General features: G+C 42.3%; 8 protein-coding genes across 30 annotated transcripts; 5 read left to right on the top strand and 3 right to left on the bottom strand.

Annotated features, from left to right (window-relative positions):
• Positions 1 to 347: 347 nt before the first annotated feature.
• On the bottom strand, positions 348 to 13,332 carry LOC110496243 (uncharacterized). Its single transcript, XM_021572027.3, has 5 exons — positions 12,993 to 13,332; positions 12,169 to 12,510; positions 4,872 to 4,985; positions 928 to 980; positions 348 to 790 (listed from the first exon to the last, which is right to left on the bottom strand). Exons 1-5 carry the CDS (start codon positions 13,066 to 13,068, stop codon positions 659 to 661), a joined length of 717 nt encoding a protein of 238 aa, XP_021427702.1. The 5' UTR covers positions 13,069 to 13,332; the 3' UTR covers positions 348 to 658.
• Positions 13,333 to 13,444: 112 nt separating this feature from the next.
• Positions 13,445 to 15,722, top strand: LOC100653472 (VIG-B319.A protein; the record flags this gene model as incomplete). The annotated part of the gene is given in 6 exon segments (NM_001246345.1): positions 13,445 to 13,473; positions 14,447 to 14,499; positions 14,640 to 14,990; positions 15,072 to 15,341; positions 15,452 to 15,499; positions 15,641 to 15,722. Coding segments are annotated over 6 exon segments (833 nt in total), but the record flags the coding sequence as incomplete, so codon positions are not given.
• A 1,017-nt stretch (positions 15,723 to 16,739) lies between these two features.
• On the bottom strand, positions 16,740 to 28,071 carry LOC110496238 (vacuolar protein sorting-associated protein 52 homolog). The gene is made up of 19 exons (XM_036952807.2): positions 27,708 to 28,071; positions 26,826 to 26,913; positions 26,601 to 26,653; positions 26,364 to 26,439; positions 26,181 to 26,248; positions 25,744 to 25,919; positions 25,399 to 25,549; positions 25,165 to 25,265; positions 24,907 to 25,039; positions 24,466 to 24,657; positions 23,895 to 24,050; positions 23,576 to 23,694; positions 22,118 to 22,241; positions 21,934 to 22,029; positions 21,701 to 21,808; positions 21,321 to 21,386; positions 21,084 to 21,195; positions 17,899 to 18,017; positions 16,740 to 17,624 (listed from the first exon to the last, which is right to left on the bottom strand). Exons 1-19 carry the CDS (start codon positions 27,795 to 27,797, stop codon positions 17,478 to 17,480), a joined length of 2,175 nt encoding a protein of 724 aa, XP_036808702.1. The 5' UTR covers positions 27,798 to 28,071; the 3' UTR covers positions 16,740 to 17,477.
• Positions 28,072 to 28,572: 501 nt separating this feature from the next.
• LOC110496245 (small ribosomal subunit protein uS13) lies at positions 28,573 to 30,947 on the top strand. 2 transcript variants are annotated; one of them, XM_021572029.2, is made up of 6 exons: positions 28,573 to 28,601; positions 29,215 to 29,313; positions 29,420 to 29,506; positions 29,773 to 29,874; positions 30,044 to 30,135; positions 30,825 to 30,947. In XM_021572029.2, the coding sequence occupies exons 1-6, from the start codon at positions 28,599 to 28,601 to the stop codon at positions 30,898 to 30,900; spliced, it is 459 nt and encodes a 152-aa protein (XP_021427704.1). In that variant the 5' UTR covers positions 28,573 to 28,598; the 3' UTR covers positions 30,901 to 30,947. The 2 variants fall into 2 exon arrangements, with proteins under 2 accessions (XP_021427704.1, XP_021427705.1); XM_021572030.3 differs by having other exon boundaries at positions 28,573 to 28,688.
• Positions 30,948 to 33,796: 2,849 nt separating this feature from the next.
• On the bottom strand, positions 33,797 to 39,624 carry LOC110496235 (E3 ubiquitin-protein ligase RING2-A). Of its 2 annotated transcripts, none has more exons than XM_036952805.2 (7): positions 39,316 to 39,624; positions 38,601 to 38,700; positions 38,201 to 38,361; positions 37,834 to 38,049; positions 37,303 to 37,626; positions 36,919 to 37,156; positions 33,797 to 36,700 (listed from the first exon to the last, which is right to left on the bottom strand). In XM_036952805.2, exons 2-7 carry the CDS (start codon positions 38,676 to 38,678, stop codon positions 36,548 to 36,550), a joined length of 1,170 nt encoding a protein of 389 aa, XP_036808700.2. In that variant the 5' UTR covers positions 38,679 to 38,700; positions 39,316 to 39,624; the 3' UTR covers positions 33,797 to 36,547. The 2 variants fall into 2 exon arrangements, with proteins under 2 accessions (XP_036808700.2, XP_021427692.3); XM_021572017.3 differs by having other exon boundaries at positions 39,161 to 39,332.
• Positions 39,625 to 45,297: 5,673 nt separating this feature from the next.
• Positions 45,298 to 54,655, top strand: LOC110496236 (uncharacterized). Its single transcript, XM_090208668.1, has 4 exons — positions 45,298 to 45,467; positions 50,992 to 53,714; positions 53,817 to 53,905; positions 54,048 to 54,655. Exon 2 carries the CDS (start codon positions 51,309 to 51,311, stop codon positions 52,311 to 52,313), a length of 1,005 nt encoding a protein of 334 aa, XP_090064794.1. The 5' UTR covers positions 45,298 to 45,467; positions 50,992 to 51,308; the 3' UTR covers positions 52,314 to 53,714; positions 53,817 to 53,905; positions 54,048 to 54,655.
• A 15,698-nt stretch (positions 54,656 to 70,353) lies between these two features.
• On the top strand, positions 70,354 to 82,247 carry LOC100136269 (zinc transporter Slc39a7). Its single transcript, XM_021572015.3, has 8 exons — positions 70,354 to 70,636; positions 71,291 to 71,757; positions 72,572 to 72,740; positions 74,017 to 74,094; positions 74,290 to 74,412; positions 76,435 to 76,551; positions 78,967 to 79,163; positions 79,407 to 82,247. Exons 2-8 carry the CDS (start codon positions 71,296 to 71,298, stop codon positions 79,659 to 79,661), a joined length of 1,401 nt encoding a protein of 466 aa, XP_021427690.3. The 5' UTR covers positions 70,354 to 70,636; positions 71,291 to 71,295; the 3' UTR covers positions 79,662 to 82,247.
• Positions 82,248 to 83,818: 1,571 nt separating this feature from the next.
• Positions 83,819 to 107,160, top strand: LOC101268904 (retinoic acid receptor RXR-beta-A). Of its 21 annotated transcripts, none has more exons than XM_090208647.1 (14): positions 83,951 to 84,221; positions 84,689 to 84,833; positions 91,871 to 92,132; positions 92,257 to 92,486; positions 94,724 to 94,871; positions 95,552 to 95,731; positions 96,335 to 96,358; positions 97,932 to 98,092; positions 98,361 to 98,490; positions 98,730 to 98,862; positions 100,996 to 101,037; positions 101,641 to 101,732; positions 101,876 to 101,981; positions 102,078 to 107,160. In XM_090208647.1, exons 3-14 carry the CDS (start codon positions 92,117 to 92,119, stop codon positions 102,223 to 102,225), a joined length of 1,410 nt encoding a protein of 469 aa, XP_090064773.1. In that variant the 5' UTR covers positions 83,951 to 84,221; positions 84,689 to 84,833; positions 91,871 to 92,116; the 3' UTR covers positions 102,226 to 107,160. The 21 variants fall into 21 exon arrangements, with proteins under 21 accessions (XP_090064787.1, XP_036808690.1, XP_036808694.1 ...); XM_090208654.1 differs by lacking the exon at positions 91,871 to 92,132 and adding an exon at positions 85,263 to 85,464 and having other exon boundaries at positions 84,064 to 84,221; XM_090208655.1 differs by lacking the exon at positions 91,871 to 92,132 and adding an exon at positions 85,337 to 85,464 and having other exon boundaries at positions 84,081 to 84,221.
• The last annotated feature ends 218 nt before the right edge of the window (positions 107,161 to 107,378 follow it).

Below are 107,378 nucleotides of genomic sequence, written 5' to 3'. Positions count from 1 at the left end.
ACCAGAAAAGTCTCAAAAGTAGGGTTTGTGTGAAAACAAGAGATTGTTTCATATTTTGTCTTATAGGGTCTGAGGTCACACAGGGTGATGGGGAAGAAGTGAGTGCAAATGAATACATCTCATTGTAAACTGAAAGTATTGCTGAAATGAATGTTTGTGTCTCAGGGCCCTTCTCATGTGGAAGACACTGAGGTTCAGTTTGCATCTCTGGGTCGGCAGAACTGGAGGGAAAGATCGAGGGTACAGGGAGACCTGCATCACGTCATCTATCCCGCTGTGGTCACTGCTAGACCAGCATTCCAGGGTTTGAAGAGAATAATACATAGATTTGACGGTTTGACTCCTTAACAGACAGTTCGTATTTTATTTAGTTTTATTACAGTACAACTACATTTTACAAAAGTTGCTCTTTAATAATATAGTACATTTATTTGCGCCTTTCAAGGTACCCAAGATATGATTATTTTATCCAACTAATTCTATATCCTGTTGCCTTAAAATGTTTTTATTGAGATTCTTTGGAGAACATTAACAATAATTATTACATTAGCCTTTTCAATATTTACAGAGACACACATACATGCATGAATCAAAATACAATCTTATTTCCATCAAGAATGGATATTCCAAGAACCATGTCAGAAGTACATGTGATGTATCATGTGCCTGTGTGAACACATTGGGCCACTGTTGCATAGGTGACATCCCCCTGGGCCAATCCTGGCACTCGCTGATCAGCGGGGCGGGCATTACCAGTGTGCTTCAGACTGGCATATTGCAGACCCACTTCCTGTGGAAAACATATCCATCATGATTAGAGATGAAATATTACCATCATGCCATCCAAACCTCTCGGGCGTACATTTACAGTTAGATAAGGTTTAGTCCTAACTGCTATGACTCAATCATTTACAGAAGTACTTTTACCTTGAGACTTGAATTCCTGTTCACACAGGTGTTGCACAAACATGTTGTTTTACCTGAAAGAGGGAACAATTTAGTTTTAAAGGGGCAATCTGCAGTCCAAACAATAAGAAAACTGTAACCCCACCACTGCTTTGGTAAATAGGTGAGCAATGGGTCTGGAGAGATGGAACCACTCTCAAATTCATAGGCAGAGCTACGGATGCAAGGACTGACCCTCCATGAGATCAAATTATAGTTTTAATCCTGTTTTGAGGATATACCGTGTTTGTTACAATTACAGTGTTTATAAGCATTGGAGTAAAACAATCTTATATTTGGGGTTTTGATGGGGTAGGACAGTTGAACTAAGCACATGAGGCATTTATAAGTGATATTCTTCAATAATCAATGGCGACATATTACTTTTAAAAGTAAAAAAATGCATGAATCAACTGCAGATTTGCAATAGACTAACTTTGGTTTTGGAGCATAATGTCTCTTTACGTAAACTTGTCAAACTTCAGATACGCTCAAAGTATTAACTGTTTGATTGTGTTTACATTTACCATTCAACCAAAGCAAGAATGGGGATTACCAAGATTTGTACATTATATTTCTATGTTTACAATACACTGTCTTACTTGCCTTTCTTGTCACTGCAGCAGGAAGTGAATGCAAAGTTAAAATTACACTCCACAGCACAGTCTATGTATAGAAAGTACAAGAGCAGACACCGTTGTGCTGATCACACACGGGAAGGATTTTTTCATTCAGATTTACGAGTTTTTCTGCCTTCTTGCTCTCACTATGCCAAACGTAAATCTCATCTTGGAGGCTCTGTCTACTGTCTTGGGTTGCAAGGTGGAATCAGCCACCATGGGAACACTTTCACTAACCCCACAGGACTTTGTCAATGTGGTCGCACAAAAGGAGCTCAACTCACAAGAGGGCCTTCTAGAGCTGGAATACCCAAGTTTGGGGACATTTTCTTTACCATGTGCCTTAGATTTACCAGATGCTTTTCCATTCCACAAACCACTGTTTCTGTGAACACGAATGAGTTCCTTGATTCTCGGTATGACTACGACTTTACAAATGTTAAGGATGGGGAAACAGTGTTTATTCGGGGGAAATTAGCTGTACATCAGACCCTGTGGCTGGAACCGCATTGCCCTGAAGGTTTTTAACAAATACAGGGATGGAGATGGATGGTTGGGGACCGGAGACGAGGTTTGGCCAGTGTCCTTCTACAGACCTGCTATGGACGGATCCCAGGGCATCATCAGGAATGATGGAGCTGGTGCTACTTTAGGAAGAGGAGTCTACTCAACACCGGACATTAACATAGCTGAGTAGTTCTCCAAGAGATTCACGTCCAAAGTAGATAACAAAACCTACAAGGTGGTGCTACAGAATAGGATCAACCCCCAGAAACGGAGAGAGAGTTACTGGCTGGTCTATGTGCCTGAGGAATCATCTCCGGTTCAAGAGAGCTATTGTGGAAAACTCCACCTGTCCTAATGGTCTGCTGCTTAAGGAAGTGTTGTAATCCATTAAGACAATGTTTGAAAGATAAGTAAATAGGTTGGGGCAGTGCACTATCATGCTGAAATATGAGGTGATGGTGGCGGATGAATGGCATGACTATGGGCCTCAGGATCTCATCACGGCATCCCTGTGGATTCAAATTGCCATTGATAAAATGCAATTGTGTTCATTGTCCGTAGCTTGTGCCTGATCAAACCGGGGTTCATCCTTGAAGATCACACTTCTCCAGCGTGCTAGTGGACATTGAAAGTGAGCATATGTACACTGACATTGGTTACCTGCAGTCAGGTCAAGACTCTGGTGAGGACGGAGATGAACTTCCCTGAGACGGTTTCTGACAGTTGTGCAGAAATTCTTCAGTTGTGCAAACCACAGTTTCATCAGTTGTCCGGTGGCTGGTCTCAGACGATCCCGCAGGTGAAGAAGCCGGATGTGGACACCCTGGTCTGGCGTAGTTACAAGTGATCTGCGGTTGTGAGGCCAGTTGGACATACTGCCACATTCTCTAAAACGTTGTTAGAGGCGGCTTATGGTAGAGAAATTAACATTCAATTATCTGGCAAGAGCTCTGGTGGACATTCCTTCAGTCAGCATGCCAATTGCACGCTTCTTCAAAACTTGAGACATCTCTGGCATTGTGTTGTGACAAAACTGAAAATATTACAGTGGCCTTTTATTGTCCCCAGCACAAGCTGCACCTGTGTAATGATCATGCTGTTTAATAAGCTCCTGGATATGCCACACCTGTCAGGGGGATGGACTATATTGGCGAAGGAGAAATGGTCACAAACAGGGATCTTAACAAATTTGTGCACAAAATTTGAGAGAAATAAGCTTTTTGTGCATTTGGAAAATTTCTGGGATCTTTTATTTATTTTAGTTGAGGATGTCCTTTGAGAGGTGTCCAATGCTTGATACACACGGCAAACTCTTGTATGTGGAACAACCCAGCAGCGTTGCAGTTCTTAACACAAACTGGTGTGCCTGGCACGTACTACCATACCACGTTCAAAGGCGCTTAAATCGTTTTGCCATGCCCATTCACTCTCTGAATGGTCACATATACACAATCCATGTCTCAAGGCTTAAAAATCTTTACTTAACCTGTCTCCTCCCCTTCATCAGCACTGATTGAAGTGTATTTAACAAGTGACATCAATAAGGGATAGTTTTCATCTGGATTCACCTGATCAGTATGTCATGGAAAGAACAGGTGTTCATAATGTTTTGTACACTTGTGTGTATACAGTCTGTAATAACCGGACAGTTTATTAGGTACACCACCCATTCACGAGAATGGATCGCTCCTACAGACAGTAGGTCATGTGGCCGTGGCTTGCTATATAAAGCAGGCATACAGGAATCGAGGCATTCAGTTACTGTTCATTTGAACATTAGAATGGGCAAAACAAGTGACCTAAGCGACTTTGAGCGTGGTATGATTGTTGGTGCCAGGCACGACAGATCCAGTATCTTAGAAACGGCCGCCCTCCTGGGCATTTCACGCATGACAGAGTCTAGGGTTAAATGAGAAGGGTGCAAGAAACAAAAACATCCAGTCAGCGGCAGTCCTGTGGGCGAAAACAGCTCTTTGATGAGAGAGGTCGAAGGAGAATGGCAGACCCTAGACCCACACTAGTTTGCATACCGCCCCATCAGATCCACAGAAAACTTGGTTGCCTCTGCCAGGAGGCTGACACTTGGCTGCAAGTGGAACTTCCAGCGGGACAATAACCCCAAGCACACATCAAAATCCTCAAAGAAGTGGTTAATTGACCACAAATCAACATTTTCGGACTTGAACCCCATTGAAAACCTGTGGTTTGAATTGAAGAGGGCCGTCCATAAGCGCAGACGAAGGATATCAAGGATCTGGAAAGATTCTGTATGGAGGAATGGTCTAAGATTCCTCCCGATGTGTTCTCCAATCGGATAAATATTTTAGAAAAAGGCTCTGTGTCGTTATGCTCGCAAGGGTAGGGTGATGGAGTGTTGTAAACAGGGGTGCCAATAATTTTGACTCCTATCTTTTTAAGAATTTTGGTATTACTTGCTAAAGAAAATCTCTTTCTCTAAAATAATATACAGTGGCAAGAAAAAGTATGTGAACCCTTTGGAAATACCTGGATTTCTGCATAAATTGGTCATAAAATTGAACCTGATCTTCATCTTCATATCAATAAACAAACACAGTCTGCTTAAACTAATAACAAACAATTATACATTTTCATGTCTTTATTGAACACACCGTGTAAACATTCACAGTGCAGGTTGGGAAAAGTATTTGAACCCTTGGATTTAATAACTGGTTGACCCTCCTTTGGCATATGCTTCTGTTTGATGCACTGATGAGAAATAAGTGCAAACTTTCCTCTATAAATATAGGGCGGCAAGCCAAGGAATTGCAGAAAGCTCACCTGACTGGAAACAGAGTCCAAAGAGACAGAGGGTGCCAAACAAGACTGAGACTGGGGCAACACAGGCCAGGAGAGTCCAACACGACACCAATTCCCTCTCTGCCACCTCTGCGTCTGGAACACAAACCACACAGCGGTTACCACACACCAGCCCAGGGATAGGGTTGCTGTGGGAGGAGAGCTGAGCAGAAACAGAAACCTCAAACAAATCAAATCAAAATCAAATCAAATTTTATTGGTCACATAAACATGGTTAGCAGATGTTATTGCGAGTGTAGCGAAATGCTTATGCTTCTATATCCGACAGTACAGCAGTAATATCAACAATTCCACAACAAAACCTAATACACACAATCTAGTAAAGGAATGGAATAAGAATATATAAATATACAAATATATGGATGAGCAGTGACAGAGCGGCTAAGATGCGATAGATAGAAGAGATAGTGTAGGATACAGTATACAGTCTATACATACAGTATGAGATGAGTAATGCCAGATATGTTAACATTCTTAAAGTGGCGTTATTAAAGTGACTAGTGTTCCATGTATTAAAGTGTCCAATGATATCAAGTCTGTAAGTAGGCATCCGCCTCTCTGTGCTAGTGGTGGCTGTTTAATAATCTGATGGCCTTGAGATAGAATCTGTTTTTCAATCTCTCGGTCCCAGCTTTGATGCACCTGTACTGACCTCACCTTCTGGATAGAAGCAGGGTGAACAGGCAGTGGCTCGGGTGGTTATTGTCCTTGATTATTTTTTTTGCCTTCCTGTGACATCGGGTGTTGTAGGTGTCCTGGAGGGCAGGTAGTTTGCCCCGGTGATATGTTGTGCAGACCGCACCACCCTCTGGAGAGCCCTGTGGTTGTGGGTGGTGCAGTTGCCGTACCAGGCGGTGATACAGCCCGACAAGATGCTCTCAATTGTGCACCTGTAAACGTTTGTGAAGGTTTTCAATGACAAGCCACATTTATTCAGCCTCCTGAGGTTGAGGCGGTGTTGCGCCTTCTTCACCACACTGTCTGTGTGGGTGGACCATTTCAGATTGTCGGTGATATGTACACCGAGGAACTTAAAACTTTTCACCTTCTCCACTGCTGTCCTGTCGATGTGGATAGTGGGGTGCTCCCTTTGCTGTTTCCTGAAGTCCATGAGCATCTCTTTTGTCTTGCTGACATTGAGTGAGAGGTTATTTTCCTGACACCACATTCCGAGAGCCTTCCCCTCCTCCCTGTAGGCTGTCTCGCCATTGTTGGTAATCAAGTTGTGTCATCTGCAAACTTGATGATTGAGTTGGAGGCGTGCATAGCCACGCAGTTTTGGGTGAACAGGGAGTACAGGAGGGGGCTGAGAACGCACCCTTGTGGGGCCCTAGTGTTGAGGATCAGCGGAGTGGAGATGTTGTTTCCTACCTTCATCACCTGGGGGTGGCCCGTCAGGAAGTCTAGAACCCAATTGCACAGGGTGGGGTCGAGACCCAGGGTCTCAAGCTTAATGATGAGTTTGGAGGTTACTATGGTGTTGAATGCTGAGCTGGAGTCAATGAACAGCATTCTTACATAGGTATTCCTCTTGTCCAGATGGGATAGGGCAGTGTGCAGTGTGATGGCGATTGCATTGTCTGTGGACCTATTGCGGCGGTAAGCAAATGGGAGTGGGTCTAGGGTGTCAGGTAGGGTGGAGGTGATATAGTCCTTGACTAGTTTCTCAAAGCACTTCATGATGACAAAAGTGAGTGCTATAGTCATTTAGTTCAGTTACCTTTGCTTTCTTGGGAACAGGAACAATGGTGGCTATCTTGAAGCATGTGGGGATTGCGAGGGTTAACACGTTTAAATGTTTTACTCACGTTGGCCACGGAGGAGAGCCCACAGTCTTTGGTAGTGGGCCGCGTCGGTGGCACTGTATTGTCCTCAAAGTGGGCAAAGAAGGTGTTTAGTTTGTCTGGAAGCAGGATGTCAATGTCTGCGACGGGGCTAGTGTTCTGTTTGTAATCCATGATTGTCTGTAGACCCTGCCACATATGTCTCATGTTTGAGCCGTTGAATTGCGACTCCACTTTGTCTCTATACTGACACTTTGCTTATTTGATTGCCTTATGGAGGGAATAACTACACTGTTTGTATTCAGCCATATTCCCAGTCGCCTTGCCATGATTAAATGCGGTGGAACCTGCTTTCAGTTTAGCGCGAATGCTGCCATTCATCCACGGTTTCTGGTTAGGGAAGGTCTTAATTGTCACAGTGGGTACAATATCTCCTACACACTTCCTAATAAACTCGCTCACCGAGTCAGCGTATACATCCATGTTATTCTCTGAAGCTACCCAGAACATATCCCAGTCCATATCCCAGTGATTGAAACAATCTCGAAGCGTGGAATCCGATTGGTCAGCCCAGCATTGGATAGACCTAAGTACGGGCGCTTCCTAATTTAGTTTCTGCCTATAGGAAGGGAGCAACAAGATGGAGTCATGGTCAGATTTGCCAAAAGGAGGGTGGGGGAGGACCTTGTATGCATCGCGGAAGTTAGAGTTGCAATGGTCGAGCATGTTACTTGCTCGTGAACTGCATTCGATATGCTGATAGAATTTAGGTAGCCTTGTTCTCAATTTAGCTTTGTTAAAACCCCCAGCTACAATAAATGCAGCCTCAGGATATATGGTTTCCAGTTTGCATAAAGTCCAGTGAAGTTCCTTGAGGGTTGTCTTTGTATCGGCTTGAGGGGGGATATACACGGCTGTGACAATAACCGAGGAGAGTTCTCTTGGGAGATAATAAGGTCTGCATTTGATTGTGAGGAATTCTAGGTCAGGTGAACAAAAGGACTTGAGTTCCTGTATGTTGTTTACGATTACACTACGAGTCGTTAATCATGAAACATACACCCCCGCCCTTCTTCTTACCGGAGAGATGTTTATTCCTGTCGGCGCGAAGCACTGAAAATCCTGTTGGCTGTACCGACTCCGACAGCATATCCCAAGCTAGCCATGTTTCTGTGAGTATGTTTACAATCCCAGAAATCTCTTCGGAAAGCAACTCTTGCCCTGATTTCGTCAACTTTGTTAACTAGGGACTGGACATTAGTGAGTAATATACTCGGAAGCGGTGGGTGGTGTGCGCGCCTCCAAAGGCTAACTAGAAGACCACTTCGGCACCCTCTTCTCCGGCGACGTTGTTTTGGGTCAGCCTCTGGAATCAGTTAAAATGCCCTGGGAGGTGCAGACAAAGGATCTGCTTTGGAAAAGTTGCATTCCTGGTAGTAGTGCTGGTTGTGCTGGTAAGTTGACGTCTCTCTGATATCCAATAGTTCTTCCAGGCTGTATGTAATAACACTTAAGGATTTCTGGGCTAACAATTTCTGGGGTAACGACCTCTTTAATTTTTCCACATTTTGTTACGTTACAGCCTTACTCTAAAATTGATTAAATTGTTTTTTTCCCCTGATCAATCTGACTTGCCTAGTTAAAAAAAGGCTACTTTTTTTGTTAATACATCTACACACAATACCCTATAATGACAAAGCAATTTACGTTTACAAATGTGTAAAGAATAAAAAACTGAAATATCACATTTACAGAAGTATTCAGACCCTTTACTCAGTACTTTGTTTGAAGCACCTTTGGCAGTGCTTACAGCCTTGAGTCATCTTTGATACAGTGCCTTGCGAAAGTATTCGGCCCCCTTGAACTTTGCGACCTTTTGCCACATTTCAGGCTTCAAACATAAAGATATAAAACTGTATTTTTTTGTGAAGAATCAACAACAAGTGGGACACAATCATGAAGTGGAATGACATTTATTGGATATTTCAAACTTTTTTAACAAATCAAAAACTGAAAAATTGGGCGTGCAAAATTATTCAGTAAGTCGCTTGGGGTATGTCTCTATCAGTTTTGCACATCGAGAGACTGACATTTTTTCCCATTCCTCCTTGCAAAACAGCTCGAGCTCAGTGAGGTTGGATGGAGAGCATTTGTGAACAGCAGTTTTCAGTTCTTTCCACAGATTCTCAATTGGATTCAGGTCTGGACTTTGACTTCGCCATTCTAACACCTGGATATGTTTATTTTTGAACCATTCCATTGTAGATTTTGCTTTATGTTTTGGATCATTGTCTTGTTGGAAGACAAATCTCCATCCCAGTCTCAGGTCTTTTGCAGATTCCATCAGGTTTTCTTCCAGAATGGTCCTGTATTTGGCGCCATCCATCTTCCCATCAATTTTAACCATCTTCCCTGTCCCTGCTGAAGAAAAGCAGGCCCAAACCATGATGCTGCCACCACCATGTTTGACAGTGGGGATGGGGTGTTCAGCTGTGTTGCTTTTACGCCAAACATAACGTTTTGCATTGTTGCCAAAAAGTTCAATTTTGGTTTCATCTGACCAGAGCACCTTCTTCCACATGTTTGGTGTGTCTCCCAGGTGGCTTGTGGCAAACTTTAAACAACACTTTTTATGGATATCTTTAAGAAATGGCTTTCTTCTTGCCACTCTTCCATAAAGGCCAGATTTGTGCAATATACGACTGATTGTTGTCCTATGGACAGAGTCTCCCACCTCAGCTGTAGATCTCTGCAGTTCATCCAGAGTGATCATGGGCCTCTTGGCTGCATCTCTGATCAGTCTTCTCCTTGTATGAGCTGAAAGTTTAGAGGGAAGGCCAGGTCTTGGTAGATTTGCAGTGGTCTGATACTCCTTCCATTTCAATAGTATCGCTTGCACAGTGCTCCTTGGGATGTTTAAAGCTTGAGAAATCTTTTTGTATCCAAATCCGGCTTTAAACTTCTTCACAACAGTATCTCGGACCTGCCTGGTGTGTTCCTTGTTCTTCATGATGCTCTCTGCGCTTTTAACGGACCTCTGAGACTATCACAGTGCAGGTGCATTTATACGGAGACTTGATTACACACAGGTGGATTGTATTTATCATCATTAGTCATTTAGGTCAACATTGGATCATTCAGATATCCTCACTGAACTTCTGGAGAGAGTTTGCTGCACTGAAAGTAAAGGGGCTGAATAATTTTGCACGCCCAATTTTTCAGTTTTTGATTTGTTAAAAAAGTTTGAAATATCCAATAAATGTCGTTCCACTTCATGATTGTGTCCCACTTGTTGTTGATTCTTCACAAAAAAATACAGTTTTATATCTTTATGTTTGAAGCCTGAAATGTGGCAAAAGGTCGCAAAGTTCAAGGGGGCCGAATACTTTCGCAAGGCACTGTATGACACTACAATCTTGGCACACCTGTATTTGAGGAGTTTCTCCCATTTTCAGGTCTCCCCAGTGTTCAGGTTCCAGTCCAGGCTCTGCCTGGCCACTCAAGGACATTCAGAGACTTGTCCCGAAGCCACTCCTGCATTGTCTTGGCTATGTGCTTCGGTTTGTTGTCCTGTTGGAAGGCGAGCCTTAGCCCCAGTCTGAGGTCCTGAGAGCTCTGGAGTAGGTTCTCATCAAGGATCTCTCTGTACTTTGCTCCGTTCATCTTTCCCTCGATCCTGATTAGTCTTCCAGTCCCTGCTGCTGAAAAACATACCAACAGCATGATGCTGCCACCACCATGCTTTACCGTAGGGATGGTGACAAGTTTCCTCCAGATGTGACGCTTGGCATTCAGGCCAAAGAGTTCAATCTTGGTTTCATCAGACCAGAGAATCGTGTTTCTCATGATCTGAGAGTCTTTAGGTGCCTTTTGGCAAACTCCAAGCGGGCTATCATGTGCCTTTTACTTAGGAGTGGCTTCCTTCTGGCCACTCTACCATAAAGGCCTGATTGGTGGAGTGCTGCAGAGATGGTTGTCCTTCTGGAAGGTTCTCCCATCTCCACATAGAAATTCTGGAGCTCTGTCAGAGTGACCATCGGGTTCTTGGTCACCTCCCTGACCAAGGCCTTTCTCACCAATTGCTTAGATTGGCTGGGCAGTCAGCTCTAGGAAGAGTCTTGGTGGTTCCAAACTTCTTCCCTTTAAGAATGATGGAGGCCACTGTGTTCTTGGGGACCTTCAATGCTGCAGAATTGTTTTGGTACCCTTCCCCAGATCTGTGCCTTGACAAAATCCTGTGGACAATTCCTTTGACCTCATGGCTTGGTTTTTGCTCTGACATGCACTGTAAACTGTGTGACCTTATATAGACAGGTGTGTGCCTTTACAAATAAATTCTATTCAATTGAATTTACCACAGGTGGTTTTCGACTTGTCATTATGGGGTATTGTATGTAGCTTGATGAGGGAAAATGTATTTAATCCACTTTAGAATAAGGCTGTAACGTAACAAAATGTGGAAAAAGTGAAGCGGTCTGAATACTTTCAGAATGCACCTTATGTTACCCACAAGGTCAACTGTCTTTTTTTGGCCATCCGTGTGGTCTCATGTTTAACCTCAAAGTATTTTTCTCTTGAAAAACTTACATGGAACACTGGACAGCGTCATCAGTCAATTAAAATAAATGTATTAGGCGCTAATCTATGGGAGGGCATAGGCCCAACCACTTTGGAGCCAGGCCTACCCACTGGGGAGCCAGGCCTAGTCAATCCGAATGTGTTTTTCACCACGAAAGGGCTTTATTACAGACAGAAATACTCCTCCGTTTCATCAGCTGTTCGGATGGCTGGTCTCAGACGATCCAGCAGGTAAAGAAGCCGGATGTGGAGGTCCTGGGCTGGCGTGGTTACACATGGTCTGAGGTTGTGAGGTGACGTTGGAGGCGGCTTATGATAGAGAAATGAATATTACATTCTCTGGCAACAGCTCTGGTGGACATTCCTTCAATCAGCATGCCAATTTCACGCTCCCTCAAAACTTGAGACATCCGTGGCGTTGTGTGGCAAAACTGCACATTTTAGAGTGGCCTTTTATTGTCCTCAGCACAAAGTGCACCTGTGTAATGATCATGCTCTTAATTCAGCTTATTGATATGCCACACCTGTCAGGTGGATGGATTGTCTTGGCAAAGGAGAAATGCTCACTAACAGGGATGTAAACAAATTTCTGCACAAAATGGGAGAGAAATAAGCTTTTTCTGCATATGGAAAATTTCTGGGATCTTTTATTTCAGCTCATGAAACACTTTACGTGTTGCACTTAGATTTTTGTTCAGTATACAGTACATACATACATTTTTTTGTATATATCTAAATACCCTGTGCACCTGGTTACATGACCTCTGTATAAGTAACGCAAGGTTTTGAGACTTCATTATAAAGGTATCTATTCAGTACACTAAAGACAAGCTAATGCATTTCTTAGACTCGGCAAAATACATATTTGACTAATATAATGATGACCAACAACATACCTGTAAAGGTCAGGCGGATGCCTTTTCCAAATCGCACTGTCCCATTGTAGCGACCAGCACAGTAGTACAATCCCAAATCTGCTTCTGTCACCACAATGATCTCCAAACTGTTGTTTTCCTTTGTGTCAAAGTGACCCGTGTCTTCCTCATTAATAACTGCTGCAGTATTTAGAAAACGTGATAGCCTGGTAACAGTTATAAGGGTGACAAGTTCCTCTGAGCGCATTTGGAACCAGATTATTTCTCTGCTGTTTGTGAGGTTGCACGACAGGGAAGTATTTTGTCCAGCCTGAACAAAATGGACCACAGCTGATGCAGACAGAAAGCGTAGTCCAGAAACATCTAGAAAAGAACAGGAAATAGCTTATTGAATCCATTTGCAAACTATCTATCAGTGCCGGCTGGTGGGAGACGTGCTCATTGTAATGGCTGGATTGGAGTAAATGAAATGGTATCAAACTTATCAGACATATGGAAACCTCATTGACACGTTCTGTCAATCCCATTCCAGCCATTACAATGAGCCCGTCCTCATGTAGCCCCGTCCACTAGCTTCCTCTGCTATCTATCTATCTATCTATCTATCTATCTATCTATCTATCTATCTATCTATCTATCTATCTATCTATCTATCTATCTATCTATCTATCTATCTATCTATCTATCTCTATCTATCTATCTATCTATCTATCTATCTATCTATCTATCTATCTATCTATTATCAGTACCTACATGTCTGTCTTTCTATCAATCAATCAGTCAGTCAGTCAGTCTCACCATCCATCCATCCATCCATCCATCCATCCATCCATCAATATACTTACAAAAGAAAGTGAGCAGGTAGACACATTTCCCCATAATCGCATGATATTTCACCTGTGAAGATGGCATTCTATTCATTACTAGACAACCCTAATGAATGTACTATAGAGAAAGCCTATGGTACAGTATATGGTAATGGATTGAATGGGGAAATGCTTATGTACCCGAGAAAGACCACCACATTTGACACATTTGACATTGTTTGCGTCTGAGGCTGAGCTGCGGTTTTGGACAATGTAGTTTGCTAAGGCTTAGGTTGTGTTTCCTGCGAAGTTCCCCATACTTAAAATGGAAATACTCTGTAATTAGTAATTCTATTTTTTTCCTCTTAGGTTTCGTTTCTGGTAGCTCAGATGACGCGGCTGGGGCTTGCACTGCCTTGCTTGCTGCCACTGCTCAGGCTCACAACTTGGAAGTTCAAGGAGTCAACCAACTAGCAAAGCAGCCTGTTGCAATGAAAATGCATGGCATAGACCGAGACCGGTAAGAGACACATATGTATTTAATTTTAATTGGCATATTATTTAGCAAATAATCTAAAGAATTCTTAGAGTGAAATAGAAAAAAATATGAATTTGTATCTGCAGTCTGATTGATACTGTTTAACTGCTTCTTGACTATTCTTATTCACTGTGCTGCGCTAGGCTATGTGCTCACATCGTGCAACTAATTTAAACGAGGAGATGTATGCATTTCTTGGTGGATGTCATCATGTGTGGACAAGTTTGTTTACTAGAGGAGATGCATGGTTCCTTTGAACCGCAATATTCATTTAGTTTCGTTTTCAGAGCAGGGCTCCCAGCCAGTCTCAATAGAGACTCAATTGAAACTCTATCGTTCTATTTTGGAAACGCCTGCAGGAGGCAAAACGAAACTGATTTCACATCAAGTGCCAAATATGCTACTGAGGTTTAAACTTTACAAATATTTGAGATCATTTTGCAGTATATGAAAGTAAAACATATTTAGTTTTTTTCTAATTGTGGCTTTTGTTGAACAGTTTTTGCATAATGATATAATATAATGATATGGCTGTGCATCAAGGGGTGAATTTCGACACGAGTTATGCACGCATAAACGGAACATAATTCCCCTTTTATGCACGTTTCTCTCTATGCTATTCTGACCTTGAATGTAAGCATGAGAATAGCATGTTTTTCACCCCCCATTTCATAAATGAAGGTGTGGCGGAGGTGTCTACAGATATGCTGCTGACAGTGTTGGTCCCATGTTTCATGAGCTGAAATAAAAGATCCCAGAAATATTTTTCTCTCTCAAATGTTGTGCACAAATGTGTTTACATCCCTGTTAGTGAGCGTTTCTCCTTTGCCATGATAATCTATCCACCTGACAGGTGTGGCACAATTGCATGGTACTGGTACTGTGTGTATATATATATATATATATATTATATTTCATGAAATCCTCTTATCAGTCTTCTTCCTTTTCTTTTTAGACATGTTATACATCTTCATTGTCTGTGGATTGTGGGCTTTGTGGGCTGTGTTGGTGAGTATAAATTAACTCTATCCACAATTAGAACTTGTGGATAGAGTACATAATAATAATAATAATAATAATAATAATAATAATAACATAACAAAAATGCATATGATTTTCAAGACATTTGTTCCAACTCTCTCCTACAGCCTCCTCCTCCCTGCCCTCTGGCCCTCTCTCCATCTCTTCCCCTGTTGGAAGCCAAGCCATCCTTCCTTGCAAATGGAAGTCCCAGCTAGACAACGTCCCAGTTTGCCACGTCCTATGGCAGACACCCGATGCGCCAGTGTTTGAGCAAAACGGGGAGCAACGGTGGCAGGCCAGCGAGTTTGAGGGGCGGCTGGAGGTACCTGGGGAAAAGCTTTGGGAGGGCGACTGCTCTCTGATCTTGCGCGACGTGCAGTTTGGGGATGTGGGGCTTTACGAGAGCTTCATGGTGGTCGACAGGACAAGGAGGAAAAGGCGGGTGTTCATCCAGAGTGTTCACCTCTCAGTCTATGGTAAGGGTAGATCTACAGGTCAGACCTCAGCTGAAATAGTTGTTTTATATCGCTAGCCTCATCTCTCCTTATTCTCTACAGACCATAAGTCCAAGCTGTCAATGGGCATGGGTGAAGACCTGGTCCTGACGCTCCACACTCCCCAGGCCATGAGAGTGGTCTTCCAAGGGAGGAACAGCACAGAGTGGAAGGTCCTGTGGATGAGGGGTGACGGGAAGGTCAACGGGGGTCGTCTTGAGGAGGCTGAAGGGGTGGTGGTCCTCCGAGGGTTAAGGATGGACAACTCTGGGACTTATAAAGTGTTGGATTCCCATGGGCTTTCCGTGAGCACTGTGAAACTCACAGTGGAAGGTAATAAAATGGCCTCAAATGCTAATGCGTAAACTTTGCTTATTTTTTTTTGTGATGTATCTGTAAACGCGTGCAACCGCTGCTAACATTTTACATTTTGTATCCCACAGAAGTTGCTAAAACTCAAAAGATTATCCACATCCAGGACAAACCTGTAGGTAAGAGACTGAAGTAAATCAAATAAATAATTGAGATGACTTATTCAAGGCAAGTATACCAAGTCCATGACACTGTAGAAGACTGATGGGCAATAATAGTACATGTTGAACAAGTTCTCTGCATCTTCTCCGTCTCTCTAGGTAAATCTACTGTTTACAGGTCCTCCTCTCTGCTCATCGTTTTTTTCCTGCTGATCAGTCCTCTGATTCAACATCTCCTCTAACAAGGTTTAAACCTTTTTGGGCTAGTTTCCCAGAACCAAATAAACAAACCCCTATACTAAATAGTACTTTCATCCATTGAAAGTGTTTTTTGGTCTATAGGCATAGACGGAAGACATACTGGGCCGGTGGTTGCCTGAAAGCAGCATGTGGCCATCTTGGTATGTTGTTAGGGACCACCTGCTGTGTGGTTGTGTGCGGTGGTCATCTTCCCCAATTCAACATGTACAGTCTGTGACACCCTTGGGCCATGTAAGCCAATCAGTGGCGTAGTGCCCACCCCTCGCCAAAGTGAAATATAACAAAGGCTAATAAAATGTTGGTTGTAGTCTGGGCAGTGGGTTCCAGTGCACCTTTTACCTCAAATCAAAGATGGTTGAGCCAGTTTCCAGTAACAAATAAAAGTTGCAATGAACTCATTCTCTTTAAATCCTCCTAAAACGTTGTTTCTTCACTCCACATCATTAAAGCTGGAATCCTTAGTTGCTGAATGAATGATACACCCATTCATTCTTGAAGAATATAACGCCTATGTATATATCAGAACCCCAACTGCATGCTTGTTTTACTCCAATGTTAGTAGTAAAGAATGCAAATGTTAAACCTGTAATTTTGATTTCATGGATGGTCAGTCCTTGGCTCCATAGCTGTCTATGGATTTGAGTGGTTACATTTCTCCAGGTTCATCCCTTATCTTTTTACCAAAACACAGGTGGGTGGCTGCTTTATTGTTTCATTTAAGGATTCTAGCTTGATTTGTACAAATAACCTGAGAGCATGATGTTCAGTGTTTGTAAATATTAAATTACTCCTATGATAGTAATATACACGGAACAAAAATATAAATGCAACAATTAACGATTTTACCGAGTTACAGTTCATATTAGGAAATCAATTCATTAGGCCCTAATCTAGGGATTTCACATGACTGGGCAAGGGCACAGCCATGAAACCAACATTTGTATGAGCATTATATACACAAAACAAAGTATATAATACAATCAAATGAAAGTGTGAGTTGTTTGTGTTCAATTTTATAACAGCAATGTAATGTTAAATAAAGCATTGAAAATGACAGCCATGTGATGGTCCTTTACAGCCTTGTGAGTATATTACACTTAAATGAATACATTCCAATATGTTATCATCTACAGTTACAGTATACACATCAGAACACAACAGGGGCCCAGGAGATGCCAATCCCTCCCCTTTCCTGCTCTTCCCTCTCAAACTCAGAATAAACTAGGGGTGCACAGCTCTGAGAGCCATAGGTTTTGGCCCTTGCCTTTTAACAAGCCTGGATTATACTTGGGGAAACCAGGTGAGTTCACGCATAAACCAGTAATTGTTCAATTATGTGATAAGACGAAAGCCAAAACAAGCACAACTCGAGTTGTGCACCCCTGAATGGAATAGACCATCTACCCCGTTTCTTCTGACAGCCTTCTCCTGTCAATCCCCATAACCACTGAACATTCCCTCATCCTATTTCTGTCTCTTTATCCCCTCCCGAAAAAAACAAAGAACCCAGCACCCATGAAAGAAAAGGTAGCACTTACACAACACCTTACCCATTGACATTGGTAAAATCATAAACGACAGGTTCCCACGCGCAATACAGTCTTTAAATCAGTGGAGTGATGTCACGAGCAAAGGGATATACTCTTTCACTTGTTTCCAATCAGGCCATGTCAGATTTTGAGCTCCTTCATTTAATCCATCACATCATTCCTAAGTCTAGTCTTGGAGTGTCCAGTTAGAAGTTGGGCTTGTGTTTCTTGACTTCGACCATGAGGTGGTGCAGGTTGATGAGCTCAGAGCGCACGGCCAGGCTGCGAAAGGTGGGCTGGGCCAGTACCTTGTGGAAGCCATGGTAGTACTGGATCAGCTGAGTGAGCGCTCCCTGGAGGATAGGAGGACAGCAGTCAAAAGTTGAATAATAAGCTTCAGAGAAAGAAAAAAAAACAATAACAGCCCGTGGCTCACAGTTGCCTAAATATAAAAATATATGTTTTTTTTAATTGTACATATGTCGATTTATGGGACCCCTTTTGGCTCAAGAGCACCCCTAGGGGCAAACGTTCTGTATAGCCTTTAATTACATACAATTATATTACTGGTTTTTAGAACGTGTTTTCGGTCAGTGCATCCGTTAGAGAAAGCACCGAGGGCAGTACCTGAATGATGCCAGTGCCGTTCTTGAAGTTGGTGAAGGACCTCATGACGTCCTGACTCAGAGCCTCCACAGACTGTTTCCATGTGCTGGAGAAACCCCTGACCAGCTGGGTGATCCGGGCTGAGAGAAAAAGAACGAAAGAAGGGGGGGGGGGTGAGAAAGGGTGGGAAGAAGAAAACAATATACATTTAGAGATGGGAGGCATGGGTGTGAAAAGGTGTGGGAGAAATGTCAGACAATTGTTATGGTGGAAAGTCAAACAACAAGCTGTGTCACAGGAGAGTAGAAACAAACAGTAGAGGTAAATAAACAATGAGTCAGGACAGGGGGGGGAAAGTAGAAGTAAAGAGAAGGTTACCGCGGAAACGGGCACAGTCTTAGGTTTCATTTATTTGCACCAAATAAAAGAAGTGAAAGACAAAAAAAAAACTGTGCAGATACAAACGGGTAAAAAGAGTGTGCCGGTGAGGTTGGAAGCCCAAAAGGGCTGATATGAAAACCACATCACAAATGTACGAAAAAAAAAAAAAGAAGTGCTCAATCACTTTAAACAAAGCATATTAATTATAATTGTACATGATATACTCAGTATACAAAAACAATGTGTGTGTGTGTGCGTGCGCATGTGAGAGTTAGGCTGCATAGAGGGGGTTATTGGGTAGTTTGGTTCATCAGGCGGACCCCCAGTTGTCACTTGGAAGTTATTGAGGGATGATGATATTTTGGCAATGTGACGATAAGAATTCCAGAGTACGGTACCTCTGTATCCGATAGAGAATTGACTCTGTGAGGTGCGGCAATGGGGAGGATGAAGGTTATCACAGTGTCTTGTGTTATATAGATGGATTTCAGAATTAACCAGGAAGAATCCATTGAAGGTTTTAGGTAAACTGTCTAGGAGGTATGAGTATTTGTAGACGAAAGTGCATAATTGGGTAAATTCATGCCGTAAAGCCAGGTAATTAAAGGAGGTGGCTAGTCTTGAAGATGTTATGAGTCATTTGTGTAGGTAGGAGGCATGTACTGGCCCAGACAATATTACAGTAAATGAGAAATTGGTACAGATTTCAGTACTTTGCTACAGACAAATTTGAATATGATCTTTCCAGGATAACTTTTCATCAATTATAAATCTGAGGAATCTAGTGGATGTGACTTGTTCAACTTCATTCCCACCAATTGAGATTCTGGCTCTTATTTTACAATATGTCTTATACTTACTAGTAAATACAATTAATTAGGATGTTGTTTTACATTGAAATATTATTTATTTATCTGGAACCATTCAGAAAATGTGGCCATAGCTGAGTTGGTCTCATTAATTAGTGAATCAAAATTCTTGTGTGATAAAATCAAATTGGTATGATCAGCAAAGAGAAGGGGAAGTACGGTAGAAGACCCAGCAGTAAAGTCATTGATATCGATTAGGAATAACAATTATTGAACCCTGTGTCACACCACAGGATACCTTGGCCCTGGTAAATGCACAGGCATTTGCATAAACACATGTATCTCTATCATAAACATAACCAATTATATGTACAGTTGAAGTCAGAAGTTTATACACCTTAGTCAAGTACATTTTAACTCAGTTTTTCACAACTCCTGACATTTAATCCTAGTGAAATTTCCCTGTCTTAGGTCAGTTAGGATCACCATTTTATTTTAAGAATGTGAAATGTCAGAATAATAGTGGAGAATTATTTCAGCTTTTATTTCTTTCATCACATTCCCAGTGGGTCATGCACTCAATTAGTATTTGGTAGCATTGCCTTTAAAATTGTTTAACTTGGGTCAAACATTTAAGGTAGCCTTCCACAAGCTTCCCACAATACGTTGGGTGAATTTTGGCCCATTCCTCCTGACAGAGCTGGTGCAACTAAGTCAGATTTGCAGGCCTCATTTCTCACACACGCTTTTTCAGTTCTGCCCACAAATTTTCTATAGGATTGAGGTCAGGGCTTTGTGATGGCCAAGCCAATACCGTGACTTTGTTGTCCTCAAGCCATTTTGCCACAACTTTGGAAGTATGCTTGGGGTCATTGTCCATTTGGAAGACTCATTTGCAACCAAGCTTTAACTTCCTGACTGATGTCTTGAGATGTTGCTTCAATATATCCACAGAATTGTCCTTTCTCGTGATGCCATATTTTGTGAAGTGCACCAGTCCCTCCTGTAGCAAAGTACCCCCACAACATGATGCTGATACCCCAGTGCTTCACTGTTGGGATGGTGTTCTTCGGCTTGCAAGCCTCCCCCTTTTTCCTCCAAACATAACGATGGTCATTATGACCAAACAGTTCTATTTTTGTTTCATCAGACCAGAGGACATTTCTCCAAAAAGTACAATATTTGTCCCCATGTGCAGTTGCAAACCGTAGTCTGGCTTTTTTTAATGGTGGTTTTGGTGCAGTGGCTTCTTCCTTGCGGCCTTTCAGGTTGTCGATATAGGACTCGTTTTACTGTGGATATAGATACTTTTGTACCGGTTTCCTCCAGCATCTTCACAAGATCCTTTGCTGTTGTTCTGGGATTGATTTGCACTTTTTGCACCAAAGTACGTTCATCTCTAGGCCTCTCCTTCCTGAGCGGTATGACAGCTGCGTGGTCCCATGGTGTTTGTACAGATGAACGTGGTACCATCAGGTGTTTGGAAATTGCTCCCAAGGATGAACCATACTTGTGGAGGTCTACCATTTTTTCCCTTAGGTCTTAGCTGATTTCTTTTGATTTCCCCATGATGTCAAGCAAAGAGGCACTGCGTTTGAAGGTAGGCCTTGAAATACATCCACAGGTACACCTCCAATTGACTCAAATGATGTCAATAAGCTTATCAGAAGCATGACATAATTTTCGGGAATTTTCTAAGCTGTTTAAAGGCACTTTAAACATAGTGTATGTAAACTTCTGACCCACAGGAATTGTGATACAGTGAATTATAAATTAAAGAATCTGTCTGTTAACAATTGTTGGGAAAATTACTTGTGTCATGCACAAAGTAGATGTCCTAACCGACTTGCCAAAACTATAGTTTGTTAACAAGAGATGTGTGGAGTGGTTGAAAAACTACTTTTAAGGACTCCAAACTAAGTGTATGTAAACTTCCGACTTGAACTGTATAATCATGAAAACATTCGGCAAACATTTCCATTATAAAAAGGGTCTGCATCCTTTCTCTATACTCACCTTCGTCATTCTTTAGTCTATCCAGCTGCCCTTTCTCCGTCAGCGCCTCGCTCTCCTTCACAAATGCTATCATGCCACCAAAGGGAGAGGACAGAATCTCCTCAATAAACTCCTGATGAAAGGAGAAAGAAAGAGGGGAACATTTCATTGGAGTAAATACTTTGAGTAAACTGACTATCTGTGAATCTGGCACACATGACAAAACTCAATTTCCCAGAATCCCTGTGTAGGTTTTACCTGGCTCCTGGCCTGGAGGAGCTGTTGGAAACCCTCAACCTCTTTACTGTCATCAGCTGCCCTCTCCTATGATATGGAGAAAAAGAGAGGAAAACAGCATGACATCTTTCAATTCTGTATATTCACAAGACACAGCCTAGCGGTTAAGAGCATTGACCCAGTAACCCAAAGGTCGCTGGTTCGAATCCCAGAGCCGACGAGGTGAAAAATCTGCTGTGCACTTGAGCAAGGCACCTAATTGCTCCTGTAAGTCACTCTGGATAAGAGAGTCTGCTAAATGGCTAATATTTTAATGTAAATAACTGAATGAAGGAGTCATTTCAGGTGGGTAAATAAGTGAATCGTTCATGTTTATGGTTTTAAACTTGTGTTATTCTCACCATGAGTACACTGAGCATCATGTCGTAGTTGTTGATGAGGAAGATGAGCTGGTCCCTGCGTGAAGGGAACTCTGCAGCCATCTTCAGGACAAAGTTCTCCACTTCAACCTGAAAATACCCGTGTTAGCTATATCAAATCACACAAAGCACTATATCAAATGTTTATGCTAATTGTAGGATCCCAACTATTTATACTGTCTTACTGTTTTTTAAATTATTGTTTAGTTGTGTACCTGAAGTTGGCCAAGGAGGGTGTGGGTTCGCTCGCTGGTGAATGTCTGGTTAATGCTAACTATGGCAGAAGAGAACTCTGCATATCTGCGTGTGATCTGAAACACAACTGGTGTCAACAACTGTCTGGTATTATTAGATATTGATACATAAAACACGTGTGTGTGTGTGTGTGTGTATTCATACATAATGTGGTCTGGTGTCCAGCACGCCCAGTTTTTGAGGATCCGTGTTGCGGATGCTCTGAATGTTCATCTCCAGGATAAGCTCAAACCTGGGCCACAGCAGTTCCAGCACCGCATCCCAGTACCTGGCAACCCATGGAGAAACAATTACATCAAGCATCAAGGGCGGATTTCTGAGTTAAGATGTGTGTTTTCATTGAACAAATCTGTATCAAATCCATTGAAGTCAATATGTGATTTTCATTTGACGTTTTAGTCGTTTAGCAGACGGCGTAAAGTAGTGAGTGCATTGTCATACTTTTTTGTACTGGTCCCGCAGTACAAAAAAAGTGGGAATTGAACCCACAACCCTGACATTGCAAGCGCCATGCTCTACCAACTGAGCCACTCAGGCCATCATCATGAAACAAATTACATTAACATGTCAGGCCCATTTGTATTACATTGTTACATTTTACAGTACATATAGTAAAAAGACTACTGTATCATAAGTTAACAATTCAGACTTTCCCCTTACTTATAGCATATACACTCACCGGACAGTTTATTAGGTAAACCGATCTAGTACGGGGTCGGACCCCCCTTTGCCTCCAGAACAGCTTGAATTATTTGGGGGGTGGATTCTACAAGGGACCTAACTCATGCCAGGGAAAAAATCCCTCACCAGTATACTACCGCCACCAGCCTATACCATGCAGGATGGTCCATGGACTCATGCTGCTTACGCCAAATCCTGACCCTGCCATCAGCATGACGCAAAACGAACCGGGATTCGTCGGACCAGGTGATGTTTTTCCACTCCTCGATTGTCCAGTGTTGGTGATGGTGTTGCCGACTGGAGCCGCTTCTTCTCGTTTTTAGCTGATGTGAGTGGAAACCAGTGTGGTCGTCTGCTGCAGTAGCCCATTTGTGACAAGGACCGAGTTGTGCGTTCTGGAATGCCGTTCTGCACACCACTGCTGTGCTGTGCCGTTATGTCTGTTTGTGGCCTGTTAGCTTGCACGATTCTTGCCATTCTCATTCGACCTCTCTCATCAACAAGCTGTTTTCGTCCACAGGACTGCCGCTGACTGGATGTTTTTTGTTTGTCGCACCATTCTCGGTAAACCCTAGACACTGTCGTGAGTGAAAAGCCTAGGAGGGCAGCCGTTTCTGAGATACTGGATCTGGCGCGCTTGCCACCGACGATCATACCACGCTCAAAGTCGCATAGGTCACTCGTTTTGCCCATTCTAACGTTCAACTGAACAGTAACTGGATGCCTGGATGCCTGTCTGCCTGCTTTATATAGCAAGCCACATGACCCACTGTCTGTAGGAGCGATCCATTTTCCTGAACGGGGTACCTAATAAACTGTAGGGCGAGTGTATAGCATACTGCAGGAAATAGGATAAGTCTACAGCATTATGCTCCAAGTTAAAAGTGTATGGAGTTTTTGTGCTGATTGAGTACTACTAACTTGTCCAGGGCTGGGATGGTCCTCTTGTTTGTGATGGCTCTGAAACGCAGGATGATGTGGATACACAGGAACACGGCGATGCTGTCGTAGCAGTCCGACACATAGGTGGACATGCTCTTCTGCAGGGGAAAGAAAAGAGGATGAGAGGGAAAGGTGGGTATAGGTACGTTAGAGAAGGAGTTAGTCATATCATAAGAGACCATCATCATGATCAGTTCACAAAAAAGAAGGTCCTCCACCGTTAAAAAGCTCTGTTATGCCTTTACCATTGTTTTTTTTTTTTTTACAGCAATGCTTTGGTGAAAAAGTATTCTCGTACCAGGAACAAGCTGAGCGTCTTTCCCATGACGCTGTTGAAGAGGTCCAGCGCAGAATTTCCAGCCACCATGAAGAAGTCAGACAGGAAGAGGAACTCTCGACAGCCGTTGTCCAAGAGGGCGTAGTGCTGACTGCGGAACAGCGTCTCATAGGGATACTGAGAGGGGACGAAGAAGGCTGGTTGGGTGACTTGATAATCTACATCAATGTTAATATTAGAACTGGAGTCCACATGCTTTTCTGCGAAGCATTGCGTTTAACTGTCAATCTGTGGTCCGAGTTCTGCCGTTGTGCATTCCTTTGAGATGTGTGTGTGTGTGGTGACAAGACGGTAGTGAGAGAAGCACAGGTGTGTTGGAGCAGTACAGCGTAACGATATCTAGACGTTTAGGGTTGGCTTTGTGTCTTCACCTCACAACCTTATACTCTATGCATGTTCAAATGATTTCAGAGTAGTGCTAAACATCTTATAATTAAAAGGTAGATTCATTTCATTCAAAATGTCTGTTACTCTCGAGCAGTAGTACGTGGCATAGTTTGGAGGGGTTGTACAGCGCTGCCAGTGGTCTCACCCTGCAGTCCCCTCTCTGGGCAGTGTGGGGGATGAGGATGGGCCCCTCCAGCTCGGCAGGGCTCAGCACGGCCCCCCGCTGGCCCAGGGTGAAGATGGTGTTCCTGCTCTTCAGGGAGGGCTTGGAGAAGAAACCTTTCTTGGCCGTGTCTTCCACTCCCATCAAGTCATCTTTGTCTGCCACCTCTTCATACTGTCAACAGAGAAAGAGGTTACGCGAACAGTATTAAATAGTATCAGCTAATTTGACTGATATGACACTCGACACGGTTGAAAATGTACCATCAAACACAACATAGCCCTTGCTGTACATTATAGCAGCAAGCTGTTTCAGAACAATTCACAGTGACAACCTAAATTAAGGTACTGTATATTGAGCATATAAACCAAGAGAAGGCATTTTAACTCCTTCACTCCCTTAGCACCTGTGCCATTCGCTCACCTGTACTTTGAGGAGCCTGCCGCTGTACGACTTGAAGTAACTGTAGTAGATCTTACTCATGGTGTCCACATATTCATCCCTGATCTCCTTGGCCACTGTCCTTTCGTTTGCCAAGAGGAACTGATAGAAAAACCTAAAGTACGAAGAAACACTTACGATTGTGGTAGATACATGACTGTGGCGGTGCTTTTTAGTCTGTTTGAAGGTATCCAAACATGTGGAAGGTTTTGAAGCCTGTTATAAGCCCTATATCCTTACCTGTACTTGAGGAGGGTGTTCTGGGGGATTTGATAGTTGGTCATGGGCTTTCTGAAGGAATAAATCTTCTGCAGGATAAATTCTCTGATCTTTGTGACAGCCTGTGGAACAAAATAAAAGGCAGTTTTATACACAATATCTTTGCTCCGTTACCATGCACACCGTTATTCCTCGCTTACATCTCCTTCTCCTCTTCCCATCCCATTCTATTTCTCTCCCTCCCTGTATCTTCACCTTGATTTTGAGGCGGTCCACAATGTCCTGGATGTCAGAGCAGGCCAAAGTCTCCCTGAAGCTGAGCTCTTTGGCAAAGTTGATCTTGTTGTTGAGCTCATGGAGCTGCTCAAGGAACTCCTGCTCTGTCACCGGGCTCTCCAAGATTACCCTGCAGACCGGACAACATGTGGGGGGGGGGGACAGTTCTTAGAACACATTACCCGTAGGAACACTTACAACATCGTAGAGACCGTCAAGTGCATTTCTCAGACATCAATATGACATATGGTCTCCCATTAAAACTATACAGGTACATGTATCGTTACAAATCTGTCTAAAACACTAAAACACACACTCCCTTACTGGATCATAGCTCCGGGCACCACCAGCTCATCCACCAGTTGGCTGAGGTGGCTGCGTACAGCCTGCCTGTTCTTCAGCCGCATGTTCATGCTGACCGACTGCTGCTGCAGAGTCTGGATCTCACTGCTGATGGACGAGAGGTCACTCTGGAAGCCGCTCAGCATGCCCTCCATTCGCTGGAGAGAGAGAGGGGAAAGGTGGGGATAGAGAGAGAGAGAGAGAGAGGAAGAGAGAGAGAGAGAGAGAGAGAGAGAGTGTAAGAAAGAGGGGGGAGAAAATAGATTTGTCAATGGCTTCGTTACATATTTTTGCCAGGAAATTGCAAAAGCATTCTTTCAAAACAACTGCACGTGCAAAAATGTTGACCCATTTGGAATGGACTTATGGACTTCTGAAGCCACTTGATACACTTTTGATTGAGGAAATCATCCACTCACCTCCAGTATGGAGTCACAGGCTGTGATCTGGTTGTGCAGAGAGGCAATATTCTGGCTCTCCTTGATATCTGACACAAGCTTGGTCAAAGATTACCTATCAGGGTGAACTACTGTACCTATCAGGAATTACCATAAATAAAGCACTAATTCTATCACACAATCATTCAAGACATTAATGGATACAGTCTTTGATGGAAGCTTGTTCAATCCGTTGGAGTTCATCCTCCACTTGTTTAGAGTATTGCCGGAGGTCAACTCCCTGAAAGAAACAGAGATTCAGATGAAAGGAAACCATCCATTGATGGAACGTAGCCTTATATACAATCTGTAAAATGAAAACTAACCCGAAAATACAATTGAAACTGAAATGTGTTGATGTTTAGGACCACGCGTGGTGCAGCCGTGGTACCACGATCTTACCGTTTTCAACGCCTCCTTCACCAAGTCATCTTCAAGATTAGCCTGTATGTGAACTGGTGGGTGAAGTAAAGGAAGGTAGCTAGTTTAATCTCCATAAAGGTACGTTCTTACATTCATCCAAGACACTGAACTAATTAGCTAAATTACTATTTGGCTATGAACACATTTTTTCCAGATGATATGACCATTACTTCATTGAAAAGACAATAACGCTGAAGGACTTACTGTCCACCTCATCCAAGATGAACTCATCTGTGGTCAAGTCCAAGTCACCCAGGTTGAGCGGGGCCATGGCATCTGTGTCAGGCTTCATCTGTTGAAGAAGTAAATTGACATGGCTTTGATGTACTTTGTAAAGGAAGACAGAACAATTCAATTAGCTAGCTAGCTACTCCATTCATACGAGTAAAGACTTCGCTAGCTACTTAAATAGGCCTTTTCAATTGCAGCTTTTAGACAGTTGCTTTCTATTTTTTCCACCTTTGAGGCCCAGCCCCTAAAAAGTCTAAGGCTCTACTCTGACTTGGGGCCAATGGGGACTTCCAGGAGCGGGATGAAATATCTGACCCTGTATCAGTGGATAAGGGAAACTTCTACCCATCTGTTTATTGGGTTGTTTTGGGGTACAGATAGTTCAGCCTGATTGTAGCGTTGGCCCCTTGATGCCCCTTAGTGTGTGTCAGACAGAGATATATGCAACATGGACAAGAAAGCAACACATGTCTGTAATCGTGTGTGTTAAAGAATGTTATTTTATTTATTTTGTTCTTAGCAGGGAACTTGCTAGCTCTGGTGCAGGAACGTCGCACTGGACCATAGCTTTAAACATAATAGCAATAAATCAGTGACTGGCTAGCTAGCCTTGCATCTCTGAATGATGCAGACGACGACGACGACAGCAAACACTACAGGTAATGTAAATCACCAGAAATGTAGCTGGTTAGAGATAGATAACAGTAGCTTGGCTAACGAGACAGATCAGACGATTATCTAGTTCGCTAGCTAGGTAAATTGGGCTGGTGTTGTCAATGTAATGAACACAGAGAGTAATAGAAGTCGAACAATCAGAAACATATATGGTATGCAAGAATCATTAGCTAACGTCACCTCATCTTGTAAATATGCCATGGAATTCGCCGTTGAGTGGACAGTTGTGTTTACATCGGACATAGCAGCAGTCACTGCTCTATCCGCCATAGCTTCCAAACCTAAAAAAAAACTACAAAGGTAGTGTGCTCTTCCCCAATGTCCCCGGGATACGTGAGGAAAAACAATAAGTAAAGATCATTTTGAAGTTAGTTGAAAATAAATGTATGTTGAATACAATTATTAGACAAATATACACAATCTTAAAGGTAATGTATATTTTATTTATTGGTATATTGTTTTAAAAGCTATCTTTTAAATATTGTATCTCTATCTTGCACTGACCCTACGCACACTCACTAGACCTCAAATACACACCATATACACACTCACTCACACACACTTCATTATTGTGTATTTTATTCCTATTGAGTTAGTTACTATATATATATATATATATATATATATATAAGAGGAATAAAATATATAGTAACTAACTCAAGAGGAATAAAATACACAATAATGGAGCTATATACAGGGAGTACCAGATCAATGCGCAGAGGTACGAGATACTTATGTACATGAAGGCAGGGTAAAGTGACTAGGCATCCAGATATATATATATATATATATATATATATATATATATATATATATATATATATATATATATCATTTTTATTTTATTTATTTTTTACTCTGCATCGTGGGAAAGGTTCGTAAGCAAGAATTTCACTGTAAAGTCTCCGCCAGTTGTATCCGGCGCATGTGATAAATACAATTTGATTTGATTTGTTCCCAGACGGACACGTTTTGCGAATGGAACCACTTCCTCTGTGAACTCTCGAAACGAACGCAAAAGCCCTCGCGAGAGCATTTGAACTTCCTCTTTGAACGGAACCTGCTTCCAAGATGGTGAGTGCTGAATTGGGCTACAAAATTATTCTAAATATCTGCGTTCATCGTCGCTTTTAGGGTCATTCTGTACACTGGACAACGATGGTGAGATTGTTAAGATTGTTTTTGAGAGCTTTTAGCATGTATTTATTATATTGAAGTTGCATATATTGATGCAAATGAACAGCTAACTGCCAATGCTAAATTGCCTATTCCGCGCTGACACTGCTGCATGGAAGTACAGCTTTTGTCAGTATAGGCTTTGGTTGTGGTCTTTTATTCTCAAAATATAGATTGTAGTAACCCTCACTTTTACACACTAGTTTGTTTGTGTGGTTGGTATTAGCCAATCAGTTTTCAGCCATCCTTGCCAACTAGTTTTGGTAATCTCATTGCTACTCAATGTTGGATGAATTGAAAGTTAGTAAGAACTTGTTCACGATTTACAGTATCTAAAGTCAGTCCATGTCACTACGGTAGCCATGTGAAGGCTGAGATTTGAACTCAACATTTTTACACTACACGTTTGCTAGTTTATTCCAGGCTTTGGAAGTACAAATTAACGAAGGACAATGTACCTAGCAAAGTAAAAATCTCTATTGACCGTGCTTGTTCTGTTATTTCTCTGCAGTCTCTGGTCATTCCTGAGAAGTTCCAGCACATTCTTCGTGTTCTCAACACGAACATTGATGGTAGGAGGAAGATTGCCTTCGCCATCACAGCAATCAAGGTAGACTTGTTCAGAATGTCTTTCTCAGAACCAGGTAGCGATGTCTGCACCGTTGGCAATTGTGGGAATGAACCTAAGTAATGTTTCATTTGTCTTTCCTACACAGGGTGTTGGCAGACGATATGCCCATGTTGTCCTGAGGAAGGCTGATATCGACCTCAGCAAGCGGGCTGGAGAACTGACCGATGATGAGGTGAGGAATACATGGGGCTGTTGTGTACATACTGTTTCTCTAAACATGACAGCTGTATGTATTGGAGCGGCTGAGGCTGGAATTCAAACAACACTGTGCTGGTTGATTGAATCCCAACCTTGCACTCCCTTCATGGATTATCATGCATCAATCACTGTGGGGTATTGTGATAGGCCCAGTCATCTGCAAACTCAGTCTGCATTGATTAGTTTATTTTTCTACCTAGCATCTCACTAATGTTGATGTATACATGCATTTGTCCCTAGGTCGAGAGGGTAGTGACAATTATGCAGAATCCTCGCCAGTACAAAATCCCTGACTGGTTCCTCAACAGACAGAAGGATGTAAAGGATGGCAAGTACAGTCAGGTATGTGACTGCAGCAGAGTTGCGATGTCTGGTGACTCATTTCTAAATTGGAACTAAACTATTTGAGTTAGTTGACATCCCGTCAATACAAATTGAGTCATTGCTGAAAGCTAAATGTACATTTGTCTTAGAGTCCAGTCTTACAATGGTCCTTGTTTGTGTGTTATAGGTCCTTGCTAACGGTCTGGATAACAAGCTGAGAGAGGATCTTGAAAGGCTGAAGAAGATCAGGGCTCACCGTGGTCTCAGGCATTTCTGGGGGTAAGCGTTATGTCCAGCTATATAGGTTTATTTTATGACTATGGCTGTGAACCCACTCAGAAGGATTTGGGATCTGCAAAAAATAGGACAAAAATAAGCACCCACTAAATTCTACATTTTTTTTTATATTGCTTTTGTGTGTTCTAGATTTAATGAAAAGGGGAAATCCCATTTTTCAGCTAAAGGGCTGGTTTCCCGGACAGACTTAGTTCCGGATTGTTTACTAGGGCACATAGAAAATGAAAACAAGTGTTTGTTGTTGGATGAGTCAACTCCCTATTTTTGGACAACTTCCTAACCTTTTTGTGTTTGGACTGAAAGGCACTTTCAAGACTCTTTCAATATGCTTGCAAGCCATGCCAGGAAGCTGGCCCTAAATGCTCTGTAAATTGTGTTTAGATTGATCTCTGTACTGCTGAGCTGTTATATCTAGAATGCATTATTAGCCAACTTATTTTGTAGTCAATTGTAGTCAAACTCAATGTGCACAGGTTCCTTGAGTAAGTGCTTATTATTGTAGGCATACCAATGTTATGGTATAATGGTACGCATATTCCACTTCTGCTGTCAATGTGTTCAGATCATTTTCTGTGTTCTACTAACCTACTACTAAATCTCATTAGTATGGGATTTCTCAAGTTGACTTCCTGGATACATTTGTACTGACTGACTGTCCCTCTCTCTTTCAGTCTGCGTGTGCGTGGCCAGCACACTAAGACCACCGGTCGTCGTGGTCGCACCGTTGGTGTGTCCAAGAAGAAGTAAACTGTCTCCCTGCTCCCCATGTTTCAATAAATGCCACAGTTCACACATTTGGCTGTTTGCTCATTTCTTCATTTTTTTGGTGCGGTTGTTGGAGTTATGTCATTGACTCAGAACAGAGCCTCGGTCAGTGGCAGTTTTGTCTTTCTTTGCTCCCATGTAGGTAGTTTGTCACTTGATGTCCAGAGACTACACTCACCTGGGCCACATTCTGTAAGCAAAGGTGGGAATGTCATGAATGGAACTCATGTAATTTCTTATTCTACAATGTCTGGTATGTCAATTTATCTGAATGTTACACACTGTTGTGCCCAAGTCTGAATCGATCCCCAATTAGATGGGACTGAACACAAGCACTGTAAACAGACCTCACGGCCAGGAATGGAAAAGGCAGTGTATAATTGATATGTGGTATACTTTTGAAAAGGTTGTAAAAGGGACTGGAGTGATGGTCAAAGTCCTAGGTTGTTGCAACCTAGTGCATGGTGTGCTGTACTCTCCACCTTGGTGTTATACATGGTCATATTCTCATAACCAACCAAGTTTCATTTTGATGAATTATGAGCTGATTTTTTTAATGCACATTGTATTTCTCTCATTTTTTGGGGGGGGGGGGGGGGGTGTATTTCTGTCTTATAAAACCCTTGTTTTAGAAAATTATACTGATTGGCCAGGTGGGCCTATGTCCACCCATGACTGCACCCCTGCCCAGTCATGTGAAATCCATAGATTAGGGCCTCTTATTTCAATTAACTTTTATATGAACTGTAACTCAAGTTTCATATTTTTGTTCAGTATGAATTCACCTACACTATTCTGAGAGTATAGAGACCCCTTGACTTAATCTGCATTTTGTTATGTGACAGCCTTATACTAAAATGGATTAAATAGTTTCCCCCCCCCCTCTACACCCCATAATGATGAAGCAAAAACAGGATTGAGAAAGCTAGTCATTGACTGCAGCTCAGCGTTCAACACCATAGTGCCCATAAAGATCATCACTAAGCTAAAGGACCCTGGGACTAAACACCCTCTGCAACTGGACTTCCGGACATGCTGCCCTCAGGTGGTAAGGGTAGGTAACAACACATCTGTCACGCTGATCCTCAACACGGGGGCCCCTCGGGTGTGTGCTCAGTCTCCTGTACACCCTGTTCACTCATGATTGCATGGCCAGGCACACCTCCAATGCCATTAACTTTGCTGATGACAACAGTGGTAGGCCTGATCACTGAACTATGAGACAGCCTATAGGGAGGTCAGAGACCTGGCTGAGTGGTGCCAGTACAACCTCTCCCTCCCTCTATGTGATCAAAACAAAGGAGATGATTGTGGACTCAGGAAAAGGAAGACCAAGCATGCCCCCATTCTCATCGACGGGGCTGTAGTGGAGCAGGTTGAGAGCTTCAAGTTTCTTGGTGTCCACATCACTAAGAAACTCATGGTCCAAACACACCAAGACAGTCTTGAAGAGGGCACGACAAAGCCTATTCCCCTCAGAAAAACGATTTGGCATGGATCCTTAAAATTATACAGCTGCACAATCGAGAGCTTCGTGACTGGTTGCATCACTGCCTGGTATGGCAACTGCTCGGCCTCCGACCGCAAGGCACTACAGAGGGTAGTGCGTATGGCCCAGTGCATAACTGGGGGTCAAGCTTGCCACCCAGGACCTCTATACCAGGCGGCGTCAGAGGAAGGCTCTAAAAATTGTCAGACTCCAGTCACCCTAGTCATACTGTTCTCTCTGCTACCGCACGGCAAGCGGTACCGGAGCGCCAAGTCTAGGTCCAAAAGACTTAACAGCTTTTACCCCCAAGCCATAAGACTCCTGAACAGCTCCTGAACAGCTTATTATTTTGTTGTAGGCGCATGTGACAAATACAATATGATTTGAAATATCACATTTAGATAATTCTTCAGACCCTTTACTCAGTACTTTGTTGAAGCACCTTTGGCAGCGATAATAGCCTCAAGTCTTCTTGGGTATGACGCTAAAAGCTTGGCACTTCTGTATTTGGGGAGTTTCTCCCATTCTTTTCTGCAGCTCCTCTCAAGCTCTGTCAGTTTGAATGGGGAGCGTCGCGCTTGGCATTCAGACCAGAGAATCTTGTTTCTCATGGTCGGAGTCCTTTAGGTGCATTTTGGCAAACTCCAAGCGGGCTGTCACGTGCCTTATACTGAGGAATTTCTTCCATCTGGCCACTTTACCATAAAGGCCTGATTGGTGGAGTGCTGCAGAGATGGTTGTCCTTCTGGAAGGTTCTCCCATTTCTACAGAAAATCTGTATATATGTCAGAGTGACCATGGGGTTCACCAAGGCCCTTCTCCCCCGATTACTCAGTTTAGCTGGGTGTCCAGCTCCAGGAAGAGTCTTGGTGGTTCCAAACTTCTTCAATTTAAGAATGATGGAGGCCACTGTGTTCTTGGGGAGCTTCCATGCTGCAGACATTTTTTGGTACCCGTACCCAGATCTGTGCCTTGACACAATCCTGTCTCAGAGCTCTACGGTCAATTCCTTTGACCTCATGGCTTGGTTTTTGCTGTCATGCACGGTCAACTGTAGGACCTTATATAGACAGGCGTGTGCCTTTCCAAATCATGTCCAATCAATTGAGTTTACCAAGGATCAATGGAAACAGGATGAACCTGAGCTCAATTGAGTTTCATAGCAAAGGGTCTGAATACTTTTGTAAATAAGGTATGTTTTATTTTGTATAAACGAGCAAAAAAACTTTTCACTTTGTCATTATGGGGTATTTTGTGTAAATTAATGAGTATAAGTTTCTCTCTATCCATTTTTGAATAAGGCTGTAACAACAAAAATGTTGGAAAAGTCGTGGTCTGAATACTTTCAAAATGAGCTGTATGTAAAATGTCATAACACCACAGCACCAGTTTCATACCAACGCAATCCTGGCCTTTTTTTATTGTGCTGAATGGATCAAGAGGAATTGCAATACAAACAAGCTGAGTAACAGTTCAAAGTGGGATATATTGCCTTAATTGTACAAAGATCATAGAAAAACTGAGGTAAGAAAACCCATTATATGCCAGCAGAACATACACTGAGTATACAAAACAATAACACCTCTTTCCATGAAACTATCTAGGTGAAAGTTATTATCCCTTATTGATGTTAAATCCACTTCAGTGTAGATGACAGGGAGGAGGTTAAAGAAGGATTTTTAAGCCTTGAGACATGGATTGTATGGGTAAGACAAAAGATTTAAGTACCTTAGAAAGGGGTATGGTAGTAGGTGCCAGGTGCATCGGTTTGGGTCAAGAACTAACGCTCAACAGTTTCCCTGTGTGTCTCAAGAATGGTCCTCCAGCCAACTGTCAGAAACATTGGGAGTCAACATGGGCCAGCATCCCTTTGGGGGGGGGGGTGTTCCTAATGTTTAGTATACTCGGTGTATAAAGTGCATCAGGTAAGACTTAAAGGAAGTGAAAGCTAGCATTAGGAAAAAGCCCTGTGGACCCTATGGGTCCAAGCTTAGGATAAATCACATTAACTAGCTCAATTCCACCAACCGTTGCTACTTGATATCCTCAATAAGCGGCATAGTGCATCAGTGATGTCTTAAAGAAATTAAATATGACATAAATAGTTACAATCATTAACTAATTTCAAAGCAAGCTGAATTCAGTATAGAAAAGTCCCAATCTACTGCTGTATAGCAGTATATTCTTGCATAATATTCAATTCAACCATCCTATATGACCTCTGGTCATCCCAAGTCTGTCTCAAAGGGAAAAGGGGGTTAATCTCTACAACATTTTCCAATGTACACCACCGGTCAAAAGTTTTAGAACACTTACTCATTCAAGGGTTTTTATTTATTTTCTACATTGTAGAATAATAGTGAAGACATCAAAACACAGATGGATCATGTAGGAAACAAAAAAGTGTTAAACAAATCAAAATATAATTTGTATTTGAGATTCTTCAAATAGCCACCGTTTGCATTGATGACAGCTTTGCACACTTGGCATTCTCTCAACCAGCTTCATGAGATAGTCACCTGGAATGCATTTCAATTAACAGGTGTACCTTCTTAAAAGTACATTTTCCTTCTTAATGTGTTTGACCCAATTAGGTATGTTGTGTCAAGGTAGGGGTGGTATACAGAAGATAGTACTTTACCAAATAGCCCTAAGTCCATTTTATGGCAAGAACAGCACAAATCAGCAAAGCGAAACGACAGTCCATCATTACTTTAAGACATAAAGGTTTGTCAATACGGAAAATTTCAAGAACTTTGAAAGTTTCTTCAAGTGCCGTCGCAACAACCATCAAGCGCTATGATGAATCTGGCTCTCATGACGACAGCCACAGGAAAGGAAGACCCAGAGTTACCTCTGCTGCAGAGGATACGTTCATTAGTTACCAGCCTCAGAAATTGCAGCACAAATAAATGCTTCACAGATTTCAAGTAACAGACCGATCTCAACATCAACTGTTCAGAGGAGACTGTGTGAATCAGGCCTTCATGGTCGATTTGCTGAAATAAACCACTATTAAAGGATACCAATAATAAGAGACTTGCTTGGGTCAAGAAACACGAGCAATGGACATTAGATCGTGGAATTTTGTCCTTTGGTCTGGAGTCCAAATTGGAGATTTTTGTTTCCAACTGCCGTGTCTTTGTGAGATGCAGAGTGGGTGAACATATGATCTCCACATGTGTGGTTCCCACCGTGAAGCATGGAGGAGGAGGTGTGATGTTGTGGGGGTGCTTTGCTGGTAACACTGTCAGTGATTTATTTAGAATTCAAGGCACACTTAACCAGCATGGCTACCACAGCATTCTGCAGTGATACGCCATCCCATCTGGTTTGCACTTAGTGGGACTTTCATTTGCTTTTCAACAGCACAATGACCCAACACACCTCCAGGCTATGTAAAGGCTATTTCACCAAGGAGAGTGATGGAGTGCTGCATCAGATGACCTGGCCTCCACAATCACCCGACCTCAACTAAATTGAGATGGTTTGGGATGAGTCGGACCGCAGAGTGAAGGAAAAGCAGCCAACAAGTGCTCAGCATATGTAGGAACTCCTTCAAGACTGTTTGAAAAAGGGGAGGAATCTCAACTATAAAATGTACTGTATTTTGATTTGTTTATCACTTTTGTGGTTACTACATGATTCCACGTGTCATTTCATAGTTTTGATCTCTTCACTATTATTCTACAATGTAGAAAAGAGTCAAAATAAATAAAAACCCTTGAATGAGTAGGTGTTTGAAAAACTTTTGACCGGTAGTGTATGAATTCTCACACTGATCTGAAATGATGTATCAACAAAATCTGGCAGTCCTGATGCAAGGTCAAGCAACACTTGGTGGTCTGAAGGAAGGCTGGACTACGTAGGTGTGCACACCGGTCCAGACAGCATTTTAAGTCAACCATTCGATTAAGGAAAAAAATGTGTAGGAATTGCAAAAACAACTTCATACTCAGGTTTGATTAGAAGCTACGGAGGATAAAAACATAAAACCTTCAGATTCTGAGGTCAAAGTTGAAGACCTTCAATCTATGGAATGTTCCAAATGACTACCTTAGAAGCAGCTACACGCCACACACAGAAATCTGTCAGAGACAGCGAGTGATAACAGCTGAAGAGGGAGGACTCCTGTCCTCCTCACCCCTCTTTGGGCTGTGGGGACTTCTGCTGCGGTGGCTGTGATGGTTGAAGAGGTTGGTCCTTGGTGGGGGCATAGTAAAGCTCCAGAGGCTTTCTGACCTTCCAGTACTTCTCATTCACCAGCTCTAAAGTCAGGGAGCCGTTCAGAGTCTGAGAAAGAGGTACAGAGAAACGTGAGGGAGAAGAACAAGTCAAAGGGAATGGTAGGAAGGAAAAAATAAAGCAATGGATGAGGATAAAAGTAGAGTTTAAAAGGAAGGAGATAGGAAAAAAATGAGACGTGTGTCAGAGGTATGAGAACGGATAATAGTCATTGATAATAGCTCCCACCCTGAAAAAAAAGAGAACGGATAAGCTTGTGTACTCACAGAGAACTGGCCCCCTGATGTGGTGATGTAGATGGTGTATTGCTTCTCACTGACGTTCTTCAGGCTGGCCCCTCCTCCTGCTGATTTCTCTCCTTTAGCCCCCGCCTCCACTCCCTCTTTCCCCTTCTCCATCGCTGCATCGGATTGGCTGTCTCTTTGCCTCTCCTCCAGAGCGATACGCAGAGCCAGGTACTTAGACAGATGGTCCACTGTGGCGTTGGCTGTGGTCTTCACATATCTGAGACAGGAATGAGGAGTGACAAAAACAAAACTATTAAAAAAGACCCTTCAGGAATATATTCCGAATTGAAATTACCATCATTTGAGAAGTCATAACAGAACACCTCACAGCTCCCCCCCCCCCCCTCCACACACAGCCCTCACCTGGTCTGGCTGTAGTCCTGTGTGTTGACCAGCAGGGGGTGCGGACGGAAAACCAGCTCTATCTCTGAGCCAGGGCCCTCTTTGTGGTGCCGGAGCGGGGCCGTGGGGCTGCCCCCATCCACCTCTGGGCCTGACTCATCTGACACCCTGGGCCGCTTAGGGTTCCGGCTGGGCCCGGCCTCAGAGGGTGTGTGGCTCGGGGGGAGGGGCGCGTGGGAGGGCGCAGAGTCGTGGGAGAGGTGTGACCGTGCATCCCCGTTGTCCTCGCCGCCGCTGAAGGTGGTGTTGTCGCTCTCCTGCGCCGGTTTGCGCACTCGCTGGGCTCTGGGGCGTCAAGGGTGAGCAGAGCGAGAGAGGTCATTTTAAACTTCGAATCCTCAATAAAGTAGGAACTTTCCCTGACTTGTGCAGTCAGTGTTGTTTGTTTGTCTACATACTAAGTCTGACAACTCTCTCCTAATTCCAAGAATCTTTCAACTGGGATTTCTGGGAAACCTATAAATCCTACCCCAATCCTCCCTCATCTCCTACCTGTGCAGAGCCTGCATGCGCAGCCCCTCCTCAATGCTGGAGCTGAGGGCCTGCTTGTTGTGCAGCCGGTTGAGTCTCTCCAGCACCCGGTCCTGGTGGGCCTCGTACTCGTCACGGCTGGGGTAGATCTTGGAGATGAGGGCGTCAAAGTTGGAGTCGCGGCGGAGCGAGCGTCTCGACACAAGCTTCTTTCGGCACGTGGGGCATTCCTTGTTCCTGAGGAGGAGAGGACAGAGAGCGAGTTAAAAATACGCTTTTATAAAGTATCTTTAGTATGGAGGTTCTCCTCAGATTTATACGCGCACAGTCCGGAGTAGCGAGAATATAGTCATCCTCAAATAGTCACACAGTTGTGCGTGTCCCTCACCCTGATCGGAGTGCAGTGACGATGCAGTCGGAGCAGAAGCGGTGCAGGCACTCCTTGGTGGTCATCGTGTTCTTCAACATGTCCAGACAGATGGGGCACATCAGCTCACTGTGGAGGCTCCGGGGGGACACAGCTATCTCTGTGCCGTCCATGATCGCCTCCTACAGGCAGGGAGGGGAATGTGTCAGACAATACAGGCACATATAAGTCTATGATGGCCCATCCATGTTCTTCATGGGTCAGCGTTAAACTGATTGACCATGGTCACAGTTCCTTACACAGATTTTTGTTATGAGAAACTATAAAAAGCACTTCTGTTTCTGGGAATGCAATACAATTAAATCACTTTTCACCGGGATGCATTTGTAATTATTCCTACGTGGAACGTGGCCGTCATTACCTGTGGGCTCCTGTGCAGTTCATACAAGCTCAGCTCCCACGTCTTACTGGGGTTTTGGATGTTGACTGGAGTCGCCATTTTGTGTTTTATAGACCCCTCCCTGGGGAAACATGTTTAAGATATATGTTACACACATTATATGTCGTTTTAGGTAATTAGGCCTACATAGTCTGATGAGAGATGAGCTGTGTAAAGGTTAGATTGCAGTTGATTGCGTTACATCACTTTGACAGTTTGTAACTGAGCAACCCAGTTTGACAGCTGTCAAGACAAGTGATGAATGAGACTGAAGTCAGCCTGTGTACCCAAATAATTATGCCGTAAAAAAAAAAAAAAGGGATTTTTTTGTTGTTGGTGGAATTGGGTTTCGCTAGCTAACGTTTGTTGTTCTAAAAACAGTAAAATGTCTAAGGCAATGCAGTTAGCGAGCCTAACTACATCTCATTACACCCTCCTCCTTTGACATTTCATGCACATTGAGCGAAGTGGCGTGCATTACGTCCTCCTTTGTTGTATCGTAGCTACTTTGGTAAATAACTTCTCTTGTCACAATTACTTACATCGAGCAAACTGTCAGACTTCGGTAGAATCGTAATGTCACACGATCATCATGCTATCTATCCATGTGTAGCTAGCTTGCTTCGGTAGAAACAAAAAAGTGACTTGCAGTCTAGCTAGTTATGGGGTCTAGCTAGCATAGCTAGTGGCTACTTACCAAGGAATTTGACGGACAGCTGCCCGGTGACGCAAGCCCACGCAGCACAACTAGCTAGCTTGCTACGAACACCGGATTGTAACGAAACAGTTTTAAGCTCGTGCCACTATGACCACCGTGTGACGGGATTCTTTTCCATCACGATGTATGTTGGGGGAGGGGGTGATACTATCGCTATTTTTCATCCAGAATGACAATAATTACTCAAAGACGACAGGTTTGGAAACCCTCTGTAGCCATCGTTCTCTTTTTTTTTCGCCGGATGTGTGGAAGCAACTTGATTTCCCATGCAAAATAGCTCCGTTTGTTAGCTACCCCTGGTGGCTATTTGGGGTATTGCACGCAACAACAAAAACTTTCCTAGGGAGTTCTCTTGTAATTGAGGTAAATTGCAAATACCGTATCAGCAGTATATTTTAAGAAACATTTATACACTTTTAAAGTGTGTCTGTCCAATGCCGATCAAGTGCACTTGGACATATTGAAACCCACAACGTTTGGGGGGAGAGAAAGAGAAATCATAGGGGGGAAAGAGGAGGAGAGAAAGGAAGGGGAGATTGGAAAGCTTAAAACCCTAGGCCTATATGTATTGTCTATTTGTAGTTGAACTCTGGGTTGAATTGAAACAATAGCTGCTGATGACTTTGCAAATGCTATATAGGCCTAAATAGTATAGATGCTATATGACTTCTAACGTATTGTTACATTTTAGTTGCTCTGTTAAACCTACCCTTTGGAATTATTTCCATAGAAACAGTGAATATATTTAGTTATTAAGAGATCTCTCAGTAATCATTCTTATGATAGCACATTGTTAGTCCGGTGACAAATATAACATCTCAGCAGGACTTGGTTAAAACCCAGGATGGGAGACCAAATTAATGGCTGTAGATACTGTCGATCAACTCTCCAGTAAGCCTGGTCTCATAGACTAGACGTAACATAGTAAATGTATATCCGAGACGCTCAAAATAGTATGATATGTTACATTTGGTATGGTTACATACAGTTAAAATCAGAAGTTTACATACACCTTAGCCAAATAGATTTAAACTCAATTTCTGACATTTAATCCTAGATCACCACTTTATTTTAAGTATGTGAAATGTCAGAATAATAGTAGAAATAATTATTTATTTCAGCTTTGATTTCTTTCATCACATTCCCAGTGGGTCAGAAGTTTACATGCACTCAATTAGTATTTGGTAGCATTGCCTTTAAATTGTTTAACTTGGGTCAGTCGTTTTGGGTAGCCTTCCACAAGCTTCCCACAATAAGTTGGGTGATTTTTGGGCCATTCCTCCTGACAGAGCTGGGTCAGGTTTGTAGGCCTCCTTGCTCGCACACTCTTTTTCAGTTCTGTCCACAAATGTTCTACAGGATTGATGTCAGGGCTTTGTGATGGCCACTCCAATACCTTGACTTTGTTGTCCTTAAGCCATTTTGCCACAACTTTGGAAGTACGCTTGGGGTCATTGTCCATTTGGAAGACCCATTTGCAACCGAGCTTTAACTTCCTGACTGATGTCTTGAGATGTTGCTTCAATATATCCACATACTTTTCCTCCCTCATGATGCCATCTATTTTGTGAAGTGCACCAGTTTTGTGAAGTGCACCAGTTCATCAGACCAGAGAACATTTCTCCAAAAAGTATGATCTTTGTCCCCATGTGCAGTTGCAAACCGTAGTCTGACTTTTGATGGTGGTTTTAGAGCAGTGGCTTCTTCCTTGCTGAGCGGCCTTTCAGGTTATGTCGATATAGGACTAGTTTTACTGTGGATATAGATACTTTTGTACCTGCTTCCTCCATCATCTTCACAAGGTCCTTTGCTGTTGTTCTGGGATTGATTTGCACTTTTCACACCAAAGTACGTTCATCTCTAGGAGACAGAACGCCTCTCCTTCCTGAGCGGTATGATGGCTGCGTGGTCCCATGTTGTTTATACTTGTGTACTATTGTTTGTACAGATGAACGTGGTACCTTCAGGCGTTTGGAAATTGCTCGCAAGGATGAACCAGAATTGTGGAGGTCTACAATTTTTTTTTTGATTTTCCCATGATGTCGAGCAAAGAGGCACTGAGTTTGAAGGTAGACCTTGAAATACATCCACAGGTACACCTCCAATTGACTCAAATTATGTAAATTAGTCTATCAATTAGTCTATTCTGGAATTTCCTAAGCTGATTATAGGCACAGTCAACTTAGTGTATGTAAACTTCTGACCCACTGGAATTGTGAAGTGAAATAATCTGTCTGTAAACAATTGTTGTCAAAATTACTTGTGTCATGCACAAAGTAGATGTCCTAACTACTTGCCAAAACTATAGTTTGTTATCAAGAAATTTGTGGAGTGGTTGGAAAACAAGTTTTAATGACTCCAGCCTAAGTGTCCGACTTCAACTGTAAGACAGATGGTTAATTAAGGCAAAAACGAAAGTAATGTGGTTGGTCAGGGTGGATGGGTGGACATATAATGCGAACGAATAACAACCTAAAGTTTTCTAGTTTGATTTCCGTCATGGACAACTTAATCATTTGAGCTAATTATAAACTTTTTAACTACTTACTTATTTTTCGATACTTTGCAACTATTCAGCATGTTGCTAACCCTAACCTTAACCCTTTACCTAACTTATAAACGTAACAACCTTAACCCTAACCTTAACCCTAACCTTAACCATTATACCTAACTCCTAAACGTAACAACCTTAACCTTAACCCAAGGGTGAAAGTAAGGCGGTATGGTCCGGTACAGCGTCCCGGCAAAATAAATAGTGTACCTATAAAACGTGAGCCTATCGCAATTAATACAACATGCCCAAAAAACTATAGGCTACTACACCATTATTTAACATTACTGCATGTCTGCCACATGAAACATCTTCAAATGAACAACTATGCTCCATATTGCATTGTGGTTTGAGGAGAACACTTACATTTTGTAAAGGCGGAGACGAGAGGCCGAGGCGCTGGAGGTCTATTCGGAGTCTGAGGCCTGTGTGGACAACAGTGGATGCATCAATTCAGGCTACAAGTGTAGGCCTAATGACAATTGCAGAATGTCATTACAATACATGTTGGTATTTGTAACCGGTGTCTCTTTCCATTCATCAAATTGCAGCTGCACAGTGCACTGTTGGGGTTTGGTTGCTGAAATTATTTGGACGAATGTGCACGGATAGCCTACATGAGAGCCTTTGTTTGGCAATCAGGTGAAAATATCATGACTTGTTTAGTTCATGCCAAAAGGCATAGGCAGCGTGTCCATACATCTAGGGGAAGCTACGCTTTCCCTAAAGTGAATTGAATTAAATTGCTAAAATTCTTTAGCTTAATTAGCTTACTCCTGTCTATACAGAAAGAAATACAATCACTCAAAATAGGCTACTATGCCAGAATGTATGATTTGTCCATAGAGGATCATTAGCTTCTTTAAAAAAAAAGCTGTGGAATGTTTTAATTCACATAGCCTACAGTCGGAAGGGACCACAATTTGGGCAGCGTGCACTGCAAATATCAAATAGATGATTGTTGAGTTGCGAATGTCAGTGAAAAGCAGAAAGACCCAGAAAGGCATATCGCAATATTTAAATATACAATCGCGGAAAAACTGTTTGGAAAGCAAATGGCTGTTTCTGTAAAGAGATGACAATGAAACGACTCCATTCTGTCTTTTAGTCAGGCTATCAATATTTTCTACTTAAATGAGCAAACAGTAGACCAACATATTGGCACTAGCAGAGAACCTGGGCCATATCCCCGGTGAGTGTGCACATTCACTGTCTTTGTCATTGGGTCAGTGTCACTTTGGTTTGTTTTTGAACATTCATTTCTTCCTCCAGGTTCGTTAGATGTCATATTGTATTTGTGTCTCCCCTTTTTGTAGGCCAATTAAATGGATCCGCCAACATTGTTTTTATTGACCTGTTTGCCAGTGTCAGCAGAGTAGGCTACCCTGTCATTTTTGTAGTATAAAAAAAATGTGTGTGCGCACTTGGGTGTCCTGTACCGGTAAGAAATGTAATCTACTTTCACCCCTAACCCTAACCCTTAGCCTAGCTAATGTTATCCATATCATCCCTTTTGTAAATTCGAAACATATAATACAAATTGTAATTCCTAACATATCATATGAAACGGGTGATGGACTTCCACAAATTAGTACATACCATAGGAAACGTAACATATCAAACTAAATGGAGTGTCATTTACAGTACATACAGAATAATACTAAATGCTCTGAGACCAGGTTGCAGGAGATGTAGCCCAGCCTATAGTTTTCTGATAGTGGATATGATTTTGTTTCAAAGGTAAAAATTCAACACATTTTATACAAGGTTTGTCTATGTTGAAAATTCATACAATGATGACATAATCCTGTTGTAGAATTTCCACAAGAATGTCACGTTACAATACGTTGACAAATTACATTGAAACAACGTTGATTCAACCAGTTTGTGCCCAGTGGGGAGACAGCCTCAGCAGAAGACACAGCGAACACACACATTGGGAAACTATAGGCTGAACCTGACTTACTTTGGCTGAGCTGTTTCCTGTGGTTTTCTTCAAACGGATCATAGATTAGCTGGAAGAGGTTTGACTAAGAAATAGATGCTAAAAGTCCTATAACAACATGTACCAGTTTTTTCCATTCTTCAGTCCACTCTTCACACAGCAGGCTTACAGATCAGTGGAGCCCCATGTGGAAACAGACATGATACCTGCATTTTTACTGATGATCATGTACTGGAGCACAGGTAGGATTGTATTAAACCTAAACCTGTGTTGACTGTGTTATCCTACCTCTGTAGTTCATGTATTTTCGTTATCTTGTTCATTGAATGCCAATACTATCAACGCACATAGCCAAAATGTACTCATGATTAGATGGTTTTAAGCATAACATTTTTTACAGGATATTGATTGTGGGAAATGTGTCTAGATTAGTGGCATTAAAAAGCATACACACACACACACACACACACACAATTACTGACACTACGCTCTTAGAAAAAAGGATCCAAAAGGGTTATTAAGCTGTCCCCATAGGATATCCCTTTTTTTGGCTCCAGGTAAAATCCTTTTGGGTTCCATGTAGAACCCTCTGTGGAAAGGGTTCTACATTGAACCCAAAAGGGTTCTACCCTGGAAGCAAAAGGGTTCTACCTGGGAACTAACTAACTAAAAGGGTTCTTCAAAGGGTTATCCTATGGGGACAGCAGAAGGACACTTTTAGGTTATAGGTAGCACCTTTCTTTCTAAGTGTGTACTGCTGATAAAATAACTCTGGCTCAAAATGTGTCCTCACCAAACATTGTATTTCCCTCCCTGGTGTTTACAGTTGAAGGTCAATTCAGAGTGGTGAATGGGACCAGCTCCTGTGCTGGAGGAGCACAGGGGTTTTTATTTGGACACTGGAGGTCTGTATGTGGCAATTATTGGGCCATGTAAGATGCTAACATTGTGTGTAGAAAGATGGGCTGTGGGAATGTTGTAGCTGCACTTGGCATACCTCATTTTGGAGAGGGAATGGAAGGATTACAAATAGGATTTATTGCTTGCTCACCACTGGATTCTACTCTTGAGAAGTGTGACTTCGCCTTTACTGCAGGCGATGGTTGTCGTAATTATGCTAATGTATCCGTTCAGGTAAGATTGATAGGGATTGTGTCGAACCATATTACAATCTTTTATCCAATACATAGCTGGTAGCATCAACAAAACTGATTGGATATTGAACCATCTTTTGTTCTGAGTCTGTGAGGTTTGTGGATGGAGCTGGTTTGTGCTCTGGGAGAGTGGAGGTGAAGTCCAATCAGTCCTGGGTCTCAGTGTGTGAAGCTGACTTTGACTGGCATAATGCAGAGGTAGTCTGTCGGGAGCTTGACTGTGGGGCTCCTTCAATTCTGCAGGGGGGGGCTCTATAGAGTTTACAATTGACTCATTCATCCCCCTCCTCTCCCCTGTAACTATTCCCCAGGTCGTTGCTGCAAATGAGAACGTGTTCTCAGTCAACTTACCTGGTAAAATAACGGATAAATAGAGAAGCTAAGGGTAAAGGCAATCAGTCTCTTCTTCTGGACTGTGACACCTCAGTGAGAAAAAGTCAAACCTGCTTACCTGGTAATGCTGTTGGACTCACCTGCTCAGGTAAGAACTTGTTTATCAGTCAGTCAGTCACTTTTTTTCTCTCACCTGGAGTGAATAAGAGAAGAGTTTATTTCTAAAACGCTATATTCACAACAACAAAATATATTAATAGATTTTAGGTCTGTATTAAAATGTTATTTTTTTTGCAAAATGTTATATATCCATTGTTTGGCTGGAATTTAATGTTTGTATACTGAATATTTGACTGTGATATGGGGTTGTCCCACCTAGCAATCTTAAGATAAATGCATTAACTGTAAGTCGCTCTGGATAAGAACATCGGCTAAATGACTAAACTGTTAAATTTAAATGTCTTACAAACAGATCTCATATTACTGAATGTAATACTTTTTTGAGCCTAACAGTACTACCTATTTCTCTGGGAGTGAGGCGGATATACTGTATAGCGTTTTGCAAAAAAAAAAATGATGATTTGTCTCTCTGAAATGAAACCATTAAGTGATAGATTTAAAACAAATACATCTCAATTAGCAGATTTGGTTCCTTTGAAGTTGTGGGAACGTACAGTTTTGGTTTCCCAACGAAACCATACGTTTACTGACTGGTAAAACTGAACGTTTTGGAAACGTTCTGACCACAGAGGTAAAGAAAATTGCCTGTCATGGGAAAATAAAGTACCAGGCAAAAGGTTGGACACACCTACTCATTCAAGTGTTTTTTTTATTAGATTTTTTTTTACAATTTTCTACATTGTAGAACGACTATTCCCAAACTGGGGTATGCGCAATGCCGCGGGGGGTATGCCATATAAAATTGTGATTCACATTTTCAAACAGTCCATTTAGATTTTCCAATGGGGCTATACATTTGGGTGATGCTTTTTTCTCGCCTGAGTAACCTCGTTTCACTGTCAAAAATACAATGAAACCATCTAGTGTTCAGCGAAATTAAATTTAATGTGGCACTGACTTAACAATGATAAAGAGTGAATATGCGCACTCGCCTAGAATATGGCTGATGCTGGTGCCAAAAAGGCTGTACTGTTCAATCAATTAAGTTGAGAATTTTGAAAACTATAAAAGACTGATTAGTCTTTTCATTGTCTTCACTTTATAGCAATAGCCCTTTGCTTTCCAAATTATGAATTGTCAACAATCATCTATGTGGCAATTTGTGCTGGCGCCGGCTGATGTTTTACGGGCTCCTAACCAATTGTGTTATTATGTGTGTTTTTTCATTTGTAACTTATTTTGTACATAATGTTTCTGCCACCGAAGCTTACGGACAATGTCAAATGTGATATAGCGAAGCACCTGAGTGAACTGGGTGCGCAATTGCGCAGGTAATTTAACGAAACGGACGACACAAGCAACTGGATTCGTTATCTCTTTCATGCCCTGCCTCCATTCCACTTACCAATATCTGAACAAGAGAGCCTCATCGAAATTGCAACAAGCGGTTCTGTGAAAATTGATTTAATCAGAAGCCACTGCCAGATTTCTGGATAGGGCTGCGCTCAGAATATCCTTGCAAATTGCGCTGTTAAGACACTGATGCTCTTTGCATCCACGTACCTATGTGAGAGTGGATTCTCGGCCCCCACTAGCATGACAACTAAATACAGGCAGAGACTTTGGTTGGACAATTATTTAAATGACTGAGACTCTCTCCAATACAACCCAACATTGCAGAGTTATGTGCATCATTTCAAGCACACCTTTCTCATTATCCTGTGGTGAGTTATTCACAATTTTTGATGAATAAATAAGGTTTTACATGTAAGATGGCTAAATAAAGAGCAAAATTATTGATTATTATTTGTGCCCTGGTCCTATAAGAGCTCTTTGTCACTTCCCACAAGCCGGGTTGTGACAAAAACTTACACTCATTCTTATGTTTAATAAATGTATCGTATAGTGTGTGTGTGTCAGGCTTACAATGATGGCAAAAAACAACATATGAGACTGTGCTGACCCTGGTACGCAGCTGGAGGTTGAATGTTTGAAGGGGTATGGGACTATAAAAAGTTTGGAAACCACTGTTGTAGAATAATAGTGAAGACTATATTTTAGATTTTAGATTCTTCAAAGTAGCCACCCTTTGCCTTGACACCTTTGGACACTTGGAATTCTCTCAAACAGCTTTGCCTGGAATGCTTTTCCAACAGTCTTGAAGGAGTTCCCACATATGCTGAGCACTTGTTGGCTGCTTTTCCTTCACTCTGCGGTCCAACTCATCCCAAACCATCTCAATTGGTTTGAGGTCGGTGATTGTGGAGGCCAGGTCATCTGATGCAGCACTCCATCACTCTCCTTCTTGGTAAAATATCCCTTACACAGCCAGGAGGTGTGTTGGGTCATTGTCATGTTGAAAAACGAATGATAGTCCCACTAAGCGCAAACCAGATGGGATGGCGTATCACTGCAGAATGCTGTGGTAGCCATGCTGGTTAAGTGTGCCTTGAATTCTAAGTAAATCACAAACAGTGTCACCAGCAAATCACCCCCACACCATCACACCTCCTCCATGCTTCACGGTGGGAACCACACATGCGGAGATCATCGGTTCACCTACTCTGCGTCTCACAAAGAAATGGAGGTTGGAACTAAAAATCTCAAATTTGGACATCAGACCAAAGGACAGATTTCCACTGGTCTAATGTCCATTGCTCGTGTTTCTTGACCCAAGCAAGTCTCTTTGTCTTAATGGTGTCCTTTAGTAGTGGTTTCTTTGCAGCAATTCAACCATGAAGGCCTGATTCACGTCGTCTCCTCTGAACAGTTGATGTTGAGATGTGTCTGTTACTTGAACTCTGTAAAGCATTTATTTGGGCTGCAATTTCTGAGGATGGTAACTCTAATGAACTTATCCTCTGCAGCAGAGGTAACTCTGGATCTTCCTTTCCTATGGCGGTCATAGCGCTTGAGGGTTTTTGCGACTGCACTTGAAGAAACTTTCAAAGTTCGTGACATTTTCCAGATTGACTGACCCTCATGTCTTAAAGTAATGATGGACTGTCGTTTCTCTTTGCTTATTTGAGCTGCTCTTGCTATAATATGGACTTGGTCTTTTACCAAATTATGCTATCTTCTGTATACCACCCCTATCTTGTCACAACACAACTGATTGGCTCAAACGCATCGAGAAGGAAAGAAATTCCACAAATGAACTTTTAACAAGTCACAGCTGTTAATTGAAATGCATTCCAGATGACTACCTCATGAAGCTGATTGTAACGTTCTGACCTTTATTTCCTTTGTTTTGTCATTATTTAGTATGGTCAGGGCGTGAGTTGGGGTGGGCAGTCTATGTTTGTTTTTCTATGATTTGGGGATTTCTATGTTTCGGCCTAGTATGGTTCTCAATCAGAGGCAGGTGTCATTAGTTGTCTCTGATTGAGAATCATACTTAGGTAGCCTGGGTTTCACTGTGTGTTTGTGGGTGTTTGTTTCCGTGTCTTTCACCACACGGTACTGTTTTGGGTTTCGTTCATTCCACATTTATTGTTTTTTTGTATTCAGTTGTTCATGTGTACTATTTCTTATTAAAAGAACCATGGACACTTACCACGCCGCATATTGGTCCTCCGATCCTTCTCGCCTCTCCTCTTCGGAAGAAGAGGAGGAAATCCCTTACACTGATTGAGAGAATGCCAAGAGTGTGCAAAGCTGTCATCAAGACAAAGGGTGGCTGCTTTGAAGAATATATTTTATATTAATATATATTTTGATTGTATAACACTTTTTTGATTACTACATGAATCCATATGTGTTATTTCATAGTTTTGATGTCTTCACCATTATTTTACAATGTAAAAATAGTAAAATTAAAGAAACTCTGGAATGAGTAGGTGTGTCCAAACTTTTGACTGGTACTATTCTACAATGTAAAAATAAAAAAACTTTCACTGGTACTGTACATTTTTAGGTTTCCGGGAGGTTCTGAGATCATTTTACTATGGTTTCCTGAAAGGTTTCATTAACATTCTGAGAACGGAAATTATAGGTTGTTTTGAGGTTTTTGAGTAACTTAAAACTTTCACTGAATGTTTAAACAAGACTTTTAATAACACTGCTAGCTCATTTTGGGTTTACTGTTTTGAACTCCAAGCATAGGTAGGACACATGGAAATTAATTTGCTTAGGCATTAATCATGCAAACACATGTATTGTTTTGTGTGGAATGGCGTTAGTGAGAAGCTGTTCATTTTATCCTATTGAAACTGACTCTATTTCAAGGAAACAAGCATTCATTAAGATCAGATGTGGCCAATTAATTGACAACACAGAGAACAGAATCTATATGTATTTAAATAACATTCTTACAATGTTCTTTGAACATTACTAATGTTTTCTTGTGGTTTTTATGAAACGTTTTTATTAATGATCTCAGAACATAACTTTAAATAGAATGAGGAAACCTGAAGAAAACATTGTCCTGAATTACTGACATTCCTACCGAAGAACATTGTTTCTTAACGTTCTCTAAACTGTTTGAGAACATTCCCAGTGTCAAACTAGTTGGAGAACGTTCCTAGAACATGACCAAAATTGGAACGAAGTGTAACCATGCTTTAACTTTTAGGAAACATTCTGTTAAAGTAATGAAATGAAATTAAACGTTCATTTTGTCAAGTTCCTTAAATGTGATGAGAATGTCCAAAAGGCAATCAACTATCCTGCACCATTCACAGAAAGTTGTGGGAAGGTCTAAGCATAGGACAACCACGCTCTCACCAAGCTCTAAGAAACCTATGGTTCTCAGAACGTTATGTGCTAGCTGGGATGACTGTCATTGAACATCCCCATATCATGATTAGATCATGAAAAACCCGCCAATCTATTTTCTAAGTTCTTTAAACAATAAAATCAAATTGACCAACATTCTGAAAATGTATATATATATATATAGCGCTTTTGGAAAGAAAATCTTAATTTGGACTGTGACACATTTTTGGGTGTTTTAACTCCGTACTCCAGTACTTTGGATTTTAAATGATACAATGACTATGAGGTGAAATTCTGAATGAATCGTGAATAATGATGAGTGAGAAAGTTACAGAGGCTCAAAGATCATACCCCCAAGATATGCTAACCTAACATGTACCTTTACAAATAACAGGGGAGGTTAGCGTTTATAACAGGGGGGGGGGGGGGGGGTATTTATGCCTCTCACTTTCTCACTCATCATTATTCACTCTGTCACGTCCTGACCTTAGTTCCTTTTTTATTTCTCTATTTTAGTTTGGTCAGGGCGTGAGTTGTGGTGGGCATTCTATGTTTTGTGTTCTACGTTTTCTATTTCTATGTGTTTGGCCTGGTATGTTTCCCAATCAGAGGCAACTGGCAATTGTTGTCTCTGATTGAGAACCATACTTAGGTAGCCTGTTCCCACCTGGTGTTTGTGGGTAGTTGTTTTCTGTTTTGTGTATTGCACCTTGCAGAACTGTTCGTTTGTCGTTTTGTTGTTTTTTGTTCAAGTATTCGTCTTGATTAAAAGGTATTATGAATACTTACCACGCTGAACCTTTGTCTTCTCCTTCTCCCGACGACATTCGATACAGAACTACCCACCAAAAAAGGACCAAGCAGCGTGGTAACAAGGAGCAGAGGGTTCTGGACTCCTGGACTTGGGAGGAGATACTAGACGGTAAGGGACCCTGGAGTCAGGCTGGGGAATATCGCCGCCCCAAAGAAGAACTGGAGGCAGCGAAAGCTGAGTGGCGGTGATATGAGGTAAGGTAGTTCAACAGGCACTAGAGGCAGCCCCAAAAAATATTTTTTGGGGAGGCACACAGGGAGATTGGTGGAGTCAGGCGATAGACCTGAGCCAACTCCCGTGCTTACCAGGAGAGGCGTAGTACTGGTCAGGTACCGTGTTATGCGGTCAAGCGCACGGTGTCGCCAGTACGCGCTCATAGCCCGGAGCGCTATAGGCCAGCCCCCGCAAGTGCCATGCGAGAGTGGGCATCCAGCCAGGGCGTGTTGTGCCAGCTCAGCATGTTTGGTCTCCGGTACTCCGTTTTGGCCCAGGGTATCCTGCGCCGGCGCTGCATGCTGTGTCTCCAGGGCGCTGGGAGGGTGCAGTTCACTTGCACTCTGGAGGGTCCGGGCTAAAGTGGTCATCCAGCCTGGAGGAGTGGTGCCAAGGCTGCGCACCAGAGCTCCAGTGCTCCCCCACAGCCCGGTCCATCCGGTGCCTCCTCCGCGCACCAGGCCTCCTTTAGGTCTCCCCAGCCTGGTGGGTCCTGTGGCAGCCACACGCACCAGGCTGTCTCTCCGTCTCCTCCCTCCAGGTTCTCCCTCCTGTCCGGAGCCGCCTGTCAGTCAGGAGCCGCCAGAGCCGCCCGTCAGTCAGGAGCCGCCAGAGCCGCCCGTCAGTCAGGAGCCGCCAGAGCCGCCCGTCAGTCAGGAGACGCCAGAGCCGCCCGTCAGTCAGGAGCCGCCCGTCAGTCAGGAGCCGCCCGTCAGTCAGGAGCCGCCCGTCAGTCAGGAGCCGCCCGTCAGTCAGGAGTCTCCCGCCTGTCCGGCGCTGCCAGAGTCTCCCGCCTGTCCGGCGCTGCCAGAGTCTCCCGCCTGTCCGGCGCTGCCAGAGTCTCCCGCCTGTCCGGCGCTGCCAGAGTCTCCCGCCTGTCCGGCGCTGCCAGAGTCTCCCGCCTGTCCGGCGCTGCCAGAGTCTCCCGCCTGTCCGGCGCTGCCAGAGTCTCCCGCCTGTCCGGCGCTGCCAGAGTCTCCCGCCTGTCCGGCGCTGCCAGAGTCTCCCGCCTGTCCGGCGCTGCCAGAGTCTCCCGCCTGTCCGGCGCTGCCAGAGTCTCCCGCCTGTCCGGCGCTGCCAGAGTCTCCCGCCTGTCCGGCGCTGCCAGAGTCTCCCGCCTGTCCGCTATAAGGGTCCCCAGTCCGGGGTCGGCAGCAAGGGTCGCCGCTCCAAAGGCGCCACCTAAGTGGGCCAAGACTAAGGTGGAGTGGGGTCCACGTCCCGCGCCAGAGCCGCCACCGCGGTAAGATGCCCACCCAGACCCTCCCATATGGGTTTAGGTTTTGCGGCTGGAGTCCGCACCTTTTGGGGGGGGGGGGTACTCTCACGTCCTGACCTTAGTTCCTTTTTTATGTCTCTATTTTATTTTGGTCAACGAGTGAGTTGGGGTGGGCATTCTATGTTTTGTGTTCCATGTTTTCTATGTGTTTGGCCTGGTTCCCAATCAGAGGCAGCTGGCAATCGTTGTCTCTGATTGAGAGCCATACTTAGGCAGCCTGTTCCCACCTGGTGTTTGTGGGTAGTTGTTTTGTGTATTGCACCTTGCAGATCTGTTCGTTTGTCGTTTTTTTGTTCAAGTATTCGTATTGATTAAAAGGTATTATGAATACTTTCCACGCTGCACCTTGGTCTTCTCCTTCTCCCGACGACATTCGTTACACACTCATCATTCATGATTATCTGTAATCATGGTAGCATCCATATTAATGTAGAAGTGTTTCGAATCATATTATATTCTTATTTACAATAAAAGTGGCTCCAAAATTACACAATACATTATTTACCATTAATTGCTATTGGGCACAATAATCTGAAACACAACCAAAACTAACTGCAAATGAATCGAATAAATTTGTAGAGTTACAAGCTTGATGTAGTCATTGCATGCTGGGAATATGGGACCAAATACTAAACTTTTGACAACATTAATACACAAGTGAATTTGACCAAATACTTTCGGTTCCCTAAAAGTGGACTATGTGCAAAAAGTGCTGTAATTTCTAAACGGTTCAACCGATATGGATGAAAATACCCTCAAATTAAAGCTCAGTGTGCACTTTAACCTCGTCGTCATTGTATTATTTCAGAAGTGCTGGAGCACACAGCCTAAACAACCAAAAATGTATCAATGTCCAAAAAACGTTTGGACTTCGCTGTAGGGGTGTTTTGTTGGTGAGAATACAGTGGGGCAAAAAAGTATTTAGTTGGCCACCAATTGTGCAAGTTCTCCCACTTAAAAAGATGAGAGAGGCCTGTAATTTTCATCATAGGTACACTTCAAATATGACAGACAAAATGAGAAAAAAAAATCCAGAAAATCACATTGTAGGATTTTTAATGAATTTATTAGCAAATGATCATACCCTGACTCCAACATAACCCAGACTCAGCCAGCTGTCAATCACTCTGCTGCCTTCCTCTTTCTCACTGCAGATGACTCCCACCAAGGGAACTACAGCTGTGTTTATGAGATTTATGTTTTTTCTCATAATTTCTCCTCCGAGAGTGATCTCATCTCCCTCACTGTCACAGGTAACTGAACATGAACCATACTTGGAACTTTGACATTAACAGATTTTCCACGAATGAATCTGATGCTTGGCAATCCACTAATTAAATGTGTTTCTGCTGCAGCCTCTCCTCTGACGGCTTTCATCATCAGACTGGTTGTAGTACTTCAGATGTCACTGACAGCCAACACTGCCATCTATCTGTACATCAAGGTAAAGACATTAAAAAGTGATAAGTCAGGTGAACAAAATTAATATTTTAGAAGTCTTGGTTTAGTCACTGAAAATATCAGTTGGATTGTATTTTACCTGGGATTTTTTTTATATTACTGACTCTTGGTGTGTGTTTTCTTAGACCACCAGGAGGCGAGGGGAAGGGGTGAATTTGGAGATGGTTTCTCTGAGGACCAGAGCTGAAGCCGGACCTGGAGAGAGCAGCCCAGGTGACAGACTAGGGTGAAGTTGACTGAAAAGTCTAAGTGTGGTCCATGGGACATCCAACTCTGACCTCACCCCATTGAAGTTGAAATGTAAAATGTTTGAAATGCAGTTGAAGTCATTTCAAATGTATAAAGGTTAGGGTTAAGGTTAGGATAATGGTTAGGGTAGGGTAAGCGTCCCAAGATTCCCCGATAGCACGAACTAAAGTTGACCGTAGAGACGCTGAACTTAGGTCCGTTTTTTGTTTTCCAGATACCATGGGACTGGTGTAGACCTGATGGGATTTTAATCCAAACCCAATTAAATGAAATGAGTGTTAAGTTTCTATTGGTTGTGCTATGGCTGCACTTCCTTGCTCTTTATTTTATTATTATCATCATGTTTTAACGGCGTTATGTGATTCTTCTCATGTTATTTCATAAACAAATGCTCACTACAGTACTATTATTGTTTGCCTAGAGAGTGCTATTGGTGCAATGTAGAATAACACATTTCATAAATAAAGGTTTTGTGTCACTCCAACTGCATTGTTGTCATAATTGGTGCCAGACGTACAAGTTGGCAAGAACACAGTTAGCATTAGCCTAGCTTAGCTGAGCCATGTGATCATTATGTCAGTGTCGGGCTAGGTTGCCCCGAGGTGCTGCTCTAATATCGGCCACCAGCTGTCTCCACTGCTCCCCTCTAAGCCCCACTCGACTTGAGTGGTCGCTTGTGCTTAACCCTGGGTAGCCAACTGACCCGCTCAAGATACAATACCTAAATCCGAATCTTAGTCAGGTTACATCTGTGTTACTGTAGATATCCGTCTCAGTGTGCCTGTTTTGAATTCAACTCTTCAGATGAATAACAAACACACTTAATTGTATTTGTGTAAATTTGTGTCATTTTGATTCCATTCATATATAGCTACTAATCAAAAAAACAGAAAAAGTCACCAACTAATTTGATAAGTGTTTATTTAAGTGAAAGACTTGATAATACATGTAACATGGAAGCTCATAGTTACGAACACAGCATTTATTACAGGACTTGTTTTGAATAACGGCATTACTTTCCTGTGCTCACTCAAAACTTCCACTCCTTCAGCCTGGGTTAGACCCACATATCGCAGCCAATCTCTCTTCAGGAAATATTAGTGGCTTCATTGACACCAGCTCAGAGCAGTGAAGAGTGAAGAGAAAACCCTCACAAAACGAGTGGTAGAAACCCCATCAGAGGACACATTCTGTCCACAGAATCCAATCATGGCTTCAGAGAGCTCAATAACCATGGTGATAGTGACTTAACAACTGTGTGTGTGAGTGAGCGAGTAAGTGAGAGAGAGAGAGAGAGCATTGTGCCCCCGTGTTCCTGTGATTTTTTGCTATTACAAGCAAAATGTGGTCAATAAGCATCTGCATTCAGAAATTGTGTTATTTGTGTGGGTCAGTGCAAATAGTAAATGTGTGGGTGGGTTTGAATTTGTGTGTGTGTGTGTGTGTGTGTGTGTGTGTTCTGTGTGTGTGTTCTGTAGTGTTTGTGCGTACATCTCTGTGTGTGTGCGCGGGGGTGTGTGTGAAAGCTCTGCGTTAAGGATTAGCCCCAGTGTGTGTCCACCCGTGATTAGCCTGGTCAGTGGGCCTGTTGTGCATTCACTCAGGCCATTAGCATATTAATGCTGCCTCCCTCTTGATCTCTCTCGCTCTCTGCCTCTCTCTTTCCCCCTCGCTCTTTCTCTTTTCTTTCTATACATATTGCCCCGAGTCTCACTCGAACTTCCTCCCTGACCATTTTTCTCTCAACTTCATTATTTTGCACTCTCCCTCTCTCTATGCACTCTTAGAAAAAAAAGGTGCTATCTAGAACCAAAAAGGATTCCTCGGCTGTCCCCATAGGATAATCCTTTGAAGATCCCCTGTTGGTTTCAGGTAGAACCCTTTTTGGTTCCATGTACAACCCTTTCCACAGAGGGTTCAACATGGAACCCAAAAGAGTTCTACCTGGAACTAAAAATAGTTATCGTTTGGGGACAGCTGTAGACCCGTTTTGAACCCTATTTTCTAAGAGTGTGCACTGGGTTTGGGCCTGTCGCGACTTTATAATTTTTTTTTCTCTTTCTCTAGTCTTTCCCTCCAAAATGTAATCTTGCCCTCTATTCCTCCTTCTTCTTTCTCTTCCGAAATCTCTCCCCCCCTGATAATCCCCCTCTCTCGCCCCAAGCCCCCTCTCTCCCCACCTTCTCCAAATCCTTTACTTTCGCTCTCGTTTTCCCTATTCTTCCGTAGCCTGACCCCTGAACTTTGTCAAACACAGGCAAATGCAAACACACACACACACACACACACACACACACACACACACACACACACACACACACTTCAATTCATTCAATCAAATTTCCTCTCACTCTCTCCCCGTTCCTGCTAGAAGTGTGTATCTTTTTAGGACCTTGTCTAAATAGCTGTGAAAGAAAAAGCAACCTAGAAAACAAGGACCGAAGTGCAAACCGGACACATTCAACTGTACTTAACATGATAAGTGCTATTCATCTCTCCATCTCATGACTTCAGCCTCCAAGTAGACTCAACCTCTTGTTCTGGCTCTTAGCCACCACCGTGAGCCACATTTAGAAGCTGGAGGATGGTAGAGGTGAAAATAAGTATGCAGAAAAAGCCCAGTGTGGTAAAAAAAATTAAATAACACATTGGCCATTTACACCAAAATGTTTCCTTCTGTCCCTTCCATGTCTGCATTACTGGAGATTTCCGGAGATCAGGGGCATGATGTCCATCCACAACTCCTGGTTTCATGGAGGCAGACACAAGAATTGCGTTTGGACAATCAGCTCCGGACCCCCTGGGTCAGCACATAGCAGGGATGGATGGGCGGACGTTTGGATAGACAGAGGACACAGAGAAACGTGTAGGGAAATGAAGGCCTCTGAACCCCTAACTCATCCACCCTTTCCGTGTGTACGTGACATAATGATGAACGCAGGGCGGCATCCCAAGGCAGCAGTAACGTGACCAATACAAAAGCAGTCCCCATTGTCGCACGGATCAAAGAGACAAAAGCTCCCTATGATAACTTAGTGCAGCCGAGTGTTAACACACGAGCAGCCAAGGTAAGAGCCGGAAACAAAAGTGAGAATTTGAAACAAAAGTAGCCCCCCAAACTGAATTACTCAATGCAACATTTGTCTCTCTATGTGAGCCGTCTCAAAACGAATAATATGGGCGGCTTTTGAAAGACCTCGGCCATTCATTGATGCTCCATGTGCTGCTCACAACTGAAGCATGTCCCACAAAGATAATTAAAGTATTTAATATACTTAAACGTTACATTTATTTGTTTGACTAGATACTATTGAACTAAAAAGTCATCTTTAAAAGTCTTGTAAAGACTTGTTTTTCTTTTGAATTGAGAAAAAGCCCTTTCATTTTGACATTTGATTCCGGAAAACGGTGGTTAGCCTCTTATCTTTAGACATATCAAAAAGGAAATCAGTACTTTTACAGTTACTTCGTCAACTTTTTCCCCCACAGAGGATGTTTGAAGGTTCAATAAAGTTTGTTTCCTTTCCTGAACATCAGCCACTATTGGAAAATATAAGCTAGTCACCCATTTTCACCCATTCATCTTGAGAGGTCTCTTCAAAGTGGTAGTTAGCTGTTGAGTAGCAGGTAGGTTGTTCCACTGTCCCGGCAAGGAATCCAATGAGTCCAACTGCTGCATCTGGTCTATGAAGTGGCTCCGTGCCACAGATACGACCTCTAGCCCTGAATTCAGCCTTAACTACTGCTCTTGTATCACAACAGGTCATAACAGGTCACTGTAGACCACCTCAAGCATGGTTGTGTTCACATTGGTACAACAATGAAAGTGTACCGATGTGTCCAAGCTATGTTGAGATACATGAATGTACCTTAAAGACAAAAAAAAGCAACAAGACCTAGTTGAGGCCGAAAAACCTTGATTTAAATAAAACCCTGTTGCTCAAAGGCGTGGAATTTTGTCCTGAAATATTTTTTTCTCTTGTCTCCCTCAGATGTGTTCTTGCTTTAGCTGTGTTGCCTTTGACGTCTGGCACACATGTCCTACTTTAGCATCTTAACTCTTGCCTTCTCTGCTCTTGCATCCTTCTCCCTCGCGTTCTCCAACCCTTTCTGCCGTTCCTCCTTCTGTCTGTCGATTTCCTTCACTCTCCCCCTCCTCCCTCTCCCTCTCCCTCCCCCCTCTCTTTCTCTCTGTTGCTCTCTCTCTCTCTCTCTCTGTCGCTCTCTCTTTCTCTCTCTCTCTCTCTCTCTCTCCTCATTTCATGCAGCACTGGGGTTACCTAAGAGACTGGGCCTCAATGAAGAAAATCTCTTTTGGTACAATGAACTGGGCGAGAGGCAGGGGGGGGGGGAAGGGGGGGCAGGGTGGAGGGAGGGGTGGAATGAGAGGGGAAGATAGTGATGCAGATGCGGGACAGAGGAATACAAAATCCAAAATGGAATAAGTGGCTGCGCTTGTGTGATTTCACCTCAATGGTCCATTTTTCGAGGGTCACCATTGGTGCCCCTTGGTCAGCCTGTTGGGCTGAGCTGTGCTGGAAACATCTCCCACTTTTGAATGTTATGCTGTATATTTAACTAACCTCTTCCTATATCAAAGTGTTTGAAAAATATACCTATATATAAAACGTATATAAATAATAAAGTAATATAAAACTGAGAGATAATTTCGTTTTTCATAGTGTTGTTTTTGTCTAGGTCTATATGGCGGCATTTATACAGGTGTCCCAAATCTGATCTTTTTTCATTAATTGGTCTTTTGACCAATCAGGTCAGCTCTGAAAAATATCTGACACACAAAGATCTGAGGTGATTGGTCAAAAGACCAATTAGTGGAAAGAATATCAGAATGTGAGAAAACAATATGGCTAATCAAAGTTGTTTAGCTAATAACTACAACTAACTGCTGAAGTTAGTTACCACTCCCACTCCCGACCATAAATAGCAGCACTGTGAAATAGGATGCTTGCGTATGTTGTTAGTCCCTATTGCGGCTTACTGCATTGACAACATGCTCTTCTTATTCCTGTGTATTTTCTGTGCACATGCCAGGATAAATCGGAGATTGCCGCGGTAATGAATTTATCTGATCGCATGACCAGAAGCCCTGCATTGAAATGAATCGAAGGAGTTGCGGGGCGAGGAGTACAGGCGTGGAGGGAGTGTGTGTGTGTGTGTGGATTTGGGGTGTGTGTGGGGGGGTACACAAGTCCGATTTTCAGCGGCTCAAATGAAGTTATTTCCAGAAGCCTGTCCATCTGTTACCGTAGCAGCAGTGACCACTCGTTGCCATGGCGAGGTCCACACAAAAGGGTGTGGCGTGGGAACGGGTCCAAGGGTCAGGAGTGAGGGTCTCCGGGTCAGAGGTCACAGCCAGCTGGACAGCACACAAGAGGAGGCGAGGGTGAGAAAAGAGGGAAGGAACGGTTTTGCGCGGGAGCTGGCTGACTGGACACGGCTGGACATTAACATTGAACTGAGTGGTGAGACAAAAGGGGAGGGGACAAGGGAGGGGGCGAGGAGCATGAGGGGTTCAGTGAGGGGGCCCATTGTCCAGGCTCTATAGGAGGCTCGGCGCATTAGGCCCAATATCCACTGGTGCCTAATCGTGCATATCATTTGACAGGCAATTGACTCTGGCCAATGTCCACGCAAATGTGGCTATTGAGAGCCACAGAGGGCTGTGTGTGCCAGATCTGTGCCTAGATAAGTGATGCTCAGGGAAAACAATTGGGTATTTGCGACATTTCATTCAGGTCGCGTTTGAATCAAAAATCCTCACAGACAATAGAAAAGAATGAGAAGGCCAATTTATCACCATTTGCTCAACGTAGCAAAGAGTTCCAGGTGTTTCCAACCTGGAACACATGGACTGCATGGAATTGGTTTGAACACCAGACCACCACAGCAAAGCACGAATCTCCATTCCCCCACAGGCCTTAAGATTCATTCATTTCATATCAACTGCTTCTAAATCTGCAGTTACGTTATCAGGCCAAGCTAAACGTTCAAGTGTTCAAAATGGTACAGATCCCAAGTGCCAAATTTGAAATGTTAATTCAGTCTAAACTAACATGGTGAGAAAAAGATAGAAAATGACCCACTGGCCCAAATAGCGAACCCATTCAGCACTACGATCCAAACGGCGGGTTATAACTGAATCAGAGGACAACACGTTATGACACAGGGATGGGGTGACTAGCTTACAATGCAATTAAAGCTACACCAACACCCCAATAGTAAACAGCACAGCCCAAAGACCCTAATGAGGAGGGGATGAAAGGCCATGATCCATGCGTCATGGCCGACAGTAATTGGATTAAAGGCAGCCATGGGAGAACATGGCAGACCAAGTCCAATGCCCCCGCTTGACACCTTTTGTGAATCGCCAGAAACACTGTTCAGAGCAAGAAGATGAGGGACCAAAGCGTTTAACGTTGCGTTGTAGCTACAGATATGCCCAAAGAGAGAGCGGTGGCTAAGATACGCAACGGACACATTTTTATTAAGAGATTTGACAACTCAATCTTAGATTTCTGTTAGTGTTCGGGCTATATCCCATAATTGACAGAATAAATAAGGAAATATGGGAAAGTGTGGATGCATCTTTAACGAAATGTCTTAGTGTAGTTTGATCATTCAATGAACTTGATTTGTTAGAGATAGATTGTGTCACATATTTTTGTTTCATTATACCAGAATGTGCATCTCCATTCCAATGATTACCATTTCAACAAGTAAAATATTCAAGTATACCTTTTCAAAATGCTAAAAAAGGTAGGTAATAAAACACACAGTACAAAATGTTTAATTCAAGTAGTTTTTGGTGTGAATAACATTAATAATAATAGGAGACCAAGTGAACATTTGACAAGAGTGGAAGTTGGGATTGCCCCTTTGCTGACCTTTGTTCATGCTAGATGCAGCAATGCCATGACCACATAAATTGTGCCACTTCCACTTGCTCTTTTGAGTTTCCAGACGCAAAGAGAAGAGGGCTATGTCTCTAGGAAATGGTAAGTTCCCTGGGTTCAATCTCTTTAAATCTCTACCCATGTTGATGTGATCCGGAGAGCCATTCTGCCCCTCCGTCCTCTCCCCCAGTGCAGGCTGGGAGAAGGACCAAAAATGGTAATTTTACACCAATGTGATAATCACTTCCTGCCAAGACACATAGGGACAGAGTTCAAAGTATTCGGTACACAAATATATTTTAGGCCTCCATTTTCAGAGCCCATTTAATGTCTCTGTAGCCAGGAGGATCACTGAGCTAGAGTTGAGTCTCACCTATAGCTTCTAAACATGCTGGACTGATATGACACAGCATCCTAAGAAACTTGCTAGCTGTAAGGTCCTGGGTGTCGTGAGGGTGAAATCAGGCGCAAGAAAGCAGAGTTCAATAAAGTGCTTCTTTAATGCACACACGGTGAACTACGGTCCCCCCACTTACGGGTGCTCAAACCAAATGCCCCAGACACAGGGAACGAAAAACAGTCTAGCACTAAATACACGAACACGTACATCTAATGCAAACACCAGGGTTACAATAATCAATCCCGCACAAAGAACCAGGCGGGCCGGCTGACTAATAAAGCCTCACTAATTACAACCAACTCAAAACAGGTGTACTCAATAAGCACATAAGGAGGGGGAGAAAAGAATCAGTGGCAGCTAGTAGGCCGGGGACGACCACCACCGAGCGACACCCGAACGGGAAGGGAGGCCACCTTCGGTCAGAGTCGTGACACTAGCTGGATGTAGATCAAAAAAAAAATTCCAAGGAGTTATAAAAATGTAACTCAAGCTCTGTCCTCCCTTTTGGTCTTATGGAATTCAAATTGAATCAAGTCAATTGTATTCCTCATTGTACAGTCGTGGCCAAAAGTTTTGAGAATTACACAAATATACATTTTCACATAGTCTGCTGCCTCAGTTTGTATGATGGCAATGTGCATATATTCCAGAATGTTATGAAGAGTGATCAGATGAATTGCAATTAATTGCAAAGTCCCTCTTTGCCATGCAAATAAACAGAATCCCCCAAAAGCATTTCCACTGCATTTCAGCCCTGCCACAAAAGGACCAGCTGACATCATGTCAGTGATTCTCTCGTTGTGAGTGTTGACGAGGACAAGGCTGGAGATCACTCTGTCATGCTGATTGAGTTTGAATAACAGACTGGAAGCTTCAAAAGGAGGGTGGTGCTTGGAATCATTGTTCTTCCTCTGTCAACCATGGTTACCTGCCTAGAAGGCCAGCATCCCGGAGTTGCCTCTTCACTGTTGACGTTGAGACTGTTGTTTTGCTTGTACTTTTAATGAAGCTGCCAGTTGAAGACTTGTGAGGCGTCTGTTTCTCAAACTAGAAGCTCTAATGTACTTGTCCTCTTGCTCAGTTGTGCACCGGGGCCTCCCACTCCTCTTTCTATTCTGGTTAGAGCCCGTTTGCACTGTTCTGTGAAGGGAGTAGTACACATCATTGCTCCAGATACGCAACTAGTCTGTACGAGATCTTCAGTTTCTTGGCAATTTATTGCATGGAATAGCCTTCATTTCTCAGAACAAGAATAGACCGATGAGTTTCAGAACAAAATTCTTTGTTTCTGGCCATTTCGAGCCTGTAATAGAACCCACAAATGCTGATGCTCCAGATACTCAACTAGTCTAAATAAGGTCAGTTTTATTTCTTCTTTAATCAGGACAACAGTTTTCAGCTGTGCTAACATAATTGCAAAAGGGTTTTCTAATGATCAATTAGCCTTTTAAAATTATAAACTTGGGTTAGCCAACACAACACACAGGAGTGATGGTTGCTGATAATGGGCCTCTGTACGCCTGTACTGTAGATATTCCATAAAACTCTGCCATTTCCAGCTACAATAGTCATTTACAACAACATAAACAATGTCTACACTGTATTTCTGATCAATTTGATGTTCTTTTAATGGACAGAAAATGTACTTTTCTTTAAAAAACAAGGACACTTCTAAGTGACCCCAAACTTTTGAACGGTAGTGTACATACAAACTTTGGAACGGTAGTGTATGTGAAAACGGCATTTCTATTATCTGTGATTAAAAAGACAAGATCCTAAAAAATCACAGGGCAGGTTTCAATGTAAAAGAAAAATTCAAAACGAGCTTCTAGCCAGAGGGCAGAGGTGGATGAGCTTGGATGAACTAGTACTACTCTCTGTAGTTACTCTCTGGGAGCTGTACTTGTACTCTAAAGCAAGTCATTTCTGAAAGAAGTCACTTACTTTTTACTCAGTTACATTTGACCAAATCACTTCAGTTACATAGATTTATATTGTTCAATTGTTGCTCTCAGAGGAAAACCTTGTAACTCCAAATGTGGAGATTATATATACTTTTTTACATGAATTGACACTATTGGTTCCCATTTACGTCTGTATGAACGTTTCACGACCCCTTGGCTAATGAAGTGGATACAAAATACACTATATATACAAAAGTATGAGGACATCCCATCATATTAGTGTCTGACAGGTGTATAACATCGAGCACACAGCCACACAATCACCATAAACCAACATTGGCAGTAGAATGGCATTACTGAAGAGCTCCCTGACTTTCAACGTGGCACCGTCAGAGGATGCCACCTTTCCAACAAGTCAGTTTGTCAAATTTATGTCCTGCTAGAGCTGCCCGGTCAACTGTTTAGTGCTGTTATTGTGAAGTGGAAACATCTAGAAGCAACAACGGCTCAGCCACGAAGTGTTAGGCCACACAAGTTCATAGAACAGGACCATTGAAAGCTGAAGCGCATAGTGCGTGAAAATTGTCTGTCCTTGGTTGCAACACTCACTACCGAGTCCAAACTGCCTCTGAAAGCAACATCAGCCGAATAACTTTTCTTTGGGAGCTTCATGAAATGGGGTTCCATTGTCTAGCAGCCACACACAAGCCGAAGTTCATCATATGCAATGCGTCGGCTGGAGTAGTGGAAATGGGTTCTCTCTGGAGTGATGAATAATGCTTCACCATCTGGCAGTCCGATGGACAAATCTGTGTTTGGCAGATGCCAGGATAACGCTAACTGCCGCAATGCATAGTGCCAACTGTAAAGTTTGGTGGAGGAGGAATAATGGTCTTGGGCTGTTTTTCATGGTTCGGGCTTGGCCCCTTAGTTCCAGTGAAGGGAAATCTTAACGCTACAGCATATAATGACATTCTAGATGATTTTGTGCTTCCAATTTTGTGGCAACAGTTTGGGGAAGGCCATTTCCTGTTTAAGCATGACAATGCCAGCATGCATAAAGAAATGTTTTGTTGAGATCAGTGTGGAAGAACTTGACTGGCCTGCACAGAGCCCTGACCTCAGCCTCATCGAACACCTTTGGGATGAATTGGAACGCCGACTGCGAGCCAGGCCTTTGCCCAATATCAATGCCCGGCCTCACTAATGCTCTTGTGGCTGAATGGAAGCAAGTCCCCGCAGCAATGTTCCAACATCTAGTGAAAAGCCTTCCCAGAAGAGTGGAGGCTGTTATTGCAGCAAAGGTGGGACCAACTCCATGTTAATGCCCATGATTTTGGAATGAGATGTTCAACAAGCAGGTTTCCACATACTTTTGGTCATATAGTGTATCTGCATTCCCAGTCATGTGAAATCCATAGATTAGGGCCTAATGAATTTATTTCAATTGACTGATTTCCTTATATGAACTGTAACTAAGTAAAATCTTTGAAATTGTTGCATGTTGCATTTATATTTTTGTTAAGTGTATGTTCAATGTTGTTGATTCATCCTCAGTTTACTTCTATCATAGCCATTAAACTCTGTAACTCGCTTCCTGGTGAAATCGCTGAGTAGTTTCCTTTCCTCTCCAGCAACTGAGTTAGGAAGGACGCCTGTATCTTTGTAGTGACTGGGTGTATTAATACACCATCCAAAGTGTAATTAATAACTTCACCATGCTCAAAGGGACATTCAATGTCTGATTTTTTTTTACCCATCTGACAACAGATACACTTCTTTGCGAGGCATTGGAAAATCTCCAAGGTCTTTGAGGCTGAATTTGTGTTTGAAATACACTTCTCGACTGAGGAACCTTACTGATAATTTTATGTGTGGGGTACAGAGATCAGGTAGTCATTCAAAAATCATGTTAAACACTATTATTGCACACCGAGTGAGTCTATGCAACTTATTATGTGACTTGTTAAGCACATTTGTACTCCTGAACTTATGTAGGCTTGCCGTAACAAAGGGGTTGAACACTTATTGACTCAAGACATTTTCATTCAATTAATTATTTAAAAAAAATCTAAAAACATAATTCCACTTTGACATTATGGGGTGTTGTGTGTAGGCCAGTGTAGGCCAGTGTAGGCCAGTGACAAAACATATCAATTTAATAAGGGGTGTGAATACTTTCTAAAGGCATTGCATTTGAGTAAAAAGTATCTTTGGGAATGTAGTGGAGTAAAAGTAAAAGTTGTCAAAAATTTGTAATAGTAAAGTCAAGTACAGATACCCTCAAAAATACTTAAGTAGTACTTCAAAGTATTTTACTTTGTTACTTTACACCCCTGCATCCATGAAGTTATACAAAATATTTATTCAAGAGGGAGACTCTCACAGAGACTCTCCTAAACTTGCTTGGAACACACACTATTATTTTAAGATTTCTTCTTCATCCCAGCCTACTAACACAAAAATGAGGTACTTACATAAGCTGGGTAACTCCTCTGGAGAAAAAATACATTTGTGGAATTTTAATGCGTTTGAGCCAATCATTTGTGTTGTGGCAAGGTAGGGGTGGTATATAGAAGATATCCCTATTTGGTAAAAGACAAAGTCCATATTATGGCAACAACAGCTCAAATAAGCAAAGACAAACGACAGACCATCATTACTTTAAGACATGAAGGTCAGTCAATCCGGAAAATTTCAAGAACTTTTCAAGTTTCTTCAAATGCAGTCGCAAGAACCATCAAGTGCTATGATGAAACTGGCTCTCGTGAGGACCGCCACAGGAAAGGAAGACCCAGAGTTACCTCTGCTGCAGAGGATAAATTCATTAGAGTTAACAGCACCTCAGATTACAGCCCAAATAAATGCTTCACAGAGTTCAAATAACAGACACATCTCTACATCAACTGTTCAGAAGAGACTGTGAATCAAGCCTTCATGGTCAAATTGCTGCAAAGAAACCACTACTAAAGGACACCAATAAGAAGAAGAGACTTGCTTGGGCCAAGAAACATGAGCAATGGAGATTAGACCGGTGGAAATCTGTCCAAATTTGAGATTTTTGTTTCCAACCGCCGTGTCTTTGTGAGGTAGGTGAATGGAAGATCTCCGCATGTGAGGTTCTCACTGTGAAGCATGGAGGAGGAGGTGTGGGGGTGCTTTGCTGGTGACACTGTCAGTGATTTATTTAGAATTCAAGGCACACTTAAAACCATCATGGCTACCACAGCATTATGCAGCAAATGAGCCATCACATCTGGTTTGTACTTAGTGGGACTGTCATTTGTTTTTCAACAGGACAATGACCCAAAACGCACCTCCAGGCTGTGTAAGGGCTATTTGACAAAGGAGAGTGATGGAGTGCTGCATCAGATGACCTGGCCTCCACAATCTCCTGACCTCAACCCAATTGAGATGTTTTGGGATGAGTTGGACTGCAGAGTGAAGGAAAAGCAGCCAACAAGTGCTCAGCATATGTGGGAACTCCTTCAAGACTGTTGGAAAAGCATTCCTCATGAAGCTGGTTGAGAGAATTCCAAGAGTGTGCAAAGCTGTCATCAAGGCAAAGGCTGGCTTTTTTGAAGAATCTAAAATCTACAATATATTTAGATTTGTTTAACACTTGTTTGGTTACTGCATGATTCCATATCTATTATTTCATAGTTTTGATGTCGTCACTATTATTCTACAATGTAGAAAATAGTAAAAATAAAGAAAAAACCTTGAATGACTAGGTGTTTCCAAACTTTTGACTGGTACTGTATATATATTTTAAAAAATCCCACCACTTGAATATTGATTCCCCTATTAACAGCTATTAAAACTGAAGAGATTACCATACAAATCATGTATTAAATTAGTATATTAGACTAGTGTTTGTGAGTAATTGCGTTGACCTTTTAAGATGTGAAGGTAGAATTTTAGGTGCATGATGCTGTCAAGTTTTGAAAACGAGTTACAAAAAAAAGAAGTAACCCCAGCTAGTTTTTCCTGCTTTGTTAAAATAAATTACCATTGCTACCTACAGGTTATTCATAAGAAATAGAAAAGCTATGTGATCTGCTGTCACTAGCACAAACCACGTATCGTTTGTGTAATGTCTTAAAATGTATAAAGGTTTTACATACTGCGTGAATATGTTTTTAGGGTTGTTTTTACCACTTATGCTGTGTGTTGTATGTTGCTTTAAACTTTTGACACACTTTTGTATCATTCCCACCATTGAAAAGCAATCTGTGGGGTCCAAATTAGAAAAGGAAAACGTTTCAGTGAAATGACTGAAAAGCTTCATTTTCAAGACAGTCAAATCTATTCCAATGTGGGTGACAACTGTGAGAAAGTGAAAAGAGCGGTGCATATGATTATGGGCAAGGGCAGGACTGGGCAGGCTGCAGACGGACAGAGAAAATAACATTTACCTTGAACTCCGGCTGCTCTGTCTCTAGGGCGGGGTCAACAATTGTGCAAGGGTCTGACAGGGTCAGGGGGAGGGAGGAACCAGGGACCGAGGCTGCCCTGGGGTCGTGGGGGCTACCCGGGGGTGTGGGGGGAGGGGAGGGGGGTATTGGCAGATTTAGGAGGCAGATGCTCAATATGCAGATGTCTAATCGAATTGTGGGATGTTAAATTGGTACCACTGATTTGCATCAATACAATAGGCCTCCCATTCCGCCTTGGGTTTAGGGGTCAACCGAGTTCCCTTGCATGGAATAAGCAGCATCTGAAAAGGTGTGAACTTCATAAAGCAAGCAGACTGCTGCTTGGTGGGAAGACACAGAATTAAATATATATGGGATATACTTCCTATAAATGCAATATCTGTCGCTCTTATTTTAAATGTATCTCTATTCCTATAAGCTTGTGTTATATCAGATTAAGGGATATTGTATTCAGTGGTTAAAGGCCCAGAGCAGTCAAAAACTAGATTTTTCCATGTTTTATATATATATATCCACACTATGAGGTTGTAATAATACTGTGTAATTGTGAAAATTATGATAATGGCCTTTTAGTGTCAGTGCTGTTTGAAAAGACCACCTGAAATGTCAACCTGTTTTGGCGAGATAGAGTTTTGGCCTGTCTTGTGACATCACCAGGCAGTAAATTAGTAAATTAGACCAATAAGAAAAAGAGTTCCAAACCTCTCTGTCAATAATTGTACGTTTTCTCCACCCCACTCAGACCACTCCCAGACAGTCCTATCTAAATTCTTTCTTTGAGAAATTGCTCTTTGCTAAGAAGCTATTTTTGTTTCTTTTTGGCCATTTTAATTGAAAACAATCACAGTAAGGTACTCAGAAATAATTTGATATTGAGATTTTTTCAAATCTGTCTGCAATTTGACTTTTAAATTGAACTGGGGCTGGGCCATTCCACCAATTCGATGCCTTTTGAGAAGTGTAACTTCATGAAAAAAACGCTGGATTTCATACATTTTTGTAATTCTGTCATAAAAAGCATGTGTTCAACTGATAAAAAAATATGTTTTCCCATTAAATAAAATGCTATAGTAAGTGCCTATTAAGTTAGAATATTTCTAGTCTGTCTATCTATGGGTAACAGGGTTGACATGTCATGCTCAGCCAGCTCAGTTTTCCACCACAAAACAGCAAACACAGTAGAACCAGCTCACCTGCTTTTACACTATGATTTGACTATTAGATGTTCAATGTTTCTTTTGAAAAAGATTTTAAAAGGAACAGTTTCACCTAAAAAGAGAGTTCAGTTCACTTAATAACAGGATTGACCTTAAAATGAGGGACAGATGTAAATGAATCACTAATTACACTAAATTACTTTGTCAAAGCAACAAAATAACTAGTTTTTAAATTAGGGTGAAAACTTGGACAAATGTGTGGTTTAAGTGACAGAGGGTGCACGGAGGGACATATCAAAATGCTGGATTTTGGCACTTTAGTGTGTCTTTATTCATATAGAAAATGTGAATTATTTAATTCCCCATGTGGTCTATATTAAAGGGCACTTAATTTAACATAACAGGATTTTAAAATGCAATATTGGTGCACAATTTCTACTTGAAATATCAAAGGGATGCAAAAGGCACTATTGTCAATGGGAGAGCCAGGCAGAGCTGAGCTCTCGAAACTTGGAAAAGTAGGATAAAAGTATGACAAACTAAGATTAGGGTTAGGGTTGAACATAAGGCTGGGCTAAGGTTAGGGTTATTGCTAGGGTTCGGGTTGAGCCAGGGTGTGGACCACAGGAGGTTGGTGGCAGCTTAATTGGAGAGAACGGGCTCGTGGTAATGGCTGGAGCGGCATTAGTGGAATGGTATCAAATACAACACACGGTTTCCATTCCATATGCGCCGTTCTGTTATTATGAGCTGTTCTCCCCTCATCAGCCACCTGTGGTGTGGACATGAAGCCATGGTTAGGGTTATGGCTGGGGTCAGGGTTGAGCCAAGGTATGGACATGGGACACGAGGAAAGTGTGCAGAGACATGGCAGATGAATGTAAACATGGCTCAACTGTAATCCTAATCCTTTTTTTTCCTAATCCAATTAAGTTTTGTTAATTGGAATTCCATTGCTTTTCATAGGGAAACTTCAACATCAAATGCAGTATTCCTGTCCTGATATTGTGAAATATTCCCATTTCTAATAGTACAAGTGTAGAAGGGTAGCCTAGAATGCTTCATTTAATTAGGCCTACATTTTTTTCCAGTCTTCATGTGGAATCTCAGAGAGCAATACATGTAAACTGTAATACAACACACTCTCAGTTGAAAGTAAACCTCCCCTAAATAAGATCATTCCATTATTGGTCGTTGTCTTTTCCAAAGTTAACTTTGCAATAATTTCCCTGAAAATAGTAGTCAGAGAGATACAGAAGATGTTCATACAGTCAATCAACTAAGCAAAACAGAACCGACTGCTTAATGCACTGGTGCCTATGGGAGAGCTACTCCCTTAAGCAGACCAGTATTGTGACAAAAAAAATCACTGGTAAACGGCCTTCATTCATCCACCATATTTGAGTCCGCATCCTGCTTCTATGCAGGATGAGATTACAAAAATATAAGTCTCGCGATGTTATGACACGTATTCTTTAGTTACACCAGCGAATGAAATCACGCGAGGTTTCTATTAATTTGACTAAATGCCACGTCTGAGAACGAATAGACACTTTTGAGATCTTCTGTTGGGAATCATTTATCTGATAAACCGTTATCACTGACCCGCAACATTGCAGACTGGTTATCCGTGCATAATTACAGCAGACAGGTGAGTTTAGGGCAATTCGTTTATACTGCAACATTGTTGTCATTACCGCTAACAACTCCAATTACCTAAGTTATGTAGGTAACGTTTACCCATTGTTTGCTATTGTACAATGCTAGTTAAGTATCCCGCCAACTGATTTCGCATGCAAATCTGAACTGCGACATCTGCATTCGATTAATCGCATTCATAGGCAGCTATTGTTGATGTGGCTAACTTAGCTGTTAGACAAACAGTTAGTGGCTAACTTGCTAGGCGTTAGGTACAACAACAATTAACATACAGTATGTTTCAAGCCATCACTTTAATAACACGGCCTAGCTAAGTTAGTTACTCAGCTAGGCTACTAACCCCATTTGGGACCCTGCCCCTCTTCCTTAGTGTTTGACTCCTCATACCCCCCTTGTACGCCTATTGCCTTAGCAGAGGGCCATTATGGGAATGCTGTTAGGTATAGCAGATGGGATGTTGATCATGTTAATTGTTGTCTAACTAGCTAGTTAGCCTAATATTTGTTCCATAACTAGCTAGCTAAAAGCCATCCACTGTAACTACCCACAATCTAAAAACAATAAGATGTTGCTGTATGAAGCTAGTATTGCTGTACTATAGCAGCCTGTTGTAACCATAGATCTTCCCTTTGGGTGTCTGTCCCAGGTGAGATGATGGCCCATGGACGTCTGCTAGCACTGTTCACAGGAGCGGTGCTGTTGCTAGCCGCCCAGCTAACTGTTGCTCACAGTCACTCTCATGACCATGGGCATGCACATTCGCATGGGGGTGGCGGTTGCCATGGTCATTCCCATGGCGGTCAGAAGCTGCACCAGGGGGCCAGCAAGTGGAGTGCTGAGGCCAACCTGCCCCCAGCAGAGGAGTCGCACCACGGTCACGCACATGACCACGGACATGACCACGGACATGCTCACGCACATGACCATGGTCATGCTCACGGACACGACCACGCCCATGACCATGGTCATGCTCACGGACACGACCACGCCCATGACCATGGTCATGCTCATGAGCACAAGGAGGAGAGTGGACACGGGCACACCCAAGGAGGGGAGAGGGTGAAGAGGCAGGTGGAGGAAGAGAAGAGGGACATAGTGGAGCTCTGGATGCAGGTATTGTCAGTGGAGACCTTGGAGCAATACATGAATGGACATGGAATGTGTTGTTCTGGATATTTGATACATTATTATTGTCCAGAACCTGTGCTACATTTAGATGTCCGTTAGTGGTCATAGCCTACCTTCAATCAAATCATATGCAAAATGTCATATCTTTGTCTGTCGGTGTCCCTCCTGTTCGTTCCAACAACCTGACTTTCCCTGTGCAAACATAGGCTACCTATCTCTCCAGATTCAACGGATCACTGCTGTAGGTACAAAAGCAAACAGTTACTGCTTTCACTTTTCAACAGACATTTCCCTTTTGCCAGTGAGTCTGTTGCTAAGTTTGATGTCGAGTTCTATTGACTAGTTTGGCTTTGACAACTGGACTAGACAACCTCCGCAGTGTACTGCCATTAACTTTCTGTTGGTTTTGACTGCAGAGCGAGATGTCTCTGTTATGAAGTTTACATTTTTATTTGCTATGTTCAACAGGATTAGGTTTCTTAGACACCGTTTTACCATTATTTAAACGTGCTGGTCAGCACAACTCAGGAGGTCAACTATTTAGGTACTGTCAATTGAATTGGACTGAAACTGGAATGTATATATTCGGCATTCAATTATTGAAAGGCTTGGAATCCAAGCACTTTTGTAGACAGGAAATAGCTTTTCCTTATTTGATGAAGTTCATTAGATTGGTTTGAGACCCTTGGAAACTCGGCACAGCCATCCTTATCAAGTGTGAGATTATTTTACCACACACAAGCACCCTGTTAAAGTGGTCCTTTATGACCTGCTGTCTATGTTTCTCTCTTATTGTTAGGCCATCGGTGCCACTCTGCTAATCAGTGCTGCTCCCTTCCTCATCCTTTTCCTGATCCCGGTCCAGTCCAATACAGACCAGCACCAGAACCTCTTGAAGGTGCTGCTGAGCTTCGCCTCTGGTGGCCTGCTGGGAGACGCCTTTCTGCACCTCATCCCTCACGCCCTGGGTTAGTAAACCTATCGCAAGTATCGCCACGGTACATTTCTTAATTCAGTGAAAATAATTGATTGCCTATCTATTCTATTGAATATTTCATCTTTACGCAATAATCAGTGAAGCAAATGTAAGCTCTAAGATGAGCAACTTTTTTTTGATTTATTGGTTTGTAGTTAAAAGGATGTAGTCTTTCCTCATTTACCTCCAAGAGGAGGTTTAGAACTCAGTTGAATGAAGTTGAAACCCTTCTTGTCACAGCACAATCCATTAAAGGCAAAATATCTTACATCTATAGACTCCTTTCTGAGAAAGGAAGCTCCTCCTTTACTCCTTTGAAAATAATCTGGGAAAAGGACCTTGGTCTGACTATCAGTGATGAGTTATGGGCGGAGGTTTGCGACAGGGTATACTGCTCCTCTACCAGTGTAAAAATGAAAGAATCTAATTACAAATTTTTGTACAAATTTTTATTATACTCCTTTGAGACTCCATAGAATGAAAACAGATATGTCTCCTAACTGTAAAAGATGTACCTCTGAAAGCGGAACCTATATGCATGTATTTTGGAGCTGTAGGGAGATGCCCAGCAGGACTTTGTTCTTGATCCTGACAGAGAAAATTTGCTTATGACTATTACATACTTTGCTAAGAAATGTATTCTTCTATTGTGGGCCTCTAATACCCCTCCTACATTTAAAATGTGGATTGACCAGATTGTTGACTTTCTTCCTCTTGAAAAGCTCACTTATGACCTCCACAAGAGACAGCCCAAGTTTGATAGACTCTGGTCTCCACTATTCAACTATATTTCAAACTGGACAGAGTGAACGGGGTGACTAGGGAAATGCGCAGATACATGTTGTGTAAGGTACTGTAAAACCTAACAACGAATTATTGGCCCGTCGTCTCAGCGAATGCTTGAAATAGCTGATAAGAACCTTGATAGTGCTGCTGCAAGTGTTATGTTTTTTTTTTTTTTGTGTGTGTTATATATATATATATATATATGTGTGTGTACCAAGGAAAATATATAGATTAAGAAAAATAAATGCTTTTATTTGACTTTATCATTCATTTTAATTGTATTTTTATTTTTTCAAAAGTATTATTATTTTTTTATTTTTTATTTTTTTAAAGCCTGTCACATCTGTGAATGTGGAATGTGTTTTGTTGGTTGATTGAAAAACAAGAGAACTTAATAAAACTTTAAATTGAAAAAAAAGGATGTAGTCTTTGTCAGTTTTTTTCTTTTTCTCATTTTCATTCTCTCTTGCTTGTTTTCACAGAGCCTCACTCTAACCATGGAGACGAGGGACAAGGCCACTCTGACAGTGAAGAATCACAGTATCATGGCCACTCACATGGTATAGCTCTGTTGTGATCTCTACATTTACCATCACCATACTATCCAGCATATCCATTACATACCAGTATTTAGCATGCTTCAGAATGACACTGACTCACTCTCTTCTACTCTTTATTATTTATTTATTTTATTGAGTCTGGACCCATTTTGGCAAAAAGCATGTCCCTGACGGTGTTCCTTATCACACCTGTAGGTGCTGCCCATGGTCACATGATGTCAGTAGGGCTGTGGGTTCTCGGTGGAATCGTGGCCTTCCTGGTGGTGGAGAAATTTGTTCGCCTCCTGAAGGGTGGGCACGGACACTCCCACTCTCAGGGTAGGTAATACATTTTGATTTGAGTTTGTAGCACGGGCAAAAACAGAACAACAATTTATAATGATGCATGTGCCCCTGCTATTTCAAGGCTACATCCATTCAATAAGAGCTTTCTTTTTTACCATAACTCACATGCCTTGAAATGATCCCTCTGTTATGCAATGCATTTTTTTTCCTTTTGCCCACTTCTGCTTTTGTCTATATCTATGTAATGCATGTCAATTGTTATGGAATAGTTACATTTGCGTCATTTAGCAGATGCTCTTATCCAGAGTGACTTACAGGAGCAATAAGGGTTAAGTGCCTTAAGGGCACATTTACAGATTTTTCACCTCGTCGGCTCGGGGATTCGAACCAGCGACCTTTTTGTTACTGGTCCAACGCTCTTAACCAACGCTCCTAGATTAGGTTTTAGGAGCATAACACACTACACTACCACACTCCACCCCCGGGGGGCAGCAGCTGGTTGGTTAACCTCTCTAGGGTATGTGGGATGCTAGCGTCCCACCTGGCCAACATTCAGTGAGATTGCAGAGTGCCAAATACAGAAATACTCATTATAAAAAATTCAGAAAAGATACAACTGTTTTACATTGGTTTAAAGATTAACTTCTTGGGAATCCAACCACTGTATCAGATTTCAAAAATGCTTTACGGCGAAAGCATACCTTACGATTATTTCAGAACATAGCCCAGCAGACAAATCATTACAAACAGTAACCAGCCAATCAGAAGAGTAACTAACACAAGTCAGAAATAGAGATACAATTAATCCCTTACCTTTGATGATCTTCATATGGTGGCACTCAGAAGACAGTAATTTATTCAATAAATGTTCCTTTTCGATAAAGTCTCTCTATATCCGAAAACCTCAGTTTTCTTCGCATTTTCTTCAGTAATCCACAGGCTCAAACGCAGTCACAACAGGCAGACAAAAAATCCAAATTGTATCCGTAAAGTTCATAGAAACATGTCAAACGATGTTTGTTTTTAGCCTAAATAATCTATAATATTTCAACCGGACAATAACGTCGTCAATCTAAAAGGTATGCAAGAAAGGCACTCTCTGGTCGCGCGCATGAAACACAGCAGGGTCCACTCATTCCGACTGCTCTTACTCCCTCATTTTTCAGAATACAAGCCTGAAACAATTTCTAAAGACTGTTGACATCTAGTGGAAGGCATAGGAACTGCAATTTGAGTCCTAAGTCAATGGATTCTGTAATGGCATTGGATAGAAAACTACAACAAACAAAATAAATCCTACTTCCTGAATGGATTTTTCTCAGGTTTTCGCCTGCCAAATCAGTTCTGCTATACTCAGACATTATTTTAACAGCTTTGGAAACTTTAGTGTTTTCTATCCAAATCTACTAATCATGCATATCCTTACTAATTATGCATATCCTATCTTCTGGGCCTGAGTAGAAAGCTGTTTAATTTGGGCATGCTTGTCATCCAAAATTCCAAATTCTGCCCCCTACCATAGAGAAGTGAAGTGCTCTGCCAAGACAATAAGTCTTGTGAAGCCTTGATAAGAAGGATCTGCAATTGTTGTTATCTTTAGTTTTGGTTCAGGCCTTTTTGTACTGTTTTTGTATATATTTATTTTATCACCATGAACAAATGATAATCCGCTTGGGCTGGCCGACTCAGGTGTCAGGACGGAGCTGGCCCTGAAAACAGGTAGTGTCTGTCTCCTGGGCACATGCATATAACATGGTCCTCTCACATAAATGTGCACATTAAATCAGGTTGCAGACCATTTAGCTAGGCCTAGGACCCCTAGACCTAGTGAATGCAGCCAAATCATTAGGCTAGCGAGTTGGTTTCGTAACCCGACCTTTGGGTCCATTTTGAAATCTGGCCATTGATGAGATTTTCCTCTAGCCGAGAGCTGCTGTATGGTTGGGTGATTTGATGCTACTCTCCTACTTTTGGAATAAGGCAGGGTCAGTATACCAAAGAGTTATGTGCAACATTTTTTATTTTCTTTCCTATTTTCTCGTCTCCTATTTTCAGCTGCTCCTAAGGCAAAGGAGAGTGACGGGGAGAAAAAGAAGAAGAATGAGGGTGAGAAAGATTCAAAAGAAAACAAAGATGAGAAGACTCCAAAAGAAGTGGAGGAGAAAACTACAGGTAAGATAGTTGAATAATTGTCACTTAAGTTGTTAGTGGGCAGTTTGCCTTCACTGAAATGGCTCTTTTAAAATCTCAAAACCACTTTTGCTCCATGAGAATATTTACTTTATGACAACATTTCAGTTACCAGCATCCCATCAAGCCAGTTTCTCTGTATGTAACTATAGCAATGTTGTGATCATTGTCCACTCTCCCTTCTCAATATTAAGCAGGGCAAACTTTTTTTGGTGATTTCAAATTAAATCGATCACAGCATGTTTTTGGACTCATTCAGAAGTTTTTAACCTCATTTAAGTGCAATATCTCTGCAAATGTATGTAGAAAGGTCAATTTATATTCCTAAAACTTCAATTTAAAATGATGCTGTCGTGGCTTCCTGTTGACAAGACATTTTGATAAATATCCCAATGTCAAAACGGTTCATGTGTCCAAATCAATAAGTAATGATTCAACAGTTCCTGATATATTGAAAACATAAACAGTTTAAATAAAACATACTAAAAAAGAACATGTGCAAGAATAGTAATCAGATTACTTGTATTTTTTTTAAACGAGCACCTTATAAACTGCACACATCTGAGAATAATTTTTACATCACTGGTTAGAAGAGAATTTGTTGAGTCATCTAAATTCTAGAATGCCAGCTCGAAATTCTGGGAGTGCTGGAACGGGGCAGAAACAAATCATTTGCTTGAACTTCAACGAATCACGAACTTGCATAGGATATCAATAGTGCTGAGCAATTAACCGAAATGGCAATTATTTTGTTTAATTTAATTTTTTACTCCCTTTTTCTCCACAATTTTCGATCTTGTCTCATTGCTGCAACTCCCCAACGGCCTCGAGAGAGGCGAAGGTGGAATCATGCGTCCTCTGAAACATGACCCGCCAAACCATGCTTCTTAACACCTGCCGGCTTAACCCAGAAGCCAGCCACACCAATGAGTCGGAGGAAACACTGGCGACCGGGGTCAGCCTTGCAGGCACCCGGCCCATCAAAAGGAGACGCTAGAGCGCGATGACCCTCATTCTTCTTTCTTTTTTTTTTTGGCCCCACCGGCCAAACTCTCCTCTAACCCGGACGACGCTGGGCCAATTGTGCGCTGGCCTAAAGGACTCCCGGCCACGGCTGGTTGTGGCACAGCCCAGGAATTAACCCGGGTCTGTAGTGTTCTATATAATTATCATGTTTTCCGAGCTAAACTAACTATAATGACCACAATCCACTGCACGGCTAAATTTGTCCGGTCTGTGTTTCTTATACATAGAGAGCAGTTTCTTTGCGAGATATCTCTACCTGAAAATACATCATCTAAGTGATTGATAGTTGTCATTCAGCAGTCAAAAGTATGCCTTATTTACTTTGAAGAACTACAAAATAGGGTTTTGTCAGACAGCACAGGCGGCAGCAGCTCTATAGAGGTGAGATGATGACTTGGAATAAAATAGTGATCAAATAAAACAAGTAATATAAGTAACTGAAATATTTGATTTGAAGTAATGTGAATAAATGCGGGTTAATAAGTGATAAGCAGTCATGGGCAGTCACTACCATCATGGGACTTGTATTGTTTTCTGTGTTACAGCATGCAACCCACACAATGCATAGTGCATTTCATGTTTAGTTTTTTTAATAATTGAAACTGTAAATCGTGATTAAAAAAAAAAAAAAAAAAAATGTTTAATCGAACAGACCTCCTAAAAGCAGTAATAGCTCTAGATATCAACACGGACAATTGGTGTATTGGAGTAAGGCCATCAACTTTTTCTTTTTTTTCCCACCCCCTTTTTTTTCTCCCCAATTTCGTGGTATCCAATTGGTAGTAGTTAGTCTTGTCTCATTGCTGCAACCCCTGTACGGACTCAGGAGAGGCGAAAGTCGAGAGCCATGCGTCCTCCAAAACACAACCCAACCAAGCCGCATTGCTCCTTGACACAATGCCCATCCAACCCGGAAGCCAGCCGCACCAATGTGTCGGAGGAAACGCTGTACACCTGACGACCGTGTCAGCGTGCACTGCGCCTGGCCCGCCACAGGAGTTGCTAGTGCGCGATGAGACAAGGATAACCCGGACGACGCTGGGACAATTATGCGCCACCCCATGGACCCTCCTGGTCGCAGCCGGCTGCGACAGAGCCTGGACTCGAACCCAGAATCTCTAGTGGCACAGCTAGCACTGCGATGCAGTGCCTTAGAACACTCGATTTAATGCATTTGTGATGACTAAACTTTTATACAATAGTAAATGTAGCACACTCAGACATTTTTACAACAATTACATGTATTTATTTGTACTTCAACCATGGAGAGAGTTAACAAATGCTCCTTAGCACAATTTAACCAGGTGCTCTAGACTAGAGTCCATAGGGTCTGTGCAGCAGGATGAGTGTTTGACGTCCCTATCAATATAGATATCAAGGTGTCGGGCTACCTGAACCTGGCTGCTGACTTCACACACAATTTCACTGACGGGTTGGCCATCGGGGCATCGTTCCTGGTGGGCCCAGCAGTAGGCACAGTCACCACTCTCACCATCCTGCTGCACGAGGTGCCCCACGAGATTGGCGACTTTGCCATCCTGGTCCAGTCTGGCTGCACCAAGAAGAAGGTAATGTACAAGCTTCAGCTTTTCACAATGATTGATGTTACACATACTGTTGTCGGACAGGAAACGGACATTTTCTTGACTATGTACTGAAACAGGCTCGGTACAACATCTGTCATGACGACGACACAAAGCCTATTGACACATGGTGGCAGCAGTAGGGTTTGTCTTTTCTGTTCCAACAGCCTGTATGAGAAAGTCTCTGTAGGTAGAAATGTCCATTGACAACTTCCTCTTTCCCATCAGGCTATGTGTCTACAGCTGCTGACAGCCTTGGGGGCTCTTGCCGGCACAGCCTGCTCCCTATTGGCTGAGGGTGTGGGTGCGGCCGCCACAGCCTGGATCCTACCATTCACTGCGGGTGGCTTTGTGTACATTGCCACGGTGACGGTTCTGCCTGAGCTGCTGGTTGGCCGCTCCAGTCTGGGCCAATCAGTGATGGAGATCCTAGCGATGCTGGTTGGAATTTACATGATGGTGCTAATCGCAGAGTATGAGTGAGACAGCGAGTCATCAAAAAGTAAGGGCGGTAGAAGGAGGGAGGGATTTAGAGGAGGAGCAGAAACCGAATGTGAGAGATGGATTTATACGATTGGAGGGAAAGATACTGATGGAGTTTAAAGGAGAGGGTGAGAAGATAAGTGACAGACATGGCTTTCACAGGACTGGACTAGGTTCCAAAGGGGACTTGAATGGGGAGTAGCATTTTAACACAAACCATCTGCAGGATGATGAGCAATAAGATATGTACTGTACAAAGTCCTCATCGGCATGTCTAAATCAGATAGGTCATCAAACCGAGACTTAGGCAAGCTACGCAGATGACTTGGGAGTTGTAGTTCATCGTCCATTAATAATTGCAGAGTTTATTCCCTTTTGGTCATAAAAAGGCTAACCAAAACAGTGTCCGTTTAAGTTGCCGTGAACTATAGTTAAAATCAAGAATTGCAATCATACCAATATGTTTAATGCTTACTTTTGCCTTTAATTGTACTTGCAGAGATCACAGATTGAACACAATAGAACTAGACAGTAAAGTGGTTAGGGCATTTTCCTGGGTTTAAATTCAGGGTTTATTTGGATCAGAGTATGTTAGTCTACAACTGGAACATTCCAATGAAATGAAAAGGGCATAATATTATAACGTGTAGTCCATAAACCAGGTCCCCAAACAGCAGCCATCTTAGATACTTGACATATGAGGCCAAGAGGCTCCTGAAATGTCATCAGCTTCCGGAATGTGACTTATTGGGAAACATGAATAAGCTGCTTTAGATGTCTACAGCACACGGCAGTTACTGACCAAGCCACTTGTTTGTAACTGTTTTCATAACTGTTGGATGCTTTCGAGTTGCATGAAAATCATGAGTTGTACCAGTATGTGACTATCTCTTAATTTCATTATTACTCAATGGGTAAGTGATGTAAGCTGTGCTTAGAGGATCTTTGGAGTATGATTAGCTTCATAGTGAATAAATTGCTTTGAATGTGCCCGTCACATGAATTACCTTCATAATGTGGAAGTACAGTAAATTCATGTATTTAGGGTGGACAGGCCATTTGGAAACTGAACCGATTATCCAGTGACAGGAATCTTCCACCCTAATTTATCTTAATGTGTCTGGAAGGAATGTTTGACCTACCTTTGAACAACTGAATGATGAATCCTCTTCTACTTTTGTTTAGTGTTAATAAGCCGCGGCAGCAGGTTTTGTTGAATTGTAACATTTATTCATTTTTATTCACGTGTACTATTCTCTTTTTTTTTTCTTGAATGGGTGTCTGCTTTCCCTCCACTCTTGAATAATACAGTAGGCCTTATGTGTCATAAAGACAATCAATGCTGTAGCTGTAATGTGGTTAGAAAGAGCTCCTTCACCCTAAACCATTCTGTATGTACACGACTGCATCTTTGGGCTGATTCCAAACCAACCCCACGCTGCTATCCCCATTTACCTTGTTGACTTTTTTGTTATGTATCTGAGATGGTTTGTATTGTCAATATTGTATAGTAAGCTGCTTTACGTAGGCATTTGTAATAATTAGGTTGTTTCCATCCAATGTATTCCTTTACATTGCCAGTCTTATCAGATGCCTTAAGTTGTCAACATTGGCTTATAGTTGGGTGCAATGGCTTGATTTGGAATCAGAACTTTTAATCAGAGGGACCAAGTAAAAAGGATTAATGTTAAAGTGGTGGGTGGGAGATTTAGTAAGAGAGTATGGTGGAATTTGTGTTACTTTGTTTTCTTGGACTTTTCATTAAACAATTAAGATTCCCTTACAATGTTTACACTATATTTTACTGGGTCCCTGTTTCTCATTAGATAATGCAAGAGAACATGAAAAATACAAGCAATCCAATACTTGATTAGTTTATAATCCAACCTAGGCTAGATATTGGGGGGGAAATTAACAACCGATCACAAACACAAGATGCAGGCCAAGTGTGACCGTATTCTTATATATAATATACATACGCTAAATGTACAAAACAGTAGGAACACATTCCTAATATTGAGTTGCACACCCGTTTGCACTCAGAACCACCTCAATTCTACAAGGTGTCGGAAGCGGTCTACAGTGATCCTGGCCCATGTTGACTCCAATGATTGCCAGATTCGTGTCAAGTTGGCTGGATGTCCTTTGGGTGGTGGAAAATTATTGATACACATGGGAAACTGAGTGTGAAAATCCCATCAGCGGTGCAGTTCTTGACACTCAAACCGGTGCACCTAGCATCTATGTCATGGAAAGAGGTGTTCCTAATGTTTTGTGCACTGTGTATGTAACTGCTTTGCTTGAAATATCTTAGTAAAACTTCTAAACTTTTACGTTTACCACAAAAATTATGTTAAATTAAAGCAAGCCCGCATCTTTACTTGTAAAGTCATCCTCTAGTTTGATCTTGTTCTTGATACCATGTCTTATTTTGAGGTGCTTTGACTGTCACGCCTATGCTAATATTGTTCAAATTCGCTAGCTAGCTAGCCAACAACTGTAACGATGTGTTTGAGACAAGTGCTCATTGTGCAAATGTATGTTTTCAATAAACATTGTAGACGAAATATAGTTACATGTCAACAATCTAAACCAACCCCGTCTGTTTTGTTGCTAAACAGCCAACCTGTCTATTGGAGAAGCAGTTTGTGCCCAGAGCCATATACACTGAACAGAAATATAAACGCAAAATGTAAAGTGTTGGTACCATATTTCACGAGCTGAAATAAAAGATCCCAGAAATGTTACAAACTCACAAAAATATTATTTCTCTAAAATGTTGTGCATAAATGTGTTTACATCCCTGTTAGTGACCATTTCCCTTTTGCCAAGATAATCCATCCACATGACAGGTGTAGCATATCAAGACGCTGTTTAAACAGCATGATCATTACACAGGTGCACATTGTGCCACTCTAAAATGTGCAGTTTTGTCACACAACACAATGTCTCAAGTTTTGAGGGAGTGTGCAATTGGCATACTGACTGCAGGAATGCCTACCAGAGCTGTTGCCAGAGAATTGAATGTTAATTTCTCTGCCATAAGCCGTTCCAACGTCTTTTTGGAGAATTTGGCAGTAAGTCCAACCGCAGACCACGTGTAACCACACCAGCCCAGGACCTCCAGATCCGCCTTCTTCACCTGTGGGATCATCTGAGACTAGCCACCCGGACAGCTGATGAGACTGTGGGTTTGCACAACCAAAGAATTTCTGTACAAACTGTCAGAAACCGTCTCGGGGAAGTTCATCTGCATGCTCATCTTCCTCACAAGATTCTTGACCTGACTTCAGATCGACGACGTAACTGGCTTCAGTGGGCAAATGCTCACCTTCAATGGCCACTGGCACGCTTGAGAAGTGTGCTCTTCACAGATGAATCCCGGTTTCAAAAGTGTATGTTGTCTTGTGGGCGAGCGGTTTGCTGAACATGGTGGCGGTGGGGTGAGCACACGGTGGGGTTATGGTATAGCCAGGCATAAGCTACGGACAATGAACACAATTGCATTTTATCAATGGCAATTTGAATGCACAGAGATATCATGATGAGATCCTGAGGCCCATTGTCATGGCATTCATCTGCCGCCATCACCTCATGTTTCAGCATTATAATGCACAGCCCCATGTTGCAAGGATCTGTACACAATTCCTGGAAGCTGAAAATGTCCCAGTTCTTCCATGGCCTGCATACTCACCAGACATGTCACCCATTGAGCATGTTTGGGACGCTCTGGATCTACGTTTATGACAGCATGATCCAGTTCCCGCAACTTTGCACAGCCATTGAAGAGGAGTGGGACAACATTCCACAGGCCACAATCAAAAGCATGATCAACTCTATGCGAAGTAGATGTGTTACACTGTATGAGGCAAATGGTGGTCACACCAGATACTGACTGGTATGCTGAGCCACGCCCCTCCTTTTTAAGGCATTTTGTGACTAACAGATGCATATCTGTATTCCCAGTCGTGAAATCCATAGATTAGGGACTAATGAATTTATTTCAAATGACTGATTTCCTTATATGAACTGTAATATCCTGTAAAAATGGTTGCATATTGTGTTTATATTTGGGTTCTGTGTATTTAGAGTTGGGCCAACTTTTAGAATTTGGGATATTGTTCTAATTCAAGACGTTCAGTGACATAACATTTTTTAAATATTCCCCATGTAATGTTAATGGGGAACATGGCTGCATGTGGTAGTGTCATGTAAATGCATCATAATGCTCATTACAGACATTCAGTTTTATAGTTTTAAAAATATATATATTCCCCATGTAATGTTAATTGGGAGCTAACATGGCTGCCATAAAATGTTGAAGTGGCATGTAAATGCATCGTAATGCAGAAACCTCTTCAAACGGTGCTGTTTTTGGTACGGTAGCTACTCCGTCAGCCACAGGCAGAAGGGCTGTACAGGGAAAGGGAGGGCTGACGGCGAGGCAAAGTGGGGAGAGAGGAGAGGAAGAACTTGGGGCCTGACCACCACATCTTTTCATGCGAACTCGGGGCCTGACCACCACATCTTTTCATGCGAAGAAACTGCACTGTCAAAAACGTTAGTAATTAGGTATAATTATTGTTGATGCATAGCATAGTTTGTTTTAGCGTTAACGTTATATCTTACTGTTGGGGTAATGTATAGCTAGAATGTTGAATTGTTTACAAACCAACTAACTTATCACTTGCGAGTTTTCTCTGGTCGGTTGTTGCACTACGATAGATAGCTAGGTTGCTAACTGCACAACTGATACAAATCGTCCTTCTACTTTCTGTGGCTGCACTGTCTATAGGCCACAATTTTGTTGACTCCGCGTTTGTCACAATCTAGGTAGCTAGTCATTTTAGATATATAACGTCAGCTAGCTAGGTAGTTTACGACATGCTTCTTCTTGGCCAAAATGCACACATACACAAAAAAAAATGAGAATGGATGCTTATGCCTCATGTTATGAAAACCGTGCCTGATGCCAAATGTTGACGTTTGCGTCTGTTATTTAATGAATTTCTCCCCATTTTTTTCAGTCCTGTTTTTGGTCATCCGAAAACGACTCTGGCCCGGGCCTCAGTCCGCGGTCTTGAGTTAGATAGCGGAGTGTGATTGAAGCACGTCTATCCGTGTCCCAGCACGTCTTTTCCACCAAGGAGGTAATAATGGGTGACAGCAGAGGTAAGAGAATGCCACTGGTGTTTTCGAATGAATTTCGCTAACTATCAAGCCACTTCAGCATTTTGTTTTTTATGTTCCAGCTACAGTGGTCAACTATAGTTGGTGCATTAGAGATGCTTGTTGACAATATTTGCAATGGCTCAAGGCATAACACGTTACTAAGCTACCAAACTGAATAGCCTAGTTGGCTATAGCTACAAGGATCCACTCACAAATTACACCAAAAAAACACATCACCCCAGTCTGATTACTACACACTTATTGGTATATACAGCTTGAAATGAATTGTGTAAATGTTCTTTACAAGCCAGAATGTTTAATACAATAATTTGAAATGACTCTACCAGTTAGTTTTCTGTGGTGTTGGACTTTCAGGTTGAAATTTGACACAAAATATCCACAGAAAGTATTGTTTACTCAACTGTTTAGAGCGGCAGTACTGAAGTTGACATTTCTATCACCTGGCACATGCTCAAAACCATGTCAACACCTGCTGACACCAGTACATCACTGGGACCTATCCAGGACATCTACTCAAAATGGTGCCTGAGGAAGGCCTGCAGCGGTCATCACACCCCAAACACGAGCTGTTCCCTCCCCTACCGTCGGGCAGATGGTATCGGAGCATGAGGTCTGATATCAAAAGGCTCAGACAGTTTCCATCTACATCCATCATCAGACTACTGAACACTTGAACTGGACTGACCACATGCACTGACTCTCCGCACCTTGGCGCACACACACATCACAACTGCTGCTACCCGACTCTTATTATGATTGCTAGATACTGTATTATAATTATGCTAAAATGTTTATTCTACTCTACTGAGCCATTTACTTTTTTCATATTGTTATATTTTATTATTTCTTGTTATATTGCTAAGAAGTAAGCATTTTGTTGGACGTGTATACCATGTGTATCCCATACATACGACTAATAAAACTTGACTTCAGTTAGTTTGCCTGCGTTGCGTGCATGTACTTCCGTCTTGTGCACGTGCCTTTCGGTCATGAGCAAACACGCGATGCATGCATACTGAAGTCAGCAGGTATTTACATGGTTCTGCGCATGTGCGATGATAGAAACTTCAGTACAGGCGCTCTAAAAAGTCAGCTAAACAATACTTTCCTGTGGATAATTTGTTTCAAATTTTGACCAATGTGGTGTTAGGCAACCGGTAAGTAAGTAAGTAGCCTTGGCTTGTGCGATCCGGAACAGCTCATTAGGGTAGGAACCTATCTCTTGTTTCTGTAGCGCAAGGCAGCTTGATGTACAAGTACACGCCCTGGACAAGACGTTAGTCTATCGCAGGGCCTTACACGGAACCCAAACCGGCGGCGGCATTGTGCATCAATTTATTTTGTCCCCCCACATCAAACACGATCACGACACTCAGGTTAAAATATCAAAACAAACTGAATCAATTACATTAATTTGGGGACAGGTCGAAAAGCATTAAACATATATGGCAATTTAGCTAGCTAGTTTGCACATGCTAGCTAATTTGGCCTATTTAGCTAGCTAATTTGTCCTGGGATATAAACATTGAGTTGTTATTTTACCTGAAATGCACAAGGTCCTCTACTCCGACAATTAATCCACACACAAAACGGTCAACCGACTCGTTTCTAGTCATCTCTCCTCCTTCCAGGCCTTTTCATCTTTGAACTTTTATGGTGATTGGCATCTAAACTTTCATAGTATTACCACGACGACCGGCAAAACAGTTCGTCTTTCAATCACCCATGTGGGTATAACCAATGAGGAGATGGGAGGGGCAGGACTTGCAGCGCGATCTGCGTCAGAAATAGGAATGACTTCTAAAATAGAACTTAGCAATGCAGATGCGAGCGGCGTGGTCAGCCTGTTACTCCAAATCTATCCCCTTAATGCTGAGTGCCAAGCGGAGACGCATCAGATCCCATTTTTTACAGTCTTTGGTATTACTTGGCCAGAGATTGAACTCACAACCTTCCAATCTCAGTGCGGACACTCTAACCACAAGGCCACTGAGTTGGTTATGGACAACGGGTAGAGTAAAATCAAATGTAATTTTATTAAACTTTCTGGCTTGTAAGGAACATTTACATGATTTTGCAGTCATTAGTTTCAGGCTGTATATTCTAAAGGTCGACCGATTAATCAGATTGGCCGATTAATTAGGGCAGAGTTCAAGTTTTTATAACAATCGGTAATCTGTATTTTTGGACACCGATCATGGCCGATTGCACTCCACGAGGAGACTGCGTGGCAGGCTGACAACCTGTTATGCGAGTGCAGCAAGGAGCCAAGGTAAGGTGCTAGCTAGCATTAAACGTATCTTATAAATAACAATCAATCTTAACATAATCACTAGTTAACTTCACATGGTTGCTGATATTACTAGTTTATCTAGCTTGTCCTGCGTTGCATGTAATCGATGCGGTGCCTGTTAATTTATCATTGAATCATAGCCTACTTTGCCAAACGGGTGATTTAACAAGCGCATTCGTGAAAAAAAAGCACTGCCGTTGCCCCAATGTGTACCTAACCATAAACATCAATGCCTTTCTTAAAATCAATATACAAGTACATATTTTTAAACCTGCATATTTAGTTAATATTGCCTGCTAACATTAATTTCTTTTAACTAGGAAAATTGTGTCACTTCTCTTGCATTCTGTGCAACAGAGTCAGGGTATATGCAGCAGTTTGGGCCGCCTGGCTCGTTGCGAATTGTGTGAAGACCATTTCTTACTGACAAAGACAGCCAAACGGGATGATTTAACAAAAGCGCATTTGCAAAAAAAAAAACACATTTGTGCAACGATTGTACCTAACCATAAACATCAATGCCTTTCTTAAAATCAATACACAGAAGTATATATTTCTAAACCTGCATATTTAGTTAAAAGAAATCCAGGTTAGCAGGCAATATTAAACTAGGGAAGTTGTGTCACTTCTCTTGCGTTCATTGCACGCAGAGTCGGGGTATATGCAACAGTTTAGGCCCCCTGGCTCGTTGAGAACTAATTTTCCAGAATTTTACGTAATTATGACAACTCAAATCAAATTTTATTTGTCACATACACATGGTTAGCAGATGTTAATGCGAGTGTAGCGAAATGCTTGTGCTTCTAATTCCGACAAAGCAGTAATATCCAACGAGTAATCTAACCTAACAATTTCACAACTACCTTATACACACAAGTGTAAAGGAATGAATATGTACATAAAAAAAATATATGAATGAGTGATGGTATAGAACAGCATAGGCAAGATGCAGTGGATGGTATAGAGTTAGTACAGTATATACATTTGAGATGAGTAATGTAGGGTATGTAAACATTATATGAAGTGGCATTGTTTAAAGTGGCTAGTGATACATTTATTACATCAATATTTCCATTATTAAAGTGGCTGGAGTTGAGTCAGTATGTTGGCAGCAGCCACTCAATGTTAGTGATGGCTGTTTAACAGTCTGATGGCCTTGAGATAGAAGCTGTTTTTCAGTCTCTCCGTCCCTGCTTTGATGCACCTGTACTGACCTCGCCTTCTGGATGATAGCGGGGTGAACAGGCAGTGGCTCGGGTGGTTGTTGTCCTTGATGATCTTTTTGGCCTTCCTGTGACATCGGGTGGTGTAGGTGTCCTGGAGGGCAGGTAGTTTGCCCCCGGTGATGCGTAGCATTGAAGGTTGTGCAATGTAACAGGAATATTTAGACTTCTGGATGCCACCCGTTAGATAAAATACGGAACAGTTCCGTATTTCACTGAAAGGATAAACGTTTTGTTTTCGAAATGATAGTTTCCAGATTTGACCATATTAATGACTCAAGGCTCGTATTTCTGTGTGTTATTATGTTATAATTTAGTCTATGATTTGATAGAGCAGTCTGACTGAGCAGTGGTAGGCAGCAAAAGGCTTGCTGTGCTTCAAGCATTGAGCTGTTTATGACTTCAAGCCTATCACCTCCCGAGATTAGGCTGGTGTAACCGATGTGAAATGGCTAGCTAGTTAGCGGGGTGCGCGCTAATAGCGTTTCAATCGGTGACATCACTCGCTCTGAGACCTTGGAGTAGTTGTTTCCCTTGCTCTGCAAGGGCCGCGGCTTTTGTGGAGCCATGGGTAACGATGCTTCGAGGGTGGCTGTTGTCGATGTGTTCCTTGTTCGAGCCCAGGCAGGGGCGAGGAGAGGGACGGAAGCTATACTGTTACACTGGCAATACTAAAGTGCCTATAAGAACATCCAATAGTCAAAGGTATATGAAATACAAATGGTATAGAGAGAAATAGTCCTATAATTTCTATAATAACTACAACCTAAAACTTCTTACCTGGGAATATTGATAACTCATGTTAAAAGGAACCACCTGATTTTTTTTTCCTTCATGTTCTCATGTTCTGAGCGAGGAACTTAAACGTTAACTTTTTTACATGGCACATATTGCACTTTTACTTTCTTCTCCAACACTTTGTTTTTGCATTATTTAAACCAAATTGAGCATGTTTCATTATTTATTTGAGGCTAAATAAATTTGAATGATGTATTATATTAAGTTAAAATAAGTGTACATTCAGTATTGTTGTAATTGTCATTATTACAAATAAATAAAAATAGCCGATTTTAATCGGTATCGGCGTTGAAAAATCATAATCGGTCGACCTCTAGTATATTCCAATTAATTGCTTATTACAGCCTGATTAATCAGACTATCCTACTTTATTCAACCCCCATCAAATGTAAAATTCTTGCTGCTCACCTTTAAGGCCCTTAAGGATGATTCACCTAAGTTACAAACCTGTGCAGCATGGGTGACCTACACATGTCAAGGAGACGGCTTGAATTTCCTTGTTTAAAACATAACTAAAGACCTACCCTTTCAAGCTAGCTTTTAATGTTTGATCGCCTAGTCTGCTTGAAGTCTTATGTTTTGTATTATTATGTAATGGTTTGATGTATGGTGATTTGATTTGAAGTTTTCTTTCCTCTACTTTTTGATGTATTGTGGCTGTTTTCTTTTCTGCCTGGCATTGCCTTCAGAAAGTATCCCCCCCCTTGACTTTTTCCACATTTTGTGTTACAGCCTGAATTTTAAACATTTATTTAAATGTAGATTTTGTGTCACTGATCTACACACAATAACCTATAATGTCAGTGGAATTTTGTATTTAGAAATGTTTACAAGTTAATACAAAATGAAAATCTGAAATGTCTTGAGTCAAGTATTCAACCCTTTTGTTATGGCAAGCCTAAATAAGAGTAAAAATGTGCTTAACAAGTCAAATAAGTTGCATGGACTCACTCTGTGTGAAATAATAGTGTTTAAGATGATTTTTAAATGACTACCCCATCTCTGTACCCCACAAATACAATTATCTGTTAGGTCCCTCAGCCGAGTAGTGAATTTCAAGCACAGATTCAACCACAATGACCAGAGAGGTTTTTCAATGCCTCACAAAGAAGGGCTCCTATTGGTAGATGGGGTATATAAAAAAAAACAGACATTGAAGGTCTCTTTTGATCCTGGTGCAGTTATTAATTTCACTTTGGATGGTGTATCAGTACACCCAGCCACTAGGTATATACAGGCTCCCTTCCTAACTCAGTTGCCAGAGAGGAATACAACCGCTCAGGGATTTCACCATGAGGCCAACAATGCTTTTTAAATCAGTTACAAAGTTGAATGGCTATGATAGGAGAAAGGAGGTTTGATCAACAACATTGTAGTTACGCCACAATACTAACAAATGACAGTGAAAAAAGGGTAGCCTTTACAGAATAACATTTTTCCAAAACATGCATCCTGTTTGCAACAAGGCACTAAAGTAATACTGAAACAACAAAAAACAACCATTGTGTACCACTCTACATGTTTTCAAGCATGTTGGTGGCTGCAACATGGGGCGGCAGGTGGCCTAGTGGTTAGAGCGTTGGACTAGTAACCGAAAAGGTTGCAAGATAAAATCCCCGAGCTGATAAAAATCTGTTGTTCTGCCCCTGAACAAGGCAGTTAACCCACTGTTCCTAGGCCGTCATTGAAAATAAGAATTTGTTCTTAACTGACTTGCCTAGTTAAATAAAGGTAAAATAAAATCAAAAATACTATAGGTATGTTTTTCATTGGCAAGGACTAGGTCGTTTTTTAGAATAAATAATAAATCTTAGAGGAAAACCTGGTTCAGTCTGCTTTCCACCAGACACTGGGAGACAAATTGCCTAAAACACGAGGTTAAATATATAGACTGGAGTTGCTTACCAAGACGACATTGAATGTTGCTGAGTGGCCAAGTTACAGTTTTGACTTAAATCGGCTTAAATCTATGGCAAGACTTAAATGGTTGTCTAACAATGATTAACAATCAATTTGACACAGCCTGATTTAAAAAAAAAAAATGTTTTAAAGAATAATGGCCGAATATTGTACAGTCCAGGTGTGCAAAACTTTTAGAGACTTACCCAGAAAGACTCACAGCTGTAATTGCTGGCAAAGGTGATTCTAGCATGTATCGGCTTAGGGTGTTGAATACTTATCTAATCAAGATGTAGTGTTTTATTTATTTATATTAATACATTTTTCTACACTTCTACTTTGAGAACTTTTCTACTTCTACTTTGACATTAGAGTGTTTTGTGTAGATCGTTTACAAAAAATGACAATTATAGATTTCAATCCCACTTTGTAACAACAAAATGTGGAAAAAGTCAACGAGTGTGAATACGTTCTGAAGGTGTGCATTGAACTTTGGAAATATACTTTACAAATTCATTATTATTGCTTATACATAATTATTCCAAGTGCTACATAAGGGGTCATTTACTGCATTTCTACATAGTTTAAAAACTGTAAATGCAATTTAAAAAAACAAAAACAGCCAAAATTGTCTCCAGCCATTATCACCTTGGCTGCTGTAACTTCATTCACCTTAGTAGATAGGGGACATTCTACAAACACTTGTCTTACAACAATTAGCAGCTAGCTACACACTAGCTCACACTAGCTCACACTAGCTCAACCAGGTTAAATAAACTCCAGTTTCATCTTATGTCAAACAGCTGTTTTGAGAAAAAAGTTGCTGTTAACTGCGGAGCTGCATTGATGCGCTGTCCCAAAGCCAGCCAGCCGCGAAAAGCATCCTTAGGGCAACCCCCGGTTCTGAGCCGTCTGCATGATCCTAAAGCCAGCCCTCTGATACCGCTACACTGCATTTGCCTTTTAATCGGGATTAGAATGATTTTAGTGGCCTATTTTTAAGTTGGTGTTGATCTAGGGTTTGCAACTGCCATACCCAATTGACACCCATGACCCCTGTAATAGGTAAGCACACACAAAACTAACTTCATTGTAGCTAGGGGAAATATCATTCATTTTTTTCTTAAACTTGAGTTGTTTGTACGGTGTCATCACTTTCTGGTATATAATCCCTGTTGTTTCTCACCAGATTCCCGCAGCCCAGACAGCTCCTCTGTGTCCTCCCCTCCCTCGGGCCAGCGCTCGCCACCCCTGACCCCCACAGCTGCTGCCATGACTTCTCTGCCTCCCGTCACTTCGGCCGTCAACAGCCCCATCAGCAGCATGGGCTCGCCCTTCTCTGTCATCAGCTCCTCCCTGGGGTCACCCTGCCTGCCCGGGACACCCTCGGTGGGCTACGGCCCCATCAGCAGCCCCCAGGTGAGACCCGAGTTCCAGACAGGTAGCTAACACTGTTCTGTTCTACCACTCTTCTCCTGCCTCATCTTTCACCTTTCAGGGCCATTCAGAGATGAGAAGTTGGCGCCATGGTCAATAAATTCTGCTTTACAGTAGTGGCCAGTGTGAACCAAGTGTGACTTCATAGGCTGCAGTCAACATGCGTGTATCTGCCAGTATCATCAGACTCTGGTGATTGGTTGAGAAGAGTATCACTTGTTGAGCTCACTTTTATTGTAAATAAACAATTGGCTGCTATTTTACGACCCCTAAAATGTGCAATATACTGTGATGTAGGTTATTGTTAAATAGTGCTAGGTGAAAAATGAATAGTTAAATATAGGGATATAATTGTTGACGGTTAACATCGTTTGGGCAATAGCGCAATATTATTTTTGAGCTAGCTGTACCTGCATCAAAACTCTATTTTTCCTTTAAAGCTTGTTTTCCATATAATTTTTTAAATAGTGAGCAATATGTTTGGAACATCGAATCGCAATAAAATCGCAGTATCGAATCACAATACATATAGAATCGCAATACATATCGTATTGGCACCTAAGCCTCGTGATAATGTCGTATTGTGAGGTCTCTGGCAATTCCCAGCCTTATAGGTCAAGTGAAGTTGTGGATAACTACCAAAGGCAAACGTGAAACCGTACATATCTAAATATTGTAAATCATTGATTCTTAAAAGTAGCACATTTTTTATCTGTGAAATCAGATATGACAGCATTATTTGGGTACTTTTTTAAACATGTTGCCCTTTTTCTTTGAATGCGTTCTGACTTTAAAAACCTCACAAAATATTAAATTAATTGAGTAATGATTAAATTATGACATTTTAGATCAAGGATGCCAGTGGATGAATCATTGGTTGCCCTCAAAACGACACATCAAAAGATCCAACTCCCCCTGTCCCATTCCTGCGTATGACTAGAAAATAGGGAACACATTCTGCAATATTTCCATGAAAGATATACAGTACCAGTCAAGGTTGGACACACCTACTCATTCAAAGGTTTTTCTTTACTGTAGATTGTAGAATAATAGTGAAAATATCAAAACTATGAAATAACACATCATGTGGTATCCGAAAATCATGTAGTAACCAAAAAAAGTGTTAAACAAATCAACATGTGTTTTATATTCTTCAAATAGCCACGCTTTGCCTTGATGACAGCTTTGCACACTCTTGGCATTCTCTCAACCCACTTCATGAGGTAGTCACCTGGATTGCATTTCAATTAACAGGTGTGTCTTGTTAATTTGTGAAATTTCTTTCCTTCTTAATGTGTTTGAGCCAATCAGTTATGTTGTGACAAACTAGGGTTGGTATACAGAAGACAGCCCTAGTTTTGATGTCTTCGCTATTATTTTAAAATAGTAAAACAAAAGAAAAACCCTGGAATGAGTAGGTGTGTCCAAACTTTTGACTAGTACTGTACATAAAATCCATCAATTCACATGCACAAAGTATAGTTTTTAAATCTACATTTAATTTATCTGCGTTTACGAACATTTTATGTAGATTTTTTTTTCTTCTTCCAGGCGCAACATGATTGGTCCAAGGGGCTCGTAGTGGCAGCATAGTAGTGAATATCCAAACAAATACCCGTACTGTCCGTCCCTGAGTGTGCCCACCCATCCCTCTTTCTTTCCTCCCCTGCCCTCTACTTCATCCCTTTTAACTTCACAGATCAATATGTATACCAGGAGTGCAGAGGTAAGAACCCCCCCCCCCCCCTTATTACCACCTCTACCTTTCTCCATATTGGTTCATTTCCTCTATCTCCTCTCACATCAGATAGTCCTTTTCAGTGTTATTTCTCCTCCTCCCCCCCATTGCTTTTTCTCTTTCCTCAAACGTCCCCACGAATTAATCCGGCTATGAGGATGCCTTGAGACTTAACCTGCTTGAACAGGTGAGGGCGAGAAGTGCTCTGTAACCTCTATTGCTTTGACCGTGCGAACGGGTAACTGAATGTGACTTTAATACTGATCAACCAGCCCACTCAAAAAGATAGCTGGCAATATGTATGTGATTGTTGGATGCATGAAAGTACTGATGTTTTTTTGTCATGTTTCTTGAAATATGACAGCTCTGCAACTATGACTCCAAATAATCAAACTAAGGAGTGATGCGCTGTCAGTTCATGACACATCCTCCCCTCTCACTCCTGCCCATATCCCCTTCCCGCCTTTCTCTCTGCCTCCAGATCAACTCCACAGTGTCCATGTCGGGGCTGCACGCGGTCAGCAGCTCGGATGACGTGAAGCCTCCGTTTGGGCTGGGAGGCCACAGCCCAGGGGGCCCCATGCTCTCCCAAAAGCGCCTGTGTGCCATCTGTGGTGACCGCTCCTCCGGTAAGTCTAGGCCCAATCCCAAACTGGCCCCTAGACCCTATGCTCTTGTGGAGATCAGATATTAATTGAATGGCGTATGCAATATGGCCAAAACCCCACCCTGTCTGTAAGAAGGCAAGTTTAACTATATACTCTTCCATCTATAGGACAGACTGGGGGTTGATTTAGGGTCTGTGACAGGGGGGGGGGGGGGGGATGAGAGAGAAGCAGTATGCTTTGTTTATTAAAGGATAGTTTTGTCTAAAATTCTACAGCCGTTGAATGAAACCCATAGATTTCCGCTGTGCATAGTGGGATCTACACAACATGGCATTGGCTACACGGACCTATAGCCTTTATGGTATGGAAACGTCATATAACCCTAGATTTTGGGATACCTTTCCGTAGTATAGAAAATTGTAAAAAATATAAGTTGCATAAAATGTTTAAAACACAGTAAGGAATTGTTTTTCATCTCTCCCTTGTCTGTACCAGTTCAGTTTCTCCTAAAAGGGACCGAAACACTTCCATGTATTTTCATTACCATCACACCTGAAGAACTATGCGCTCTATGCTTAGTGCCTGAAGGATTGAAAGGGGTTTGTTACTGATGTAACCTTCCCTCCTTTTCCTATACCCCTATTCCCTCTCTATTGTTGTCAATTTGCATTCCTCTTTCTTGTCATTTTCTCTCTCTATAGGTAAGCACTACGGAGTGCACAGCTGCGAGGGCTGCAAGGGTTTCTTCAAGCGCACGGTGCGCAAGGACCTGAGCTACACCTGCCGGGACAACAAGGACTGCCTGGTGGACAAGCGCCAGCGCAACCGCTGCCAGTACTGCCGCTACCAGAAGTGCCTGGCCTGTGGCATGAAGAGGGAAGGTAAGGCGGGAGCCTAGCAGTCTGCTGTCCTTAACTAGCATTCAATATGGCTCATTAAAAGGGCAATGCTATCACCAGGTAAGGCTTGAAATGGAGGGAGAGGCCGAGAGGGATGCAATTGGAGACATGAGGAGCGAGACCGCGACAAGACAGAAAGAGTGAGGGAGAGCTAGGATCCTTATTGAAATTGGGTCTGACTTTTGCTACAGTAATAATGTAGAAGTAAGAGGGATGGGGCCCCTTGTGTCCCCTAACCCAAAGACCCCCACTCACCAACCGTCCTGTTGCCCTGCTGAAATAACACTGTTTCACATTGTTGCCGAAAAGATTGTATAGCCTACTTGCTATAAAACTATTTCCAATTGCTGTTTTTAAATCCACTGAAATAATCTATGTATAATAAAGATGTCTAAGAGCATTTAAGATTTTTTGAATATTGTAATATGAATTTCTAAGGGGAGAGTATTGATTGTACTCAAAGGGGATGGAAAGAACGAGAAAGAGGTAGAGAGAGGGGGATGGAGAGCCTTGTAAACACTAACCCCTGCCCCCCTCTCTCTCCCCTCTTGTTTCCTCTCGTTTTCTCTCTCCCATCTTCTGTAGTGGTCCAAGATGAACGACAGAGATGTAAGGAGAATGGCATTTAATTAGTTGGTGGGGAATAGTGCAGAGTACTTGTTATGTGGTTTTATGTCAATGCTCAGAAAGGGACCATACCACATGGAAGACAGCGCTCTCTTGCCTACAACACTTTGAAACAATCATCCTTTTTCTAATGTTTGTGCATTTTTCAAATGTTTTATTTGGTCAATAGGTAAAACAACAATATTTTGTTGTTTTGTTGTGATGGTCCATTTTTGGGTGAGGTATGTTGCAGAATGTATTGGTATGAAACTCTAATTACCAGGCGCAATGTAAGTCTTAAGGCCCTGATATACTATAGTCATCGGGCGTACGACATTGCCATCAGCCGTTGAGGAAATGCTTCCTTTGAAATCAATGAAGGCTGCTTCGCGACCCTTGTTGCGCTCGCGTTGCGTCAAGTCCAATGGCAGCACCCAAGCTCAAGAATCACAAAGGTTCAATTCTTGACGCCGTGTTCATTCCGTCTTGTAAATTGGAATAATGAGAAATAAAGTTGATTTTGGTTGCATATAGCCTCCGCTATACACCACTGGTTATTTTACTTAGATTTCTGAAGTCAAGAAGCTACTACTTCTAGCTAGCTAGCTAGCTACGTTGACTAGCTAGGTTCACAATGTAAACAAAGGCAACTTGTGTAATTAGAGGATCATTTAGTACAACCACTACCAACAATTTAATGAGTACTTTAATGAAAACTGGACCAAAGCTATTGTACTTACGTATTATTGATGAATATGGTAAGGTACAGTAGGAGAAAATCGAGGAAAGATGTTCTTCCCCTCTGTTCCTCTCCGCTCTCAAAACAACATGCTCTTTGTAGCAGGTAGAACATCAGATTGGCACAATGCTAATAGCAATGTAACGCTTATCGTGGAGTTAGTGTTGCTGTTCTCAAAATCGCTGACATTGTGTAAAATCGTATTACCATAATACTACTGTGGTGTCAGGGGCTGATTCCACAGATGTCCCTGAATTCGCTGATAGTGGTGCACAGATGATTGGTATTGTGCCATTTTATGTGGTTTGGGGTGAACCTTATTGCCATAGGAGTAAACCTTATTGTGGGGTGATTCTAATAGGAAAATTCTCTTGATGGCTGATGGGAATCAGATATCAGCCTTGGGGCCACAGGAAAGCAGCTTGCGAGCCTGATGTGGCCCCTAGGCCTTGAGTTTGAGACCCCTGGTGTGAAAGGTAAATACATGTACATATCTGTGTATCTCCTTTTCCTCTACCTGTGTCATTCTTTACTTTCCTCATTTCACACTTCTCTCTTTCTCAACTTTCTTCTTTCTCTTTTCTTTTTTTATTTCCCCTCCTTTCTCTCTCACCTTTCTCTTTTTTTCTTCACTTTTGCTTCCCATTTGCTCTCTCTCCATCTCATTTCCCTGTCCTGCTCTTTCTTTATCTTTTCCCCCTCCACCCTTCTCCCTCTGCTGCTCCCTACTTTCCCCTCTCCCCCCCCCCCTCCTGTGCCTCTTTCCTTCTCGCTCCCCGACTCTCTCGTCCCCTCCTTCCCTCTCTCCTTCCCTCTGCCCTTCCTGTGCCCCTGCAGCCGTGCAGGAAGAGCGCCAGAGGAACAAGGAGCGGGAAAGCGAGGTGGAGTCGACCAGTGCCATCAACGAGGAGATGCCCGTGGAAAAGATCCTAGAGGCAGAGATGGCCGTGGAACAGAAGACCGAGCTGCATGCCGATGGGAGCTCCGGGGACAGCTCGGTAAATGTGTGTGTGTGTGACCCACGTGTGTGTGACCCCCACGACGCACACATACCAACTTCTCGTAGCACACATACCAACTTCTCTTACTCCACTGTCTATTATTATTTCTAGAGATTTGATTGTGCGACTGAGCCAACAATTTATTGTGATACAATATATTCTGAGATAACAGACCCGCTTAGTTTAAATGTGATCCTAAGGTCTCCAGTCTCTATTTTGTGCCCTATGTTGAAGCCAGTCTCTTTCCCTCTGTTTCTCTTTCCAGCCCAACGACCCGGTCACCAACATCTGCCAGGCTGCAGACAAGCAGCTGTTTACCCTGGTGGAGTGGGCCAAGAGGGTCCCCCACTTCTCTGAGCTGGCCCTGGATGACCAGGTCATCCTGCTACGTGCCGGTACGCTCAAAAAGCCTTCGCCTTTTCATGTTCATCGGCACCAAAGGGAAGAAAGCTAACTGAAACAGGGAGGGACTACCTGGACATGTCCAATAAAACATAAAACATTTTTTAGTTGGAAAAAGTTTTTTGTCTTACACCCTAATTAATGAACACAGCCCTGCTCAGCTTTGACCTCATTAAATCCAAGAGGGTTCACAGCCCTACATGGATAGGCTGATGACCCTGTCTCTCTCCAGGTTGGAACGAGCTGCTGATCGCTTCCTTCTCTCACCGCTCCATCAGTGTGAAGGACGGCATCCTATTGGCCACCGGCCTTCACGTGCACAGGAACAGCGCCCACAGTGCCGGCGTGGGAGCCATCTTCGACAGGTAACACCCGCATGTGCGATGGACCTCGGTGAAGCACATAGAAGCAACCTTTTACATGTTAATTTTCATCGAAAAGCTTCTAAACTGCAGGGAGAAAGATTGAAAAAAAAGGTGCCCCTGAATGATTTAAGCATTCTGCATTGTTTTTTCCATTAACAGTCAATACTTAATGTCTGGTGTTTTTGTAATGGCAGTTTATTTAATTTAATCATACGCGCCGTCATATAAACACTTTACCATACATGTGTTTGTAGAACATCATTTTCAGTCATGGTCATGCCTGTTACAGTTATTATTCATTAAATGGCCATTTCTCTTTGTAGTCCAGATGAGTTTTTTTGAAATGAGCTGAATAATTTTCCCGACTAAAGGGAGAATGGAGCACTTTCGGGTAGAGTTTGTGCATATAGTATGATTACATTTTGTGACGTTTTTGTTCATTTTGGACTACGGTGAGGATTTTTTTTTTTTGTCTGTTCGAGCACCCAGCATTTTTTCTGGAGGCAAGCTGAAGTTCGGAGACAAAGTCTACGCCCTTTCATTGGTAATTGGTCAACAGTAGGGATTCTTCAGTAAAGTCTTTGTTGTCGTTCAACAAGAGACGACTTGTTTTTATGTAAATTTTGCCATTGAAAATGCACCAAACATCTTAGTTAGATGTAAAATTGCGCGACTAACATCTATTCGGGCAAAAACGTCTAAATTAATGACAGATTTCTTGAGTTATCTTAGATTCATTTGGACTATTTTGAGGAAGTATACTGGCTACGGCGTCTCAAAATGGACAAACAGTACTATTGCATGCTTTTTCCTCGTTTTTCAAGCAAATGTATGCGAGCACACTCGTTCGGCTAGCTGAGAATAATGCAGCATGCCAGAACGCTGGGGGCTAATGCTTAATGTACTGTAGACGTCACTGTTGACTTCACTAGGATTACCCCCCCCAACACAGCCACACACACACGGGGCACATTCATCTATTACATTTTACATTGGCAGATGTCAGTATTTTATTCAGTTGTGTAAAATAGCCTTTAATCAAGCGGCATGGCACCTGTCTCGAGTAAAATCCTGCGCTCATCGCAGCTCTCAAGGAACAAGTGTGCCCACCCCAACTCAATAGGGTCGCCATATCACATGGTGTGAATTCATTGTTTATTACACAGTAATTACATTGTTATTAATAGTTCAGAAACTGCAAGACTCCCAATTCCCGCAGGAACTGAAGCATCTCTTGGATTAACTGGTTGCAGGCTTTTGTTTCAGATGCATCGTAATCTAGACATCCTTGCGTAAATGTGGTCCGCTGAATGTTTTTTTTTTGTGTGTGTGAAATCTCTCAATTCTCATTTTGTATCCTCACGTGTTTTTTTTTTCTTTTAACTTTTCTAAAAAAAACAACATTATTTTCTTTCATTCATTTATGATTTATGCCAAATCGATTTGATTAAGATGATTAAATCATATTACTGCATTGTTCCTTTGACTATTTATTACACTCCTCTATTGGCTTATGCTTCTCTGCTCTTCTGTCATTGGCCCGTGCCAATACCCATAACCCTTTTGTGCTGATTTGGTTAAACCATTTACATGAAGGATTTTTTTTAAATGATCCGTACTTACCCAGGAAGTTTTATATGCTAATTATCGAGAGTACAATGAAGTATGCCTAAAACGCTACGGTAGTGAAGATAAGCAGAGATCTTGGGTAATACTGTATAGAACTAGTTAAATAAAGGTTCATAAACATTTTTTTTTTTACAAATTAAATAAAAAAATAACTATGTGCCCTATTTCAATCAGACCCAATATGAAAGTTTTCTCCTCTAAATCTTGTCTGTGCTCAAACGTCTCGGATCTATTTATTGCTGTGTTACATTGGCATATTTTTGTCATTCCTCAAGCTTTATTTCCCGTAGTTTTAATGCTATCTAAAACATTTTCATCAGGCCAAGTCTCCATCAACAAGAGCCTGTAGCTTGTTACTCCCAGAAGTGGAACTGGGCACCAAAATGCAATGTAGAGTCTAACCTACCTGTTCCTCTGGGCCCAAACCAACGCAGGGGGGGACAATGTAATAACAATGTAACTGTGTAATAACATTGTAATAACACATTGTAATTGAATACACAGGGAGAGTGCGCACAATGCAGAGGTTGGAGCCATATTTGACAGGTAATGACATCACTACACGCCTACCTTCCCCTATCAACAACGAACACAAAACAAAACAAACAACGCCACAAAATAAACGCTTTTCTTGGCCCAGTTGTTGAGTGAGAGAATCTGGCAAAGAAAGTGCTGTAATTAGACCAGGTAAAAGAGCGGGTCGTGTGTATCTTGTCCGCTCGTGTTTCAGTGAGTGTTGTGTTCTGTTTCTCCTCTTTTCTGTCGTAGCGCAGGCTCGACTGGTCGCTGGCGCAGCGTCGACAAAACACCAGCTGCTAATTTCCTTCCCTTCATCTTCTTTCTGTCCTTATTGAATTGTTGCATTACCTGACATTTTGTGCGATGTGCAGTAGTTTGTAAATAAGAAAAGTGTGGTTTGGGCTTGGATGGAATTTATCGATTGTGTTGTTGTAGTGTAACGTTTAAATGCATAGTGTAATGAGGATGTAGAACTTGTATCCCAGCCCCCCCTGCCCTTCTGTTAATTTCTCTATTTAACTGCTGCATCGTTGAGTGGAACTGTGGTGAACCCTAGAGAAGATGCTAACTCATCTCCTCCCGCTCTCTCGTCCCTCTGTCACACCTCCCCCTCCTCGACCCTGGTTGTAGAGTTCTCACGGAGCTGGTCAGTAAGATGAGAGACATGCAGATGGACAAGACAGAGCTCGGCTGCCTCCGAGCCATCATCCTCTTCAACCCAGGTAAATGATTTCCGTTCAAATAACGATCTGAGACAAGATAACGATTTTAAGCCGTTTCAGACCAGATATGGCATGATGTCAGGAAGAATCACATGTTAATTATTGTCATGTGCTATAGTGCCTGTGTTTGTTCCTGCATTCAGATGCCAAGGGCCTGTCCAGCCCCAGTGAAGTGGAATTGCTGAGGGAGAAGGTGTACGCATCGCTGGAGTCCTATTGTAAACAGAGATACCCCGACCAGCAGGGCAGGTACAAGAGAAACACAGACATACAATAGCACCTATCTGCACAATACTCCCACGTCACCGCCATGATTGACCTCACTCGTTCTCCCCATCGCCCCAGGTTCGCTAAGCTCCTCCTCCGGCTGCCAGCGCTGCGCTCCATTGGCCTGAAGTGCCTGGAGCACCTGTTTTTCTTCAAACTGATTGGCGACACCCCTATCGACACGTTCCTCATGGAGATGCTAGAGGCGCCCCACCAGCTCACCTAAGAACCAGGTTCTGCCCTGGTCCATTTTGCACCAGTGGTTCTAGTTCTGGCACCCTGGTTCTAGGGCTTCACCATGTCTGCTGGCTTTTATGTTCCGCTCACACCAACCCCCCCCCCCCCCCATATGCTTTCAAACACACACATAATCAAATACTTTTTCACAGTAGGGGTTAAGACTCATTGAAATATCTCCTTTTTAACTGCATATACAAGTTTTAGCATGAGTTAGCCTTCAGCTTTGAGTGTCAACGCTTCTGCGAATCAAGGTAGACCTCTCAGCTTCTTGTGGGGTTCGTAGGTTATTCAGATACATTGCTGTGCGCATAGATATGACGAGTGGCTTACTCCGTCTTAGGCTTTACTCTTGGGTTTAACCCAAACACGTCATGATCAGGTGCGAAATATTTCAATCAACTGTCACCCAACTTCTATTGGTCGGGACACAGCCAATAGAGGCAGACACGCCCCTCTGTGTTCACCAATCCGAATGGGATTTGAATACTATGCTTTATTCATGCTTAAATGCTCTGAATTCATTCTGAAGTACTGTACTCTTAAAATGAGACCTTTTTAAGGCATTGAAATCCAAGGAGGGGGCACTTTGGTTGGCCCTTAAAGCTCACACCAGGCTTTCAAAGAGAGAAACTGACTTGTAAAGATGTGTTCTTTATTGCATTTTGCTGTTTGTTCTCTTTAAGTCCAAACAAGGGCCATTGGGCACAGGAAGTGCAACCTTGTTCAAGAGCACTGCGTTCATTGGTGCTGTTGTAGATGTTTCTTTTGTTTGACACCCTCTACTTTGCTAATGGTCATTTTTGCACTCTGTGAAACATTACTGTGTAAGTAAACATTTGTTGCAGAAACCTATCTTGCCCGTCTTTAAGAAACTGGGGCAACCACAAAGAATCTCTCCAGCTCTCATCATATGTCTTCTGAAGAGCCACGGTGTTAATGGCCGTGCTTCGTTCTGTGAAATGGCCATCCGGTCTAAGAAAGCCTTGATATCATTCGATATCTTGTTCCAGTGGTCTACTGTACCCCTACAATTCCCCTTCTGAATCCTCCGTTTGTGTCATTCAAGTGCTTGCAGCCTCTTTCCGTTAACTTTTTAACAATATGTAAATACGATGACACATCTACTCCTTCACTAGAGCACGACTGGGCAATCCCAATATGTGCATACAGTAGGGAAAACACGGGGTTAGCAAGCATGTTAGCACACAACAAAAAGTATTCCCCGATAGCAATATGAACAGATATTGTACACTTTCAATATGTACTGTAAAAAAAAAAATATATATATATATATATATATATATATATAATCGTAAAGGGTTTTACCCATAGACTGGATCTTAAGCTTGAAAAACCCACCTCGTTGTGACTGACTATTAGGTCTAGTTGTTGTGCTAGTAGTTTCGTCACTCTTGACGCGAATGGTATTCTATAGGGCTGCTGTGTCACGGGCAGGGCGATAGACCCCACGCCCTTAGCCTGCCCAGCCTGTGACAATACTTTGTGTTTTATTGTGGAGCTGATTGGTTGGCTTCAGCCGATGACCCTGCCAGCCATCTACCGTGACTCTATTGTGTGGTCTTACACAAACGTAAACAATAGGGGCCGATTCAGCTCCCTCATAACAGAACTAGCTGTCAACACATTACAAACTTTGAACTGAAATATTAAAAGAGCATCATTACACACAACGTGAGCAATATTGGCAGATGCATAACGATTGAGACCATATTGTGTGCATAGAAGGATTTAGATGTGTGGGTCGTTTTCTGAAGTATTTGGAGATTGGTATTATTTACCTTTCAGAACAGAAATTAGGATGTAGAATAGAGAATGCTGTATCGCGTACTGGACAGAATTCCAACTGTCCTAAAGTTGGGTGCTACACGACTCATGTGGTCTTACAATTATAGATGTGCTTGTTTACACCAGTGGAGGCTGGTGGTAGGCGTTATAGGAGGATGGGCTCATTGTAATGGCTGGAATGGAATTTATATTTGAGTCATTTTAGAAGACGCACTTAAACAGATCGACTTAGAGGAGCAATTAGGGTTAAGTGCCTTGCTCAAGGGCACATCGACAGATTTTTTCACCTAGTCGGCTCAGGGATTAGAACCAGCGACCTTTCGGTTACTGTAACCGCTAACCTGCCGCCTGTTCAATAGAATGCTGTCAAACACGTTGTTTCCATGTGTTTGGTACCATTCCATTCCCTCCATTACAATGAGCCCGTCCTCCTATGGCTCCTCCCACCAATGCAAACACAGTACACAAGCAAAACGCCAAGAGTGTGCAAGTACACACCCTCCACCTTTTTTCCCCTCTTGAAACCGAGGTCTACTTATAATAGGATTCCCACTCGGCCGTACTCTTTTCAGCCGATCTCCTACATTGACTTGCAGTCAGGCCTTTCTGGCGGGAGAGGAACACCTCCCCCATGTAATGTGGATATGGAGGATGATACCTGTCTAACAGGATGTCCTACTCCAAGCCTGTGAACAGGCCGTGGGGGCACTGTAGACCATTTATATGCCCGTCGGGTTTATGTACGTCTATACATGTCAACATGAATCAGTCGCTGCAGAATAAAAATGAACGAGTAGAACTCGAGATCAGTCTTAAGGAATTTAGTCCCACAGGGTAGAGTCTACTCTCTCTGTGTATCCCCAGTGTGAACCACAATCTTGTCACGATGTTGGCAACAACCCCTCGTGTAATTCCCTCTGTTTTTTTTTTGTTGGAGCTTCCTCATTTGAATGTGAACGCATTTCAATCTCCCATTTCTTAACAGTAGAAAAGCCTGACCTTGAGGGACCCCACTTCAAGCCAAAATGAGTCTTTGACTCCAACATTCTAACAGTCTAATAAATTAATTTCATATATGATATTGGAAAAATAATATTTTGCTTGTGTTTTTGAAGGTCTTAGATAACAGAATGCCAAAAAAAGTATTGTTTCAAAGAACGAAATAGCATTTTCATTAGTTTGTTACTGTAGGCTATTTTGTTTTCTCATGCTCAAGTGTAGAGCTCGTGGAACAGAGGTAATTATTGGAAAAGTGATATTTAGAAATCAGTCTTACCTGCATGTGACTCTGTAGGAGGATTTGAAAAAGTCACTTGGTCGCTCCGGAAAAATATATATCCTCTTTAAAACTGCTTATAACACAAAATGCTAACATGCGTGTGTTAAATAGACGTATTTAGGAAAAGTCCGACTGAGGGAGGCATGACTTTAAAAATGACAGAGCTATTTAAATTTCATATTTAGTCAAAATGACTCACTTGCCTCTTCTAGTGCTGTAACAGTGCATTTTAAAGCGAATCCCTTGTTATGTTGTGTCTTGTCCTATAAAATTCAGTTTAGCTGTAAGCAGAGATACAGTATACGTATAACAGCCCTATAAGAATTCTACAGGTTCTATAAGCTAAGCATTTTCAGGTTGTTCAGGCAGACAGTTTATCAGAATTATTTTTTTTTTTTTTTGAACTGCCTGTACACTATGTTTATGTGCCTGTGTTGATTATGTCACTATGTCCACTGTGTACAATGAGGTCTTGGTCTGGTTATACCAGCAAGCTCGGGTGTGCTGCAGCATGGAAAGAGGTTTACAACAACACAGAAAGATGCACAGAAGAGCAGGGCCGCAAGCGAAGTGGGGGCCTACATTTGCATACACGTTGCCCGGGCCCTTCTCTTCCCTTGCCAACCGAGTGCAGTGTCCCTTTGGTATTACTTGATGGCAGTGCTGCGGCGGTCTTCGCCCTTGGAGACAGACCGCCGGCGTGCAGCCCAAAGATGCGTGTCCCTCGTGACCGCGTGCACTCAAGGCAGACGCCTGGACCTTTTCATTACGTTCATTTATATTCAACTTACTTTTGAAAACACTTGCTTAAAAAAAACACACGCTTAAACGTTTGCATCCTGTGAAGCTGTCATGTGTTTGTATCTAGCGGGATGCAATACTTATTTAATAGACACCCTGGTGCAAAGGTCAACTCTATGATCAAAACACCCCATGCGATTGGTTGGTGCCACCCCTGTGATGACGTAACACTGCCGAACAGGTGTGAAGGCCAGCGTTGATGCTGTGCCACGCTGAGGTCCCGTGGATGACTGTTGAGTGTTCAGAGTGTTGTGCTTTGTCACTAAAGAACTCCCCTTTATAAGAAAGGTGCCACAGCAAGGGGGAGGGGCACTAGTCGGGGTGGTCCCTATGGTGATTTATACTGTGCATTGGTGCTTTTTTTTTGTGGCCAAGAGGGCAGAGTTACAAGCTAGGAACGTGCACTGATAATTTGACTATTTGGATCACGGTTTTGTCTTCCGTGTCCAGCGCAAACAGGAGTGTGTTTACGCAGAAAAATATGCATTGGACACTGCCAGCAAAACTTGGCTTAAGCTGAGAAAAAAATTGGAGCCAATGCATAGATCCCAAAGGTGCGCGCTGAAGTCACGCCTCTGGATAGTGTCCCATTACGCGGATGAACTTGAGGGGAGGGCCAGCTCAACATGCTCAGAGGAGGAGAATGCGTTCAAAGTGGGATAAGTGCTTAGGGTGATAGACTCACTTGATCAGATGATGTTTTGTTGATCAAGAAAAGCTGTTTTCGTTAGATCTGGAGATTTCCTGTCGTTGATTCCCGCCCAAATACACTGCTTCTCTGTTGTGCTTGACTCTTTCCTTTGACCGCGCGATTCATCTGTATTCAGGACTATTAAACACACGCAGGAACTGTTATATCACATGGGATTTTCAATTTCCTTTTTCTCATGTCTAGTTTTTTTGTCATTTTATCTCTGACTCCAACATACATGTGGAAATGATTGACTGTTTTGGGGAAGGAAAGGCTTTTTTTTGTCATTTAATTTGGAATCTGTTTCTGTTGTATCATGTCCGAGTAAAGGTTTTAATACTGTACCATTTTTGTCTTTGGTGGATTTTGTCTGTCCATGCTTCTCAGTGTGCGTTTCAAAATAAGCATTCAAAGAACAATGTGGAACATTTGACTTGTTGGAAGCTTGACAACCATGGGCTATTGGATTCAACATTTTGATTTACAGTTGAAGTCGGAAGTTTACATACACTTAGGTTGGAGTCATTAAAACTTGTTTTTCAACCACTCCACAAATGTCTTG

This window comes from Oncorhynchus mykiss, chromosome 18, assembly GCF_057628025.1.
Source record: "Oncorhynchus mykiss isolate SJ-2025 chromosome 18, ASM5762802v1, whole genome shotgun sequence".
NCBI classification, from domain to species: domain Eukaryota; kingdom Metazoa; phylum Chordata; class Actinopteri; order Salmoniformes; family Salmonidae; genus Oncorhynchus; species Oncorhynchus mykiss.
Note: the sequence above shows the minus strand (reverse complement) of the source record. Positions and strands in the feature narration are given on the sequence as shown.

Coding starts and splice junctions, on each gene's coding strand:
- LOC110496243 (XM_021572027.3), bottom strand. CDS start 13,068: ATGAATAGAATGCCATCTTCACAGGTGAAATATCATGCGATTATGGGG. Junction 981..4,871: donor TGGACTCTGTTTCCAGTCAG/GTGAGCTTTCTG, acceptor TCCCTCTTTCAG/GTAAAACAACATGTTTGTGC. Junction 791..927: donor ACAGGAATTCAAGTCTCAAG/GTAAAAGTACTT, acceptor TGTTTTCCACAG/GAAGTGGGTCTGCAATATGC.
- LOC110496238 (XM_036952807.2), bottom strand. CDS start 27,797: ATGGCGGATAGAGCAGTGACTGCTGCTATGTCCGATGTAAACACAACT. Junction 25,550..25,743: donor GTGCCCGGAGCTATGATCCA/GTAAGGGAGTGT, acceptor TCCGGTCTGCAG/GGTAATCTTGGAGAGCCCGG. Junction 17,625..17,898: donor ACGGCACTGGCATCATTCAG/GTACTGCCCTCG, acceptor CCTATCCTCCAG/GGAGCGCTCACTCAGCTGAT.
- LOC110496245 (XM_021572029.2), top strand. Junction 29,507..29,772: donor GAGAACTGACCGATGATGAG/GTGAGGAATACA, acceptor ATTTGTCCCTAG/GTCGAGAGGGTAGTGACAAT. Junction 30,136..30,824: donor GGTCTCAGGCATTTCTGGGG/GTAAGCGTTATG, acceptor TCTCTCTTTCAG/TCTGCGTGTGCGTGGCCAGC.
- LOC110496235 (XM_021572017.3), bottom strand. Junction 37,157..37,302: donor CAGGACTACAGCCAGACCAG/GTGAGGGCTGTG, acceptor TTCCTGTCTCAG/ATATGTGAAGACCACAGCCA. Junction 36,701..36,918: donor CATCAGGGGGCCAGTTCTCT/GTGAGTACACAA, acceptor CCTCTTTCTCAG/ACTCTGAACGGCTCCCTGAC.
- LOC110496236 (XM_090208668.1), top strand. CDS start 51,309: ATGCGGTCAAGCGCACGGTGTCGCCAGTACGCGCTCATAGCCCGGAGC.
- LOC100136269 (XM_021572015.3), top strand. CDS start 71,296: ATGATGGCCCATGGACGTCTGCTAGCACTGTTCACAGGAGCGGTGCTG. Junction 74,413..76,434: donor CGGACACTCCCACTCTCAGG/GTAGGTAATACA, acceptor TCCTATTTTCAG/CTGCTCCTAAGGCAAAGGAG. Junction 79,164..79,406: donor CTGGCTGCACCAAGAAGAAG/GTAATGTACAAG, acceptor CTTTCCCATCAG/GCTATGTGTCTACAGCTGCT.
- LOC101268904 (XM_036952795.2), top strand. Junction 92,487..94,723: donor GCCCCATCAGCAGCCCCCAG/GTGAGACCCGAG, acceptor CTCTGCCTCCAG/ATCAACTCCACAGTGTCCAT. Junction 98,093..98,360: donor GGAGCTCCGGGGACAGCTCG/GTAAATGTGTGT, acceptor TTCTCTTTCCAG/CCCAACGACCCGGTCACCAA.